Below are 144,179 nucleotides of genomic sequence, written 5' to 3'. Positions count from 1 at the left end.
TCCTCAACTGGAAGAAGATGAAACTCAGCATTTTATTTGACAGAAAAATGGTGCGCCATCTCACTGGCATAACTCATCAAGCGACTGCTTAAACGACGTTGTACCCGACCACTGGATTGGCCACAAGGCGCTGGATGACCTCGTTTTATATTATCTTCACGTTCACACACGATCTGACTCCATCCGATTTTTGCCTTTGGGGATTCATAAAGGATGATGTGTGTATGCCTCCGCTACCAGGTGAACTATCCGACTTCAGAAACAGCATTGTTGCAACAATTACTATAGACATCGTGAGAAAGATTTTGGAAAAACTCTCCTATCGACTAGATGTGTGACGATGGTACTCACATTGAACACTTTTAAGAAAAAATGCTATACTTGCTCTTTCATTTGATGTATTATTTATAATTGTAAGCTAAATGTAACAAAAGGTACAAAGCCTTAAAACCCATATATTCACTTTGAAACAGCATATATTTGCTTCTGAACGTATATTTTCAACTTTTTTCCAATATTTTGAGGAGTATACATTACAAACTTTGTGGGCTATCTTGGACACAGATTAGCATTATAAATATCCTCCTACATTGCAAATAGTGAACCACAGAAAGAAGTGCTATATGCATTATACTCAACAACAACTTTCCCAGTTTCTGAAAGGTTTACGAGCGATACTTTTGCATATGGCATTACTTTACTGGGCAGAAACGAAGATGTGCTAAGACATCGCCTCACAAGATGAATCAGTTAGAGAGTTGTGTGGTGAAGATGGACAAAAATAGAAGAAAAAGTCATGAAGTATATAAGAGATGGGAAAAACAACGCAGTTGTGCACACTGAAGGCGAAAAGGTGGCACAATTGTCTTCTTCCAGGTATTTCGGAGGTTGTATTACTGCGGATGATAGAAGAGCAATGGATGTTAAAGCTAGAATGGCTCAGAAAAAATCCGGATAAATGCGAACAGGTCTCGTGCACCTAGGATTCCGTACAAACTTAATTATGTATATGGGGTAGTTCCTCCATCCTGGGAATCGAGAATTTCAATGATTTTTGCCTGTTATTTGATATCGATAGTGACAAAATATGAAAAGATGGGACACAAATGTCCGTATCTTTTGACTCTATAGACGTAGAAGTTTACATGTTGTACAATGACGCGGAACCGTATACTGTAGAATGTGACATAAATTTCAACATTATATTTCTGCCAGTTTATGAGGAAAAGGGGGCCTTAACTGACAGATAGTGCATTTGCATTTGAAATATATACTTGCGTGGAGCATAAAATTAGACTCTGAGGATGTTGTGTTGAACGAGAATGTTGTAGATATGGTGGGTTGACATAGTCTCAAAAGAAGAACAACTGAGAACCGCAGGAGAGGCAAGGGACCTACTCTGAATCGTCATTGCTAGCAGAAAGAACATGGTTAGTCATCTACTTCATCTCAACTCAGTAGCATGATAGTTGCGATTAAGGAAAGTAGAAGGCAAAGAGGGCGACCGAGATAGTGCAGGGACGAAATTAACGCAGGCGGAAGATACGAGAGCATCAAAAGACTAGCATCAAGAAGAAAGGAAGGATTGGCGAGCCCAACAGTTTTTGGGTTGAAGAATGAAAGAAGAAGAAGGAGAGGAAGAAGAGGTTCCCAGCATTTGGTATCCATATTTGAGACAAGCTAAAAGCATTTTTGCGGACGTTATTAAAACACACCATCTTTAGCCTCGTAAGCGTTTAGATGCAAGTAACTTATCAAGACTAATGGCTTCAACAACAAGCACATTGCACGCAAATTTTTAATTCCGTCTTAGTGCCATAACATAAGAGATCGTGTCGCTGTTTCACTTTCTCCTTAAAACGGCTGCTGTTCTTAGTCTGCTCTGATGGCGTCGTCGTTGCCGACGTACTCGTACCAGACAGCGCGGCTTATTGCGTGTAAAAGCTGTGTGGGCGCTGCTGTGCTTCGAGAGACGTCTTCATATTATTGTTAAGCACCTCGTTAATGATTACTCCCGCCATTTCTCATTAAAAACTGCTCCTGGCGACTGCTTCCTCCTCGGAATGATGAATGTTTCCTCACTTCATGGACGATGACATTAAAGGACGTTCTCGCGACAGCGCTGATTGAGTTTTAATGTCCCGAGACTAGTGCCTGTAATGCTTGGGGCTATTTCTCACATGCTTACATACGCCAGAATGATAACAGAGCTAAGATTAGAAAAATGAAGCGATAAAAACCACGTGCTACGCATTAAGTCTTACTAAGAAATGTATTAATGCTTTCCGTCAACGATTTCGTCACCTAAACATTGAATTAAAGCACCGGAAGATGAACGCAGTCCCGGAATGTATCGCGTAATTAACAAATCAATAAAGACTGCTTTCTTAGTGACAATGCATCGCTACTGAAAGTACACCACGCTTGACGTAAATAAAAGTGTACAAAATTAGCAATCTGTAGTTCGATTGAGCGCTATGAAGCAAATGTTGCTGCAACAGACATATTAGACCAAAACACACAACGGAAGCAGAATGAGTTCCGCATTAATGTTTATTCGTAGAGTCGACAAAGCAGTTTGTTTCTCGAAAGAAAACATACGTGCAAGTACAGTATATTAATTAATTACGTAATTCGAAGAACGAAGCGTGCTGCAGGAAGATCTTTCACTAGACGACTGAAGAAGTATTTTGGAATATAGTTCCAAGTCATCATGTATCTTTTATTTCTTAGTCTGGCAGCGTCAGTTCGGTGAAGTGTAATGTATGAACTTGTGTAGTCTTTCAGAAATAGTTATGGGGAATCGCCACTTGCAAATATGGTTCTTCCATCGGCGTACCCTAAAATACGTTATAATTCTCAATCACTCCTGCACCAGTCTCAGTATGATGAATCCAATTTTTCAGTGCGAGACAACTTCACTCAGTGTAAGAATGCCTATAATGGCCAACAACGATATACTTCCACCATTCTGATATGTCTTCATTGCTTCTTCTCCGTTCCCTTCGTGCCGGGATTTGCAGGCGCACATTGTGGATGGTGTAAAAGCTGTCGGTAATTTATAATATGTTGATGAATATCAAAACGAAATAAAGCGATTGGCCAGACGAAAGCTATTTTCTATGAGTATTGGGAACGGAGTTTATTCTCGTACTTCACACCGCGTTAAATTAAAAACTTGAGATTCGACGGTTGCTTATACCGTATTTTCCGTTATCAAACTACGTGGTGACCGTCGTCGTCGAAATCTTCTTTTGTCCCTCCAGTTTGCCACGGTGAGAAGACTGAGAACGTGTTATGCAAGTCTCGTGACGAGAAACGTCGTATGGTTGCCACCCAAAAGGTGCGGGGTGAGTACCCGGCACTGCCAGGCATTTTTTACTTGGCGCGAGGAGTTGATGTTCTCAGTCAAACGATGCCAACTGACAAGGTACTTGAGTGGAAAGTAGTGGCTCCAAGATCGCTACAATTGGCAACGCCAATCTCCAATGTTGGTGTTGTTTTGCTGAAGCTCGAAACTTATCCTGGACTTAAATGGGAGATGCTTTTAATCTCTTCCACTGTGAAACTGTGTTGAAATATGACAGAAAATCCAGAGAGATTTTGGTTTATGTGGAGTACACCACTGGCAAGACAGTTAATACCTTCACTGTGCAGTACTGATGATAATGTCACTAAATGTTGTTTTCCTGAAGTCCTTTACCAGAGAAGCAAAGTAAATATTCAAGAATTTGAATAAATAACTGCTGTTGACATGAACAACTTAGAAGTAGATATCCTCAGGGTACCGAAACAGTGTAAATCACTTAATGAAGTCGATTCTTTTGATCTAGGTAGTGTCCCAGTTCGGCTCCTTTTAGAGTATATTGATACAATAGCACCATTCTTGGCAATCATATACAAACATTCTATTAACGAAAGATCTGTATCGAAAGGCTGGAAAGTTGCAGAGATCACGAACACTCCAGAATGGAAATAGAAGTAATCCACTGAATTATGGACCCATATCACGTCGATTTGCAATAGGATTTAGGAACATATACTGGATTGTGATAATTAAACTTTTGCTACTTGAGAGGTCCCCAATGAAAAAAGTGTGATTGTACGACAATGAAATTTTGTGGAAACAAGACGCAAAGGAATTACAGGCATTGTCTGCAAGTGGACATCGATTCAAATCAATGAAGAAAGTTGAAAATGTGTGTCAGACTGGGATTCGAACCCACGTCTCATGCTTAATACGCAGATGATCTTATCACTAAGCCGTCATCACAACTGCACGGACTACCCTAGCACGCTTCCCATCAAACCCAAATTCTCAACTTATCCACGCACTACTAATGTAGTGCCTCTTGCCCATTATCCTCATTACTCACAACACTGGGCTGGTTCCTGTAGAGATCGAGCTTGGTGTGCATCCACACTGAAGAGATCGTGGGCCGCTGAGTCCACATCCTCCGTTTCGCATTCGAGTGACGATTTGACACGCGATGAGCATTATCCACAAGGCCGGAACGTGGAGTTTCTTTGTTATCTTCCCAGACGAAATTGAAAACTGGATCAGCAGGTACACTAAAACATCTGAAATAAGTTTTTGCAACTAATTGGAAAGAGCACAAACGGACTTTTTTCTTCGTGTGTGCGTAGATGGCATTTAAATGAGATAATATCAAACGGATAGTACTGTGACAGAGTCGATACTCAGAATTCATTCTCTCTTCTCAGCAGTTATCAAAAGCGAGAAGACTTAACTATTGCTGAGTCGCCAACGCCTGTTTCCGATGGTCATATACGGTGTCGTATGAAACAGTGTGAAAAGCTCGTAAGGGTGCTGTGGGGTAGATTGTACTGCGAAATAATTGTTAAGAAAAAATTCGGTAGGTTGCACCGTTTCCGAGTTAACTAACATTGAAGTTAGCCAATGAGGCCGTGGCGCTCTCAAATTCAAGCCACCCGCCGGAGGCGGTATTGCCAAACGTATCCTTCGTCTAGTTTTTCTAAAACCGAGCAAGAGAGAGATACAAAAGTTGGACATTGGGCGATGTAAGAATCGAACCCGAATCAAAGGCTGAATAGTCTCGTGCGCTATCATCTACGCTATGACAGCATGTAACTGATCGCATCTGGTGGGCCGCTTGAATGTGCGCGCGCAACGGCTAATTAAAGGCTAATTAACTCGGCACAACGTACCGATATTTTTTTTATAAACTGTTATTTTCCAGCACTACTTATCCGTAAATACCGGCCGGCCGAAGTGGCCATGCGGTTCTAGGCGCTGCAGTCTGGAACCGCAGGACCGCTACGTTCGCAGGTTCGAATCCTGCCTCGGGCATGGATGTGTGTGATGTCCTTAGGTTAGGTAGGTTTAACTAGTTCTACGTTCTAGGGGACTAATGACCTCAGAAGTTGAGTCCCACAGTGCTCAGAGCCATTTCGTAAATATCGTTGCGAGCTTTTCACACTGTTTCCAACCACCCTGTATAAAATCAATTGCCTGATGACAACCCTTGCTTTGATATGCTAATTTTCGCAAAGTATGAGAACTGTGACACAGCTAAGACTTAATGGATTGCTACTGACTGTGTAAAGAACACAAAAATACAGTCCTGGGCTCATTGAAAAAATAATTTCAGCTTTCGGAAGTATAGTTCAGGAAAATTATGAAAATCTTCAATGACAATAGCATACACTTATTTTTCTAATTCTGTAACGAAGTTCAAGGAATTAACAGTACTAGGACTTCGAAAAGATCGAACGAGCCACTGGAAATTGTAATTTGGAAGTAACAAAAGGAAGTTTGAAAGTTCACTCTATATCTACATCTACATAGATATTCCGCACTCCACGGTACGGCGCGTTGCATAGGTTACCCTGTAACAGTACTAATCATTTCTTTTTTTGTTCCACTCTCAAATAGCGTGGGGGAAGAGCGGCTACCTATACGCCTCCCTATGAGTCCTAGTTTCTCCTATGTAACTTCGTGGTCCTTACGCGCAGTGTATGTTGGGCGCAGAAGAAACGTTCTTCTGCTAGCTTCAAATGCCGGTTCTCTAAATGTTCTTCCTAGTATTCCTCGAAATGAATGTCGTCTTCCCTCCAGGGATTCCCATATCCCGAAGAATTTCCGTAATATTTGCTTGTTGTTCCAGTCTGTCAGTAAAAAATCTAGCAGCCCGCCTCTGAATTGCTTCGATATGTTTCTTTGATCCGCCCTGGTACGGATCCCAATCACTCGTGCCAAATAGGTTGCATTAATGTCTTACATGCGATCTCCTTTACCGATGAACCTCACTTTCCTAGAATTCTCCCAATAAACCGATGCTGACCATTCATTTTTTCCCTACCACTATCCTCACATGCTCGTTTCATTTCGTATTTCCAACGCTACACCCAAGTATTTAAACGACGTGACTGTGTAAAACACGACACTGCTAATGATGTATCCGAACATTATTGGTTTACTTTTCTTCCTCATCCTCATTAACTTACATTTTTCTTCATTTAGAGACAGCAACTAGAAATTTTGTATAAGTCATCTTGTATCCTCCTACAGTCGTTCAACTTCGACACCTTACCGAACACGGCTGCATCGTCAGCAAACAACCGCAGATTACTGCACACCCTGTCCGCCAAGTCATTTATGTAAATAGAGAATAATAATGGTCCTATCACACTTCCCTGGGGCACTTCAGATGATACCCTTGTCTCCGATGAACACTCTCTGTCGAGGACAACGTACTGGATTCTATAACTTAAGAAGTCTTCGAGCCACTCACTTATCTGTGAACCTATTCCATATCCTCGTATCTTCTTTAACAGTCTTCAGCGAGGCATCGTGTCATAAGAAAATATAAAACAAAGTCCTTGGCTCCAGCATCTAGCGAAGACTTAAACTTCAGTAATCCATGGAGTGGATATTTTAGAATTTCACCAGTTAAAGACAATGTGACACGGGCATCGACTAACAATTTAAATCAAATTCGTAACCTGCATCAGTTGCAATTTCGTTGATGTAATACGGGGTTCGACAGCTGTACTGTTATCGTGGACGAGAAAACTATACCTGCTTTATTCATATTCTGTTTAGTGTCAAATGCCGGTTTACTGCTGCTAGATATCACTTGCAGTCGGTCCTAAAAAAAAAAAAAACAAGACGTTCAAGAATTATAAATTCCGATATCGCAATGGCTTGACAGCTAACGATTGGAGGCGCTGTAATAAAGTTGTGACTGGTACAACAAAACAGGTTCATTTATGACAGTGTAGGTAGTGGCGAATCTTAGCATCTTGCTGACGCGTAATATATACTGTAGGAAGGAGGAGTGTAAGGAATGATTTAAATGGAAGGTTGTGCATAAAAATAATTTCAACATGAGATAGATTCAGTGGTATGAATTCGTGTCTCAGTTTGGGAAAGAACAAAATAAACATTATAAAGTCGAGTATCATTGCCTCTGCACCTTTTGAATGCATGAGTGATACAGTTAATCTAAGAGGAAAATTTTTACTGGAAAACAGCATACTGTCACAAGTTGGTTTACATATTTTTATTTGCAGGCCTCCGTTACCAGGTCCGTATTTCATCAGAGTCATTTTCATTCAGCTTAACATGTTTCTTTTTTTCGTTAGAATCGCATGATACGTCTTTCGAAAACGCGGGATGATCACTAGGAATGTACCTTGCTTTTTCATTCTAATTAGCAGCCATTGCCATCTTTTTTTTGGGTAACATATTAGTAGTGTCTTTTACAGCCCACTATTTATAACAATACAATAAAGTGCAGTTAATTAACGACTTTACAGCTTCTTAACTGTGTCAGCGGTACGAGTTTACCAAAAACGGGTATCTGAGCTTAGTAAACGCAGGCATCTCCTGCAGGGGGCACAGCCACAGTTAGGCTTTAATGTAGAGATAAACCTCGACTTGTCAGGTCTATTGGGGCGTAGTAACGCCCTGTCTGGGGAGCAGGTAGTTTACAATAATTATCACGCTCCGGGAGCAGATAACCCGTGACACGATATTAGACAGGTGTGCCATTTTGTTTGGCTCCTCAGTGTAAGCTATGTAGTGCTTGCTATAACCACAGTGTTTGCCATTGCTAAATCTGCAATTTACTAGCATAATCACAACCATCTCTAGAAATTGGTAAAAATTCTATTATGAATAAATTAATAATTACTAAATTTTTATGAACATCTTCTTAGAATAAACTCGAACAGGCTAACTAAACAAATTTTTGACTTCTTCCATAACCAAATAAAAAAACCAAATTGTAAACATTTGGTGTCCGACAGAACAGACACCACACATCAATAGTTACATGTGAGAGGACGGTTCTAGGCATTTTCATTGCGAACGCACCATATCTTCGAAATCCTGCGGAACTTAGCGAATGCTACGAGCAGTGGTGCTAGTGGATGGGGCCGCTGCTTGCGCCTGACGGACTGAGAATTTGGTTTGGACGGGAAGCGTGTCCGGATGGCCGTGGCTGTTTAAGGCAGCCGTTCTAGAGAAGCGGAGCGTGGGGGCTCGACTGCCACTCTGGCACAAATTTTAGCCTCCAGCATTGATTTATTTCAGTGCATGTAGACGGCTAAAGTCTTGATTGTTCTTAGCACAGAAACCTAATTGGTTTACGGAAAGTGAAAAAGACCTAAGAGAATTAAAAACTACAGAATAGTGACTGCTCGATAAAACAGCTCAGATACGTGCTAAAGAGAAAAAATAAGGTTCGACGACAGATTTAAAATAAAATCGAAATCCACCATCTCGGAAGACGAGAGGAGGAAAAGGTCAGAGAGAATGTAGGCACTCTGGGCCCAAAGGAAAGAACAACATGCAAAGAAACGACTGATTCATTGTACTCCAAAGATATGGCATGCCCTCTAATATTACAGGTGATGATGATGATGATGATGAAGTCCCGTACTCCTTGAGAGAGCGTAGGGGAACGATGAGGGACACCCACACCGCCGTACTAGGCAAGGTCCTAGTGGAGGTGGTTTGCCACTGCCTTCCTCCGACCGTAATGGGGATGAATAACGATGATGAAGACGACGTAACAACACCCAGTCATCTCGAGGCAGGTGAAAATCCCTGACCCCGCTAGGAATCGAACCCGGGATCCCGTGCTCGGGAAGCGAGAACGGTACCACAGGTAATTCTAAAGTATTTGCTGATGACACTAGCTTGGTAGTAAAGGATGTTGTGTGCAACATTGGCTGTGTTTCAAATAGTACAGTTCATGACATAAGTTCATGGGTTGTAGAAAATAAACCAACACTAACCACATTGAGACTCAGTTTGTACTGTTTCTAACACAGAATTCAACAAAACACGACGTTTTAATTTTACAGAATCAGTTAAACTAATAGAATTAGTTAAACCAAACAGTTCAAATTTCTATGTGTTCAGCTTGACAGTAAACTCTCTTGGAAAGCCCACGTTCAGGATCTTGCTCAAAGACTTAATGCTGCCATTTTTATTATTCGAACAGCATCTGAAGTAAGTGATGGTTCGACACGAACATTAGTCTACTTAGCTTATTTTCATTCGCTTATGTCATATTGTATTATATTTTGGGCTAACTCTTCTCATTCTCAAAGGATATTTTTGGCTCAGGAACGAGCAATTCGGCGGGCAATAAGTGGTGTAAGTTTCCGAACTTCTTGTCGACCCCTTTTCACTAGCGCGGGTATTCTGACATTGGCCTATCAATACATATATTCTTTACTGTCGTTTCTCGTAAACAATACCAGCTTATTCCCAATAATTAGCAGCTTTCAGTCAGTTAATACTAGGCAGAAATCCAATCTGTATTTGGGGCGCTCTTCCTTAACTCTTGTGCAGAAAGGTGTGCAATACACTGCTGCATCCACTTACAATAAGCTGCCACAAGAATTCAAAAATCTTAGCAGTAATCTACGCGCTTTCAAATCTAAACTGAAGAGTTTCCTCATGGATCACTTCTATTGTGTCGAGGAGTCCCGTGAAAAGTAAAGCTGATTCGTATGTTATATTGTTGATTGTGTTTACTTAAACTTATGGTTTGACTTTTTTTGGACTCATAAACATTTTATTTTATCTGTTATTACTTTTATGCTGTAATTCCAAGTACTGACACGTTCCATGACCGTGGAGATTTGCTCCTCAGTGTGGTCCTACGGAACTAGATGCGTAAATAAAATAAAATAAAATGAGAAATTTGTGGACAAATGTTGATGATGTTGAGACAGCAACCAGTCACAAATTTATTTTAAGTTCCTTTATTCAAAATGTACCGTTACCGGTTTCGAATCATTACGATTCATCGTCAGACGGCTTTCATGCTTTCATTACAACATGTGCTGCGTTTTCTACTGATTACTTATCCTAAAATATAAATAACATATATTTATAAGCACGTCACAAAGATGGATGAGTTACAGATTTGCATTGGGATGTGACTCACGTGAAATGTCGGTTTGGAGTACTTGGTTTCGTAGTTTTCGTCCAGCAGAAGAAATAGAAATATACATACACAAAACCAGCACCCCTTTCCTGAAAAATTTCGAAAAATTAATTTCCACCCTCCAAAGTAAATAGTAATCCTACACCTATCTGCAGACCAAGCAGAAAATTTATCTGTTACTACAATTCTCATGATGCTAAATGTAAATGAATAATGTACTGTCTTATCCATATATATGTATAAAAAAAGCTTTGATGTAGAAAATCTTTATAATTAGTGTAGCAGTATTCACTGGTGTGAAAGGCGTATCAGGTGCATAAGTGAATATATGAACTTCTTTCCAAACCTGTAGCTTCTTTGTAATATTACGATATATCAGAGAATCTTTGACACTCAAATGTTTGTAAACACTATATATCCATCCAGACATGTGGTGCATGTTAGAAGTCTGTTCTGTGACTAAGCTGAAGTGCTCAGTGATACAAATTTACCTGTGCAGCGATAGAAATGTGGTGAAAATGCGTTCAGTGACAAATCTGAAGCGCTCAATTATGCAAGTTTATGTGTGCAATGATGTGAATGCAGCGAAAACTACAAACGTAGTCTGCTGGGCGAATACTATGAAAACAAGTACTCCAAACCGACATTTCACGTGAGTCACATCCCAATGCAAATCTGTAACCCAACCATCTTTGTGACGTGCTTATAAATATATATTATTTATATTTTAGGATAAATAAACAGTAGAAAACGCAGCACATGTTGTAATGAAAGCATGAAAGCCGTCTGACGATGAATCTTAATGATTCCAAACCGGTAACGGTACCTTTTGAATAAAAGAACTTAAAATAAATTTGTGGCTGGTTGCTGTCTCATTCACCCGATTGCACAATCAGTTATTGGAAACGTAAGATATACTCCGCATGTAACGAACTTCTAAGACACAGAAACATAGTGGCTTCATAAAAACGTGAAAATTTCGATGTCAGTCTTGCAAATTCCTGATTTCTTTTCTTGTGACTGAAATCTCTCATGTGGGAGATATTTAAGTGTTCTTTTGGTGTCAAGCACCAGGTCTTGTGTAAACACCGGACGGCTGGCAACGTCCCACAGGTTGGTAATCGGAGTGCGAAACTGCGAGGCTACAAAACGGGTCGCTACAACGTCGGAGCAGCGCGAAGGGGGCTCTTTACGGTCTATCGCTCCGCTTAATCACGTCGCTACAGCTGCAGCTGCTTTATGACTGTCGAGAAGAATTTGGTGAAAGGAAGGGGGGAGGGGGGGAGGACGGGTGCCGTCACGGCCGGCAGCTGAAAGCTGGGGGCGGGCGATATTGAGAGCTAAAAGCCGTTTCCTTGTCGGCGCTAATGTCGGGAATTTAGAAAGGAGGTTCCGAAAGCGGCGCGGGGAAAGTCGGCAGCGCTGCCGGCGCCGTCTGCCTGCCTACTGGCCGGGCGGCGCGCTGCGGTGCGGGGATGCGGGTGCCTTGCACGAGCTCCCGCACTGCCAGGGGAGCTCTCTGGATGTGTGGAAACTGCGGCCAGTGAAATTTGCTCCCAAACACGGGTATGTGCGATTTTTCGCACAGTATTTCCGGGAACTACAGGGTGATCAAAAAGTCAGTATACATTTGAAAACTGAATAAATCACGGAATAATGTAGATAGAGAGGTACAAATTGACACACATGCTTGGAATGACTTGAGTTTTTATTAGAACCAAAAAAATACAAAAGTTCCAAAAATGTGCGACGGATGGCGCTTCATCTGATCAGAATAGCAATAATTAGTATAACAAAGTAAGACAAAGCAAAGGTGATGTTCTTTACAGGAAATGCTCAATATGTCCATCATCATTCCTCAACGACAGCTGTAGTCGAGGAATAATGTTGTGAGCAGCACTGTAAAGCATGTCCGGAGTTATGGTGAGTCATTGGCGTCGGATGTTGTCTTTCAGCATCCCTAGAGATGTCGGTCGATCACGATACACTTGCGACTTCAGGTAACACCAAAGCCAATAATCGCATGGACTGAGGTCTGGGGACCTGGGAGGACAAGCACGACGAAAGTGGCGGCTGAGCACACGGTCATCACCAAACGACGCTCGCAAGAGATATTTTCACGCGTCTAGCAATATGGGGTAGAGCGCCATCCTGCATAAACGTCGCACGTTCCAGCAGGTTTTTATCATCCAGGCTGGGTATGATGCGATTCTGTAACATATCGGCGTACCTCTCATCCGTCACGGTAGCAGTTACAAAAGCAGAATCACGCATTTTCTAGAAGAAAAAAGACCCGATAACGATAGATGTGGTTAATCCAACCCATACCGTGACTTTCTCGTCGTGCAATGGATTTTCCACGACAGTTCTAGGATTTTCGGTAGCACAAATTCTGCAGTTGTGGGCGTTGACAGATCCTCTGAGCGTGAAATGAGCTTCGTCGGTCCACAACACGTTACTCAACCAATCGTCATCTTCCGTCATCTTTTGAAACGCCCACATCGCAAATGCCCTCCGCTTCACTAAATCGTACGGACAGCATCGGAGGGTACGCCTAAGTGCCAACCAAACATGGAATGCCGGTGCAACGTGCGAATGCACAAGCGCTGACTTCCCCGTGCATAGACGAACCCATTACAGTCTCCATTTCTTCCTGAAATCTCTCAGCAGCATTACGTCTTGTGCTCGGTCGGCCACTACGGGGTCTATCGTCTAAACAACCCGTGGCTTCGAACTTCGAAATCATTCTGCCCACAGCTGCATTTGTCAACGAACCTTTACCCGTTCGAATCCCCTTCCTATGGCGATAGGATCGTAACGCTGAACTAGCACATTCCCCATTCTGATAATACAGCTTCACTAAAAGCGCCTTTTCTGGTAACGTCAACATGCTGCAACTCCTGGGGCATTTGATTTTCTCTCTCATTACAGCTTCTTTTACACACGATTGTCATGCGCAGTCACTGAAGTTTTGCTGTCCAGCGCCATCTGTCGGACATTTTGTGAACTTTTTTTTGTTCTAATAAAACCCCATGTCATTCCAAGCATGTGTGTCAATTTTTACCTCTCTATCTACATTATTCCGTTGTTTATTAAGTTTTCAAATTTATACAGACTCATTGATCGCCCGGTACATGTTCGCCAACAATGAGAAAATTCCCAAATGTCAAGAAACGATCTTGATGAAAATAGGCGGATGCGTACTAGGAACAAAATAATGCAGTACGTATTTTTATACATTGAGGGCCTCAAAAATATAGCAATAATAAAGATTTTTTTTCTTCCTCACTGGGAAAGAAAACATTTTTCAAATATCTTTTGACCTGGTGAGAAGCATGTTTACCAGAATTCGACGCTGCCTCAAAGACTGGGGCTTCGAAAAGAAATTTTAGAATTATCGGTCCAGTCTCACCATTAGTTTCTTTTAAAACTATGAGAAGGCGGACTGTCAGCGAGATAAACCGTTTTGATCGTCATACCCAAGGACAAGCAACTTGTTCATGTGGTGAACACCAAAAGGCCTCGACGGCGCAGGTACAATCACGTATAAGGATTTCGATGTTGGAAGAAAATTGTGAGAAGATTTTCAGGTCTCGTTCTGTTGAATGATTATTATATCAATCTCCATTTGAGTAACAGTATACTAAAGCTGGAGTCATTGGTACATAACCAGTTCTCTTTGTCAAGGCACTGTAATATGCCTGACACAAATAAGGATGAGAGGGCCACCCGCGACACTTTGAAATCCTCCTCAATTTTGATATATTTTGTGTTCTCTGTCGTGTATATTATGTAAAGAAATATCGTTCATTTTATGTTCATGGTGCAAGAGAATGTTATGTTTTATGCATTACTTAAATATTATCGTTATTTTACTGGTCCTGAATCGTAGTAATGAGTGACTTACTGTTTTCAATTAACAATTAAACACATGTGAAACTGTAAAAAGAAATTTAAAACATAAAAGAACAACTTGTTTCATTTTTCAGAATTAATTAACGTTGGTGGCGTATTTAAATTATTACAAAATTCGATTATACAGTCTTTAACAACATTAAGTACATATCAACTTTTATATGAGAAACACTTTTTACATACCGTCGTTTTGAAGAGATTCCTTCAAAACACACCAAAGTGGTGTGTTTAACCCTTTAAATGTGAAACTGGGTGCAAACAAAAAAAATTATTCTACTATTTTGCCCACTCTACACATCCGCCGAGCTTCATCAGGACTGAGCGACGTGGCGCAGTGGTTAGCGCACTGGACTAGCACTCGGGAGGACGACGGTTCAATTCGGTGTCCGGCCATCCTGATTTACGTTTTCCGTGATTTCCCTAAATCGCTCCAGGCAAAGGCCGGGATGGTTCCTTAGAAAGGGCACGGCCGACTTCCTTCCCCATCCTTCCCTAATCCAATGAGACCGATGACCTCACTCTTTGGTCTCTTCCCCAAAAAAACCAACCCTTCATCAGGTTCGTTTACGTGCCCTTGTAAGTGACGGTCCACCAGCACCCCAAGAGCTCTCGTCCACCAGAAACGCGTCGTATGCCCGCAAGGAGGCACTGTGCCGCTCTTCAGTTGTGCCGACGCCGTCTTAAAAATGACCACCATCGTAAATACTCTGCCACCAACGGTCGACATAGCGTTCTACGATATGCTCTCTTACGTACGCATATTGACTGGTTCTAGTTGTGTCAACGTTCAAATCCTGTTTTTCCATCTTTTGTGATGCATAAACTGTCCTACTATGAAAAATCCTGTTATGGCCTGTCGCCTTCAAAATCTTCTTTCGTTAAAATGTCTAGTGAAGATGCTCTGTCTTTCTAAAGTATATCTTACTTAATATGCTATTTTATAATGCTCATATGTCTCATATGTCTACTGCTTGAATTATGCAGAATTACAACTGAAGTGTTTTCATGTTTTGAAGTCATATACAAAGGACGCGCCTCTAGCGCCAATGGTGCCGCGAGAAGTTTACGTTAGCTTGTTAGTATCATAACGTATTACATGCATCACAACCAATATTTTATTTTATTTTTATTCAACTAGCAGAGATACTTTTTTAAATTACGTTTCGTAATTTCTTTTTTATATATTCCTTCCAGCTTCTGAAGATTCGTTCGTAAGAAAAATTTTGTGATTGGGTCCGACAGTAAATAAAATATATTGTGAGCAAATCCGATTATGAACATTTTGGCATTCACATGTCTAGTCTTCTTCGTCAGTAATTATTATTGTTATACAGGGTGTTTCAGAAGTGATGCACAGTGTTCAGGGATAGTACAGGAATGATCATTCGAAACAAAAAAAGTCAAGTAAATAAGGGCTCTGAAACCCCTACTTGCTTTACATATTTTGGGAAGTGGTAGCATGGGCCAAAACAAGAAAAAAATGTCCAGTAAACATGTGCTCCAAAATGCGCATCTTAAGAGCTCTGAGCACTTGTTCATCTTCGCTACTTCGCAACACAAATCTTCTAATGAGATTTTTCAGAGCGCTATTGTATTTGAGTTGCAAAATAGATGTTGGCCGAATTAGAGATAAGACGAAATACGGACTGGAAACACCAAGAAAAGCCCATGTGGAAAAGGGGATTTGTTGACATCGAATATAAGTTTCACTCTTCGGAAATATTTTCTGAAAGTACATATTTGTCTGAGCGTAGAAATAATGTACAGAAGTGGAACGTGCACGATACAAAGTTCAGATACAATCTTCGGACTGAATATCAGAACAACACTAAGGTCAGACAAGTTACGTAACGCCGAATCGACTAAAATTTCCCACGTAACGATAGGTCGTTAATGGACGCTTGTGGAGGCACAGTTGCAAAGCGACATTCAATCACTGAATCGGAAGTGTGTGTAGTTAAAGTAGATAACTGTTAACGCTAAAAGCCGGCCGGTGTGGCCTGCGGTTCTGAGCGCTACACTCTGGAACCGCGTGACCGCTACGGTCGCAGTTTCGAATCCTGCCTCGGGCATGGATGTGTGTCATGTCCTTAGGTTAGTTTAGTTTAAGTAGTTCTAAGTTCTAGGGGACTGATGACCTTAGAAGTTAAGTCCCATAGTGCTCAAAGCCATTTGAACCATTTCTTTTGTTAACGCTAAAGAGACTGCTAGCGAAATGTGCGCTCTTTGGACCGTACTTCGAGCAGTCTCCGCGTATTGTGATCAGCGATTGGGCTGTCATGGATCGCCGCTCTCGATGTGTCATAAATTGCTATGGACGGGTACGTCGCACAATTCGTTTGCTAGAAGCTTCCGGTTAAGTGTCCCAGATACAGTTATTTGTTACTGTAATTTTTGAAATGAAGCACATCTCATCCGTAGTAAAAATCGTGTCAAAATAATGCTCTGGGCAGAATTACATTGCTCGGATCAAGTAATACAGGGAAATGTTGAAACAAAGTGACAGACCGAGAATCCAAACATTCACCCTTATAAATACGATGCTACTATACCTATGAGGCAGCATATTTACTGTTTGTGACAGGTGATTTCATAAGTCCTATAGTTAACTGCTATGAAACTGTAAACTACGTAACTAACAATTTACGGTACAATTGAAAACATGTATTCCGCAAATTCATTTTAGTGACGATTTAACTGAGTCTCTTTTTTATACAGTGTATGCAGATAGCCGGCCGATGTGGCCGAGCGGTTCTAGGCGCTACAGTCTGGAACCGCACGACCGCTACGGTCGCAGGTTCGAATCCTGCTTCGGGCATGGATGTGTGTGATGTCCTTAGGTTAGATAGGTTTAAGTGGTTCAAAGTTCTAGGGGACTGATGACCACATATGTTAAGTCCCATAGTGCTCAGAGCCATTTGAACCATTTTTTTGTATGCAGATAATATAAACAGCAGAGCAGATCCGATGCCGCGAGGAACATGAAGGTGAACAGAATATACTGTGTGCTTCAAAAAGAAACGCAATGTTTTGGACGATAATAATTACGAAACATGGGACATGCCGGCAAGACAATGTGTGTTGTCTGAATGGATGTGCTCTAGAGTTTCAGAAAATGGACGTTAGATGTCGTTATTGCGTCTTCGCAGTTTTCAGTCAGTCTGAAGTGAGGTGGCGTCCGCTCAACAGAACGTGTCGTGTATGTTGCAGTTTGCAAAGAGCCGGTCGGTGATTTCAGTCAAGCATGCTTTTCGTCGGCGTTTTGGTGTTGACCCGCCTGCACCCAAAAAGTTCGTTATTGGTATCGCCAATTTGAAGTGACAGGATGCTTGTACAAAGGTAAGAGTCCAAGTCGAATTCGTACCTCTGATGGAAATAATAAGGCAAACGTTTGAGCGGAGTCGATGAAAGTCTATCATCACCTGCTGCAGAGTTGTCTTTTTGCACAGCTTCGGGCAGACTCTGATGAATTTATTTTCCAGCAGAATGGAGCTTCACTACAATGGCACAACGACGTACATCATTTTCTCAATGATACTTTGCTTCAACGCTGGAAGACCACACGAGCCTGTGGGGATATATGAGGGGAATTGTGTTCATCGCCCCTTTACCTCGTGGTATGGAAGACGTGGAGAGCAGAATAACAGCATCCGTAACTTCTGTAAAATCAGTTACGTTGCGTAAAGTTTATGATAAATATAGTTATCGTCTAGACGTTTTCCGTGCTGCTGCTGGTAGGCCCATAGAGCATTTGTAACAGCATATATAAAATTTCAAGATTTTATTTTACAATTCACCCCATGTATTTAGTATGTTTTATCAATAAATACAGAGTTTTCAAATCAGATCATTCTTTTTGAAACACCCTGTACTACATGTTGCATCAGTAGGAGCGATACACACAAAAAAGCTTTCTGGTGTTCCGAGAATCAGGTGAAAGCGTTGCAAAAGTCGATTACTGTGGCTGGCGAAATGTGAACGTCGAATGTCCGCAGGGGACATGTACTGCAGTCTTCTGAACAAGCGGGCGTAGAAACGAAAGTCGAGCGAAATGTTAGCGTGTCGCGCGGAAGTAGGGATAGCTGCTGTAGTAGGGGCACATTAATCTGGGCAGGGCCTCATGTTTTATTCCGGGGACCCCGCCAGACGTACGAGTTGTCATCATTAGCAGGCGACCGCTTAACATCCTACCGGGGCCGTTAATTTCGCTGCCGAGGGGTCAGACCCGTTCCAGCCACCCGTACAGCGGGCCACGTTTGGAACTTCCGGATGCAAACCTGGATTTCACCTCCCTGTGTGTAATTTCTCACCACAGAATTTGAAACAAATATTTGTGTGAAAATTCTCACGATTCAATTGTTTTCATAGCCTCAGAAATCTGTAATGTTTGAAGGGGTTTCAAAGTAACTAGGTTGGATTTCTTTGCGATTATTTTAAACATTTCTGGCCGAGCGGTTCTAGGCGCTTCAGTCTGGAACCGCGTGACCGCTATGGTCGCAGGTTCGAATCCTGCCTCGGGCTTGGATGTGTCTGATGTCCTTAGGTTAGTTAGGTAGGGGTAAAACACAGGGAGCGAAAGGCTATTTACAATTTGTACATAAACTAGATGGCAGTTATAAGAGTCGAGGGCCATGAAAGGGAAGAAGTGTTTGGGAAGGGAGTGAGACAGGGTTGTAGCCTCTCCCCTATGTTATTCAATCTGTATATTGAGCAAGCAGTGAAAGAAACAAAAGAAAAATTTGGAGTAGGTATTAAAATCCATGGAGAAGAAATAAAACCTTTGAGGTTTGCCGATGACATTGTAATTCTGTCAGAACAGCAAAGGACTTGGAAGAGCAGTTGAACGGAATGGATAGTGTCTTGAAAGGAGGATATAAGATGAACATCAACAAAAGCAAAACGAGGATAATGGAATGTAGTCGAATTATGTCGGGTGATGCTGAGGGAATTAGATTAGGAAATGAGACACTTAAAATAGTAAAGGAGTTTTGCTATTTGGGGAGCAAAATAACTGATGATGGTCGAAGTAGAGAGGATATAAAATGTAGACTTTCAATGGCAAGGAAAGCGTTTTTGAAGAAGAGAAATTTGTTAACGTCGAGTATAGATTTAAGTGTCAGGAAGTCATTTCTGAAAGTATTTGTATGGAGTGTAGCCTTGTATGGAAGTGAAACGTGGACGATAAATAGTTTAGACAAGAAGAGAACAGAATCTTTTGAAATGTGGTGCCACAGAAGAATGCTGAAGATTAGATGGGTAGATCACATAACTTATGAGGAGGTATTGAATAGAATTGGAGAGAAGAGAAATTTGTGGCACATCGTGACTAGAAGAAGAGATCGGTTGGTAGGACATGTTCTGAGGCATCAAGGGATCACCAATTTAGTATTGGAGGGCAGCGTGGAAGGTAAAAATCGTAGAGGGAGACCAAGAGATGAATACACTAAGCAGATTCAGAAGGATGTAGGTTGCAGTAGTTACTGGGAGATGAAGAAGCTTGCACAGGATAGAGTAGCATGGTGAGCTGCATCAAACCAGTCTTAGGACTGAAGACCACAACAACAACAACAAGTAGTTCTAAGTTCTAAGGGACTGATGACCTCAGAAGTTAAGTCCCATAGTGCTCAAAGCCATTTGAACCATTTTTTTTAAACATTGCATTTAAGCAATTTGTGGTTTAGTGACCTAAATCATAAGTGTACGGGCGTTGTTCTCTGGACTTAACCCGTGTGGAGGAGCTGGGACGTTGCCTGAGGGTAATAAATACATTTACAGCAGGTAATCGCAGACAATGTTATACAAAATGTGATTGAAAATCAGAATAATCAGTATTCTAGAAGTACAGTTAGCGATTCATAATGAAGGATGTGACACACGTAGTCGTAACACATAAATAGGAAGTGTACATTCATGGCAAATGCGTGCAGCATAGATCTGCAACAAAGTATTAGACATGCAGGAGCCGGCCGCGGTGGTCTCGCGGTTCTAGGCGCGCAGTCCGGAACCGTGCGACTGCTACGGTCGCAGGTTCGAATCCTGCCTCGGGCATGGATGTGTGTGATGTCCTTAGGTTAGTTAGGTTTCAGTAGTTCTAAGTTCTAGGGGACTGATGACCACAGCAGTTGAGTCCCATAGTGCTCAGAGCCATTTGAACCATTTTTGAACATGCAGGAATAAGAATCATAACTTCAAAAACACTTTAGCTAGTCAAAGCTGAGCACAGACATAGAGTCAGGCCTACTTGACAGAAAACTGGAATGGAGAGGCTGCACTACTTTTGCACGGATCATACAACTTACGTAAGGATAACTTTAAGCACCAGATGTATCGGTGTACATTGATGTCTCCCTCTCCTGCTATATGCTGTTTGAATTACAGAAGTTTAGAAAAAAATACAAATGAATCTTCCTTAGTTGCTCTTGTAACTTTTTGAAAATCACGAAGTAAAAATGTTAACAAGATCTACGAGTAACACTTACAGCTTCTTTCCACTCTGCAGCTCCGCCCGTCGGTTGATGCGAAGAGACCTGGACTCCGAGCATACGATTTAGTCAATCAGCCGAAACTGGAAATCTACAGTCAGAGACATGTTTGCGTCTCAGAACATAATACACATGAGCGACCAACAATATATTTTCCACATAGTTTAGCGAGGAAGAAATTTAGCGAGGAAGAAACCCATTAAGCGTCAATAATCATTTACCCTTAAAATGTGCGAGGTGCAAAGAGTAAAAATGGACTAAATTCCTTTCACTCTTCCTTCGATTTTTAACGTAGGCAGTTCGAAGAGAAAAGAATGTTTATAACTTCAATTACAGCTAATCATGGACTGTGCGGCTGGTCCCGACGGAGGTTCGAGTCCTCTCTCGGGCATGGGTGTGTGTGTGTGTGTGTGTGTGTGTGTGTGTGTTTGTCCTTAGGATAATTTAGGTTAAGTAATGTGTAAGCTTAGGGACTGATGACCTTAGCAGTTAAGTCCCATAAATTTAAAAAAACAAAATTACAGCTACACGTGTAGAAGCACTCGTCGTGTCAGATACTGGACAATATATACAGAGTGAACCACAACGCCACAGACAAAGTTTCAGAGGTGGATGTATGGACCAAAACTAGAAAAAAAATCTAGTATGTATGGGCTCTGAAACGTGTACCTTAGCTATGAGCCCTTGTTCATCTTCAATACTGTGAAACATTTCACTTCCGTTTCAAGCTGGTTGCTTTCTATGTTTTGGGAGGAGGTATTATGGACCAAAACAAAAAAACATGGGCACTAAAATGCATACCTTTAGAGCTACGAGCACTTGTTCAGTAGAAGAAATGTGTTTCACCGTAGCAAAGATGAATAAATGCTCGTAGCTATTAAAGTATGCATTTTCGAGCCCATAGTTTCTGGACATTTTTTCTTGGTTTGGTCCATACAACCACCTCTGGAAGTTTGCCGTTTAGTTTTCTGGTTCACGCCGTATAGAGCGAATGCAAGCGCTACCCATAAACATCGAACATTGTTCAGAAACTTCTGGAATGCAATAGGTCTAATAATAGATTTTTATGTCTGCAATTGTAATGCAACGTTAACCGTTTGATTATGCTAATTACAGTATTACAGTCGCAGCTAACTTGCCAGGCATACTGCACACACATCGTGCTATTTCTATGCAAGGAAATTTGGAAATTTGTGGTAAGGTCTTATGGGACCAAACTGCTGAGGTCATCGGTCCCTAAGCTTACATACTACTTAATCTAACTTAAACTAATTTACGCTAAGGACGACACACATCCATGGCCGAGGGAGGACTCGAACCTCCGACGGGGCTACTCCGCGCGTTAAATGCCAGCAGTTGCTCGAAAACTGAAGTTTATATGGCTTGTGAGTAGACTAAGCCCGTTATAAGTATAAGCATCGGACAAAACCACCTAAACTACTTATTCACAACAGTAGTATTCTATCCTTTAATGGGGGACTGATGACCTTAGCTGTTTAGTCCCCCTTAAACATCCCAACAACCACCACTATCCTTTAAACTGACTACTTGTCCACCACACATGCTGACGAAAAATTTCGATCCCTCATGAGGCAGTTCACGAGGTCTAATTTACATACCAGACGAAAAATGTAATCACATTATCTCGCCGAATCACTATACAACACTATATGACTTTGTTGGACAGAAATGACCTGTCTCTCCCCCCCCCCCCCCCCCCCCCCCCCGCCCCAACACACACACACCGGCGCGCACGCTTATAAGCTCTTACACTGTTTATACGTCCTCAAAAATAAATCGCCGTACTGAATAAGTATCAGACATGGTTCGGCAGCCAATTTCTCGGACAATCTTACTGTTGCTTGCAACGTTGATGGTTACCAATTAGATATATCCAGGACATTTTATTTATGTTTCTACTTAATAATTAATTTATTGCTTCCAGTTACGCTGATCAGATTTAAGCCTGAGCAAATTTAATAATACATGACAATGAAAAATGGGATTTAGATGATACACAGACAAAACTGCATGGACTACAGAAATTGCTATGACCGGAAAAGTTCATGTCCAAAACAGTTCATAGTTAACTGGCTGTTGCTACTCTATCAAAAGTGCCTATAAATGTCGCTGTTACAGTTTTAACGAAGGTCTGTGTAAATGTTGCTGTTTCAACTCTGCAGCAGTGCTGCAGACGTGAACAAGACCATCGCAAATTAATGTAGTCTCCATTCGTCCCAGTAAAATGAACTCCAGAAAAGATTGTTAGGAGTTGGGAAGATGGGGCAGTGCTAGTGGCAGAAGTCAACCTGTGAGGAGAGGTCGCGGTTCTTGCCAGGGTAGCTCAGTTGATGGGAATTTTGGAAGAAAAAAGAAGGAGAGACGGTCTGGCTCGACGGTCGGTTGAATCTGCCACTAAGTTTCAAAATAACATATACTCCGAAGCATGTGTAAGATTTATTCTGGACCTCCATTGATTTCAATTAGCTGAAGCAACAAGAAAAGGCAGAGGCGTAATCATAAGTGTATCTGGTAGACGCAAGGATTTGTTACTTTGTTCATGGCGCCTATTGCAACACTTCTGTCAGGTTCAGTTTACTTTTTCTTTGGTAGAGGTAGGCAATGTATTTACACGAAAATAAGACGATTTTTTAACATAAAAGTACTCGCACAATAGTTGTGCTGCGAGTAAAGTTGATTATCCTGTTGGCAATTTTATATTTCAGCGATGACACACATATATCGTTCCTTATCGTGTATGGTCTATGGACGACAATATACAACCGTGACCTCCCTATATTCGCTTTCTTACGTTTCTCTGACATATCCATCATCAGAGGCAAATTATACATGGGACTTTCAGCTTCTTTCGGACGGAAATATTGGCTTTATGAGTGAGGAGTAGGCCCATGCTGTCCAGTATGTCTGTCTACAACAAACATGATTAATTAACACTTTTTCTAGGAGCATTGTAGAAAATCGGGAAAAAGTAACTGCAATTATGGAAGGTAAGTCATTACTTTAAGATGAGTCACGCTACGTTCCAGATCTCGCTTTAAATGCACTAGAAAGTTTGGTCTTTCAAATTGCCTCCTTCTTTTTATTATTAATCATGTCTCTTGATAACGCTGGTATACTGTAACATTCATTCTCATTTCGCTAACATATGTGTTAGCCTTTATACATCGATAAGATTTTAATTTTAGTTTATGGTAAGTTCCTATGAGACCAAACTGCTGAGGTCGTCGGTCCCTAGGCTTACAGACTACTTAATCTAACTTAAACTAACTTAGGCTAAGTACAACACACACACCCATGCCCGAGGGCGGACTCGAACCTCCGACGGGGGCAACCGCGTGAACCGGAGTAAATGTGTCTCAGACCATCGATAAGTGTTCACTTAGTACTGATGTGAATGTTATTTTATTCATTAGGCAGACTGTTCTTTTTTTAAGACAGCTGTCTTCTGCACGAGAAAACTGGTCGTTTTTTATAGACCCATACAAGTGTAACGTGGTCACTTCGGTTATTTTAAGTGTGCTATCCGATGAAGAAATACAGAAATGTATATTTAAAAACAATAATTACAAATGTTTATACAATGTCACAGTTAATATTGGTGCGGTCTCTGGCAGCAAATGAGTTAGACCGAGTGCCTTGGGTAGCCCATCACGCACTGTCATTAACATGCAACTTACACCTGAAGTCCTGGTTGTTTCTCTGGGTAGCAGTATCTTGGGGGGGGAGGGGGGAGGGGGGGAGGACCTACTCCATTCCACCCAACATTATCTACTGCCATGTTGCCGATAGTCCAATAGAATGTTTGCAATAGTGGTATGGTTTCTACGAATGTTGTGATGGATGACCCGAGAGACTTCGGCTGATACGTGATGGAGAAATTCATAATTATGTGATATATTAAACATTTTTTTTACAATTTATTGTCTTTTGGAAGGTGCACATTCAGGCAGCTCAACAGTGGAATGCCAGATATGACGACAGGAAAGTAAGTTTAACATAGCACCCAGTCCCCAAGCAGACAAAATCTCCGACCCGGCCGGAAATCGAACCAGGACCCGTTCGCTTTATAAACCACCGGGCTGACCACAGAACTTCCGAGGCGAACATTATGCAATTATTACAGTTAATTTAGCCAGGATAATTTGTCTTCACACGTTTCTGATAGCAGAGCACGCTCATGCGTTAAACATCACGTGTAGAGTTGTTTTTTTTTTTTTTGTAATGAAGTTGTGGATTCCTTTTTATTTATAAATTCACCTGTAGCATTATCAGAATATGTTTCCAGCTACAGTGTCAAGACCGTCATGTTTATATCCAAAACAGAGAGAAGCAGTGATAGAAACCAGGTACTCTTCAGTCACAAGTGAACGGCTATCAACGCTTCTTGAGCAAGTGAGAACTGAAATGACTCCAACGTTGCTACAAGAATATAAACTGACATTTTTTCTTTGCTGCACAGAAAAGCGTGGAACTGTTTCTGTTCAGATATCAAGATATTAGACTTCTGGAACTGCAGTGTGCTATGTAATAGTCATGCAACCTCCTGTGCACCATCTGAGGATGAGCGTAAAAATGTTCCACAACCGATTTATGGAATAAACAAGTAATCCAGAAAAGTGAGTACCTACAGTTTTCTACATTTACATTGCTTTGTGCTTAGTCTGCTGCGAATGATACTGATTTTTTTTGCTTGGCTACATGACGTGTTTCTGTACGATATTTTACACTACTTGCCAATAAAATTGCTACACCACGAAGATGACGTGCTACAGACGCGAAATTTAACCGACAGGAAGGAGATGCTGCGATATGCAAATGATAAGCTTTTCAGAGCATTCACACAAAGTTGGCGCCGGTGGCGATACCTACAACGTGCTGACATGAGGAAAGTTTCCAACCGACTTCTCATACACAAACAGCAAAAAAATGGTTCAAATGGCTCTGAGCACAATGCGACTTAACTTCTGAGGTCATCAATCGCCTAGAACTTAGAACTAATTAAACCTAACTAACCTAAGGACATCACACACATCCATGCCCGAGGCAGGATTCGAACCTGCGAGCGTGGCGGTCGCTCGGCTCCAGACTAGCGCCCAGAACCGCACGGCCACTCCGGCGGTTCACAGACAGCAGTTGACCGCCGTTGCCTGGTGAAACGTTGTTGTGATGCCTCGTATAAGAAGGAGAAATGTGCACCATCATACCATCATGTTTCCGACTTTGGTAAAGGTCGGATTGTAGCCTATCGCGATTGCGGTTTATTGTATCACGACATTGCTGCTCGCGTTGGTCGAGATCCAATGACTGTTAGCAGAATATGGAATCGGTGGGTTCAGGAGGGTAATACGGAACGCCGTGCTGGATGCCAACGGCCTTGTATCACCAGCAGTCGAAATGACAGGCATCTTATCCGCATGGCTGTAACGGATCGTGCAGCCACGTCTCGATCCCTGAGTCAACAGATGGAGACGTTTGTAAAACAACAACCATCTGCACAACAGTTCGACGACGTTTGCAGCAGCATGGACTATCAGCTCGGAGACCATGGCTGCGGTTACCCTTGACGCTGCATCACAGACAGGAGCGCCTGTGATAGTGTACTCAACGACGAACCTGGTTGCACGAATGGCAAAACGTCATTTTTCCGGATGAATCCAGGTTCTGTTTACAGCATCATGATGCTCGCATCCGTGTTTGGCGACATCGCGGTGAACGCACATTGGAAGCGTGTATTCGTCATCGCCATACTGGCGTATCACCCGGCGTGATGGTATGGGGTGCCATTGGTTACAGGTCTCGGTCACTTCTTGTTCGCATTGACGGCACTTTGAACAGTGGACGTTACATTTCAGATGTGTTCCGACCCGTGGTTCTACCCTTCATTCGATCCCTGCGAAACCCTACATTTCAGCAGGATAATACACGACCGCATGTTGCAGGTCCTGTACAGGCCTTTCTGGATACAGAAAATGTTCGACTGCTGCCCTGGCCAGCACATTCTCCATATCTCTCACTAATTGCAAACGTCTGGTCAATGGCTCGTCAAAATACGCCGTCACTACTCTTGATGAGCTGTAGTATCGTGTTGAAGCTGCATGGGCAGCTGTACCTGTACACGCCATCCAAGCTCTGTTTGACTCGGTGCCCAGACGTATCAAGGTCTTTATTACGGCCAGAGGTGGTTGTTCTGGGTACTGATTTCTCAGGATCTATGCACCCAAATTGCGTGAAATGTAATCACATGTCAGTTCTAGTATGATATATTTGTCCAATGAATACCTGTTTATCATCTGCATTTCTTCTTGGTGTAGCAATTTTAATGGCCAGTAGTGTAAGTTTCATAATCTTTAACAAACATGTACTGTTTAGTAATTATCCCATACTCTGGTTACACATTTGAACACCTTTTATCTAGCAACAAAAGCAGAGTACGTGTGGCGTGCACACGGGGGTTTTTTAGGTTAGAGGGACCCCCCCTTGGGCGAAACGATAAAATACCTGACGGCTTACCAGAGAGGACATTATCATCGTTGATAAAGAACGTCCGTCCTCAGAGACCAAAAACAGGAAAAGTTAACGTAATATTGGTAAACTGCAGGAGTATCCAGTGCAAGGTTCCTGAATTAGTATCTCTTATTGAAGGAAATAGTGCGCATATAGTATTAGGAACGGAAAGTTGGTTAAAACCGGAAGTGAACAGTAACGAAATCCTAGACACAGAATGGAATATATACCGCAAGGATAGGATAAACGCCAATGGTGGAGGAGTATTTATAGCAGTAAAGAATTCAATAATATCCAGTGAAGTTATTAGCGAATGCGAATGTGAAATAATCTGGGTTAAGTATCAAAGGTGGGTCAGATATGATAGTCGGATGCTTCTATAGACCACCTGCATCAGCAACCATAGTAGTTGAGCGCCTCAGAGAGAACCTGCAGAACGTCGTGAAGAAGTTTCGTGATCATACTATTGTAATAGGGGGAGACTTCAATCTACCAGGTATAGAATGGGATAGTCACACAATCAGAACTGGAGCCAGGGACAGAGACTCTTGTGACATTATCCTGACTGCCTTGTCCGAGAATTACTTCGAGCAGATAGTTAGAGAACCAACTCGTGAAGCTAACGTTTTAGACCTCATAGCAACAAATAGACCGGAAGTTTTCGACTCCGTGAATGTAGAAGAGGGTATCAGTGATCATAAGTCAGTGGTTGCATCAATGACTACAAGTGTAATAAGAAATGCCAAGAAAGGAAGGAAAATATATTTGCTTAACAAGAGTGATAGGGCACAAATCGCAGAATATCTGAGTGACCACCATCAAACGTTCATTTCTGAGGAAGAGGATGTGGAACAAAAATGGAAAAAATTCAGAAACATCGTCCAGTACGCCTTAGATAAGTTCGTACCGTCTAAGGTCCAAAGCGAGGGGAAAGATCCACCGTGGTATAACAATCATGTACGAAAGGTACTACGGAAACAAAGAAAGCTTCATCATAGGTTTAAGAGTAGTCGAATCATAGCTGATAAGGAAAAGCTGAACGAAGCGAAAAAGAGCGTAAAGAGAGCAATGAGAGAAGCATTCAACGAATTCGAACATAAAACATTGGCAAACAATCTAAACAAGAACACTAAAAAGTTTTGGTCATATGTAAAATCGGTAAGCGGATCTAAATCCCCTATTCAGTCACTCGTTGACCACGATGGCACCGAAACAGAGGACGACCGAAGAAAGGCAGAAATACTGAATTCAGTGTCCCGAAACTGTTTCACTGCGGAAAATCGTAACACGGTCCCTGACTTCAGCCGTCGCACGGACGCCAAAATGGAAAATATTGAAATAAACGATATAGGAATTGAAAAACAACTGCTATCACTTAGTAGCGGAAAAGCATCCGGACCAGACGAGATACCCTTAAGATTCTACAGTGATTATGCTAAAGAACTTGCCCCCTTTCTATCAGCAATTTATCGTAGATCGCTGGAAGAACGTAAAGTACCTAGCGACTGGAAGAAAGCGCAGGTCGTTCCCATTTTCAAGAAGGGTCATAAATCAGATGCGAATAATTATAGGCCTATTTCGCTTACGTCAATCTGTTGTAGAATAATGGAACATGTTTTGTGTTCTCGTATTATGACGTTCTTAGATAATACAAATCTCCTTCATCATAACCAACATGGATTCCGCAAACAGAGATCATGTGAAACTCAGCTCGCCCTATTTGCCCAAGAAATTCACAGTGCCGTAGACACTGGCGAGCAGATTGATGCCGTATTCCTGGACTTCAGGAAGGCATTTGATACGGTTCCGCACTTACGTTTAGTGAAAAAAATACGAGCTTACGGAATATCGGGCCAGGTTTGTGATTGGATTCAGGATTTCCTAGAAGAAAGAACACAACATGTCATTCTTAACGGTTCAAAATCTGCAGATGTAGAGGTAATTTCGGAAGTACCGCAGGGAAGCGTGATAGGACCTTTATTGTTTACAATATACATAAATGACTTAGTTGACAACATCGGTAGCTCCGTGAGGCTATTTGCAGATGACACGGTTGTCTACAAGAAAGTAGCAACATCAGAAGACTCGTACGTACTCCAGGAGGACCTGCAGAGGATTAATGCATGGTGCGACAGCTGGCAGCTTTCCCTAAACGTAGATAAATGTAATATAATGCGCATACATAGGGGCAGAAATCCATTCCAGTACGATTATGCCATAGGTGATAAATCATTGGAAGCGGTAACGACCGTAAAATACTTAGGAGTTACTATCCGGAGCGATCTGAAGTGGAATGATCACATAAAACAAATAGTGGGAAAAGCAGGCGCCAGGTTGAGATTCATAGGAAGAATTCTAAGAAAATGTGACTCATCGACGAAAGAAGTAGCTTACAAAACGCTTGTTCGTCCGATTCTTGAGTATTGCTCATCAGTATGGGACCCTTACCAGGTTGGATTAATAGAAGAGATAGACATGATCCAGCGAAAAGCAGCGCGATTCGTCATGGGGACATTTAGTCAGCGCGAGAGCGTTACGGAGATGCTGAACAAGCTCCAGTGGCGGACACTTCAAGAAAGGCGTTACGCAATACGGAGAGGTTTATTATCGAAATTACGAGAGAGCACATTCCGGGAAGAGATGGGCAACATATTACTACCGCCCACATATATCTCGCGTAATGATCACAACGAAAAGATCCGAGAAATTAGAGCAAATACGGAGACTTACAAGCAGTCGTTCTTCCCACGCACAATTCGTGAATGGAACAGGGAAGGGGGGATCAGATAGTGGTACAATAAGTACCCTCCGCCACACACCGTAAGGTGGCTCGCGGAGTATAGATGTAGATGTTTTACAGTCTTAGTATTCTCTGGTACTCATAGTAGCATCGGAAACATAGATGTCTGTGATGATACAGAACGTTTATACAGATCACATATAGAGCAGTTATACTGCCTATTTATATCATTTGGCTTTGTGTGCTACCGTCCGAGGATCGTGGTGACCCTCCACAGTCGGCAATGCGCATCATATCACAGATATTAGCTATGTCTCTCTGCAATCCGCAGTGGCGAATGGGAGAGTGTAAAGAATACGCTCCTTCTCTCTCAGAATTATAACGTCCTCGCACGGAGATCAGTATAGAGCTGAGCGTGGAAGCGCTCAGCTCCAGTTTGTAACCTTACCTGATGTAGTCGAAATCATCGAGGTAGTTCTAAAGAGATTTTCAAGTCTCACATGGAAATGTACTCTTATAAATGTTGAACATTGTACTTCAAGAGGAGAGTTCGGTAATTAGTGCATCAAGTGACGCTTTAATATTCAATAACAGTTGTCAATTATCAAGATCTCCTGAGACAAAGGATTGTATCAGATGAAGTAAATCTTTTTATTCATTCATGTAATAAAGTGAACTAATATTTCATATGTTATAGTTCAAAAGAGCAAGCTCCCAGAGAAATCAAAGAACTTCGTTATGACCAGACGAGTGTAGTTTCGTTGAGTCATAACAGTTTTCTCTGTAGAGAGTATCCTAGAATTCCTCCCACCATTGCGTGACATACACTATTTCGTATTTTACACACAGTAATCACATTTAACAGTTTTATTACTATTCACACTTTTCTTCCCGCATCTGCCCTTTAACTTCATGACGTGTCTAGCAACTTACCACAAATGCCCGTGATTTCATTATCAGTTACAGCTTTTTCTCAGTTTTCACCCGATCAGATTAGATCTGGCCTACCTTTAGCTCTGTTTAGCATGTAGAAATACTATTGTAACATAGGTGTGGGTTAAGTGTCGTTGCCACGCGGGATTAGACGAGCGGTCTGGGGCGCTGCAGTCACGTACTGTGTGGCTGGTCCCGGCGGAGGTTCGAGTCCTCCCTCGGGTGTTTATCCTTAGGATAATTTAGGTTAAGTAGTGTGTAGGCTTAGGGACTGAAGACCTTAGCAGTTAAGTCCCATAAGATTTCACACACATTTGAACATTTTTAAGTGTCGTTATGTGCACATTGTACCTTCAGTCGTGTTTGTGGTTTCCAGCGATGATACGTTGTGCTTACGTAGAGTGAGTACATTCATTTGCAAGTGGCGCTAGACATACTATACACCGAGAGGCAGCTTTCACGTCCCATTGTCACCGGGGAACGTGAATACGACCGGGTCGTGATCTGGCTTCAGTAGCCTCGTTACCCGATTAGCTGTAAGGCGGGCGTAGGCCGCAGGGCAGTAACACGGCGCGTGAAAGCCGCCGCGGCGGCGGCCTCGCTTGGCTCGTGCGATACCAATACGCCAGACAGCCCGATCCGTCCCACATGTTTAACGGTGAGGCGCAGCGGCTTTCGCGGATACGTGCCGCAACGTTTCGTACGTCCGCGCCTCGGAACTTCCGTGGCGTCAGACTCGCGGCCGCAATCCACACACGCTACTAAATAATGTGCGCCATGCGGGACACATTACGCGAAGTGCTGCTTCGCAGATGTACTTGGAAACGTTTATCGGCGAACCTGCATTAATCCTCTATACTGACACAGTTTTGTTTCCTTTGTTAATTCTTTTCATTCCTCCTCCAAGGAGTGGAGCGGGATGTTTGAGATCCATCCCACTAAAGAGTCGCGGTCCTATTCAGCCAATTATCAAAGAAGCTGATAGTGGGACAAACGGGGGATCCCAGTTAGGAATAAAGAGGGGGTTTCCCACTTCCGGTACACGATTTACAACCAACGGAAACGTCCCGAAAACCTTGGTCGGAACCGTCGGATCTTAATAGAGATCGCTAGCCTCGCTACCACCTGTAGTACTCTAAAGACAATAATTAACGCTATATAACAATCTAACTAATTTCGGAAATACGAGGACAATTCTGAAAGTAACCTCCGTCCGGTGGGAAAGAAACTTCCAAGCAAAAAGTAATTTAATCATATACTTCTTGAAATTATTGCTATTTGCAATTTTTCAACATAGTCACCGTTTAAATTTAAGCACTTTTTCATAGTGTTCACTAATTTACAAATTCCTTCTTCACAGAATACTGCCGCTTGGGCGCGTAGCCATTCTTTCATGGCATCTTAAAGTTCGTCGTCGTCATCGAAGTGCTGCGAAGCAAGCCACTTCTTCATGTGAGCGAAGAGATAAAAATTACTTGGTGCCAAGTCTGGGTTGTATAGGTGATGACCAAAAAGTCAAATTTGTATTGCTTCCAAATCTCTGGAGTTTTTCGGGTACTGTGAAGATGACCTCTGCCATGCAAAAATCATAACACCGAAGGCGAGCACATTACCATGTTTGTTTTGAAGTGCTCGCTTAAATTTGTTCAGAGTTTCACAATAGAATGATCGTCGCTCCACGCGCTATAAATTCAACCAGCGTAGCTCCCTCGCCATCCCAAAAAACCGTAGCCATAACATTCCTCGACGGCAGTGTTTGGCGGGCTTTCTTTGGCTTGCATGGAGAACTGTCGTCGACCGTCGTTCCGTCACCAGCCACAGTTCTCTTCACAAAACCTGCTCCTTCCGCGTCGTAGTGCAAAGAACGTGTACGGCAATTTGGTTTTGTAAACAATTTCGGTACCAACTGGGCGCAGAACTTGCAGTAGCCTACGTTACGTGTAACATCCTCGTACAAAACCGCACGAGAAATTTAAAGAAATTGTTCAGAAAGTTCAAAGATAGTGAACCTTCGATTTTTAGAAACTTTAAACCGTTGTCTTGACAAGGTCGTTACTCACAACGGAAGACCTACCACTCCTCTCTTCATCAAAACTGTCTGTTCTACGACCTCTCAAAAATCAGATCCAATGCCGCACATGTTTGGACCTAATAGTACGCAATTGGTGATGACTGTGCTGCTGAAACGTTTTGCGCAGAAAGAAATCTTATTACTGCTCGTACTTTGCATTTCCCGGGATCTTTTGCTAGAGTGTTCACGTTTTGAGGCTACAACAAGCTAATCTGCGATAAAACGAGGTTCGTACTTCCGCAGCTGAACATTTACTGAATCAGAGAACATGCATACTAGCTCCACGCTAGAACAGAAGTTACTTTCCGAACCGACCTGGTATTCCGGCATAAGACCACAGGTCTGGAAAACATATACCGCTGACAATTCATATACCGGCTCCAGCTTGCTCCGAATAGCTCCTGCAGATAAAATCCACCAAAACAAAGCACAAGATAGCAATTCGAAGTCTACAGGTCGAAGTCACACGAAAAGCTTCTCACTTCAAGTTTCATTGAAGCAAATGTAATTTATTTGCTGTAGCTACACTACGCCAAGACAATTACGTTCATTAAATACCCGACCACCATCCACACAGCTAGCTGGTTCCGCGCTCTGATATAAAGGCTCTGCTTACCGAACGCGCGCAGGCTCACAAAACCGCAGCACTCGCCTAGAGAAGTGGAAAGCGCCGTAGCAGAATTCCACACCCGTACACGGGAACGCACTTTCGATTCTTGCAGTCTTTCCCTATTTGAAGAGTAACATGGTTGGTCCACACAGCAGAAGTAACCTTTGAAAAACTACCTCCAGCCCAGACGGTACAATACTTGACTCCTGCTCCCCGTGAAGACTGCCGGCCGACTCTTTCAGTCTCGCGAGCTCCAAGCACGTGCGCGAAATAATTTTCAGTAATACACCATTCCACGTCTCCATTTTATCTGGAAAGTAGCGCAAATGATTATCGTTTATAAAATGGTAAAAGAATGGACTCGCAAAATTACAGACCAATATCCTTGACATCAGTTTGCTATATAATTCTTCTTTCTCAGTTAGAATATAATAAATTTCCGTGGAACCGAGAAGCTTACGTTCATCTAGAAAGCATCGGTCGTTCGAAACTCAACTAGCCATTTTCTCACATGATATATTGGGAATTGTAGATGAAGGGCAGCAGGAAGATTCCGTATTTCTATATTTTAGAAAAGCATTTGAAACGGTGCCCTACCGCAGACAGTTAACAGAGGTACGAGTGTACGGAATAGACTCCCAGAAGCGTGAATTGGTCGAAGACTTCTTAAGTAACATAACCGAGTTTGTTGTCCTCGACTGCTAGGTTTCATCGGAGACAAGGGAATCGTCATGAGTTCCCCACGGAAGTCTGATACGACCAATATTATTTTCTATATACATAAATATGTCGCACAGGGTGGGCAGCAGTCTGCGGCTGTTTGCTGATGATGCTGTGGTGTACGGGAAGCTGTCGAAGATGACTATAGGAGGATACGGGATGACTTAAACAAAATCTCTACTTGTTGTGACCAACGGTAGTTACCTGTAAATGTACAAAAAATGTATGTTAATGTGGATGAGTAGGAAAAACACACCCGTAATGGTCGGATGCTGCATTAGTAGTGTCCTGCTTAATGCAGTCACGCCGTTTAAGGGGAGGTCTACTATCTTTGGCCCGAAAATGCTTGGGAATTTTTCCCTCGGGGTGTGTTATAGCTATAAATGTCAAATTTGGTCAAAATATTTATTGATAGTTCCTCTACAAACTGAAATTTGTTCGACAGGAAATGTCGATGTGCAAAGGTGGAAGTGCCGTCGGAGCGAAACAAAATTTCGCTGTAGACTTCCACGCGCGGTATGTCACAGGTCAGCCGGCTTGTCTGAAATCAAAATTAATTTGACGTTAGCGAAGTATATAAGATTCTTTCTCGCTTAAGTAATTTGAACCATAGGAAACAAAATGCCGGCCATTTGAAAGAATATAGTGTTTTTCATCGTTTTTTCGACTTCGTCGGCCAAGTAAAAATATTTATAGTTGATGGATCGGAAAAAAGTGGTACAACTCCTAGACAATTTAGTTAGCTTCGTCGGAAACAAAGAATCATGCCAATCAGTTCAGTATGTAAGTAGGCTGTTTATGTTTTCTCTATGTAAGTAGGCTGTTTATGTTTTCTCTATGTAAGTAGGCTGTTTATGTTTTCTCTATGTAAGTAGGCTGTTTATGTTTTCTCTATGTAAGTAGGCTGTTTATGTTTTCTCTATGTAAGTAGGCTGTTTAGGTTTTTTATTGGTAACGCCACCTCTGTATGACAATCACTGGCTGTGCTGTGTGCAGTCTGTGGCTGCTTTGCATTGTTGTAATACTCGCCATTGTAGTGTTAGGCAGCTGGCTGTGAACAGCGCGTAGCGTTGCGCAGTTGGAGGTGAGCCGCCAGCAGTGGTGGATGTGGGGAGAGAGATGGCGGAGGTTTGTAATTTGTCATGAACTGATATATATATTATGACTTGTGATGATATCAAGGTTAATACATTGTTCGTTCTCTATTAATATCTTTCATTTGCTAACTATCCCTATCAGTAGTTAGTGCCTTCCATAGTTTGAATCTTTTATTTAGCTGGCAGTAGTGGCGCTCGCTGTATTGCAGTAGCTTGAGCAGCGAAGATTTTTGTGAGGTAAGTGATTTGTGAAAGGTATAGTTTAATGCTTTAGTAGGGAATTTTGAAAGTCAGATTGCGTTGCGCTAACAAAGTATTGTGTGTCAGGTTAAGCACAGTCTCGTGTAGAATTGTTCAAAGGGGACGTTTCATATGTCGACCCTTAGCCTAGGATACCTCACTGGAATCTTCTGATTTTTTTCTTGTAGTTTGTGTAATTAGTGTAGATTTTGTTTATTGCTAGCGCGTAATTATAGAGAGAATTTCCTTTGTAGTTGTAGCCTTTCATTGTTGTACAGTAAAACAGTTGTGGCATGTATATAGATTTGCACCAAGTATTTCGCAGCTGCAATTAACTAGATATTATTTTCAGTGCTATGTTAATGTGTTCTCTTATTTTTGATCTTCAAATTGTGTTTTTCTGTGTTGTCGTGTGAAATACTGTGACAATAATGGCGTGTGAAAAACGTAACACTAGGCTCCAAAGTAAACTGAGAAATGACAGTGAAAATGAAAGCAGTGTGTTAGCGCCACCGAGTAATGAATTAACTGATGTTCAAAGTAGTAATTTGGTAATCGTGCATAGGGAAATGGAGCGGGCGGCAAACAATGGCACGGACAGTGAAACAATTAGTGAAGAGGGAAGCATTATCGATCGATCGGTCGGCAACAGCTCGCCTCAGGAATCCGAAATGACAGGACACAATTTCGCAAATACTGTAGATTCAGGTTTTGCGTCCTCACCGTTTTCTCAAATGAGTCAAGACACATTTTCCGCTTGTCAAAATGTGAATGTTGCCGGTGCAAATTCACTGCCGAAAAGCACTGAGGAACATGTTTCAGACACCAGTGCATTGTTATTACAGTTAATGCAACAAATGGGACAAAAGCTTGAAAAGTTAGACACAATGGAACAACACCAGAGACAAACACAGCAACAGTTAGACGCAATGGGACAAAATCTTCAAAAGTTAGACACTACACTTGAACAAACACGTGAAGATTTAACCACTGAGTTACATAACATCGAATCGAAATGTCAAAAGGTCTGTAATGACGTAAAAACTCAAATTTGTGAGCATTTTCAACCTATTTTTTCGCGGCATGAAAATGCATTACGGAATCACGAAGCAGCCATAAAAGAACTGCAAACTATTGTTCATGAAAATCATGAGACCTTGCAAGCTAAATTTGACTCAGTTGCATCTACCGATTCGGTTACGCAACTTGCAAAAACTCAGGAAAACTTAAAGGACACAGTAGATACTCTGAAACTTGGTTCAGAAAAACACACTGAGGAAATAAGTACACTATCGGATAAAGTAGCAGAACTTTCAGATCAGTTCACTAACTTATCTACAAAGGTAGATGATGATCTGAATGACACAACACCTGTAGCCTTCACTGACACAGAAGAGTATGAACAAATTAGGAAATTCAAACAAAATCAGAATCAAATTAATACGCAACACCAAAGAGAAATCCGGGAAGTACAAGATCAGCTGACACAGGTAATACAAGAATTACGTATTTCAGAGGACACTCGCGCCCCAACACGGGAAGAGGGACTTAGAAATACGGAAAAGACGCAAAATAATAACACAGGGCATTTCGGAAGTTATGAAAGAAACTGGCAATGTGCACCGAATTTCGAGATGGAACGGCCGACACGACCTAACAATGACCGATATGCGACTCGCCGACATGATGATTTTGACTATAAGCTGTTCATTACTACACGTAAATTCAAAACATTTAAGAATTCAGGCAACGACATTCATCCACAAGCATGGCTCCATCAATTCTCTCATTGTTTTCCTCCCAACTGGTCGTTAGAACACAGATTAGAATTTATGTGTGGCTACTTAGAGAATGAACCAGCTGTAAGAATGCGATCGGTCATTCACGATTGTCACAGTGAAGGAGATTTTTATCATGCCTTCCTCTCAGCGTATTGGTCTCAAGCTACACAAGACCGTGTAAAACATAACATCATAATGATGAAACACTTCGAACAATCTGAATTTTCCAGTCTTGTGAAATATTTTGAAGACATGTTGCATAAGAATCAGTATCTTTCAAACCCATACAGCCCCTCAGAACTCATCCGCATTTGCTTAATTAAACTGCCTGAACATTTACGACATATTATTTTGGCAGGACGTTGCAAAGACGACATTGAAGCTTTTCAGGGACTCCTACAAGAATTAGAAATTGACACAGACAGTCGCCGGATGCGAAAACAGGAAAACAATCACTACAGGTCACATACGTCACAATTCCGTGACGACAGAAACAATAACTGGCCACGACAAGCCTATTCTTACAACGCAAATCGTGACCAAAACAGACACCACCCATCTCTGTAATCGTTACAGAGAAAGATCGCATTTCCGTAGTAATGAATATGACAGAGATAACCATAGAAACAGACAATATGGGAACCAAAACAATTATTATCAAGGGAGACAGAATAACTTTAGACGCAATGGTCCAGCGCGCAGTTACGATTCAGGGAGAAATTCTCCACCACTTAACCGACAAGAAAGAAACTACAGGAACTATCGACATGACGACAGACGATGTGATCGTAACGACAGACCTGAATTGCATCAGAACTGGCGGGATTCAAACAGAGCAGGGCACTTTCGACAACGTGAATTTGTAGAAGTTAGGTCTCCAAATCCCAATAAAGACGCGCGCCAACAAAGGGATAGACAATGACTCACACCGCAGGCAGCCGCGTGCGGCCGCTGGCTCAGGGAAAAATAACATAGACGCTAACCTTGAGAAAAATTCCAGTATTCTTTACCGACGTATACTGCATGATAATTGTATTCCAGCCAAACTGCGAGTACTAGGAAGAGTAAAGGTTTACACCACATTTCACATCTAAAACCATTTATTGAGGGATAATCTGCTTTTTAACTTTGTCTTTGCCATAAAACGTTTCACTTCACGTTACTAGTATGCTTAAGAAACTGTTAACATACAACAATGTTTGAAGTACAATATCCAGTCTAGAACCTAGGGAACATTTTAAACAGAAATTACGAATGCATTGTTATAGTGAGCAGACGACACAGTATTGTATTTGTACATTCTTGCTTGTTTGTTGCACGATTACGTAACGACTATAAGGCTCACATACTTAGAACATTTACCAGTACTGCTAATGAGATTTTAAGGCAACATTTTGGTTGACCTGAAAATATATTTTGGATTTAAAGTACTTTCTGTGAGATACCAGATGACACAGTGTTAGTTTATGTGACAGTTACACGATTTTATCACGACGCTACTAATGAGTGACAATTTACAATGTTGCTTTTGCAGTGTTTCTGTTTTATATCCGCACAGTTTTTCTGAATTCTTCTGGAAAGCAAAACATGTTTTAGTAGTAAGCTACAATGTGAGGCCCTTTTCTTAGGACAACAATACTTTACAGTATAGTATTTTCTTGATCACAGTAATGTGCATAATAATTATGATATCTATACACAAAGCATTTCACTTTCGTTTCTGATGGGGTAAGTACATTGACTTCTGCAGAACTTAGCTTTCGGAGGACGATAATTACGACACTTCCACAGAATTATCTTACAGCAAGACGCACATTTAGCGCTACAGGACACGCATTTGAGTGATTAATTTTGTACTTAAAACATTTATTTTTAAAGATTTTTGAATTACAAAGAAAGTTTTCCATGATACATTTCATTCCATTGCAATAATCTGTAGCACCTGAGGGTATAATTACATTAATCCTCAGGGGGGTATACGCCTACTTTGTGTACCATGTGTGTGGCAACCACAAGGAACCCTAGCTAATATGGTATTTTGCTTATACAACTTTATACATCGGTACCATATTTCTCTAAAACACAGAATTACACAGCTATCTGATCATTTAACTGAGAGAGACAAACATTTATTTTACTACATCAGTGACACATGTTTACGCAATTATACAGTTGGATAACTTCACACTTATGAAACTGTATTTTGTCTGTACTTTGTAAACTGTTCATATTTTTTCGGAATCATTGTGATACTATGAGAGCTTTGAATGATGTATTTGGTATGAGATCATGATTTTTAAAGTACGTTTGAGGCAGCTGACACTTTTGACATGAGCAGAGAATTTTTTTAGGCTTAGAAATTATTGGAGGAAGCTACGACGATTTTGAGATTTGACTGAGGTGTTATGATGTTATTTTTACGACGACGATGTGTATTATGCTGCTGAGGTATGTTTACGATTAATAGGCTGAGGCTACTATATGAGTTATTTGATTATGCTTCATATTTATAATGACGAAATATTGACGAGTGTCGATGGATACGTATATGTATAATAAGGTAAGGAGTAATGAATAGTGGGTAGGGACTCTTGACTTGTGAAAAAGGATGTTGGAAACCAAGAATCGTACTTTAAGAGTTATGACATGTGTGAATCATGTGTGAATGTATCACAATGCCACTGAACATTTTTTGGACACTGTTATATTCATAGGATTTTGTTTCTACACATTTGCAAAGTAAATTCTCGACCTGTGAAATTTTGTATATATGACTGTCACTGTAGCGGTAAATATTTCCGTACGAAAGTTAAGTGACCACCTGCACGTAATGCGTCGCGGGCACCCAGCTGTGTCAGACGCCTGGAGAAAAAGCCATTATTGCGAGCCCTTTTCAGCCGCACAGGTAGAAAAAAAAAGGGGACGTGGGACGTGTCAAACACCTGGAGAACAAGCCATTAGGGTGTGCCTTTCATCGCTAATGCGACACCCTCGTTACTTGAAAACATATGATTACTCGCACTTTGTGCTAATTACTGAAATGCTTATGAATTGATGGGAAATATTCGTACATCTGCACACCTGATTACGACAAGCGTCTTTCTACGAGAGTTGAGAGCTACTAACTTATGAAATGTCACATGACTACTGAATGATATTTTTATACTTTGCTTTTCGTAGTTGCTTATTTCACTTGATATCTGGTTTCCAGCTGTGTTGCAGCATTGCTTTTATAAAATGAAATGCATTTGCTAATGTGAACACTTTCTGTCAACAGATCTATTAAATAATTATTTTATGATCCACATTCTTTCAAAAAGGAGCACTTGGAAAGGAAAGAACAATAAGAAGGGACTAATACCAGTAACTGCATCTATAATTTTCTTTTCAAGTACATGGTAATATTTCTTTTTACAATCAGTTGTTGTGGTGCACCACTTTAATTACTTAGACATTAAGATGTGATTATACATTTGCCTTATCTGCATTATTATCTTTAGTGTACTATTTTTTCTGCTTGAGCTATGTCATGTTTCGATATAAGCTGCTGTTTGCCAGGCATAGTGCTACTGAACTTTAATTTGTGTTACTCTGCTAAGCCAGATTTATTTTTTTTTTTGCTGCACAGTGCCCTATATTAGTTGTAATATTGCAATTGCTTTGGCATTTGTATTTTTGTCATTGATGTTTGTGTTAATTGTTTTGTGCTGCTGCATTGCCTCGTCCCTTAGTTTAGCATCTGAGCTCAGTAGATTTAAGTTAGCTTAAGAGGGGGTAGACTATAGAAGAGAATGAGTTGCGATGAATGGGAAGAAATGCATTGAGAAAACAGGTTTAGGTAGGATTTTCTTGGAAATAAATGTTGAGGTAAGAAATGTGTGAACATACAAACACAGAAAGCATGCTTAGATAGAATTTTTTTGGTGGAAACAAAGGATGAAATAAGAGGAAAGATATATGAAGTTTTGGGTTGGACTGCAGTACCAAATGTTACACTGAAAACGAACCCTGTCCTTTTCTATTGGTGTTATCCCACTATGTGTTTGTGTACCCTTGTGTATTTGTTTCCTTCCTGTCTCTGTGTAGTTTCATAGAATTTTTTCTTCTTTTAATATTAAGCTACATTCACTATGAGGAGGAATACTGTTATCCTCAAATATAAGTTGCATTAATAATATGTTATTTTCTTTGTAAAGTTGTTTACAATTCTGTTCTGTTTCAATGTTCATGTGTGAAATTAATGTTTCGAAAACTATTCTCATTATTTTATGTATCTACTTATGTCACTATTTTTGTAACACTGATGTATATGTTTATTTCTATTCTTTTGTAAAGCCTGTACTACAAATGTTATCTATATTGCTATGTTTTTAATGATGTATTTTGTACCTTTGTAATTGTATTCTTATGTTATAAAATTGTAATTGTTACCAGTTCTTCAAATTAAGTAACATTTCACTGCACACGTTTCTGTTGGTCATAGTATATGGATAATATGTGAGAAGTTGGGACTGTTAGTGTTTGCACGTGTGTTACTAATTCAGCAAGGGACTGGATAACAGCATTGCTGGTTCTAAGGACAATTCCAAAAACTTTGTGAGCGCACAAGTGGTGGTTACGGACTTGCTATATTGTCTGCAAGACTCTTCAATGGTGATTTTGCACCTGCACATTTGCAACAGATGACTGCTGACTGTCTCTACAAGGACTACAGTGGGTCTACATCTTTGATGATCCATCAATACCATTATTTCTACAAGGACTGCAGTGGGTCTGCACCTCTGATGATCCACCAATACCATCATCTCTACAAGGACTACAGTGGGTCTGCACCTCTGGTGGCCCACCAATACCGTAATCTCTACCAGGACTACAGTGGGTCTGTTCTGTGATGACCTACCTACCAATATTCTTCCACACTTCGAATGACTCTGCTGTGGGTTTGCTCTGTTGTGGCCCATTACCTGTCTGCATGTCGAGAGTCAGTACTGTCTCTCCGTTGGAAGGTCAACACTACTTCTTCAAGACTGCATGGAAATCCACTACTTCTATGTGCATTTTCTTTTACTGCTTGGACTTTGAGAAAAGCTCTGCATTTTTACTGTGATGAACAATGTGGACTGTCTTTATGGACTGTGAGAAATTTTGATCTTTTGACCAACATAATATTAATAAGTGTGTGCATTTTATATCTTTGTTACTGTAATTGTGAAAAATTTTTGTCAAATCTGTATTGGCCAGTGCCCAACACCATTTGTAAAAATTTTTGTGGGGAGCATGGGGGCTATGTAAGTAGGCTGTTTATGTTTTCTCTATGTAAGTAGGCTGTTTATGTTTTCTCTATGTAAGTAGGCTGTTTATGTTTTCTCTATGTAAGTAGGCTGTTTATGTTTTCTCTATGTAAGTAGGCTGTTTATGTTTTCTCTATGTAAGTAGGCTGTTTATGTTTTCTCTATGTAAGTAGGCTGTTTAGGTTTTTTATTGGTAACGCCACCTCTGTATGACAATCACTGGCTGTGCTGTGTGCAGTCTGTGGCTGCTTTGCATTGTTGTAATACTCGCCATTGTAGTGTTAGGCAGCTGGCTGTGAACAGCGCGTAGCGTTGCGCAGTTGGAGGTGAGCCGCCAGCAGTGGTGGATGTGGGGAGAGAGATGGCGGAGGTTTGTAATTTGTCATGAACTGATATATATATTATGACTTGTGATGATATCAAGGTTAATACATTGTTCGTTCTCTATTAATATCTTTCATTTGCTAACTATCCCTATCAGTAGTTAGTGCCTTCCATAGTTTGAATCTTTTATTTAGCTGGCAGTAGTGGCGCTCGCTGTATTGCAGTAGCTTGAGCAGCGAAGATTTTTGTGAGGTAAGTGATTTGTGAAAGGTATAGTTTAATGCTTTAGTAGGGAATTTTGAAAGTCAGATTGCGTTGCGCTAAAAATATTTTGTGTCAGTTTAAGGACAGTCGTGTATAATTGTTCAAAGGGGACATTTCAAGTAGTTTTGAAATTACTAAACCGCGCGATAAAAATAAGTCATTTCGAGAAGAACGCGTTTGAAGCTTTGACTACATATAAATGCAATATTATGCAACTTACATTCAATCTGCTATTCCGGATCCCTAAACTAGTCCTTCCTCTTCCTCAGAGTGGGTGTTCTGCTCGATCTGGGCCATCCTGCACTGCTCCAGAGAGCCGCTCGTACGGCCGGTGACAAGCGGTTTTCGGTAGCTTGAATCGAGTGGTCGTCCGAATGCTTGGCGAACTGCGTCGAATAGAATCCCAGGGCGACGTCCATCGTTGTCATGGTCATCAGAATTCCTGAATACCCTTCGTTGAAGCTGCTCATTGCCAGGAAAGTCGCAATCTCCATCAGTGTTCGCACCAGAATGCAAATGCTTGGGTGCTAACTTCCAAACACTCGCGTTCAAAGTTTCGTTTGAATTTTGTGTGTTTCCTCCCAAGCACCGGTAGAATAACTCGTCCTCCGAAAGAAAAAAGTGGTGCGTGAAAAAGGCCATTTTCAGACAGATGCATTTTTCTATTTAACCGCGAATAACAAACATTTCCTTCCCATATTCGGAAAAACCATTTCAGGGGTGGATTCTAAACACTTTTATGGATCCAAAAATGCAATTTTTAAAAAATAGATTTTATTTAGCCAAAAGATAACAAACCTCCCCTTAAATATCTAGGCGCAAGTTGCAAAGTCATATGAAATGTACCGAGCATGTGGTGGGGAAGCAAACGATCCACTTCGGTTTATTAGGAGAATTTTGGGAGGTTCAGGTGTAAAGAAGACCGCAAATATGATACTAGTACAATTCTTTGGAGATTGCACAAGGTCAGATTAAAGAAAGAAATCGAAGCAATTCCGAAGCGGGCTGCTAAATTTGTTATCGGTAAGTTAGAACAACACGCGAGTGCTACAAAGGTGCCCCGGGAACTCAAATGGGAATCCTTGGAGGGAAGGCAGAGATCGTTTCGAGGGACACTGCTGGGAAAATTTAGAAAAGCATCATTTGAAGCTGACTGCAGAATAGCTCTACTGCCGCAAACATACTTTGCATAGGGACCACAAGGATAAAATACGAGAAATGGGGGCTCGTACAAAAATATATAGACAGTCGTTTATTCCTCGTTCTATCTGCGAGTGGAACAAGAAAGGTTCAAATGGTTCAAATGGCTCTGAGCACTAAGGGACTCAACATCTGAGGTCATCAGTCCCCTAGAACTTAGAACTACTTAAACCTAACTAACCTAAGGACATCACACACATCCATGCCCGAGGCAGGATTCGAACCTGCGACCGTAGCAGTCACGCGGTTCCGGACTGAAGTGCCTAGAACCGCACGGCCACCGCGGCCGACGAACAAGGAAGGATATGGCTAGTAGTTGTACAGGGCATCTTACAAAACGCACCGTACTGTGGCTTGCGGAGTATGTATGTAGATGTAGATTCAACGTAAGTGACACATTTTAGACATTTCCATTGGCCAATTCCTGCTCCTGCTAAAGCGCTGTACTTCCCGTCAGGGCACCTCATAATTTATTTCCCGTAGGTCTTGGAAAATACCGACCATACTGAGAAAAGTCACTTGCCCTTGATATCAAAAGGTTTAAATGACTCTGAGCTCTATGGGACTTAACTTCTGAGGTCATCAGTCCCCTAGAACTTAGAACTACTTAAACCTAACTAACCTAAGGACATCACACACATCCATGCCCGAGGCAGGATTCGAACCTGCGATCGTAGCGGTCGCGCGGTTCCAGACTGTAGCGCCTAGAACCGCTCGGCCACAACTGCCGGTGCTTGATATCGGCATAGCAGTCCCACACCACAATCCATTTGTGCAGGTTACGAGGAGTCCGGCGCATCTTCTCGAGATTTTAGAAATGCTTCCTTCCCCCACAAACCGGAAACCGAGTCTGGCGTACGCAACAGCCACTGACGGTGCCCTGTGACGCGACCAGGAAATGATTCACTACAGTGCGACAACGTAGTGTGGCTCGTTAATTAAGGAAAGAAATGTTTGCGTACATGTAACATTACGGCGTTCTAAAAAATAAAGTTGAATCGCCTACAGAAAATCACAGACAATGCACATCAAATATTTATAGTTATTTATGGTGTGATCTGCAGACACAAAATTCTCCTCTTTTGTTCTAAAAGCATGATTTAAGACACTAAATATGTTTACAGTTAATTACAGAATAATCTTCATACTTTCATACATCGCTGTTGAAAGGCTTACGAGAGCAGTGGAGAGAAGAAGCCAATGTGACGTAATAACGTCAAAACAAGGAAACAATTTAGATATGAAATCTTCACGGGTTATCAGCCGAGTGGCGTCGTCTTCGCCTAAAGATGATGGCTTCGCAATCCACTGAAACGTTGCAACTAGAAGACGACGCCACTCGGCTGATAATCCGTGAATATTTCATAGCTGAAATACTCCGAGAAAGCCTACAATCGCATATAACAATTTAGATTTTCACTACCGGTGTATGAAACTCCAACGGTATACGAACGTTTCAGAAATACAGTACTTGAGAAATAATCCAAAAGCTATTCGATTTGAAGCCATCTCCCGGAGACTTTACCACAACCGAGAACACGCCACTCACAGATACCAGTTCTTTTTAATTTAGTGATGAGAGAATGGGATTAGAGTTTGGCTAAATCTACGACCATTTAGTTGTTTCACAGATACTCATCCGCGGTACACACATTATCCTTATCTGGCGGTTCTATCAGTATTATGAATTTTTTGTAGATAATTGTACATCGTGCAGAGTCTGGTCGGTACAGACATGGATCACACTGTAAATACCTAACGTGTGCAGTGTGTTGTAAAAAGTTGACTAAAACTCAACGTCACAGACAAATAATAAATATCTGCACATCATCCACTGTTTCACTAGACTAATGAAGCATGTACGAATACTTCATAACATCTGGCCGCCAACAAAAGTGTACCTTTTCCACACCTTGTAGAACAGGTCTTGGGTATGACGTACTACATTTATTTTTCTCCGTTCGAGGCATGAAGTATCTGTTTCAAGTAAAGACAGGAAAACTTGAGTTTTTGGTGATGTCCTGGCGTTAATTTACAGCTGAGATCGTTGGTCACCTTTTTTCTTGCCACTTTTCTCTTTTCCTGTGAGAGGCACCCACTTGCCTTTCTCATACTGTGGCATCAAGCAGTCAGGCCTGCAAGATGAGTGGTTTGCCAAGCGAGTGGAATCTTCCTTAATTTATCGAGCAACATGAATTCTCGTATCTTACTATTTAGTTACAAATTATCCTCCTGTATGAATAATACGCAACGGAAACACGCATCTGACTATCAGTGATTTATAGAACTCTGACTGTACACTACGCACTGGCAATACCACCTTTTGTCTTTGATTTAACGGCTTTTATATAAATTCGGGACATTACGATAACATACAATTTAATGAAAAAGGCCACCAATCTCTTTCTTTTCACTATTTGATTTATTCCTAAACACACAAATTCTACAACCTACAACAGAATCACATGAGAAATTCCGCCCAGTGGGCATGGCTTTACGTTAGTGAATCTCTATACTATGGTCTCGTAATCTATTTACCGCAACAGTGCACTCCCTGGATCGGATGGTGGATCTTTTATTATACCTCACACTTCGCCTCTCACAATAATCCTCACGAAACTTTCCTCCAGATCGAGCGATACAGAAGGAACAGGCATACCCACAAATCTTTCGAAACTACCTTGCTACTCCCATGCAAAACACACATACCCAAATTACAAGACATACACAACACAACAATATGAAATATTACACAAAGAACGGTTACAACTTCATCACTTTCCGCTTTCCCACTTCAATCAATATTTATCCCAGTTTCACACGACACTGCCCCACTTTGTAATTCTACTTTCCTACTGTGAACTCTGGAGATAAACGCACGTCTTCCTGTGCAATGCAAGCCAAGTGGCGTTGCTGGAAAAACGGCCGACTCACCTTGATTCTCTCTCAGAGTTTAAATTTAGCGTCACACGGAATGATATTTCTTAAATACTTCAACTTATGATACACACGCTATTTCTTAAATATTTCAGCTTATTGTACACACGCTATTAATTCTTAGATATTTCAGCTTATTGTACACACGCTATTAATTCTTAAATATTTCAGCTTAAGCTCACGGAAGTATCTCAACTTATAACTACACGTGGGCTCTTTGTGACCGTTGGTTTACTACAATCCCCTTAAAATTACCTGCCTCACTTTGTAATTTTCCCCACAAAAGGTCCTGTGAAAGAGAAATTATTAATTCTAACTACTCTTAAATATTCCACATCCATACCATGCCTCCACTCTTTCATTACGGAGCACAACAAAAAAAAACAGGTCTTTACAGCAGAAGGTTCAGCGGCAGAGTACCTGAAACATGGCCGTATTCCGATTCTCTCGCACCTCTCTCGAAGTGGGAGAAGCACCCTGCTACCTTATTGGTCAGCCACATTTCAGACGCTCAAAGCTCTGGTAACTTCCATCTCTTTGGTCTCACCAAAGGTAGCCAAAGGATCGACTCAAAGATGATCATATATTCCGATTCACTATCTGTGGTTAGCAGACGACCATACATTCATTCCTTTCACAGATCTCACCAAACTGGATGTAGGGATTTATTTTGAGGGAGTGCACATGTGATCAATTAAATAAATAAATTGTCATTCTTTCCCACACTGGTATCCGGCTTCGCTGTATTAATTGAAATTGAGTTACTTTTACACAAAAAATGTGTTGTTCTGACAAGAATTTCGTACCTATTTTCAATGTTGGGCGGTACTGTACCCTTTCACCACCGGCTACCCATGCAGAAAAAAATGGCACGGTACTATCCTTGCAATGCGAGGGTAGTTCCGAACATTTTTTTAAGAAAACTGTATTCGAACAAACGTAGCAAGTCATCAAAGTAACCAGGAGGAGACCTTAGCCCCTGGTGACCTCAAATTGACGACCAAATGTTGTTACTTTACCAAATTGGCAGTTGTTGCATTATTGTACTCTCCACAATCCGGAGTAACGTACAGATACTAATTTACAACAATCTACATGACAAATAAAACATCACATCATAGAAATGAAAAAATAATCTTGAGATAAAATTTTGCTTTAGTTACTGGGATCTTCGTTATTTTTATGAATAATCCAAATTTCAGTAATTCTAAAACAAATAAAAAATACTTTCTCTGTTGTCACACATATAGACGACAAGAACTTGCATTTCGACTAGCCTTCGTTACACTTTAATGTGAAATGTCACCACTGTGATAATAAAAATAAGTGGCTTCAGTCAAAACACCAACAAGATTATTACTATGGACGACATCAAAATACATCAGTTAATTCCGATATTTGTTGTGCAATGCAAACTCTTGTCCCCTGTGACAACCTTACTGATCAATGCTACATGAACCGCTACGTTAGTATTACGCCACTGGCTTATAATTAGAGCATCATTGTACCAAATATTCTAATAAACATGCTACGTGAACTTGATAACACAGAACAGACAAAAAACAAACACTAACTATTCTAAAGACAAATGTTGATGAAATACAATTACACTTGCTGTCCCTTCAGGAATGAAACACATAAAAAAAATTTACACAATTACAAATACATTATTTCCTATCTTGCGAGTCACACGGAAACCTTTCATTCTGTGATTTTCTTGTGGTCAAAAAGTTGCTGATAGTTTTCCTAGAACCACTGTCTCGGTGTCAAAGCTCTCCCATGGTTACCCGGACGAAAGTCTTTGAGTCACTCAAATCGGCATTTTGAACACGCACTGGACAGCAAACTGTATCTCACATTAAACACAAATGTCATAGTCACTGTCAGAGTACCCTCCACACGAATCTGTTCGTCCAAAAAAATGGCCCTACAACTACTATTACCCACGGTTCTGTCCTTTCAGTTCATGGTGTAATTGAAAGTCGTAAGTTTCAACAAACAGCACTTATTCCCGCACCAGTTCAAGAAATGTCTCCTACTACAGACGCAAATGTCAATGTCCCACTCTAGTTTCTTGCCTTCATACAATAATTGTTCACCAAACGACAACTGTCCTCTAAGTATACCAAGTGTCCCACGTGCAATTCACAAAGCACACTTAACAAGTCACTGCCAAAAGTTTATGGATCCCACCATTCAGTGGTCAAGACAAAACAAAACGATCGTCCTGTCTGCTAAAGACAAAATCTTTTCCATCACTCACAACGTGGAAACACCAGTCCTTCACTTTCCACATTATGGAAAGTCGCAGTCATCTTGTTTCACGGCTCCACAGTCCAGTACTAGTTATTAGCTGCTGGTAAAAAAAATGCTCGCCGGGCTGCCGCGCCTCGTCCATTCTGCAGTAGCGCCGCTGCGCGCGCCGTTGAGCAGAAGAAACCACCCGCTGTTGCCTCCGCGGGATACCTCCCCCAGTCGTAAGGGTGGCGGAACTTATGAATGGCCAGTGGTACGTGCGTGTCGCCCCAGGCCGTTGACCTGCTGTAGCGGGCGCGTGGAGTGTACCCCGTCCGACAGTGGAGTGGGGAGTGCCGCGGCTCTGTCGCCCGTCGCCATGGCATCGTCAGCTAGGCCCGCTAGCGGTATGGGCGTTACGACACCCAATCAGTTAGCCTTCCGTGCATCTCGCAACATCAAAAGGAAATTCTTACATTAAAATTATACACCCTAGTTTTCTACACATACAACATCAACATTTATCTCTTTTCTATAGACAGCCCATACTCGTGCTATTCATTGTACCTGTCGTCCCTCATACAAAACATGAAAGTGTAAAAAAAAAAAACAAAAGGAATAATAAACAATCTATACAGCTCATAATTACAATATCAAATAGTAGGCTACTCTAACATCCTATCACAGTGAAAGTATTAGAAACTTTATCCTAAAACTACAATATACAATGTACTTTTGTGCTTGTGACACACTGAAATTAATACCCCTTGAAAGTGTTCTAACAAAAAAATGAGAATAATCTACATAGCTCACAATTACCTACCACATGTTATTAAATATTAAACTACTTTCACATCCTAACACAACAAACATTTTTTAGAAACTGATGACTCTAAATCTACAACATACAATGCACCTTTGTGCTTGTGACAGATTGAAATTAATACCACTTGAAAGTGTTCTAACAAAAAAATAAGAAATAATCTATACAGCTCACAATTACCTAACACAGGTTATTAAATATTAAACTACTTTAACATCCTAAGACAATAAACATTTTAGAAACTGGTGACTCTAAATCTACAACATACAATGCACCTTCGTGTTTGTGACAGACTGAAATTAGTATCTCTTTATACATTTTACATTTTATTATATATAACAACATTTCTAGGACATGTATGAACCATCCACATGATGTCAAATCCTGACCTGCCATCGAGGTTCATCCAAATCAAACAATACACAATAATGTTTTAGTTACAGATCGGTAGGATCCCCTTTACAGGAGTGGGCGCATTGATCACACTACTCTACGACTCTCACTCACCAGACATCACATTTTCCTTCTCATTCAATCCATTAATACACTAACAGAATAGGTCTAGAAGTCAGTTAACCTTAACACCACCACACTCACGACAACATACCATACCTTAGCTCCCTTATACTCAACCACATAACACATGAAGCTGTTTCAGAGATAGCATTCCAGTCTCCGAATTCGTCCTTTCACTCTGGCACCTCTCTCCATCGGCTTACCTCCGCATTCGCTTTACCCATTAATCATTCTGCTAAACACCAACTTAGAATTGCGACATTTCATCTAAGAACAAAAAATACACAAATTAATCAACCTGCAAAATAACTGTACACATTCTTGGTACCGTTTTGATTGGTTATACTGGTACCAGGCTTCAACAACAACAAAAAATATTATTTTTGCCCAATCGCAAATTTTATGCTAAGAATTAGATCTACACTTACATCACATCTTACGTCAGTATTCCACAATGTTCACCATCTGGGTCTCATACTCCCTTTACGTCCTTTCACATTGTGCAGTTGTCCTCATCTCTTCATTCGTATTTCGGCTCTCCGTCCGTCCATTACTCCATCATTTCCTGGTCTTCCTTCATCATTGGCATCAATCTCTATTGCAGCATACACAGGCCCCTCTGTAACATACATCTAAGACATCTCCACATTATTCAGTTCCACTCACCTTTATTTACCACTGTGTCATCACGTCGAATCTCTATTTATTAATCACACTGCTTCACGTCGCTTCTTCCCTTACCTATCACCTTTATCCACTACTATTTATCACGTCGCTTCTCTATCTACCATCTTTATTCACTCATAAATCATCACGTCGTTTCTGCTTGATCCTTATTCATATGACAAAAAATACGTACATACACCACTCTGTCGACTCCTGTTCATGACTCATTCGACCAGTCTATTCCATCATACTTCCTGACATCCCGCCTAAAAATTCTTATGTTCGATTTTGACCCTGCACAACGTTACACACCACAAATAAATACACTGACTATCTACCATAAATTGCCTACTTTAGATCTATCCTTAACTTTTCCATAATTTGATGTTAGAAATGTGATGAAGCCCACGAGATTGTTTTCCCTTGATCGTCTCTATTGTGACAATGATTGTCCTGTCGTGAACGCAATGACTGCCTATCCTCTCTTCGCCCATCATTTTGATTTTCCCTTCTTCTTCCATCTCTGTCCCATCTTCTATTTTCCCGGTTTGACGGTCGATATTCCCATGAATTCTGCCCCCTACTTCCTCGCCATCTTCCATTCCCGCCATTCCTCTGATTCCATGCTCTCCTGTAATTCTGATAGTTTCTGCGGTTCCTATCCTCGACTCTGTCTGACCTATGAGTCGCGTCTCCGTTCACGATGTTCCTCTCATTACCCAGTTCCTGTAAGAAGTGCTGAAATGACGCAGAATCGTTCAAGCCTCTGCCTGCTATCACTATATCTCTGCGCAATCTCACTGGCAACTTCGTTATACAGATCCTAATGAGCTCCCCAGTTTCGTATGGCACATCCAAATACCTGTTTCGTCTCAGCATTTCCTGATAACACGACACTGGATCTCTTATACCACCTTCGTTACAATTTGGCATCATCAATATGCTTTGCTTAACCTGGTCCTGCTTACTTTTCGACCAGAATTCATTTAAAAATTTGTCACAAAACATCTTGTAGCTACTACAGTCTTTAATAACTTCCTGCATTTTCGCTCTAGCCTCGTCCCTCAAATGGTTACACACAAACTTCATTTTTAGGAGCGGTCCCCACGATGAAGGTAATGAATCTTGAAATTGAGACAGCCACAGGCATGGATGTTGGTAATTATCAGGATCCGGAAAACAAGTGTACGTTTGTACCGACACGAAGTGTCTCCTACATTCTTCTTCCGCATTTATGTTTTCCGACCTTGGGCTATACCCAGTTGGGTTTGCCACCTGTTTTATCCGACATAACCGTTCTTCTAACTCTCTGAGTTCGTCTTTCTCTTTCTGCCTATTTCCTTTTTTTGAATTTATCTCAGTCTCCCTCTGCAATCTACCTGGTGGTGTGTAGTCTCCCTCTGCAATCTACCTGGTGGTGTGTCACCTCCGCTACTGCATGCTAATCGCAACTGTGCTAGCTCTTCCCTATGTTTCCCATTTATTTCTAATTGCGCCTCTTTAAACTGTAATAGTGATTGTATCTCTTCCTGCTCGGCATAAACCTCTCGCTGCGTACTGTCAGAGCCTGTCTTGCCTCTTACACTGACCTTTTCTACCTCTGCACTAATTGTATTCATTCTGACCACTACCTCCGCAACTTCATCCCTGTATTTATTTAGCGCCACTTCCTGCTGGGTGACTTGAGCTTCCACGCTGTCTAATGCCCCTTGTTTATCCGCAAGTAAGTCCTTCACTACCTCTTTGATTCGCTCATCTGGCAACACGTCCCTACGTTCTGTGATATCCCTCTCTATTGCAATTATTCGTACCTCCAAATTATTGGTTTTTTCTTTCACGGCGTCACATACTTGCTTCAACGCACCCAGATTCTTCTCCCCCTCATCTAACCGATTATTAACTGCGGACAGACGCTCATCGATAACTGAGAGTAGCTTCCTCATTGCCTCTTTATTTCCCTTATCAATTGCCTCCAATCTTTCCTTATTTGCTTCCAATCTCTCCTTAGTCTCCCTATCCATTGCTTCCAATCTCTCCTTAGCCTCCCTATCTCTCTCCTTATTATCTCTATTGATTGCTTCTAATCTTTCGTTAGTTGCTTCAAATCTTTCCTTAGTCTCCCTACTCATCGCTTGTAAAAACTGCAGTATCACATCGTTATCATCGTTATTTCCTACTTTCGACGCGCTCACCTCGTTCGCCTGAGAAACCGTAGCTTCGCTAAGGGTAGCTGCACTTTCACCGCACACCTGGCCTAGTCTCGGCTCGCCCGCGTCGTCGGGAAAAGCCCGCGTTTGTGGACAAAGCCCGCCGCATAAAGGTTCCCCTTGCAGCGGTCCACTGAACAATACAGCCCCTTCGGAGCGTTTGTCTTTCTCGCTCATTAACCCATGGTCAACAGCTACTTCCTGCTGCACTGCTACGTCCACCCCAGAATCGCTATTCTCCATGGTGGCTACACTTTTCGACTGCGACCTAGTTACTACGGACATTACGCAAAAAAAAATTATGAAACGATCTTCCAGCCTTGTGCGATATAGCAATTAATTACATAAAATAAAATGAAACATCCTCACCAATCCAGAAAGAAATTGCAAACAAAACAAAAAAATTTTACTTCTTAGTGCTATCAAAATACATTCCATAAAAAAAATCTTAACAGCAAACCCTAACAGCAAAATATCCTGGCAAAATATATCCTGGCCAAATCATCCTGGCAACAAAATATCCTGGCAAAATTTATCCTGGCAACAAAATTATCGTGGCAAAAAAAACGGAATCCTGGCAACAAATTAAATATCCTGGTAACAAAATTATCGTGGCAAAAAAAACGGAATCCTGGCAACAAATTAAATATCCTGGTAACAAAATTATCGTGGCAAAAAAAAAACGGAATCCTGGCAACAGATTAAATATCCTGGTAACAAAATTATCGTGGCAAAAAAAAACGGAATCCTGGCAGGGTCGAAATTATGAGAGGCACCCACTTGCCTTTCTCATACTGTGGCATCAAGCAGTCAGGCCTGCAAGATGAGTGGTTTGCCAAGCGAGTGGAATCTTCCTTAATTTATCGAGCAACATGAATTCTCGTATCTTACTATTTAGTTACAAATTATCCTCCTGTATGAATAATACGCAACGGAAACACGCATCTGACTATCAGTGATTTATAGAACTCTGACTGTACACTACGCACTGGCAATACCACCTTTTGTCTTTGATTTAACGGCTTTTATATAAATTCGGGACATTACGATAACATACAATTTAATGAAAAAGGCCACCAATCTCTTTCTTTTCACTATTTGATTTATTCCTAAACACACAAATTCTACAACCTACAACAGAATCACATGAGAAATTCCGCCCAGTGGGCATGGCTTTACGTTAGTGAATCTCTATACTATGGTCTCGTAATCTATTTACCGCAACAGTGCACTCCCTGGATCGGATGGTGGATCTTTTATTATACCTCACACTTCGCCTCTCACAATAATCCTCACGAAACTTTCCTCCAGATCGAGCGATACAGAAGGAACAGGCATACCCACAAATCTTTCGAAACTACCTTGCTACTCCCATGCAAAACACACATACCCAAATTACAAGACATACACAACACAACAATATGAAATATTACACAAAGAACGGTTACAACTTCATCACTTTCCGCTTTCCCACTTCAATCAATATTTATCCCAGTTTCACACGACACTGCCCCACTTTGTAATTCTACTTTCCTACTGTGAACTCTGGAGATAAACGCACGTCTTCCTGTGCAATGCAAGCCAAGTGGCGTTGCTGGAAAAACGGCCGACTCACCTTGATTCTCTCTCAGAGTTTAAATTTAGCGTCACACGGAATGATATTTCTTAAATACTTCAACTTATGATACACACGCTATTTCTTAAATATTTCAGCTTATTGTACACACGCTATTAATTCTTAGATATTTCAGCTTATTGTACACACGCTATTAATTCTTAAATATTTCAGCTTAAGCTCACGGAAGTATCTCAACTTATAACTACACGTGGGCTCTTTGTGACCGTTGGTTTACTACAATCCCCTTAAAATTACCTGCCTCACTTTGTAATTTTCCCCACAAAAGGTCCTGTGAAAGAGAAATTATTAATTCTAACTACTCTTAAATATTCCACATCCATACCATGCCTCCACTCTTTCATTACGGAGCACAACAAAAAAAAAACAGGTCTTTACAGCAGAAGGTTCAGCGGCAGAGTACCTGAAACATGGCCGTATTCCGATTCTCTCGCACCTCTCTCGAAGTGGGAGAAGCACCCTGCTACCTTATTGGTCAGCCACATTTCAGATGCTCAAAGCTCTGGTAACTTCCATCTCTTTGGTCTCACCAAAGGTAGCCAAAGGATCGACTCAAAGATGATCATATATTCCGATTCACTATCTGTGGTTAGCAGACGACCATACATTCATTCCTTTCACAGATCTCACCAAACTGGATGTAGGGATTTATTTTGAGGGAGTGCACATGTGATCAATTAAATAAATAAATTGTCATTCTTTCCCACACTGGTATCCGGCTTCGCTGTATTAATTGAAATTGAGTTACTTTTACACAAAAAATGTGTTGTTCTGACAAGAATTTCGTACCTATTTTCAATGTTGGGCGGTACTGTACCCTTTCACCACCGGCTACCCATGCAGAAAAAAATGGCACGGTACTATCCTTGCAATGCGAGGGTAGTTCCGAACATTTTTTTAAGAAAACTGTATTCGAACAAACGTAGCAAGTCATCAAAGTAACCAGGAGGAGACCTTAGCCCCTGGTGACCTCAAATTGACGACCAAATGTTGTTACTTTACCAAATTGGCAGTTGTTGCATTATTGTACTCTCCACAATCCGGAGTAACGTACACATACTAATTTACAACAATCTACATGACAAATAAAACATCACATCATAGAAATGAAAAAATAATCTTGAGATAAAATTTTGCTTTAGTTACTGGGATCTTCGTTATTTTTATGAATAATCCAAATTTCAGTAATTCTAAAACAAATAAAAAATACTTTCTCTGTTGTCACACATATAGACGACAAGAACTTGCATTTCGACTAGCCTTCGTTACACTTTAATGTGAAATGTCACCACTGTGATAATAAAAATAAGTGGCTTCAGTCAAAACACCAACAAGATTATTACTATGGACGACATCAAAATACATCAGTTAATTCCGATATTTGTTGTGCAATGCAAACTCTTGTCCCCTGTGACAACCTTACTGATCAATGCTACATGAACCGCTACGTTAGTATTACGCCACTGGCTTATAATTAGAGCATCATTGTACCAAATATTCTAATAAACATGCTACGTGAACTTGATAACACAGAACAGACAAAAAACAAACACTAACTATTCTAAAGACAAATGTTGATGAAATACAATTACACTTGCTGTCCCTTCAGGAATGAAACACATAAAAAAAATTTACACAATTACAAATACATTATTTCCTATCTTGCGAGTCACACGGAAACCTTTCATTCTGTGATTTTCTTGTGGTCAAAAAGTTGCTGATAGTTTTCCTAGAACCACTGTCTCGGTGTCAAAGCTCTCCCATGGTTACCCGGACGAAAGTCTTTGAGTCACTCAAATCGGCATTTTGAACACGCACTGGACAGCAAACTGTATCTCACATTAAACACAAATGTCATAGTCACTGTCAGAGTACCCTCCACACGAATCTGTTCGTCCAAAAAAATGGCCCTACAACTACTATTACCCACGGTTCTGTCCTTTCAGTTCATGGTGTAATTGAAAGTCGTAAGTTTCAACAAACAGCACTTATTCCCGCACCAGTTCAAGAAATGTCTCCTACTACAGACGCAAATGTCAATGTCCCACTCTAGTTTCTTGCCTTCATACAATAATTGTTCACCAAACGACAACTGTCCTCTAAGTATACCAAGTGTCCCACGTGCAATTCACAAAGCACACTTAACAAGTCACTGCCAAAAGTTTATGGATCCCACCATTCAGTGGTCAAGACAAAACAAAACGATCGTCCTGTCTGCTAAAGACAAAATCTTTTCCATCACTCACAACGTGGAAACACCAGTCCTTCACTTTCCACATTATGGAAAGTCGCAGTCATCTTGTTTCACGGCTCCACAGTCCAGTACTAGTTATTAGCTGCTGGTAAAAAAAATGCTCGCCGGGCTGCCGCGCCTCGTCCATTCTGCAGTAGCGCCGCTGCGCGCGCCGTTGAGCAGAAGAAACCACCCGCTGTTGCCTCCGCGGGATACCTCCCCCAGTCGTAAGGGTGGCGGAACTTATGAATGGCCAGTGGTACGTGCGTGTCGCCCCAGGCCGTTGACCTGCTGTAGCGGGCGCGTGGAGTGTACCCCGTCCGACAGTGGAGTGGGGAGTGCCGCGGCTCTGTCGCCCGTCGCCATGGCATCGTCAGCTAGGCCCGCTAGCGGTATGGGTGTTACGACACCCAATCAGTTAGCCTTCCGTGCATCTCGCAACATCAAAAGGAAATTCTTACATTAAAATTATACACCCTAGTTTTCTACACATACAACATCAACATTTATCTCTTTTCTATAGACAGCCCATACTCGTGCTATTCATTGTACCTGTCGTCCCTCATACAAAACATGAAAGTGTAAAAAAAAAAAACAAAAGGAATAATAAACAATCTATACAGCTCATAATTACAATATCAAATAGTAGGCTACTCTAACATCCTATCACAGTGAAAGTATTAGAAACTTTATCCTAAAACTACAATATACAATGTACTTTTGTGCTTGTGACACACTGAAATTAATACCCCTTGAAAGTGTTCTAACAAAAAAATGAGAATAATCTACATAGCTCACAATTACCTACCACATGTTATTAAATATTAAACTACTTTCACATCCTAACACAACAAACATTTTTTAGAAACTGATGACTCTAAATCTACAACATACAATGCACCTTTGTGCTTGTGACAGATTGAAATTAATACCACTTGAAAGTGTTCTAACAAAAAAATAAGAAATAATCTATACAGCTCACAATTACCTAACACAGGTTATTAAATATTAAACTACTTTAACATCCTAAGACAATAAACATTTTAGAAACTGGTGACTCTAAATCTACAACATACAATGCACCTTCGTGTTTGTGACAGACTGAAATTAGTATCTCTTTATACATTTTACATTTTATTATATATAACAACATTTCTAGGACATGTATGAACCATCCACATGATGTCAAATCCTGACCTGCCATCGAGGTTCATCCAAATCAAACAATACACAATAATGTTTTAGTTACAGATCGGTAGGATCCCCTTTACAGGAGTGGGCGCATTGATCACACTACTCTACGACTCTCACTCACCAGACATCACATTTTCCTTCTCATTCAATCCATTAATACACTAACAGAATAGGTCTAGAAGTCAGTTAACCTTAACACCACCACACTCACGACAACATACCATACCTTAGCTCCCTTATACTCAACCACATAACACATGAAGCTGTTTCAGAGATAGCATTCCAGTCTCCGAATTCGTCCTTTCACTCTGGCACCTCTCTCCATCGGCTTACCTCCGCATTCGCTTTACCCATTAATCATTCTGCTAAACACCAACTTAGAATTGCGACATTTCATCTAAGAACAAAAAATACACAAATTAATCAACCTGCAAAATAACTGTACACATTCTTGGTACCGTTTTGATTGGTTATACTGGTACCAGGCTTCAACAACAACAAAAAATATTATTTTTGCCCAATCGCAAATTTTATGCTAAGAATTAGATCTACACTTACATCACATCTTACGTCAGTATTCCACAATGTTCACCATCTGGGTCTCATACTCCCTTTACGTCCTTTCACATTGTGCAGTTGTCCTCATCTCTTCATTCGTATTTCGGCTCTCCGTCCGTCCATTACTCCATCATTTCCTGGTCTTCCTTCATCATTGGCATCAATCTCTATTGCAGCATACACAGGCCCCTCTGTAACATACATCTAAGACATCTCCACATTATTCAGTTCCACTCACCTTTATTTACCACTGTGTCATCACGTCGAATCTCTATTTATTAATCACACTGCTTCACGTCGCTTCTTCCCTTACCTATCACCTTTATCCACTACTATTTATCACGTCGCTTCTCTATCTACCATCTTTATTCACTCATAAATCATCACGTCGTTTCTGCTTGATCCTTATTCATATGACAAAAAATACGTACATACACCACTCTGTCGACTCCTGTTCATGACTCATTCGACCAGTCTATTCCATCATACTTCCTGACATCCCGCCTAAAAATTCTTATGTTCGATTTTGACCCTGCACAACGTTACACACCACAAATAAATACACTGACTATCTACCATAAATTGCCTACTTTAGATCTATCCTTAACTTTTCCATAATTTGATGTTAGAAATGTGATGAAGCCCACGAGATTGTTTTCCCTTGATCGTCTCTATTGTGACAATGATTGTCCTGTCGTGAACGCAATGACTGCCTATCCTCTCTTCGCCCATCATTTTGATTTTCCCTTCTTCTTCCATCTCTGTCCCATCTTCTATTTTCCCGGTTTGACGGTCGATATTCCCATGAATTCTGCCCCCTACTTCCTCGCCATCTTCCATTCCCGCCATTCCTCTGATTCCATGCTCTCCTGTAATTCTGATAGTTTCTGCGGTTCCTATCCTCGACTCTGTCTGACCTATGAGTCGCGTCTCCGTTCACGATGTTCCTCTCATTACCCAGTTCCTGTAAGAAGTGCTGAAATGACGCAGAATCGTTCAAGCCTCTGCCTGCTATCACTATATCTCTGCGCAATCTCACTGGCAACTTCGTTATACAGATCCTAATGAGCTCCCCAGTTTCGTATGGCACATCCAAATACCTGTTTCGTCTCAGCATTTCCTGATAACACGACACTGGATCTCTTATACCACCTTCGTTACAATTTGGCATCATCAATATGCTTTGCTTAACCTGGTCCTGCTTACTTTTCGACCAGAATTCATTTAAAAATTTGTCACAAAACATCTTGTAGCTACTACAGTCTTTAATAACTTCCTGCATTTTCGCTCTAGCCTCGTCCCTCAAATGGTTACACACAAACTTCATTTTTAGGAGCGGTCCCCACGATGAAGGTAATGAATCTTGAAATTGAGACAGCCACAGGCATGGATGTTGGTAATTATCAGGATCCGGAAAACAAGTGTACGTTTGTACCGACACGAAGTGTCTCCTACATTCTTCTTCCGCATTTATGTTTTCCGACCTTGGGCTATACCCAGTTGGGTTTGCCACCTGTTTTATCCGACATAACCGTTCTTCTAACTCTCTGAGTTCGTCTTTCTCTTTCTGCCTATTTCCTTTTTTTGAATTTATCTCAGTCTCCCTCTGCAATCTACCTGGTGGTGTGTAGTCTCCCTCTGCAATCTACCTGGTGGTGTGTCACCTCCGCTACTGCATGCTAATCGCAACTGTGCTAGCTCTTCCCTATGTTTCCCATTTATTTCTAATTGCGCCTCTTTAAACTGTAATAGTGATTGTATCTCTTCCTGCTCGGCATAAACCTCTCGCTGCGTACTGTCAGAGCCTGTCTCGCCTCTTACACTGACCTTTTCTACCTCTGCACTAATTGTATTCATTCTGACCACTACCTCCGCAACTTCATCCCTGTATTTATTTAGCGCCACTTCCTGCTGGGTGACTTGAGCTTCCACGCTGTCTAATGCCCCTTGTTTATCCGCAAGTAAGTCCTTCACTACCTCTTTGATTCGCTCATCTGGCAACACGTCCCTACGTTCTGTGATATCCCTCTCTATTGCAATTATTCGTACCTCCAAATTATTGGTTTTTTCTTTCACGGCGTCACATACTTGCTTCAACGCACCCAGATTCTTCTCCCCCTCATCTAACCGATTATTAACTGCGGACAGACGCTCATCGATAACTGAGAGTAGCTTCCTCATTGCCTCTTTATTTCCCTTATCAATTGCCTCCAATCTTTCCTTATTTGCTTCCAATCTCTCCTTAGTCTCCCTATCCATTGCTTCCAATCTCTCCTTAGCCTCCCTATCTCTCTCCTTATTATCTCTATTGATTGCTTCTAATCTTTCGTTAGTTGCTTCAAATCTTTCCTTAGTCTCCCTACTCATCGCTTGTAAAAACTGCAGTATCACATCGTTATCATCGTTATTTCCTACTTTCGACGCGCTCACCTCGTTCGCCTGAGAAACCGTAGCTTCGCTAAGGGTAGCTGCACTTTCACCGCACACCTGGCCTAGTCTCGGCTCGCCCGCGTCGTCGGGAAAAGCCCGCGTTTGTGGACAAAGCCCGCCGCATAAAGGTTCCCCTTGCAGCGGTCCACTGAACAATACAGCCCCTTCGGAGCGTTTGTCTTTCTCGCTCATTAACCCATGGTCAACAGCTACTTCCTGCTGCACTGCTACGTCCACCCCAGAATCGCTATTCTCCATGGTGGCTACACTTTTCGACTGCGACCTAGTTACTACGGACATTACGCAAAAAAAAATTATGAAACGATCTTCCAGCCTTGTGCGATATAGCAATTAATTACATAAAATAAAATGAAACATCCTCACCAATCCAGAAAGAAATTGCAAACAAAACAAAAAAATTTTACTTCTTAGTGCTATCAAAATACATTCCATAAAAAAAATCTTAACAGCAAACCCTAACAGCAAAATATCCTGGCAAAATATATCCTGGCCAAATCATCCTGGCAACAAAATATCCTGGCAAAATTTATCCTGGCAACAAAATTATCGTGGCAAAAAAAACGGAATCCTGGCAACAAATTAAATATCCTGGTAACAAAATTATCGTGGCAAAAAAAACGGAATCCTGGCAACGAATTAAATATCCTGGTAACAAAATTATCGTGGCAAAAAAAAAAACGGAATCCTGGCAACAGATTAAATATCCTGGTAACAAAATTATCGTGGCAAAAAAAAACGGAATCCTGGCAGGGTCGAAATTATGAGAGGCACCCACTTGCCTTTCTCATACTGTGGCATCAAGCAGTCAGGCCTGCAAGATGAGTGGTTTGCCAAGCGAGTGGAATCTTCCTTAATTTATCGAGCAACATGAATTCTCGTATCTTACTATTTAGTTACAAATTATCCTCCTGTATGAATAATACGCAACGGAAACACGCATCTGACTATCAGTGATTTATAGAACTCTGACTGTACACTACGCACTGGCAATACCACCTTTTGTCTTTGATTTAACGGCTTTTATATAAATTCGGGACATTACGATAACATACAATTTAATGAAAAAGGCCACCAATCTCTTTCTTTTCACTATTTGATTTATTCCTAAACACACAAATTCTACAACCTACAACAGAATCACATGAGAAATTCCGCCCAGTGGGCATGGCTTTACGTTAGTGAATCTCTATACTATGGTCTCGTAATCTATTTACCGCAACAGTGCACTCCCTGGATCGGATGGTGGATCTTTTATTATACCTCACACTTCGCCTCTCACAATAATCCTCACGAAACTTTCCTCCAGATCGAGCGATACAGAAGGAACAGGCATACCCACAAATCTTTCGAAACTACCTTGCTACTCCCATGCAAAACACACATACCCAAATTACAAGACATACACAACACAACAATATGAAATATTACACAAAGAACGGTTACAACTTCATCACTTTCCGCTTTCCCACTTCAATCAATATTTATCCCAGTTTCACACGACACTGCCCCACTTTGTAATTCTACTTTCCTACTGTGAACTCTGGAGATAAACGCACGTCTTCCTGTGCAATGCAAGCCAAGTGGCGTTGCTGGAAAAACGGCCGACTCACCTTGATTCTCTCTCAGAGTTTAAATTTAGCGTCACACGGAATGATATTTCTTAAATACTTCAACTTATGATACACACGCTATTTCTTAAATATTTCAGCTTATTGTACACACGCTATTAATTCTTAGATATTTCAGCTTATTGTACACACGCTATTAATTCTTAAATATTTCAGCTTAAGCTCACGGAAGTATCTCAACTTATAACTACACGTGGGCTCTTTGTGACCGTTGGTTTACTACAATCCCCTTAAAATTACCTGCCTCACTTTGTAATTTTCCCCACAAAAGGTCCTGTGAAAGAGAAATTATTAATTCTAACTACTCTTAAATATTCCACATCCATACCATGCCTCCACTCTTTCATTACGGAGCACAACAAAAAAAAACAGGTCTTTACAGCAGAAGGTTCAGCGGCAGAGTACCTGAAACATGGCCGTATTCCGATTCTCTCGCACCTCTCTCGAAGTGGGAGAAGCACCCTGCTACCTTATTGGTCAGCCACATTTCAGACGCTCAAAGCTCTGGTAACTTCCATCTCTTTGGTCTCACCAAAGGTAGCCAAAGGATCGACTCAAAGATGATCATATATTCCGATTCACTATCTGTAGTTAGCAGACGACCATACATTCATTCCTTTCACAGATCTCACCAAACTGGATGTAGGGATTTATTTTGAGGGAGTGCACATGTGATCAATTAAATAAATAAATTGTCATTCTTTCCCACACTGGTATCCGGCTTCGCTGTATTAATTGAAATTGAGTTACTTTTACACAAAAAATGTGTTGTTCTGACAAGAATTTCGTACCTATTTTCAATGTTGGGCGGTACTGTACCCTTTCACCTGGTTAAATCAAACATTAGTGTGGTGTTCTATAGCTAACAAGCAAAAGATTTTGCAGTCGATTTCGACAGTAAATTTCCTCCTTCCACATAATACGGGAAAAACACTGCTGACAGACGGCCAGCTACCGATTTGGTCACAAAACTTCAACATAATAATATTTAGCTATCATTCTTTTGTTGTTGTAGATCAGGGTGTCAAACTCGCGGCCCGTGATCCGCTTGCGGTGCAAAACAAGTATTATTGCGGACCAAGGATTGAGCATCTACCACATGACCGGTAAAAAAAGAAATTAAATAAAACTTCACACGCTGCTGTTCTCTAATTGGTCCGTCCCGTCCTAAACATTGCCGCTCGCGCTATACTTGAACGTCCATAGTCTCGTTCTTTTAGCCGGCCAATTCGCCAGACGTGCTGATGTGTCATCTTACGGCCACTTCAATTCGTAATTGCGGAACTACAGATTCAGATATGTATAATGAAATTATTTTATGGAAATGCACGCAAATTATGTATTAATTCTGTACAGTTGTGATACAGAACCGTTATCACAGCAGTTACGATCACTACAAGTGGGTAGAAATTAGAAATATTGCAAATATTGCCAACGTTACCACATGATTTTCAGATGAAATATATAGAAATGTAGTCTGACATCCAACTAAAATAAAAATTTTGTCACGTATCTTTGTTGGACTTTTGGAAATCGTACTTGCCCAGGGACAAATATCCTTCGCTGCACAGTTCTGCGTTATACACGAGTATGTCATTTTTGGAAGTTGGCACAGTGGATAGGCCTTGAAAAACTGAACACAGATCAATCGAGAAAACAGGAAGAAGTTGTGTGGAACTATGAAAAAAATAAGCAAAATATACAAACTGAGTAGTCTATGGGCAAGATAGGCAACATCAAGGATAGCGTGAGCTTAGGAGCGGCGTGGTGCCGTGGTTAGCGTGAGCAGCTGCGGAACGAGAGGTCCTTGATTCAAGTCTTCCCTCGACTGAAAAGTTTAATTTTTTATTTTCAGACAGTCGTTATCTGTCCGTCCTTCCGTCAGATGCGAGGTAACTGCACCGTAGTATGGCGACGCTACACCTTTTTTGGGAGTGATTATCACTTCCACATAAAACCTAAATCGGGCAGGGTAGAAGAATCTTTTTACCCATTCGCCAAGTGTACAAGTTAGTGGGTCGACAACTTATTCCTGTCATGTGACGCACATGCCGTCACCAGTGTCGTATAGAATACGTGAGACGTGTTTTCCTGTGGAGGAATCGGTTGACCTATGACCTAGCGATCAATTGTTTTCGGTTCCCATTGGAGAGGCACGTCCTTTCGTGTACTAATCGCACGGTTTTGCGGTGCGGTCGCAAAACACAGACACTAAACTTATTACAGTGAACAGAGACATCAGTGAACGATCGGACAGATCATAACTTTGCGAAAATAAACAAAATAAAATTTTCAGTCGAGGGAAGACTTGAACTAAGGACCTCGTTCCGCATCTGTTCACGCTAACCACGTGACCACGACGCTCCTGAGCTCACATTATCCTTGATGTTGCCTATCTTCCACATGGACTACTCAGTTTGTATATTTTGCTTATTTTTTCATAGTTCCACACAACTTCTTCTTGTTTTCTCGATTGATTTGTGTTCAGTTTTTCAAGGCCTATCCACTGTGCTAACTTATAACTATATTTGAGGGGGGTGCGATGGGGAGGTTCCCTTGTTAGTAGAAAGCTTTGACTACAACTTTTTTTTGGAAGACGGTTGCGTAGTGAGATAGATCCTTCCACGAGAGGGAACTCTGGAGCAGCCTCGGAGCAGCGAGGAATCGGTGTGTCCGAGGATGCGGCGTATCCTTGTAAGACGCGTAGCGGAAGTGAGGGGCCAGCAACCGTGGTGACAAGGCTGTGCCGGCTCGGCCAATGAGGGCAGGTCAGGCGGCCGCACTGGGCGAGTGGTAGCTGCCGCTGGCTCTCTCCCCCCACCCCTGCCCTCTCTCCGTTCCTCTCTTCCCCCACCCCTCTCTCCTGCTCTCTCGAGAGGTGGCCGCCTGCGTCCTGCTTGGCCCGCGTCCAGCGCCAGCCGCAACGAGGCTCGAGTAATTTGGAGCGGCCGCCGTGAAATGTTCTCCAGCGCTGCCCGGCACGGCACCGTTTTGACGCACGCCCTAATTGCCTGATGACTGGTTGCTCTGCGTGTCCTGCGGCGGCGGGCGGCCCAAATTAAATGAGAGGGAGAGAGAGAGAGAGAGAGACAGACAGACAGACAGCAGGGCGCGAGAACGCGCGCACCCTGCCACTCCAATAAAGTTTACAATTGCCGCCGCAATAATACGCGCGCCACGGACGGCGAATTACAGCAAACGGCGCTGTAACCGGCGAGCCGTATCACTGTAACCTGACGGCTGGACCGAGTGAATACACATTACGAGGCCGCCCAAAGCGTGCGCCTGGAGTGGGACGACCACGTGTGTGGTTGCCGAGCTTGATCTGAATTCTCAGCCTCCTCTATTCAGCATTAAGAGCCGGTATGTAGTACAGATGCAGTGTGAAACGAAAAGCTACTAAATGAAATATGAAGGGAATGAGTTCTATTCAAGGTGTATCGTAATCACAGGCGACAGCTGACGCGAAACTTCCTGGCAGATTAAAACGGTGTGCCGGACCGAGACTCGAACTCGGGACCTCTGCCTTTCGCGGGCAAGTGCTCTACCAGCTGAGCTACCCAAGCACGACTCACGCCCCGTCCGCACAGCTTTAATTACGCCAGTACCTCGTCTCCTATCTTCCAAACTTCACAGAAGCTCTCCTGCCAACCTTGCAGAACTAGCACTCCTGGAAGAAAGGATATTGCGGAGACATGGCTTAGCCACAGCCTGGGGGAGGAGACGAGGTACTGGCGGAATTAAAGCTGTGAGGGTGTGTGTGTCGTGCTTGAGTAGCTCAGTTGGTAGAGCGAAAGGCAGAGGTCCCGAGTTCGAGTCTCGGTCCGGCACACCGTTTTAATCTGCCAGGAAGTTTCATATCATCGCACACTCCGCTGTAGAGTGAAAAATTCATTCTAGAAACATCTCCCAGGCTGTGGCTAAGCCATGTATCCGCAATATCCTTTCTTCCAGGAGTCCTAGTTCTGCAAGGTTCGCAGGAGAGCTTTTGTGAAGTTTGGAAGGTAGGAGATCAGGTACTGGCGGAATTAAAGCTGTGAGGACGGGGCGTCAGTCGTGTTTGGGTAGCGCAGATGGTAGAGCGAAAGGCAGAGGTCCCGAGTTCGAGTCTCAGTCCGGCACACCGTCTTTATCCGCCAGGAAGTTGCATATCAGCGCACACTCCGCTGTAGAGTGAAATTTTCATTCTACACAGCTGACACGGGTCAGACAAAACATTCAACCAAAACATTCTGTAAACATGGGACAGCAAACAAACCATTTCTGAGGTTGTTGCGAGTGTGTAGTTATGAACTGCGAATGACTTCAGAATGAAATATTGTCCTAGTTAGCAAATACGTTTCCGAAATGTAAGCTTTTTAATTACGTCCTCATCTAGCTGGGCTCAAATCTTATGTTCGGTTTACACTAGCAAGATACTGCAGCAATTTACTTGCGCGGAGGAACTTGCCGCGCGATTTGCGAGTGTAAACATATCGCCAAGTCGACTTGCGACCGTAACAATTTATTGCAGAAGTGACTTGCTGTACGTTTCCCGCTTCCAGTGTGAACGCCACGCAAGAAAAATCTGCAAGTAACTTACAGCTTTTAGGATTTATTTCTATTTCCTGCAAGTAGGAGGCGCAAGTTATAGCATGTATGTCGTCTGCATAACTCTCATATTTAACATTTTACTTAATGTGGTAACTTAATTTTATGCAACCATCTTACGTATTATATGCAAACAAATTTCAGAAATGGAGGAGAAACGGGAATGGATGAAGCGGGATGCAGAACATTTTACTGAAGCCGTGGAGAGCTATCCCGAAATACAGAACGTGCATAACCGAGACTTTAAGGATAGAGTGAAGAAGATGAGCGCATTAAATGAAATCTCGTCGATATTCGACACATCTATAAAAGAAGTACATAGAAAGTAGCATAACTTGAAGACACAACCCCTTTGCCACCTGCATCCACTCGCTTGTTGTTTTAGGAGTCTAGAAAAAGATGATGTGTAATTATTACATGTTCTATTTACTTAGTTTGTCACTTTCCATTTTATGAGCATTAGAAAAAAAACATTTTTATAAGCATATCATTCTGTAAAATGCAGTTTATTTCAATAAAAATTTAATTTCATTGTTGTGTTTTCACATACCTTCAAATAATTTTCCCTTTTCAAAACGTTAAAAATGGCTCTACATACATCGGGTACGATCAGAGAAATCGTGCTGACGGGAATATGAAACAAGTACATTAGGGACTTGTATGAGTCTCCTACAAATAAAAGATTTCAAAATTCAAACTATTTTTGGTTGTATGTTTCACATAAATAAATGAAATGCCTGTTTTATTCGTAGCTCACCGGTAGCTATAAGTCGTAGAGTGAGTAGCAAACGTTCCTTTGCTGAAATAGCATTACCGAAGTTTGATATGACGGGCACTATTAACATCAACAAATACTCCAGATCATTTGAGGACATTCTGCAAAAGTTTTCAAAAGTATCTATGCTCTCGATACTAAGTTCTTGCAAAAGGTTATTACAGGCACCATTTTGCGATCTTCTCATTATCTACTCTCTAACCCAAACACCTCTCTTTTTCTTTTTCACGTTTTGCATTACAATTACAAGAGCTGCAGCATATCTCGCCCGCATCTCGTGGTCGTGCGGTAGCGTTCTCGCTTCCCACGCCCGGGTTCCCGGGTTCGATTCCCGGCGGGGTCAGGGATTTTCTCTGCCTCGTGATGGCTGGGTGTTGTGTGATGTCCTTAGGTTAGTTAGGTTCAAGTAGTTCTAAGTTCTAGGGGACTGATGACCATAGATGTTAAGTCCCATAGTGCTCAGAGCTATTTGAACCATTTTTGAGCATATCTCACCCGCCTATTTGTCATTTTACACTTTGGCTGACAATCATAGTGGTACTGAAAGCATATGTAAACAGTATCAGCAAGTTATTGACGCAAGTTTCTTGCCAAAGAACTTGCGGAAGAATCTTGCTTAATTCTTGAGCTGCTGTGTAAACACAGCTGCAAGCGGCTAGCAATAACTTGCAGCAAAAACTTCTGCAAGCGACTTGCTAGTCTAAACCCAGCTTTACACATGGTGCATGGTGAAAATTTTCAAAGTTGTTCGAGATCGGGACATTAGTACTACATCGTAAAATTTACAGCCATTTACAGTGCGTAGCCGTCTTGCAATTCGCGGTTCGGGTTTGATACCCAAAAACCATGTTTTCCGGTTGTTTCTCAACAAAGGATAAATATTTCCGATACCGGATAGATGGCACTTCTACACAAACGTGTAGAGAATATACCGTCAAAAATTTCAGCAATTTGCTGCAGTTAGTTATTTACATATCCCCTACTGACAGCAAAAGAATTGTGAAAACGCTTTTTTCACGGCCCATGAACTAAATGGTGGCTCCATAAGCCGCTTAGGGGGCATCACAGACCACATTTAATCCAAAGTAACCAACCCATTTGCTCCATTTGCCTAAGCTGGAGGAAACGTGTAATGTTCAAGCTTTGACCCACTGTTGTAGGATAGTTACAGTAAGACCATCTTTCTGTTGGGTATACAAATGGCCACTAGCCCAAGGGCTATCCAAAACACTTGGCCCAACGTCTTCATCTACATCATACTCAGCAAGCCACAGAATGGTGTGTGCCGCACGGGATTAGCCGAGCGATCTCAGGCGCTGCAATCATGGACTGTGCGGCTGGTCCCGGCGGAGGTTCGAGTCCTCCCTTGGGCATGGGTGTGTGTTTGTCCTTAGGATAATTTAGGTTAAGTAGTGTGTAAGCTTAGGGACTGATGACCTTAGCAGTTAAGTCCCATAAGATTTCACACACATGTGAACATTTTTGAACAGAACGGTGTGTTCAAAATGGTTTGTAAGTAGGCTGTTTATGTTTTCTCTATGTAAGTAGGCTGTTTAGGTTTTTTATTGGTAACGCCACCTCTGTATGAAAATCACTGGCTGTGTTGTGTGCAGTCTGTGGCTAGTTTGCATTGTTGTCTGCCATTGTAGTGTTGGGCAGCGGCAGCTGGGCTGTTAACAGCGCGTAGCGTTGCACAGTTGGAGGTGAGCCGCCAGCAGTGGTGGATGTGGGGAGAGAGATGGCGGAGGTTTCTAATTTGTCATGAACTGATATATATATTATGACTTGTGATGATATTAAGGTAAATACATTGTTTGCTCTCTATTAATATCTTTCATTTGCTAACTATCCCTATCAGTAGTTAGTGCCTTCAGTAGTTTGAATCTTCTATTTAGCTGGCAGTAGTGGCGCTCGCTGTACTGCAGTAGCTTGAGCAGCGAAGATTTTTGTGAGGTAAGTGATTTGTGAAAGGTATAGTTTAATGTTTGTCAGGGCCATTCTTCAGTAGGGAATTTTGAAAGTCAGATTGCGTTGCGCTAAAAATATTGTGTGTCAGGTTAAGCACAGTCGTGTAGAATTGTTCAAAGGGGACGTTTCATATGTCGACCCTTAGCCTAGGATACCTCACTGGAATCTTCTGATTTTTCTTGTAGTTTGTGTATTTAGTGTAGCTTTTGTTTATTGCTAGCGCGTAATTGTAGAGAGAATCTCCTTTGTAGTTGTAGCCTTTCATTGTTGTACAGTAAAACAGTTGTGGCATGCATATAGATTTGCACCAAGTATTTCGCAGCTGTAATTAACTAGATATTATTTTCAGTGTTATGTTAATGTGTTCTCTTATTTTTGCTCTTCAAATTGTGTCTTTCTGTGTTGTCGTGTGAAATACTGTGACAATAATGGCGTGTGAAAAACGTAATACTAGGCTCCAAAGTAAACTGAGAAATGACAGTGAAAATGAAAGCAGTGTGTTAGCGCCACCGAGTAATGAATTAACTGATGTTCAAAGTAGTAATTTGATAATTGTGCATAGGGAAATGGAGCGGGCGGCAAACAATGGCGTGGACAGTGAAACAATTAGTGAAGAGGGAAGCATTATCGATCGATCGGTCGGCAACAGCTCGCCTCAGGAATCCGAAATGATAGGACACAATTTTGCAAACACTGTAGATTCAGGTTTTGCGTCCTCACCGTTTTCTCAAATGAGTCAAGACACGTTTTCCGCTTGTCAAAATGTGAATGTTGCCGGTGCAAATTCACTGCCGAAAAGCACTGAGGAACATGTTTCAGACACCAGTGCATTGTTATTACAGTTAATGCAACAAATGAGACAAAGGCTACAAAAGTTAGACACAACGCTTGAACAAAATCAGAAACAAACACAGCAACAGTTACACACAATGGAACAAAATCAGAGACAAACACAGCAGAATCTTAAAAAGTTAGACACAATGGAACAACACCAGAGACAAACACAGCAACAGTTAGACACAATGGAACAAAATCTTCAAAAGTTAGACACCACACTTGAACAAACACGTGAAGATTTAACTACTGAGTTGCATAAAATCGAATCGAAATGTCAAAAAGTCTGTAACGACGTAAAAACACAAATTTGTGAGCATTTTCAACCTATTTTTTCGCGGCATGAAAATGCATTACAGAATCACGAAGCAGCCATAAAAGAACTGCAAATTATTGTTCATGAAAATCATGAGACCTTGCAAGCTAAAATTGACTCAGTTGCATCTACCGATTCGGTTACGCAACTTGCAAAAACTCAGGAAAACTTAAAGGACACAGTAGAAAGACACATGGAGGAAATTAGTTCATTATCAGAGAAAGTAGTTGAACTTTCGGATCAGCTAAATAATTTATCTACGAAGGTAGATGATAATCTGAATGACACAAAACCGGTAGTCTTTAATAACACAGAAGAGAGCGAACAAATTAGGAAACTGAAACAAAATCTGAATCAAATTGATACGCAACACCAAAGAGAAATCCGGGAAGTACAAGATCAGCTAACACAGGTAATACAAGAATTACGTATTTCAGAGGACACTCGCGCTCCAACACGGGAAGAGGGACTTAGAAACACGGAAAAGCTGCAAAATAATAACACAGGGCATTTCGGAAGTAATGAAAGAAATTGGGAATGTGCACCGAATTTTGAGATGGAACCGCCGAAGCGACGTAACAATGACCGACATGCGACTCGCCGACATGATGATTTTGACTATAAGCTGTTCATTACTACACGTAAATTCAAAACGTTTAAGAATTCTGCCAACGACATTCATCCACAAGCATGGCTCCATCAATTCTCTCATTGTTTTCCTCCCAACTGGTCGTTGGAACACAGATTAGAATTTATGTGTGGCTACTTAGAGAATGAACCAGCTGTAAGAATGCGATCGGTAATTCACGATTGCCACAGTGAAGGAGAGTTTTACCATGCCTTCCTCTCAGCATATTGGTCTCCAGCCACACAAGACCGAGTAAAACATGGCATCATAATGATGAAATGTTTCGAACAATCTGAATTTTCCAGTCTTATGAAATATTTTGAAGACATGTTGCATAAGAATCAGTATCTTTCAAACCCATACAGCCCCTCAGAACTCATCCGCATTTGCTTAATCAAACTGCCTGAACATTTACGACATATTATTTTGGCAGGACGTTGCAAAGACGACATTGAAGCATTTCAGGGACTCTTACAAGAATTAGAAATTGACACTGACAATCGCGGAACGCGAAACCAGGAACACAGCAATTACAGGTCACATCCGTCGCAATTCCGCGATGAAAGAAGTAATAACTTTACACGACAAGGCTATTCTCACAACACAAATCGTGACCAAAACAGACACCACCCGTATGACAACCGTTGGCAGAGTAATAATAACTACAGGGAAAGATCACCTCTCCGTGGTAATGACTATCACAGAGACAATAAGATAAACAGACAATATGGGAACCAAAATAAATACTATCAAGGGAGACAGAATAACTTTAGACGCAACGGACCAGCGCGGAGTTACGATTCAGGGAGAAATTCTCCACCACGTGACCGACAAGGAAGAAACTACGGATTCTACCGAAATGACGACAGACGATATGATCATAACGACAGACGTCAATTGCATCAGAACTGGCGGGATGCAAACAGAGCAGGGCCCTCTCGGCAAGGCGAATTTGTGGAAGTTAGACCTCCTAATCCCAGTAACGACGCGCGCCAACAAAGAGACAGACAATGACTCGCACAGCAGGCAGCTGCGTGCGGCCGCTGGCTCAGGGAAAAATAACAAAGACGCTAGCCTTGAGAAAAGATTTAGCATTCCTTACCGACGTATAAAACATGACAAGTGCTTTTCAGTTGAAACTCTGCGTACTAGGAAGAGTAAAGGTTTACACCACATTTCTCATGTAAAACCATTTATTGACAGATAATCTGCCTTTTAACTTAGTCTTTGTCATAAAATTTGTCGCTTCACATTACTAATATGCTTTGTCAGACTTAGAAACTGTTAACATACAACTATGTTTGAAGTTAAATATGCAGTCTAGAACCTAGGGAACATTTTTAAACAGAAGTTACGAATGCATTGTTATAGTGAACAGACGTCACAGTGTTATTGTGTGTGTACATTCTTGCTTGTTTGTTGCACGATTATGGAACGACTATAAGGCTTACATACTTAGAACATTTACCAGTACTGCTAATGAGATTTTAATGCAACATTTTGGTTTACTTGAAAATATATTCTGGATTTAAAGTACTTTCAGTGAGATACCAGATGGCACAGTGGTTAGTTTATGTGACAGCTACACGATTTTATCACGACGCTACTAATGAGTGACAATTTACAATGTTGATTTTGCGGTGTTTCTGTTTTATATCTGCACAGTTTTTCTGTATTATTCTGGAAAGTAAAACATGTTTTAGTAGTAACTTTTGTGGTATAGCAACAATGAGACAGCCTTTTCTGTAGCACAACAATACGTTACAGCACAGTACTTTCTTCATCACGCCAATAAGCGTAATAAGTATGATATCTATACGCAAAGCATTTCACTTTTGTGTATCATGAGGTAAGTACATTGGCTTCTGCAGAACTTAGCTTTTGGAGGAAAATAACTACGACACTTTCACAGAGATTATCTTACAACAATATGCACATTTAGCGCTACAGGACACGCATTTCAGTGATTAATTTTGTACTTAAAACATTTATTTTTAAAGATTTTTGAATTACAAAGAAAGTTTTCAGTGATACATTTCATTCCATTGCTGTAATTTGTAACACCTGAGGGTATAATTACATTAATCCTCAGGGGGGTACACGCCTACTTTGTGTACCATGAGTGTGGCAACCACAAGGAACCCTAGCTAATATGGTATTTGCTTATACAACTTTACACATCGGTACCATATTTCTCTAACACACAAATTACACAGCTATCTGATCATTTAACTGAGAGATAAACATTTTTTTATTACATCAGTGACAGATGTTTACGCAATACACAGTTGGGTAACTTTATACTTATGAAACTGTATTTTGTCTGTGCATTGTAAACTGTTCATATTTTTCGGAACCATTGTGATACTATGAGAGCTTTGAATGATGTATTTGGTAAAGGGATTATGATTTTTAAAGTACGTTTGAGGCAGATGACACTTTTGACATGAGCAGAGAATTTTTTTTAATTATTGGAGGAAGTTACGACGATTTTAAGATTTGACTGAAGTGTTATGAGGTTATTTTTACGACGACGATGTGTATTATGCTGCTGAGGTATGTTTATGATTAATAGGCTGAGGCTATACGAGTTATTTGAATATGCTTCATATTTATAATGACGAAATATTGACGAGTGTCGATGGATACGTATATGTGTAATAAGGTAAGGAGTAATGAATAGTGGGTAGGGACTCTTGACTTGTGAAACAGGATGTTGGAAACCAAAGTGACCACCTGCACGTAATGCGTCGCGGGCACCCAGCTGTGTCAGACGCCTGGAGAAAAAGCCATTATTGCGAGCCCTTTTCAGCGGCACAGGTAGAAAAAAAAAGAAAGGGAAGGCCATTGTCCGCGCTACTGACATCTCCTTGTTGAAAGCATACTGTGGAGCTCGTAATTTATGATATTTACTGAAATGCCTAATGAAACGATGAGAAACATTTCACAGCTATTGCCTTGCTAGTTAAGAAAAATGCCATATGGCTTGCTTAATGTATTTATTTACACATTTTGTTTAATATCAAGTTTCTAGCTGCACTGCAGCATTGGTTAAAATAAAATTTAATATATGTACTAATATAAATATTTTATGCCTACAGATCCAGTAAATAATTTTATGATCTATCCAAAACAAATGAGGGAGCACAAAAAAAAAAAAACATTTCCCTTCACAGGAATTGCATAAATAATTTTTTTACGATTTGGTAACTTATCTACTAGCGTAAGTTTTTGTGATGCATCACTCTAATGTTAAGATGTGACATAGGTATTAGACATGGCCATTTAGTGTAATATTTTTTCTGCTTGCGCTATGTCATGTTTAGGTATAAGTTGCTGCTGTTTGCCAGGCATAGTGTTATTGAATTTGACTTTTGCTCATTTATGCTGCTAGCTTTGCCAATTTGCATTTTTTGCATTGCTGTTGGTGTTGATTTGTTATGTGATGCTGCATTGCCTCGTCCCTTAGTTTAGCATCTGAGCTCAGTAGATTTAAGTTAGCTTAAGAGGGGGTAGCCTCTAAGAGAATGAGTTGCGATGAATTGGAAGAAATGCATTGAGAAAACAGGTTTAGGTAGGATTTTCTTGGAAATAAATGATGAGGTAAGATAATGGAAAATAAAAATGAGGTAAGAAATGTGTGAACATATAAACACAGAAAGCATGCTTAGTTAGAATTTTTTTTGGTGGAAACAAAGGATGAAATAAGAGGAAAGATATATGAAGTTTTGGGTTGGACTGCAGTACCAAATGTTACACTGAAAACGAACCCTGTCCTTTCCTATTGGTGTTATCCCACTATGTGTGTGTGTACCCTTGTGTATTTGTTTTCTTCCTGTCTCTGTGTAGTTTCATAGAATTTTTTCTTCCTTTAATATTAAGCTACATTCACTATGATGAGGAATACTGTTATCCTCGAATATAATTGGCATTAATAATATGTTATTTACTTTGTAAAGATGTTAGACATTAATTCCGTTTTGTTTAATGCTCATGTGTGAAGTTGATGTTTCGAAAGTTATTCTGATCTTTTATGTATTTACTAATGTCATAATTCCTGGAACACTGATGTATATGTTATATCGATTCTTTTGTAAAGCCTGTAATACAAATGTTATCTATATTGTTATGTTTTTAATGATGTATTTTGTACCTTTGTTATTGTATTCTTCTGTTATAAAATTGTAATTGTCACCAGTTCATGATATTAGTAACTTGTAAGTTCCATTTCACTGCACACATTTCTGTTGGTCATAGTATATGGACAATATGTGAGAAGTAGGGACTGATAGTGTTTGCACGTGTGTTGGTAATTCAGCAAGGGACTGGATAACAGCATTGCTGGTTCTAAGGACATGTCAAACAAATTTTTTGTGAGTGGACAAGTGGTGGTTTATGGACTTGCTATATTCTCCGCAAGAATCTTCGATGGTGATTGTGCACCTGCACAGTCGCAACGGATGGCTGCTGGCCGTCTCTACAAGGACTCCAGTGGGTCTGCACCTCTGGTGGCCCACCAATACCATTATCTCTACAAGGACTACAGTGGGTCTGCATCTATGATGACCTACCAACGCCATTATTTCTACAAGGACTGCAGTGGGTCTGCACCTCTGGTGGCCCACCAATACCGTAATCTCTACCAGGACTCCAGTGGGTCTGCTCTGTGATGACCTACCTACCAATATTCTTCCAAACTTCGAATGACTCTGCTGTGGGTTTGCTCTGTTGTGGCCCATTACCTGTCTGCATGTCGAGAGTCAGCACTGTCTTTCCGTTGGAAGGTCAACACTACTTCTTCAAGACTGCATGGAAATCCACTACTTCTATGTGCATTTTCTTTTACTGCTTGGACTTTGAGAAAAGCTCTGCATTTTTACTGTGATGAACAATGTGGACTGTCTTTATGGACTGTGAGAAATTTTGATCTTTTGACCAACATAATATTAATAAGTGTGTGCATTTTATATCTTTGTTACTGTAATTGTGAAAAATTTTTGTCAAATCTGTATTGGCCAGTGCCCAACACCATTTGTAAAAATTTTTGTGGGGAGCGTGGGGGCTATGTAAGTAGGCTGTTTATGTTTTCTCTATGTAAGTAGGCTGTTTAGGTTTTTTATTGGTAACGCCACCTCTGTATGAAAATCACTGGCTGTGTTGTGTGCAGTCTGTGGCTAGTTTGCATTGTTGTCTGCCATTGTAGTGTTGGGCAGCGGCAGCTGGGCTGTTAACAGCGCGTAGCGTTGCACAGTTGGAGGTGAGCCGCCAGCAGTGGTGGATGTGGGGAGAGAGATGGCGGAGGTTTCTAATTTGTCATGAACTGATATATATATTATGACTTGTGATGATATTAAGGTAAATACATTGTTTGCTCTCTATTAATATCTTTCATTTGCTAACTATCCCTATCAGTAGTTAGTGCCTTCAGTAGTTTGAATCTTCTATTTAGCTGGCAGTAGTGGCGCTCGCTGTACTGCAGTAGCTTGAGCAGCGAAGATTTTTGTGAGGTAAGTGATTTGTGAAAGGTATAGTTTAATGTTTGTCAGGGCCATTCTTCAGTAGGGAATTCTGAAAGTCAGATTGCGTTGCGCTAAAAATATTGTGTGTCAGGTTAAGCACAGTCGTGTAGAATTGTTCAAAGGGGACGTTTCAGGTTCAAATGGCTCTGAGCACTACGGGACTTAACATCTGAGATCATCAGTTACCTAGAACTTAGAACTACTTAAACCTAACTGACCTAAGGACATCACACACATCCATTCCCGATGCAGGATTCGAAACTGCGACCGTAGATGTCGCACGGTTCCAGACTCAGGCACCTAGAACCGCTCGGTCACAGAGGCCGGCAATGGTATGTGACGGAGGCTATTTTCGGTACCACTATCTGATCCCTCCAACCATGTTCCACTCGCAAAAAGTGCGTGGGAAGAATGATTGTCGGCAAGCCTTTGTACTGGTTCTAATTTCTAGAATTTTCTCGTCGTGATCAATACGCGAGATGTATGTGAGGGGAAGTAATATGTTGTCCGACTCCTCCTGAAAAGTGCTGTCCCGAAATTTCGACAGTAAATGCAGTGATGCACAACGCCTCTCTTGTAACATCTACCACAAGAGTTTGTTTAGTATCTCCGTGACCCGGGACGCTCTCTCGTCAGCTAAACGATCCCGTGACGAAACGCTCCGCTCTTCGTTGGATCTTCTCTATCTCCTCTATCAGTCCTACCTGACAGGTATCCCAGACAGATGAACAATAATCAAGAATCGGCGAAAAAACGCCTTATTTGCCACTTCTTTCGTGGATAAGTTACATTTCCTTAAGATTCTTTCGATGAATCTGAATCTGTTGTGTGCTATTCCCACTATCTGTATTATATGGTCCTTCCACTTAAGGTCGCTCTGGATAGTTACGCCTAGATATTTTACGGTTGTCTCCTGCTGTTTGTCATCAATAGTGTAACTGTACAGTAGTGGATATCTTTTCCTATGTATGCGCAATATGTTACATTCATTTACGTTCAGGGTCAACTGCGAGAGTCTGCACCACTCAATAGTTCTCTACAGGCCGTTCTGCAAATTCTTATTATCTTCTGGCGTTTGTACTTTGGTATTCTAACATTCTGTGTGGTGTCTGTTTGTTCTATATCGTGTCTCCCTACCACTTTCGCGCAACGACGCTCTGAGCGTGTTTTTTAGGGAACTGACTAGTTTGACCCTGGGACCTGTTGCTGGTAAGGAGATGCCAGAATACACATGACATGTAGAATTCAAAAGAGTTCAGTGAGACTAGCGATGATATAACCAAATACTTAATGATTACAGCGTCAGCTCCACTGCACTCCCTGTAAAAGAATCTTAATACTAACTAAATTTAGTGGAAGGGGTTCAAGGCTTTCCTATTTTTACTTAGCTGGTAAAGTAACGTCGAAAAAGCAGTTAAGTTTACCATTGGAAATTTTATTCCACTCACAAAACATTGTTTATAAATTGCACTATTGATAGAAGGAAGTGTTTTAATACAGGATGGTAAAAACCAACTGCGTTCAACAAAAATGTGAACGAATATTCCCTGAGTGGGTTTCCAAGTTCTACAATGGATCGAAGGATGACCTATGCCATATCACATCTATAATCTAGGTTTAAATTAAGTTTCACAAAAGAGAAAACTATCTAAATGGTCTACAGTGACCCTCAATTATCTTTAATTACTTATCTAACTTGTCGTAAATTACAGTGGCTGATGTGGCTTCTCAGTAACTATATAACAGAAAAATCATCGCGTTTCAGATTTTTACTTCAAGTGGAAAATGTGAACACCATGAGCTTTAATTGACGATCGACACTAGTATTACGCAAAAACGGGGTGTAACAGATGAAACTTCTGCAGTTTTGAGTGAAGCTTTATGCGCTGTTATGCGGCATCTCTGCCTTCATTACCTTGTCGGTATTCGTCAGGGGGCGGCGGACAGCACAGCTCCGCTCACCTCGCCGTCTCGGAAGCAACTCTCTCCTAACTTCTCCTTACTACAATTTACCGAAGTTGGTTTAAAAAAAAACAATCTGGCTGTGTTTTCATCTGACCAATCAGGGTCTCAATGTTAACCTTAAGCTCTGCCTACAAAAATTCTGTCTATCCAATGAGAAACGTTATACTTTTCGAGGTGGGACAATGTTTTTAAGGTTTGCAACGTAACAGAGAAGCGAAAAAGTCTCACGCTAAAACTAGCAGCTGGTGTGGTCCTTTTAGCGTTATCGTAAGATCTATACTGTTCTTCTGGAGGGCTCTATCTTTTAACATGGGCTGGTGGTGGTCCTGACGTAACAGAGACGCGAAAAAGTCTCACGCTAAAAACGTGCGAGTGGTGTGGCCCTTTTTGTGCTATCGTAAGATCTATGCTGTTCTTCTGGAGGGCTCTAGCTTTTAACATTGGCTGGGGGGTGGTCCTCACGTAACAGAGACGTGAAAAAGTCTCACGCTAAAAATTGCGGGTGGTGTGGTCCTAGCGGTTAGCTGGAGACGTGGGTGTCCGTCCATCCCTTATCGTAGGGCTTTCCAGCTTAACACGGATCTGCTCTCGGTTTCTGTTCTCGTTTCTCCCCTCAGAACTGCGTCTGTCTCACGGTGGGAAGGTATGACATGCATTTAGGCATTCTTGTGTTAGTCTGTGGTATTCCATTTGCTCACTCGTTACTCGTATTACTTTGGTTAATTTAATGTCACGATTTATTCGGAGCTAGGGGACATACTACTGGATTTGCTTATCATGTCATGGTTTTCGTGGAAGGTGTTGGATTTGCCTGACACCTTACAGTATAGACAACTGCATAATCTGCGAATAGCCTTAAAGAGCATCCTACGCTTTCTAGTAGATCATTTATATATATATATATATATATTGTAAACAGCAGCGATTCTATCACACTTCCCCGTGGTACTCCGGATATTATCTTTACATCTCTCGCTTTAGTTCCGTTAAGAGCGACGTGTTGAGTTCTATCTGCAAGGAAGTCCTAAAACCAATCGCAGGTCTGCACCGATATTACGTAAGCTTGCATTTTTTTCATTAAACGGCAATGCAGGACGGTGTCAAATGCCTCACTGAAATCAAGGAGTACAGCATCAACCTGAGCGTCGTTGTCCACTGCGCTGTGGATCTCATGGAGGAACAGAGAAACGAGAATAACCAGCTCTTCTTTCCAGTTATTAGGTACCTTCCGTTGCTCAAGCGATCTACGATAAATTACTGTTAGAAGGGAGCAAGTTCTTTAGCATAATCTTTGTAGGTGTCTCATCTGATCCTGAAGCCTTTCCACTACTAAGTGATTGTAGCTGCTTTTCAGTTCGGTGATCGGTCATCTCAATATCTGCCATTTCGATGTTCGTACGACGATTGAAAGGAGGGACAGCGTTACGATCTTCCGCCGTGAAACATCTTCGTAAGACCGAATTCAGTATTTCGGCCTTCTCTCTGTTATCTTCCGTTTCGGTGCCGGTGTGGTCGCTCAGAGAATGAATAGATGATTTTGACCCGCAAACTGATTTTACATACGACCAAAATCTCTTACGGTTTCTACTAAGGTCGGTTGACAACATCTTACTTTCAAAATCATTGAACGTTTCTCTCGTTGCTCTCCTTACGCTCATTTTCTCTTCGTTCAGCTTTTGTTTGTCAGCTAGGCTTTTACTTCTCTTGAATCTGAGATGAAATACTCTTTGTTTACGTAGCGCTTTTCTAACACGCCTATTAAACCATTGTGGATCTTTCCCATCCCTTAAATCCTTACTCGGAACATACTTGTCTAGGGCGTATTGAGCGATGCCTTTGAATTTTTCCATTTGTACTCCATATCTTCGTCCTCACCACTGAATATTTGATGCTGACTGCTGAGATATTCTGAAATTTGTATTCTGTCACACTTGCTGAGCAAATATATCTTTCTACCTTCCTTAACATTCCTTGTAGAACCTGTCGTCATAGGCACTGTCACAGCCTTATGGTCACTGACGACTCCCTCTACGTTAACTGTTTCTATGAGTTCAGGTGTGTATGTTGCCAGGAGGTCTAAGACGTTACCCTCACGAGTTGGTTCTCTAACTATTTGGTCAAGGTAATTTTCGTACAAGACATCCAGAACAATGAAACACGAATCTCTGTCTCTGGCACCGGTTGTGATGGCATAATACTCCCAATCTATACCAGGCAAGTTTAAGACACTCCCTACTACAATGGCATGATCAGGAAAATTACTAATGATATTCTGCAAATTCCGTCTGAAGCGCTCTACAACTACAGATCCTGACCCAGGTGGTCTATAAAAGCATCCGATCACCAGTTTTGACAGTTCTTTGATACTCAATTTCGCCCAGATTAATTCACATTCGGAATCCATGATAACCTCGCTAGATTTTATCGAATTTTTTACTGCAATAAACAAGCCGTCACCATTGGCGACTAACCTATCCTTATGATAAACATTCCAATCTGAACTTAGGATTTCGTTGCCACTGACGTCTGGTTTCAATCAGGTTTCTGTTCCCAATACTATCTGTGCATTATAGCCTTCAGTAAGCGATACTAATTCTGGGACCTTTCCTTGAATGGTCCTGCAGTTTACTAACATCATATTAATCTTTTCTACCTCTGATTTGTGAGGACCAAGATTCTCTGAGGTGGCTGTGGCTGATTTAACAGGCAAATCGCCTTTGCTCCCAAGGGAGGGGTTCTCTATCACCAACAGAACCGAGGTATGAGTCCCGGCATTCTGGAATACATTACGCAGCGCACTGCGTACCTACGTAGCATGCTGAAGCAGTATTGTACGTCTTTTTAAGGTAGACCATGCGCAAAATTTGCGCCCAGTCAGAAGAGGACTTAATCGAAAAATCACCTTGTCAAATACAGCTGTAATAACTAGGACAATATTTCTAGGGTTGGTTTATAGCCACACCTTCACAACTTTCTCGCAAATGGGCCTTTTATGGACCATGTCAATGAAACATATTTGCTTCTGTTATCGTATTTCAATGTCAGTTTTCGCTACTTGTTATGATACACTCTGTATATGCAGTGTCCCAAACCCATAGTGTGAAAATTATGTATACAGTTGACGAAGCCGGCCGGAGTGGCCGAGCGGTTAAAGGCGCTGCAGTCTGGAACCGCGAGACCGCTACGGTCGCAGGTTCGAATCCTGCCTCGGGCATGGATGTTTGTGATGTCCTTAGGTTAGTTAAGTTTAAGTAGTTCTAAGTTCTAGGGGACTTACGACCACAGCAGTTGAGTCCCATAGTGCTCAGAGCCATTTGAACCATTTGAACAGTTGACGAAATTGTTTACTGTCCGCGTTTCACTTACTTACAACGCTACGCTCAACACAAATACCTTCACAAAACACTTTCTAACAATTAAACTTTTAATCAGTCTTCAATTTTTTTCCAACAACTCTTTTCTTACTATTGCCAGTCTGTATTTTATATCATCTCTGCTTCTGGCTCTTCAACTACTGCTTCCCTTTCCAATTCTTGAACTCTGGTAACTGTAGTCCGGTTTCTTTGCAATCTGCTACCTCTAGAGCTTGGAGAGTGTATTCTGGTAACAAATTATAAAAGGCTTTCCCTAAATCTACGAATGCTATCAATATGAGTTTGCTTTTCATCGGTCTATCTACTAAGATAATTGGCAGGATCAGTACTGCTCGCGTTTGCAGACATACCACAGGAATTTAACGTTGTGCTCAAGTTCATTGTATAGCCCTTACCCCCCCCCCCCCCCTTTCGTACAACATATTCCTTCCACATACCAGAATTCTGTTATTTACTTAGTTCTGATAGTAGTATTTTCCTCCTAGCTATTCTAGACTATTGATGTTGCACTTTCTGTGAATGTAATTTTTTAGACATCGCCGGCCTGAGTGGCCGTGCGGTTTTACGCGCTGCAGTCTGGAACCGACCGACCACTCCGGTCGCAGGTTCGAATCCTGCCTAGGGCGTGGATGTGTGTGATGTCGTTAGGTTAGTTAGATTTAATTAGTTCTAAGTTCTAGGCGACTGATGACCTCAGAAGTTAAGTCGCATAGTGTTCAGAGCCATTTGAACCATTTTTAGACATCTGTATTCCCTATTGCTACTTGATTTACTGCAGTTTTATATCTTCCCCTGTTGTCAGTTAAATTTAGTATATCATGTGATGTCCAAAGATTTCTAGTGTACATTTTTGCCATTTTATACCTCTGCTTCTTTCACTACTTCCTCTCTCAAAGATATTCATTTCCCCTATTCCAGTCAATCGTTGCTAATGCTTCCACTGAAATTCGCAACAACTTAGTCAAGCCCTGTCTTCTTAATTTACTACCTTTTCGCAATTTCTTTAGTTTTAATCTACAGTTCACAAACGACAAATTGTGGTCAGAGTCCACATGTGCCCCTGGAAATGCCTCACGATTTAAAATCTGGTTCCGAGGTCTCTGTTTATCATTACATAATCAATCCAAACCTTCCGGTGTCTCCAGGTCTCTTCTACGCATGTAACCTTCTTTCATGGTTCTTAAACCAAATGTTAGTGATGATTGAATTATACCGTGCGCAAAATTCTACCAGGTGGCTTCCCCTGTCATTCCTTTCCCCCAGCCCATATTCACCTGCAACTTTTACTTCTCTTGCTCTCCTACTATTGAACTCCACTACACTATTACCATTAAATTTTCGTCCCCCTTAACTATCAAGCTGGTATCTCTTTCATCTGCGAAGCTAGTTGGCATATAAATTTGTACTACCGTTGGTGTAGACGTGGGCTTCGTGTCCATCTTGGTCTATTTTGGCTACGATAAGGCATTCACTATGCTGATTATAGTAGCTTACTCGCATTTCTACTTTCTAATTAATTGTTAAACCTACTTCTGCATTATCCCAATTTGATTTTGTATTTATAACCCCGTATTCACCTAACCAGAAGTCCTGTTCCGCCTGCCATCGAACTTCACTAATTCCAACTATATCTAACTTCAACCGATCCATTGCCCTTTTTAAGTTTTCTAACCTAACATTCTACGCCCCGATCCACAAAACGCCAGTTTTGTTTCTCCTGATGACGACATCCTCCTGGCAAAGGAAACGCCCCATCGCACACCCCTCATATTCGGTGGTAAAATGGTCCAGTGGATAGCCTGACAAAAACTAAACGCGGATCCTGAACGAACACAAAGTGTACTGAATTGTGAAAAAAGAAGCAAAATAGAAACAGTGAACGGTCCAAGCTCAAGAAGTGCAACATCGAGCGCAATGCAGGAACCCCACCTCGTCGTGGTTTTATGGTCATGGTGTTGGACTGCAAAGCCGGAAATTCGTGTTCAAAGCTCTCTGGTGGCCCTTTTTTTCCCAAAAATTTATGAACTGTCCGTCCGGTCACAGACGTCTCTTCTCCTTCTATACTATTGGAAACTTTTTTTTTAATTCCTCTCCTGTGCCAATCTCTTCATCTCAGAGTAGCACTTGCAACCTACGTCCTCAGTTATTGGATGTATTCCAGTTTCTGTCTTCCTCTACAGTTTTTGCCCTCTACGGATCCCCCGAGTGCCATGGAAGTCATTCCCTGATATCTTAACAGGTGTCCTATCATCCTGCCGTTCTCCTTGTCAGTTTCTTCCACATGTTCCTTTACTCTCCGATTCTATGCAGGACCTCCTCATTCCTTACCTTATCAGTCCACCTAATTGTCAACATTCGTCTGCATCACCACATCTCAAATGCTTCGATTCTCCTCCGTTCCGGTTTTTCCACAGTCCATGTTTCACTGACATACAATGCTGTACTCTAAACGTACGCTCTCAGAAATTTCTTCCTCAAATTATTGCCTATGTTTGATATTAACAGACTTCTCTTGGCCAGGAATATCCTTTCCGCCAGTGCTAGTGTGCATTTGATGTCCTCCTTGCTCCGTCCTTCATTGGTTATTTTGCTGCCAATGTAGCAGAATTCCGTAACTTCATCTACTTCGTGCCCATCAGTCATGATTTCTCGATGTTCTCATTTATGCTACATCTCGTTACTTTCGATTTTCTTCGATTTAGCTTAAAGTCATGTTCTGTACTCATTAGGCTGTTCGTTCCATTCAGCAGATCACGTAATTCTTCTTCACTTTCACTCAGGATAGCAATGACATCAGGGGATCGTATTACTGATATCCTTTCACCTTGAATTTTAATTCCACTCCTGAATCTTTCTTTTATTTCCATCCCTGATTCTTCGATGTACCGAGTGAATAGTACTACATCACTGTCTTACGCCCTTTTTAATCCGAGCACTTCGTTCTTGGTCGTCCAGTCTTATTATTCCCTCTTGGCTCTTGTACTTTTTGTATATTACCCCTCTCTCTTTGTAGCTTTCACTTATTTTTCTCAGAATTTCGAACATCTTGCACCATTTTACACTGTCGAGAGCTTTCTCCAGGTTGACAAATCCTATGAACGTGTCTTGATTTTTCTTTACTATTACTTCCATTATCAACAGCCACGTCAGAATTGCCTCTCTGGTGCCTTTACCTTTCCTAAAGCCAAACTTATCACCACCTAACGCAGCCTCAGTTTTCTTTTCAGTTCTTCTGTATATGATTCTTATCAACAACTTGGTTACATAAGCTGTTAAGCTGACAATACGATAATTATCACACTTTTTAGCTCTTGCAGTCTTCAGAATAGTGTGGACGATACTTTTCCGAAAGTCAGATGGTATGTCGCCAGACTCATACATTCTACACGCCAAAGTGAACTGTCGTTTTGTTGCCACTTCCCCCAACGTTTTTAGAAATTTTGAGGGAACGTGATATCTATTCCTTCTGCATTCTTTGATCTTAAGTCTCCAAAGCCCTCTTAAATTCTAATAATCAATACCTTTCTCTTCTAAATCGACTCCTATATCTTCTTCTATCACATCAAACAAATCTTCCGCCTCATAGAAACCTTCAATGTACTCTTTCCACCTACCCTCTCTCTTTGCTGCATTTAACAGTGCAATTCCCGTTGCACTCTTAATGTTGCCATTCTTGCTTTTAATTTGTCATACTATACATTGTTTATAGAATATGATTCATGCGGTAAGACTGTAGTACCGTCGCGAGTATAGGTGACGAATACTGAGAGTAGATGAGATGCCGCATAGACCTATCATGGAAATGAAAACAACAAATAAACGGATGTGAACTATGTTACGAATAAGGAATTCCAGATTCAAACCTTCTAAAACGGAACGCAAGGGTCATAAGATGTGGTACTTACGTAGAACAAATAGCAGGTACGTACGTCTAGGGGTCTTTTCTTTACACTTCGCTATTTTAAACTGGCGTTACACCACGACAAAGACACAAATTCAAATATAGCGAACAGACACGTCAATGACCGGACGGACAATTAATAAATTTGTGAAATAATTGGGGAACGATGGGGATTTGAACACAGATCTGCCCTTTCGCAGTACAACACCGTGACCACATAACCACGACGCCATGGCTGCTTAAATTTGCTCGATGTTGCAGATCTTGAGCATGGACCGTTCACTGTTACTATTTTGCTTCTTTTTTCATAGTTCAGTACACCTTCTTCCTGTTTTCATGCTTGATCTGTGTTCAGCTTTTGATGGGCTATCTTCTGGGCCATGTTACCACTATATTTGAGGGGGAAGCGATGGGTAATTTCCCTTGGACACTGCCTCCGCCCGTAGGTCCAGTTGGGAGACTGTTTTACTTTCGGAATATTTTACCCAAGAGTACGCCGTCATCATTTAACCGTAATGTAGAGGTGAATGCCCCCAGGGAAAGTACGGATATAGTTTCCCTTGCTTTCAACCGTAGGCAGTACAAGCTCAGAAAGGCCGTTTTGGTTGATGTTACAAGGCCACACCAATCAATTATCCAGACTGTTGCCCCTGCAACTACTGAAAAGGCTGCTTCCCCTCTACGTGTTTGTCTAGCCTCTCAACAGATACCTCTGCATTGTAGTTGCTGCTATAGTGGGGCTATTCGTATAACTGAGGCACGCAAGCCACCCCATACCAACGGCAAGCTCCAAGGTTCGTGGAGGGGGGCATACTATTATATTTTAAGGAAAATCATTAAAACATCCCGAAATATGCACATACTGACAGAAATTAATAACGCAAACAATAAGATTAAAACCATGCAGGATATTGTCAAACAAGAGACAGGGTAGAGAGTCAGTGAACAAGAAATGCAACAATTAAAGTTAATGACAATGTTGTGACCAATAATTCACAGGGTGCATGCATTTTAACACTCATTTTCTAAATTTGCAGCAAATATAGGATTAAATGATTCAGATGAAGAAGGAAGAGAATATACAAAAAACTTTATTCCACAAAACTTTAAACAACTGAAAGTAGCACCAAAGTCCGTCGCTGAAATTAATAAAATTATAAAAAGTCTAGAAAACGAAGACTCATATGGTGTTGATGGAATTTCGGACAAAGTTCTGGAAAGTTGTTCTAACTTATTGAGCAACATATGTAATGGATCACTGATACGAGGAATTTTTGTGACAGATTGAAACATGAAATTTATCCCTTTAAGATTATCGACAACCTCTGGGACTTGAAGTAGTCAGATTCCATCTCCTTAATTTTCTACCTTTTGCTATCCCTTTAGTTGTGATCTGCAGCTGATAACCAATAAACTATCGACTGTCTGCATCTGCACCTAAAAATGTCTTACAATTTAAAATCTGTTTTCGAAAACTCTATTCTACGTTTTCATCCTTCTTTCATATTCTTAAACAAAGAGATGCTCTGTGCAAAATTCTACCCTTTTATTCCTTCCCCCGAGCCCATATTCTCCTACGTTTTCTCTTCCTCTCTCTGCTACCGAGCTTCAGTCTCTCTCGTAACATTTTAAATCTTTGTCTCTCTTAACTGTCTGAATAATTTCTTTTATCTTATCGTACATTGTTTCCATATGTTCATCATCTGAGATTCTGGTGGGTATGTAAACTTGTACCACTGACATGGGTGGGTGTTGACTTTATATCTGTCTTGGTTATGACAATGTTAATGGCAGTTTATAGATGGGGCTGAGCATTGTGATACTGCTTCATTCATTGTTTCAATAATTAACACTCGCAGAGTAGTTAAAAATAAACGACAATACCACAAACATTCATGGTCAGCTTTTCAGTTATAAATAAATGTCTACTACATAGAAGATAATCTGCTATCATTGTAGTAAACTGCAATAGCAAACTGCAATAGTAAAAGCTGTTATGAGAGTCACAGCAAGTTTTGTTGTGTGGCGATCGGTTTCCTAAATGTTGTCAACTATATAACAAGACACGGAACATTCAAGAAAGGTAATCACAAATCTGTTTATGCTGAAATGAGAATACATGGATAGTGAAATACGTGGAAGAATATAACGTAAAGAAAATAAACAAATAAATTGGCATGTCTTCACCCAACTTCGTCTTTCTTTCGTGCAGGTCTGTTGTAAAGTTCATCAAATGCACCGCGCGTTTCAGCGGGTTGCGCCCCTAGCTCAGTGCTGTCCGTCAATGGCTACCGGCTAGCTTCTGCCGCTTCCGGGTGGAAACGCCTTCTCCGCAAGCCGCCGCGTCACCGCGGAAAACGCTTCACGCTGCGTTGCTGCGCACCACGCTACCGCAGTATTATAGAAAGCCGCCTTAATGTGCATGACATGTAATACGTCATCAGATACTGAGAACAGAATAAAAATTTCGGAATTATAGCACTCCCTCGTAAATAAATACAGTATGTTATGAGCCCTCAATAGACTAGTTATAGTAACGGCGCGACAAACAGGCGACCAGTACCCAAATACTGATCGTTGAAAGTCGGCACCATTCGTGTCGACTTTTGTCTGTTTCAGACTGCTGCCGTCCTCAGCAGCTCTCAAGTTGTGACACTGTAATTGCCTGACGAAGCGTTGTTTTGTTGTATGTTCAGTGATTGTTTAACTGTAGCTGTACTTATATTTAAATGCGTCATGCAATATGAGACACGAAGACTAATGCTTAATAATGTTTTGGACGTCATTTTATTATACTCATTCCTTCGTATTCCAACAGCCTTCATTTACGTTCATATTCCTTGCTACAAATATGTACCACATTTGACGATGACCATCCCTATAATGCGCAGTAACGACTCTGTGTTACTTCCGTTTGAAATATGTACTGTAATACGCAGTAAAGAATCTATGTTACTTCTATTTGAAATTTGTATTACAGCAGCTGATCGGTACAAGAGGCGCACTCCCGTGACTTGTCAGTACTGGAAGACAAACAACAAATCATTACCCCCTCGCATCCCATGGCCCCTTTACCCTATACTGCTGAGGTAAACGGCCGACTATACTTACCTCACGGCCAAATTCACCAACGTCAGTTAAAATTAAACACTTCTTTAAAATGTTATTGTCTCTGTAAGCTTTCTTGCTTGTTACTAAGCAGAAGCCCTTAACGTTATTTGACATTTTTGGATTCGACTTATAGTTGCTAGGTGCACACTGCATACGGCTGAGAGCCGCGGGCTGCACTAACAGTTGATTCGATGACCACTGGCCTAGGCTGTTTCACATCACAGCTCTTTTTCATCGGACGATTGTTGCATTCCCGTGTTCGTATTGTATGGTTTGGTGGTTTCATATTATAGACTTTTAAACTTTCCTGAAAGCATTTTCACAGCAAGAAATGTAATTGGTATAACAAACCGATACAGTATACTCTGTAACGAACCACCGGAGACCGTGGATTCCTTACACCAAAATTCTTATCCCTGAAAACCTTCGAATATCTCAGTGTGTGGCAAATTTTGTGTCCACGGCGATACTTTCACAACTATGCATAAATTCGAGTATGTGCAACGACTAATGTTTCAGCTTCGACAACCACTCATGCTTCCTGTAATCTCTACGGCAGGCATGTCATGGGTGACTGTATACTGTTTTAAAACTTAGCTTGCGGAAGGTATTTGTTACTATAATTTGGAAATTAGTGATAAGGTTCTGTGGGACCAAACTTCTGAGGTCATCGGTCCCTAGTCTTACACACAACCTAAATTAACTTAAACTAACTTACGCTAAGGCCAACACAAATACCCATGCCTGAGGGAGGACTCGAACCTCCGACGGGGGAGCCGCGCGAGCCGCGACAAGGCACCCAAGACCGCGTGGCTACCAAGCGCGGCCTAGTTACTATAATTAAGCAGCTTACAAGCATGTGCCTGTCATGCATTGTTCCTTCAGAGCCACGTGCTCTCTGAATACTAAATTCCGACCATGGGTACCTGATTACAAAATAGTTGCTTGGATTCCGTACCGTGCAGAAAAGTAATCCCTTCCAATTCTTTATGCTGTTCCCAATGTTGTTTGAGTTATTATATGTCATATACAGGGTGGTCCATTGATCGTGACCGGGCTAAATATCTCACGAAATAAGCGTCAAACGAAAAAAAACTACAAAGAACGAAACTTGTCTAGGTTGAAGGGGGAAACCAGATGGTGCTATGGTTGGCCCGCTAGATGGCGCTGCCTTCTACATCTACATCTACATCTACATCCATACTCCGCAAGCCACCTGACGGTGTGTGGCCTTAGGTCAAACGGATATCAACTGCGTTTTTTTAAATAGGAACCCCCATTTTTTTTACATATTCGAGTAGTACGTAAAGAAATATGAATGTTTTAGTTGGACCACTTTTTTCGCTTTGTGATGAATGGCGCTGTAGTAGTCACAAACATATGGCTCACAATTTTAACGAACCATTGGTAACAGGTAGGTTTTTTAAATTAAAATACAGAACGTAGGTGCGTTTGAACATTTTATTTCGGTTGTTCCAATGTGATACAAGTACCTTTCTGAACTTATCATTTCTGAGAACGCATGCTGTTACAGCGTGATTACACCTGTAAATACCACATTAACGCAATAAATGCTCAAAATGATGTCCGTCAACCTCAATGCATTTGGCAATACGTTTAACGACATTCCTCTCAACAGTCAGTAGTTCGCCTTCCGTAATGTTCGCACATGCATTGACAATGCGCTGACGCATGTTGTCAGGCGTTGTCAGTGGATCATAATAGCAAATATCCTTCAACTTTCCCCACAGAAAGAAATCCCGGAACGTCAGATCCGGTGAAAGTACGGGCCATGGTGCTTCGACGACCAATCCACCTGTCATGAAATACACTATTAAATACCGCTTCAACCGTACGCGAATTATGTGCCGGACATCCATCATGTTTGAAGTACATCACCATTCTGTCATGCAGTGAAACATCTTGTAGTAACATCGGTAGAACATTACGTAGGAAATCAACACACATTGCACCATTTAGATTACCATCGATAAAATGGGGGCCAATTATCCTTCCTCCCATAATGCCGCACCATACATTAACCCGCCAAGGTCGCTGATGTTCCACATGTCACAGCCATCGTGGATTTTACGTTGCCCAATAGTGCATATTATGCCGGTTTACGTTACCGCTGTTGGTGGATGACGCTTCGTCGCTAAATAGAACGCGTGCAAAAAATCTGTCATCGTCCCGTAATTTCTCTTGTGCTCAGTACCAGAACTGTACACGACGTTCAAAGTCGTCGCCATGCAGCTCCTGGTGCATAGAAATATGGTACGGGTGCAATCGATGTTGGTGTAGCATTCCCAACACCGACGTTTTGGAGATTCCTGATTCTCGTCAATTTGTCTGCTACTGGTGTGCGGATTAGCCGCGACAGCAGCCAAAACACCTACTTGGGCATCATCATTTGTTGCAGGTCGTGGTTGACGTTTCACATATGTCTGAACAGTTCCTGTTTCCTTAAATAACGTAACTATCCGGCGAACGGTCCGGCAACTTGGATGATGTCGTCCAGGATACCGAGCAGCATACATAGCGCACGCCCGTTGGGCATTTTGATCACAATAGCCATACATCAACACCATATCGACCTTTTCCGCAGTTGTTAAATGGTCCATTTTAACATGAGTAATGTATCACGAAGCAAATACCGTCCGCACTGGCGTAATGTTACGTGATACTACGTACTTATACGTTTGTGACTATTACAGCGCCATCTATCACAAAGCGAAGAAAGTTGTCCAACTAAAACATTCATATTTCTTTACGTACTACACGAATATGTAATAAAAATGGTGGGTTCCTATTTTTTAAAAAAACGCAGTTTATATCCGTTTGACCTATGGCAGCGCCATCTAGCGGGCCAATCATAGCGCCATCTGGTTTTCCCCTTCAAGCTAGACGAGTTTCGTTCTTTGTAGTTTTTTCGTTTGACGCTTATTTCGTGAGATATTTGGCCCGTTCACTATCAATGGACGACCCTGTATATTGCTTGGCCAACTTTCCCGTTCCCTGACCCAAGTTGTACGCTCTGCTACTATGGGAAGTTGCAGCATGTAACATGATGTGTAACGTAACTGCTCGTATGTCGGTGTGTGAGAAACAACAAGGTGTAATCTAATCACAGAAAACGTGCCTCCAATTGAAATCCAAAGGTGAATGAAATTTGTGTACGGTGACGATTCTGTCGAAGTCAGTAATGTGTAGCGTTAGTTTGTTTCTGGCCGTAGTGAAGGAAACGGTGTAGCTATCCTCACTGTGTGTGACAGAGCTCGGAGTAGACGGCAGTGTACGGCAGCCGACGAGACTCATTGGAATCGAGTTGATGAACTCATCAGAGAAAACCATCGGATAACACAGACACAGCTCTCAGGTAACTGTTGCATATAACGAGAGCGTGTACAGGCCATCGTTGCAGAACTGCAGTACAGAAAACTGTGCGCACGGCGGGTGCCTCGAATGCTCACTGCTGGCATGAAACAGAGAGGACTGAACATCCGTCAACAGTTTCTTTTGAGCGTGAGGCTGGTGGGTTCATCAACAACATTGTGACAATTGATAAAATCTGGGATCACCATTTTGGCCCCGAAAACAAGAGAGCACCAACTGAGTTCCACCGCAATGGGTCACCGTCTTTAAAAAAGTGCAAGACAAAGCCATCAGCAGACAAAATCATGCTCACATTGTTCTGGGATGTTCAAAGTGGGCGCATCTGTAATTCGTGCCGAGAGGCACCATCATAAACTCTTCAAGGTATTCCGAGACCATCAGAAAACCAAAAGCAATTCAAAAAGTTCGTCTACTTATGGAGCACTCTGTCCTTGAGCATACCAATACCAGGCCGAACGCGAGCGCTGGGAAATCTGCAACAATCTGACGCTTTGGATTCACTGTGATCGATCATCCTCCGTCTAGTCCCTTGGCCCCATCCGTTCCAAAACTTAAAGAACACCTTCGAGGACTTCAGTTTGACAGTTATGAAGCAGTGCAAGCAGAGGTGAGGTTTTGGCTCCGTCAATAAAGTGAAACATTCTACGGTGACAGTATCAAAGAACTTGTCTCTCCTTGGGTGAAATGTGTTCGTCGCCAGGGTGATTGTATTGAGAAATAAATATGTAGACACGAAGAATAGAGATGTACAATACCAATAAATTTGTTTTCTTTAAAAAGCCTTAAAAGTTTTCAAATAAATTCGAAGGCATAACTTTTCAGCACGCTGTCGTAATTTTGAGTTATAGAGGTTTGGCGCACCCGGTAGAAATCTTGCCGAAAGATCAGACAGCTGTTTGGCACCGAATTAAAACAGAAAAAGAAAAAAAAATATATAGTAGTGGACAAAGATTAAAATAACATAAACACATTGCGAAAATGTTAGGTGTAATGGGAAACAACGAATTCACAAGAGAGGAAAAGGAGGCTGGCATCAAACAATACGAGAAGTGATAACAAAAGAGTAAAAATAACGACGCGATAGCTTGTGTTTTTGTTACTGTCACTGGCACAAATGTTGGCCATACGTACAAACACACCACTAATCGTTCATGCCATTGCACCCGAAATTTCGGGTGATGTGTCATGGCTAAACACATCACAAGAGAAACAGTTAATAGATTACTCCAAAGATTAATGTCAGAAAACCACCATCCTGCACTACGGGTCTCATCTTGTCGACGGCACGATCGTTAGAAACGCATTAATCTTACATAATGTACGGCTCCAGCTTTTAGTTGACTGTTGAAACTTAATCCCACTTGTATGCCTTTACGAATGGGATAATCAAGACGCTGCTCGTGCACGGCTAAAACATTCTTCTAGACACATGTGGCAAACAGACTAATGCCTGCTTTTCTCGGTAGGCATCACATTGTGGTGTCAAAGAGTGCTTTTAGACCAGGATGAAAAGCGAAAGGGCAGAATCTACGTTCTTATTCTCAGGGTTGACTCCTGCTCGTTAGCTGCATCGTTACAGTCTGAGTTATCTTTGACGCATGTGACAGTTAAGAACAGAAAAGGCATGAAGAAAATATTCCACTGTTTCGCTAACGATGCTACTCGTACACACAACGGTACGCGAGTGATAGGAACTCTGCTGCACTCAGGTAGCAACCGGTCTTTCGCGTGACAGCAAGTCTTGGTGATGTTTTTTGGCGACTTTCCATGTTTGTTCACCGCTTCTGTCACACAACCGTCTCTCAATCTCTTTCCATAACGAAAGCCAACCGACGGTGCGCTTTTATGGTCTTTGGCACAGCAGTCATTTTGATTGATATGAACACCGTAACCGATGGGAGAAAAATCAAGTGTACAATGGGAGTTCATAAAACCAACCAGGGCAGTTAATAAGGCATTTCTTCGGTTGACAGGAACTTCTGGCACTGTGTCGGTTGGAGATCTGCGTGAGTTATTCGGAATATATCCAAACGATCTACAGGTAAAATATTAACGGAAGAGAGACGAATACAATTTAGTGTAGATTATAATTGGTACATAGGTAAAAAGAACACATCGATTTCGAAACAACTTCTTTCTCCTGTGGGAGAAATTCTGGTACTATGTTCAGACAGTGAAACCATGCACCTTCCTCCCCAACCTAAAAAAGACCCTGAGGATGTGATGCTTAATGCTCTTCAAGAGGGCTGACACACGTTTTGATGGATCGTTGCCATCTACTAAAAACGAAATGGTGGAAGACAAGTTCCGTATGTGTCTGTAGTGACGACAGGACGCCAGAACACGCTGTTTAGGAATGCCTGCTGTATTCAGATGCTGAACAGCAACAAATGAATCAGCGTCAAGAATCTTACACTAGGAAGACCTTGCCCTGTCGGACAGAATGACACATCTCACGCACTATCTCCGACGCTGTAGCATAAAAGCAACTGGTTGAGCTAAATGTTGCCAGTCAACCACCGACTGCTAATAATGGAGCAACTTACTCTGCCCTTGAGAGCTTTCCATTTATATTCAGTAGACATCATTCTGAATATACTCGTACAGTGAAGCACAATTAAATGTTACGCATTGTATCAAACTACACTGTAAAACCTTTCAGTGACTGTGTTACAGATATTGAAGCAAAAGATCTCTGAAACACATACACTACTCGCCATTAAAGCTGCAACACAATGAAAGCAGGATTCAACAAACCGCAGACTGGTGTGAAATATACTACATATTTGGATATGCAAATGATTAGTATTTCATAGTAGTCTCACAAAGCAGTTACGAGTAATACCATCTATGAATATTGTAAGGTTTCTATCTTATTTTTCGTATTTAATGTAAGTGATGTAAGCTCTGTTTTTACTCTTATGTTTTATACAGATTATATCAAAAAGACTCATCCCATTTGGCACGTCTATATTTCTGAAACTAATAAACATATACGATGAATTTTGTTTTTTGGTGAACGGGAAAATCAGAAAGTTTTTGTATACCTTTTTAAAGGTGTTCAGTACGCCCCTCTTGAGATGCACGGCATTTGTCAATGCGGTATTCAAATTGTTCCCACACTGAAGTGAGCATGTTTTGAGTAACAGCTTCCACAGCTGTTGTTATGCAATGACTCAGTTCGTTCACTGTTGTTGGTAACGGAGGCACATAAGCAGAGTCTTTTATAGACCCCCGACAAGGAATAATCACATACAGTCAGGTCCGGTGACCTTGGAGGCCAGTAATGGAAGACTGAATCATTCGGTCTAGTGTGACCGATCCACCGTTCATTGATGCTTTTATTTAAAAATTCCCGTACTTCCAGATGCCAGTGTGGCGGTTGGTCATCCTGTTGGTACATGAAGCCGTTCGAATCAGCCTCCAACAGTGGGGAAAGAAAGTTCTCAAGCATACCAAGGTATGTGCTCCCTGTAACGGTGTTCGTGGCAAAGAAAAATGGACCAAACACCTTTTTCCATTAAACTGCACAAAACATATTAAATTTTGGAAAGTCGCTCTCATGTTGTACAACCTCATATGGTCGTTCCGCACCTCATATTCTCATATTATGACGGTTCACCTTTCCATTTAAATGGAATGTTGTCTCGTCACTAAACACTAAGTGCGGAAGAGAACTGTCATCCTCAGTCTCGCGAAGAATGAAATTACAGAACTCCACACGTTGTTGTTTGTCACCTTCAAGAAGAGCTTGCAGTAGCTACGTTTTGTGGTGTATCCTGTGTAAACGTCGAAGCAACGTACGCCAGACGGATATCGGGGGCATGTTGATCTGTCGAGCTGCACGGGGAACGGACTTCTGCGGACTCTTTGTGAAAGTATGGCGGATGCGTCAGACGTGTGCGTCAGACACTTCAGGACGGCCCGGCGGTTTGCCGTTACACAAACAACTAGTTTCTCGGAATTGTTCATGCGATCGGCTAACGCTCTGTGCTGTAGGAGAATTCACACCATACCTAGTACGAAAGTGACGATGAACCGTTATTACTGACCCGCACTGAGCAAAACGTAGAACACAAAACATTTTCTGTTGCCCCGACACGACTTTTACTAGAACTGAAATTGGCACACACTGCTGCTACCTAGCGGGAACCATGTAAGACTCGAGAGTTTGCTTTTTCCAACAGTACATTGTTCACGCACATATCTAAACTAACACACTAGTTACGATTTTTTTTTTAATTGGAAGATTCTTTTTGATAAACCCTGTACTTCATATTTGTACACTGGATTTCTTTTTCCGAATAGAAGTCTTCAGTAATCAATACGCTACACCACAGAGATTCTCAGTAGAAGCAATGTGATCTCTGGTTGTCAGTTGCATTGTTGTTGCCAGTGACCATTCAGTGGCCCGGCGAGGTGGCGCAGTGGTTAGCACACTGCACTCGCATTTGGAAGGACGACGGTTCAAACTCACGTCCGACCATCCAGATTGAGGTTTTCGGAGATTTCCCTAAGTCGCTCCAAGCTAATGCTGGGATGGTTCCTTAGAAAGTGCACGGCAGATTTCCTTTCTCTTCCTTGACACTATCCAAGTTGGGTTCCGTTTCTAAGGATCTTGATCTCGACGGGGTGTTAAATCGAGTCTTCCTCCCTTCCTTGACCTTTCACGAGACGTATGTGAGGGAATCGGGCGTTGGACACTGCTAGGCTGTCTGGGAACTGTTTACAGAGCACAGATGGTTCAAATGGCTCTGAGCACTATGGGACTTAACATCTGAGGTCATCAGTCCCCTAGACTTAGAACTACTTAAACATAACTAACCTAAGGACATCACACACATCCATGGCCGATGCAGGATTCGAACCTGCGACCGTAGCAGCTGCGCGGTTCCAGACTGAAGCGCCTAGAACCGCTCGGCCACAGCCAAATCACAGATATACAAATGTAGAGGATGTTTAATTTTGGAAATATGATTTCGCTAGAGATTGATTTTAGAACTATGAAGATATTCAGGTAATGAAGCTGCTGCATCGCACGCGTGTTCATAATTTATGATGTGTTTGAAATGGAAAGCATTAGTCAAATTTTTCTTTGTTGGTTCGGGTTAGTTAGTTTGATTGTAGAGACGAAATCAGGTGAAAACTGTCTGTCGATACAGCTTGCGCTCAGAGTAATGGAAGCACCACTCCTTTACCATTTCATCCACCAATTGGTTTTGGGTTACTTTATTTCAAAAGTACCGTTACCGGTCTCGAATTTTTCACAATTTATCAATGTATAATTTGTTGTGATGAAAGTATGAAAAAACCGTCTGATAATGAATTGTGGAAAATTAGTGGCTAGTTGCTGTACACCGTCAACATTTTATAGCAATATAGTCCCCTGACTCCTTACGAAAGTTCTTTTTTTTTTATTTGTGTCGCCGCATTGCACTAAGTGGAACAGGGCCACTAAAAACAAAGTATGATTTTCGTTGCGTAGCTGAACGTTCAAATGGTTCAAATGGCTCTGAGCACTATGGGACGTAACGTCTGAGGTCATCAGTCCCCTAGAACTTAGAACTACTTAAATCTAACTAACCTAAGGACATCACACACATCCATGCCCGAGGCAGGATTCGAACCTACGACCGCAGCGGTCTCGCGGTTCCAGACTGTAGCACCTATAACCGCTCAGCCACGCCGGCCGGCCGTAGCTGAACATCCTTGCATTGCATTTGCACAAGTCTTTCCTTTGTTTAGCCGGTTTGCTGCTGCGCTCTATTTTACTACTCACAACTTTCGAGCAGTACCGAGTTTCCCTTGCCAGAGGTAAGCCATGAAATTTTGTTACGGCCAGTTTAACATACGTCAGGAAACAACAGAATCATTGACAGTCAGGCGTTACATTTCAAAATTATTATCAGATTCAGTGTAGGTAAAGTTCAGTGCAGATCTCACTTCTTATGCAGACATTCTCATTTAAATTCGATTGTGTGTCGTTTAGTGTTTAGAATTTTATTTAGTCAGTTTACAAACATAAATTTCCTGGAATTTTCACGGAAGCCTTCTGAATAGATATTCTTTCAAAATTTGATTTGTAATTTCATGTAGAATTTTTATTCTGTTTCCTTTCGTGTTGGAACTGCAAATTACGACGTGGACCATTGCAGCACAATACACTGCACTGCACGATACAGAATCTTACAGAATAGCTTTTTTAGGCTACAGTTTTACGTTGTCTATTTATTTTTGGTAAAAGTTAACTGCAGCACAGTTATACAATTTCAGACATTTGGTGATTCTTTTTATCAGATCGCATTTACCTAGTTACACCACTTACTTTGTTGAGCATCACAAGACAAACACAGGGAATAGGAAACCAGTTCAGTTTAGAACACAACAACAATTAACCTTTTTTTAAAATAAAAGTTACAACATTCTGTATATAACGATTTCGCAGCGGTTTTCGTACTCAATATTCGCATTTGAATCTAGTTGTTTGTGAGAAGATCGTGTTACGTCATCTCACAAACATTCCAGTTCGGTTTCTGAATGAGAAACCCAGTCCGTTACCTATCCTAATACACAGAAAGCAGACGGGTTTACTCTTATCCAATCCGTGCGGCTGCAGAGTAATGCTGATCATCTGCATATCCAAGAATGTTGTGCACTTTATGCTAATTTGATGCTTGCTGTATGTCGTCTTCACGGCGTTCCGGTTTTAATCGCGAGCAGCGTGGTTCACAAACAAGACGCTTAGCTGAGTACAGCTAGTGAAGGAGACTGGACACAGCGACCACAAGAATCGGACGAGGCTGCCATTGCGGTGTCCAATGTGACGGGCCTGCCTGTTAGTGGGCTTGCATTAATTATCTGGACGCATAGAGAACGAATATTAAGAATAATTTCATTTAAGATGGAGGGCGGGCCTGACCATGAGCTGCAAGTCGCAACTAAAGTGAAATCGGGCCTATTAAACTGAGTCCCATTCCAATCTCTACAGCTCGCATTCCATTTCCTAAAAAAATGCTATTCGATAATTCCGTTCACGACTAGATCATTGAATTGAAACAAAATTCCAGTCCCACTTTCGATTGTCACTACTAGAGTCAAGCGTAAAGGGAGCTCTTGGCTAAGAACCAATGTCAATATGGATTCAGGAAAGGGGAGAATGTAGATGATGCGGTCAATAGAGCTACTCAGATTGTAGAAAAGTCGGCAATGAAGCACACAGTTGCTTATGATTGACATCGCAAACGCGTTCGGTAAACTCTACTGACCTGCGATGTTCGCACGCCTCCCCAAACGTCTGTATAAGACGACTGATGACTGTAGTGGACTAGCGTCCAGTGGCTTGCGGGGCAGAGCGAAGTGATCAAAAAGATTACCAAGGGCTGTCCTCAAGGCTCTATAAGTGGTCCGTTGTCCTGGGACCTTAGTAGTGAACGCCTGTGACATCTGTTAGACGGGTTAGATACTGTTGAAGGTGTTGTCGCATACGCAGAGGACATCCTAGAAGCTTTATCTGCAGACTCCCGGGTGACACTAGAGGAAAAGAAGAAATATGTGTTCCCGCAGTTGCAGCTTTCGTAGACGAGCAACAAATTGGCTATAGCTGTTCATGAAGCCAGATATATATACTTCTGCAGGGAAGACTTTCTCTTACCAGAAATGTCCCCCGGTAGCTGAGTGGTCAGCGCGACAGAATCCTGAGGGCCCGGCTGGGTCGGAGATTTTCTCCGCTCAGGGACTGGGTTTTGTGTTGTCCTAATCATCATCATTTCATCGCCATCGACGCGCAAGTCGTCGAAGTGGCGACAAATCGAAAGACTTGCACCCACCGAACGGTCTACCCGACGGGAGGCCCTAGTCACGACCAGAAATGGTTCCCTGAAACTTGACGGGATCTCCATAAAAGGCAGAATTGTGTTCAGGTATCTAGGTATTCTTCTAGAGGTAAAAATGGTCTTTCAAGAACATAGAATCTGTTATTTCTAAAACGGCTACAATTATGCATAAATTTGCCTATGGTGCTCTGTTATTTCTAAAACGGCTATAATTATGCATAAATTTGCCGTGGTGGCGCAGCCGATTATAAATTACCGTTGTAGGTGGTGCGGTCATATCACGAAGTGATTGTGAGCCTCCCTGCCAGAGTCTGGGCCCATCGCCTTAGACTAGATAGCTACAAAAGAATACTGCGATGTATTCATCGGACCGTTCTTCTGAGACTTGTTGGTGTCTTTAGCAATACATTTGTACAGGGTTTACTGGTGATTCTCAAGGTTCGTCCGATGGATATCGTGGTACGTTACAGGGCAGCGTTGTATTGCTCGGAGGGTGAGTAATATGATCGTGTGTACGAGGAAACAGGAACTCATATTACTGACAGAAGACACTTAAGAGCCCGTAAGTTAAATGAATGGCAGGCAGATTAAATAGGAAATTAGCAGCATTGCATTGCAAGGCGAGTATACAGCATATTCCCAAGCATTAGGAACAAATTCAAACTGGGCGACATTGTCTCTATACGATGTGTGGTGCACCTATAAACAGGTCACAGAGGCGAATTCTGCTGGTCAAGTCGTTTTCAGTCGCCCCCTTCTCCAGGTAGAGATGGAGAACGCAGACAATTAGACTGCAATCCGGAAACAGCTGTAAGAGACCAAAAGTTGTGGACTCCGGTTAAAGTGGTTTCACATCTAATGTCTAAAAGGCAATTTATCATTTTTCAGTATATAAAATTGAGCGGATAAATAGAGAATATTTAACAAATGAAATGGCCACCAACAAGGATATGGGTAGACTTGAGAATGCACGTATCAATGTGGGCGATGTAGAACAGCGTAGCAACAGCACTAGGTGTAGTTGTATCCAGCTGGTAAACCTCAAGTTCTTCCGAGATTATCAGTAACACATCTAGTAATACAACTGGAAGCTATTCACTTAGAACTTGAATTAATTCCTTTTATTTTATATTGTTTTTATTTGATTGTATGGTCAATATTGTGACACATAAACATTGTACTTCACCATGAGTACTGGATGTATACAACCTGTTTAGAGATTCCAGGTAACAGGTCTAAACTTCATGGCAATACATTAAATTGAAATTTAATTCAATCTCGATCGCCAGTTCGTAAGACACAGTTGCAAGATGTTAATATTACTTAATTTCTAACTGCCAGTAATATTTCACTTTATCTTGGTAACTGGTAACTTTTACGCAACAGTGCACAACTTTTGTATAGTAATTTCTTTAATAGGGGCTAGAAGACACTAAGATTGATAACGGTCGCGAATCATTTTTCTTGAAGTCGCATTTGATGAAAGTTTCCATCGTGTATGTTTGTGTTCAATACGATTGGCATGAAATAAGTGATGACACTGTGTACAAATCAACGCGACTTTGTTCTAGATTTTGTCTGCGTTCTGTTAAATTACTGTTTCTCGCATTGTAATCTGCACTTTAACATGTGTCGCAATAATTCTTGCTCTAGCATGACGTCGGTGTTAAGCTGAGGCTCACCTTGGTTACAGATCCGTAAGATAATATTTTTTATAGTTACGTTTATTATTCGTTTCTCAGGCACGTAACTTTCGGTTCTGCGATTCTTTGTATGGAAGAATCTGAATAAATGAGCATGGTTTTAATCATTATTTTGCTATTTGAAGTTCAAATCCGACCGTTGCAAAATAATTAACGATCATTATCTGTCAGATTCATAAGTCTACATTTGTGACTGTTTTAGCGTACTTACAAGCCCGATAAGATGTAGTTTCTTTTTGCTACGGCTTTGTAGATTAAAATTACAGCACCATATGTAATGATTACGGTTCAGCTAGGGTAGGTTACATTGGTCGTGACGTTGCATTGAATCGTTTCTGATAGTACCTTTGTCTAAATAGGCTGCGGTGTACCCCTTGTTATCACAGTTTACAGTGGACTTCAGTTACGTATTCTACGCAACAACAGATAGTAGTGAAACTGACTGCGGTGTGGTAGTAGTAGTAGTAGTAGCAGCAATAGTAGGAGATAGAGTAAGTTGTTTCAGTTGGGCCATTGCTGATTACTACTAGAATTTGCTGTGATGACTACAGGCTGAAATACGTAACCTGCAGTTGCAGCAATAATTTCATTAACTGCATATGTATATAAATGAATATTAATATATTGATCTTAATATATGTAGTGTTTAAATTAAATGTAAAACGCTACAATGCAAGAAATAAGTAATAAATATTCCATCATTTATACCAAAATTCAATATTTATGATCAGTTTCGGTCTTCTGCCGTATGTCAGTGTTGCTGCTTTTATATATGCAGTTTTCCGTAATCATGAGAAAGTACAAACTGACGTGATTACGAGTTACACAATAAAATTACGTAAGATTCTGAACATGGTTGCTCTTCACCACATAAGAGGTTCAGTGGACTACAATCAGTTGCAAAACACTGATTTATTAAACCTTGACCATGATTTCATAAAACTGTATTTTGCAACTGATTGGCTGTTATTTCTAATCCACTCAAACTATTACGTAAGTCTAAATATCAAGGAGATGATAGCTGGTCATGAAGCTACATATTCTGTTTAACTGTTGCATTAATTATCATCAATCTTTCCCTCTGAAAGGAGCAATCGGGCAGAAATTTTAAAGCGATAGCTTGAAATTATAATATACAGAAGTATACAAATTCACTGATAAAAGTAGAACAAATCGGTAAGTACTTCCCACTGTAAGAAAAATTTCGTTAAAGACAATTTTTTTGTCTAGATTATTGCCAGCTAACCACAGCAGTTCAGCAACATCGGCTAAGGATACGTGTCAGTTGTGTAACTGTAGACCTATGATAAATCAACGGTGACTGCTAGCATGTGGTGCTAGGGTAGAAATTTCACATACCTACTATTTTCTTACTCCCGTCTTAATGAATATGGCTACAGCCAGAAAGGTTGTATATATAAAGGAAGTTTGACGGGGCATTATTTTTCTGTCCTGATAATCTACTACCATGTACAAGTGAAAACATGCTCACAGATCCAGACACAATACGGGTCTTTGGAGACTCACCATTTCCATCAGTATTTAAGGTTGTTCTGCCTTCTGGATTTTAGTTGACTGAAGCCTGTAATCCTCTGCGCTTAATAACCAAAACTGAAGTCAGTTTTAAAGCGCATTAGTAAGGTAAGCAATGTGTGTTAGCATGTTTTAGAGAAAAATTTACTGTTCTGCAACACGTTGAATATTTACGCATGGAGTATTGTGACCATATTATCTGCAACAGCACAGTTGCAATACGCGAGAAGATCTGTACACTCTGTTACTTACTTCTTCAACGCATAAAGGGACACTCAGTACAATAAAAGTGAGTGATTTTAAAACAGTGGATCTAGAAAATGTATTCGCAGTTGCGAATATAGGCAACCTCCAACTGTAGAATGGAATGACGACGTTGAAAATTTGTGCCGAACCGGAACTCGACCCAGGATTTCCCACTTCCCGCGATCGGTTGCCTTAACCACTTTTTTTTTTCATTTTGATCGTTAAGTTTTCGTTGCATCTGGCCGTGGCGACGTCACATATGATACCCAATGAAGTCCATTGTTGATCCCTTCACTCAGCTTTTCTTATTACAGAGAGCAACCAGCTCTCTGACTGAACACGCTGAACTACCGTGCCGGCTTGCTTCAGCTACCTGGACACGCTTCACTGGCAGGCCCTACTACCGTAAGTGGTCTTCCATGCGTCATTAACCCGTGTTCGAACACTAACTATAATTTCCGTACAGGATAGTCATTTAGTCTGGAGTCGCTAGCCTGCCATTGGCAGGTGATGATGATGAGCGTTTGGCGTCATTGGCCGGGAGGCCCCTCGCGGGGCAGGTCCGGCCGCCATATCGCAGGTCTTATTACATTCGGCGCCACATTGGGCGACCTGCACGCCGGATGGGGATGAAATGATGATGAACACAACACAACACCCAGTCCCTGAGCGGAGAAAATCTCCGACCCAGCCGGGAATCGAACCCGGGCCCAGAGGACGGCAATCCGTCACGCTGACCACTCAGCTACTGGGGCGGACATTGGCAGGTAAGTAAGACACTGCAGTGCCTGTATTTGTAGGAAGTACTATGTGACGCTTCTTCGGACAACCATGCACGTCCAAAGAACAAATGTGTCCTACTTCTTACAAACAAAGGCACTGCAGTGTCGTAACCAGAAGATTCTTCCTTGTATGAACGTGAGTATTCTTGCCTTCAACCCCTAGCGCAATGCCTAATATAGAAACAAGTACCATCAGTACCCTGCATTAATTGTTCGAGATATTCTAAACATTTCCGCAAACTGAGTAGCCTAATTTCGTTCCACTGATTTGACAATTTCTGGTAAATCTAAATATAGTGTAAAAAGGAACAAAGCTATCAGATAACACCTTATCACACATTAGGAGCAAAAATACAAATTAAATTAATGACACAGTTAACATAAAAATGTGACACCGAAATACGCATAAGAAATCTGACACCTTGGTGCCATTAACTGTCTCTCCGTTAGTAGTACTTTATACTGCCACAGGTAGAAAGTCAAATGGAAAATTTAAGCTCTTGTGTGGAGATATTTCGAGCCCGTTCTGCCTATGCGGTAAATTTGTGGGACATAAGGCTGGCACACATTGCGGCGAGGCCGAACTGATTTCGGCAACTCCCTGTTGTGAAACACGGAAATATCTAATGAAGCATATTTATTCGCGGAGCATTTTAGGGGCGTGTTGTCAGTATCAGTTTCTAGCGCGGTCGACTGTAATGTGAAAGTCGATTTAAGATCGTGTCCTTCTCAACCCGCTTTCTGAGAGCCATGTGGTCGAAGTCGTGACGCGCCGGTACTTTACGTCCGACGACAAGTTTGTAGTCTCGCTCGCACACCGTTCACGGCTGCTCTCTCTTTTATTATGTATCCTGCAACGTTGTCAGCCCATTACAGCTTATATCGTTCTCTACAGTCTGATGTGACATAAAATCGAAGAGACGTATAACAAGCACGCTACAGGGCTAGAAGAACTATGGACACACGAAGCTTGCTTCGAGTGTAAGTTTACAGCACACAGATACTTCACTGTTAACTATCCTGTTTTTCCCCTAAAATCTTGAAATAAATCAAAGACACATTAAGACAAGGATGTTTTAGTGTCTGCTTCTAAAAATTCATCGAAACATTTCAGCTGTCAGTACTCAAATGGTTCAAATGGCTCTAAGCACTATGGGACTTAACATCTGAGGTCATCAGTCCCCTAGAATTAGAACTACTAAAACCTAACTAACCTAAGGACATCACACACATCCATGCCCGAGGCAGGATTCGAACATGCGACCGTAGTAGCAGCGCCGTTGCGGACTGAAGCACCTAGAACCGCTCGGCCACTGAGGCCGGCAGCTATCAGTACTGGGTTCATTGTATTAGATTTTTTTTAATCTGTCGAATTAACTCTTGTCTAAACTCGAACACACTATTCCTACATCTACATACACACTCCGGAAGTCACCGTATGGTGTATAGCGGAGGATATCTCGTACCACCGCTAGTCATTTACTTTTCAGTTTCACTCGCATATCGAGCGAGGGAAATCGACTGTTTGTATGCCTCCGTGCGATCCCTAATTTTCTTTTATTTCCGTGTTTCTTACGGGAAATGTACGTTAGCTGAAGTAGAACCGTTCCTCAATCAGACTCAAACGCCAGTTATCGTAAACCAATTTATTACACTAACCAAATTATGTGTATTTTACATACCACTGTGGAACTTCGCTGTATTTGACACACTGTTAAATCATTTATCAGCGCTGTGCATTTTTGGTTCTTCCGACTTACTGCTTTTCTTCCAGTGATGATTGTTTTAATAACGAAATTCAGTAATGAATGAAGTTGAATGCGTCAGATGATGACTATAAACGTGATTTTCTTAAAACAATAAGAGTTCAGTATATCCAATTTAAAGCATTCTGTTTACATTACAGCATTTATATCTTACATGCAGTAATTAAATCCCATATAAAAGTGCCTTTGGAGTTGTCAGCAGTATAAAAATTATGGTGTGGGACCGCAGTGGAATGTATGGTTTGCCAAATATACTGGTCGGAGGTAAACCATGAATCTGAATCATTTATTATTGCCCACCGTGACAAGCTGAAATGAACTGTACATTCAAGCGACAGAGAACATGGCTTTTATGATGTAATTGGATTGGTTTTGAAATGGGGCTGGTCCTTTAGAGCGTACTCCAGATAGCATTCCAACAGCGTAATTTACAGTTAATTGCAGATGAGATTCTTTCTTTACGATTTCATTTCGGGTCTCTAAGAACCGAAACCGGATTTATGTAAATGGACGAACAAGACACCTGTCCGCCCTAAATGTGACTTTAATTTTTATTACCGCCATAAGAACATCTCCGTAATCACCGTAGACACGTCTTACGTGTCCTAATAAATTAGCGGCTTATGCACTAACGGTACTAAAGCAGGGATCTTTTTTCTCTATCACTGTACGATAAATACGTAAAATATATGGTACAAACAACGTCTGTAAAAATTACTTGACGTATTGCCAAGTTTAATAATTGAACATCGAAACAAAATCTTCTCGTAAATAGATGCAGTAGGAAACAACTGCATCGAATCTCTTTATTTTCTGGCTTAGGAAGCAGTAGTTCCTCTTAAAAAACATGTAATGCAATGAATGGCCGCCTGAAAGTCGCACGGAATTGAATTACATTTTTACGGTTGGAAACAAATTCGAACTTTCAGATTCCAGTTAACTGGAATGTGGTGAAACTTAATTTCAAAGTCTGCATAATTGCAATAACGCTTATGCGATTATGCAGATCATGTCCGCTAATGTGGTCAACGTTAAGCGTATACTGCGTAAAACAGTCGATATGTTTTGTACTACACGCATTAGTGCTATCGCAAACGAGCTAGACCTTTTCTGAACAATCGATATGGGAGCGCATAATTTAATTTTATAGCCATATTTAGATTTTAGGATTTGTTTGGTTTATTCACAGGTTTCTGCGGTGGCTCTGATAACAGTGGACCATTTATTTGGGGTTTCATTCTACCATGCTTGTGCTTAAGTGTTAAAAACTGGGCAGTTTCCATCAACATAAGCTGTAAACTGTTCCTATAATCTAGTCAGTTTTTCTACATCTCCCTAAGTGAATTGAATTTAATAGTTATTAGCTTGCTGTTTAAATAGGCAGGTTAGAACGCTGTACTCTTTGTCGCAGAGATGTATTACTGACATCCCTTGCTACTCTGCTCCACAAAGACCTTTGATCTCTACAACAGCCGACTCGCATTTATATTCTTCACACATTGCTGGGTCAACTTCTTATCAATTGGCGTCGAGTAAAACCGAACTGAATCGTTTAACGTGTTTAGACCTACCAAGGTTTCCTGAAAATATTCTGCTCCTTCGGTTCTCTTGAGAGCATCGAACGCATCAATTTCATTTTAATATAATGTGGTCCGCAAACGTTTTTACTTAAAAAAAATTTGCTGCCCTCTTAACCATGGTTCGTAATTATTACAATTGCCCCATTTGGATTGTTTGCTATCGACTAAAGTATACGTATGCCAATAAACGGAACTCTTCACCCAAAAGCGGTATAGCGAATGTACAGCAAATGTTGCGACTACCCTGTTTGCTGAGTGTAGCCTGACGTGTTCCTAATTCTCGATCTTGAAGTCTCTCGAAAACCTTCTCCTTGGTTTTAAAATCAGCTTCCTGCTCCTCCTTTCTTCTCGGGTTTCGACTCCAAATTACAGATATTATAGGTTATTAAAATCAGTATTAACAACAATAAGAAAGAGGATTGATACATTTAGCTCACAACAAATTTTGTGAAATCACGGAGTTTACATAAAAGTGAAAACGTCGCTATGACAGTGCAATACATTCTCTGACCGTAGGTTACAGTATCGTTTACAAACTGACTAGCCAACCACTGATTATGCTGACTGCATTCCGTTTATTCCTGAACGCTCTTTATCTCTATTTTCAAGACATTTGCTTGCTTCACTAAGCAAAAGATAACTCCCATTGATGGACCTCAACTGAACAGTATTGTTCTATAACGCTAATAATTACAAAAATGTTTAGGTTGTTCGTAGATGAAAAATCTTATTTTTTTGCATCATGTTTTGTGAGTCATACTGCATAGGCACCCTGTATGAGAAGGATGAAAAAGAAAAATGGACATTTTTACTTACATTCGTCAAAATAGAATATTTACAAGTTAATACAGTAATATATGAGTAATGCAATGAATCACGCTATAAACAAAACATTATAACACTAGTATATTCATTCCACAATAGTTTTAAGAATTTGTCTGTGTATAATATTCTAAGATGTAGTAGAACTAAACTACTAACAGAAATATCTGTAAACCACTACATTTCTCAAGAGCTGTTCAGCATACCCTCACAAGTCGTAGAATGTAGTTGTGATGCTTCACTGCAGTTCCTAACACAAAGGATGCTGGAGTGTCTCACAGATCAACGTGCGCTTTTGATTCATTCCTTTCCTTGAGACGAAAGCGACTTCAGCCGTACGAAAATCATAAGAGAATGTATGTGTGCAGAAATTACTAAACCGGTATTTACCCTGGGTCGCAAGTCAGCAATGGAGCTTACATCGACATCACAGTTTCTCACGGGTCAGTAGTGTGTGGCGCACTATAAGTGGAACCAGTAGTTCGTCCTCGTTTCTTTAACGTATTTTGCGGTTTGACGTCCTTTTCAGTATATAATTTTATCCTATTACGAGATGTTTCTGTTAGCAAACATTTTGCTGTCACAAAATATCAGATGCTTGAAAAGACAAAAGTAGATTTTATAGTTGTCTTGGGAGATACCACGACGCCGTGTTGTCCAACTTACATGCCTGTTAGCTGTTGGCTATGCTTGCATGTCGCCGCTGCTCCTCTTTTTATATGAATACCTGGGAGACCCGTCCGACTTGTAATCCTTTGCTGCCGGCTACTCCAAGACGTCAGCAGATGACAAGGAAGCTGGTTACAGCTGGTCCTCATTTGTGGCTGCATGGCAGATAGCAAGGTGGAGAGGACCATTACGTCTGGTAACGACTTAATGACACGAACAGGGTAACAACGCCCACCTGTCTGTCCAGTGCGCGCTCACACGACGACGACTGACGTGTCGTAAATCAGATCTACGCCCCCGTAACACATTTGATACGACAGCAAGAATACCTAGATGCTCACGATGTAACCAACAAAAGAGGTGTAGGCTGGAAACAAATAACATACACTCGCAAATATGTGCGGTGGTTATAAAAATTAAACCTTCACCACTTGAGAGAGCCCCCATGAAAACTAGCGATCGTAAGACAAGAAAACATTGTGAAAACATTTTGAAGGCAATGCGGAAAAGCAGCAACGAATAAACCATTGAAAGAAACACATTTTCATTTCCACATGAGAGGGTACTAATTGTTAATTGCGATCCGTGTTTACATTCCAGGTTATAAACGTTGCTCAGTGTGACGAACATCAGCATAGACGACAGCCTGAAATCTCACTAAAGATAACACTTCACAGTTGAGATGCTGAGACCCATAAGAGCCCAAAGCAGAGGAACAAAGTTTTGAGAAAAATAGATGTTTCTGAAAATCAAATTTATACCAGTCACATGGGTCTAAACTGTTTTTGAACCAAGTCTCGACATCCTATACTTCCTAAGAAAAATTAAAGGAGCCATTTTGTTACCAAATATTAATTAGTAATGAAGATTATATTTATTGTTAACATTAATTCACAAAACTTTCGTATATAGGCTAGTGACAATAGTATCTTTTGACTGTTTTAAATTAATAATTAATGTGAAATTACGAAGGTCACTCCAAAAGAAATGTACACTATTTTTTTTAAAAAAAATCCATCTTTTATTCTACATGTATGAAAGTTTTACAGTGTGTAGATACATCCTTTAGGTACAATATTTTTATTTCTCCACATAATTTCCATCCATCTCAACTGCCTTACGCCATCTTGGAACCAGAACCTGTATAGCCGCACCGATCCTGGGAACCCACCTCGCTCAAGCCTTTTTTAACGCGAAACACTTCCTTCGCCTATCCCAACGTAGCGTGACAATTAGTTCACTGTGATGCGTCTGTCAGTACTCATCAATTCGTTAACTCTCTGCACATTGTCTGGAGTGTGTGCAGTACGAGGCCTGCCGCTGCGAGGACAATCCTCAATATTGTCGTGACCGCTTTCATCATGTAACCTGTCAGAGCCAGGTTGGTCCACTGTTTGGCAGCGTGCACAAGGGAGTCATAATCTACAAACCTTGTTCCACGAAGAGAGTCTTCCAGTTTCCCAAAGAGATGATAGTCACATAGAGCCAGGTCAGGACTGTAAAGCGGGTGTTTCAGTGTTGTCCATTCGAGTTTTGTGATGTTTTTTTGACTGACATGTGGCCGTGCATTGTCGTGCAACAGCAAAACATCCTGCTTTTGCCGATGTGGTCGAACACGAGTCAGTCGAGCTTGAAGTTTCTTCAGTGTCGTCACATATGGATCAGAATTCATGGTGGTTCCACCTGGCATGATGTCCACAAGCAAGAGTCCTTCGGAATCGAAAAACACCGTAGTCATAACTTTTCAGCAGAAGATGTGGTTTTGAATTTTGTTTCTGGGGTGAATTTGCATGATGCCACTCCACTTATTGCCTCTTCGTCTCTGGTGAAAAATGATGGAGTCACGTTTCATCACCTGTCACAATTCTTCCAATAAATTCATCTCCACCATACTCGTACTGTTCCAAAAGTTCGCTGCATACCATTTTTATTGTTTCTTTGTGATCCACTGTCAACATCCTGGGAACCCACCTCGCTCAAGCCTTTTTTAACGCGAAACACTTCCTTCGCCTATCCCAACGTAGCGTGACAATTAGTTCACTGTGATGAGTCTGTCAGTACTCATCAATTCGTTAACTCTCTGCACATTGTCTGGAGTGTGTGCAGTACGAGGCCTGCCGCTGCGAGGACAATCCTCAATATTGTCGTGACCGCTTTCATCATGTAACCTGCTTGCTCACCGACTAACGGTACTGCGACCGACAGCAGCATCTCCATACACCTTTGTCAACCTGTCCCACTGTCTCGTTTTCACAGCACAGGGATTCTATGACAGCACGTTGCTTCTGACGAACATCAAGTGTAGCAGTCATCATGAAGACATGCAGTGAAGGCGCCACTCACGGGAACAGGTTGAACTAAGTTTGAAAACAAGCGGAATGGATGTATCTACACACTGTAAATCTTTCACACATGCAGAACGAAAACTGTATTTTTACAAAAATAGTGTGCATTTCTTTTGCAGTGACCCTCGTAGAATCATACCATTCTCTACCAGAAATGTTCTCAAAATTTGCTAATAAAAGACAGATACTAAATGCACCACATACTCACTCTTATGACCTATTAAAGAACTTCACGGTACTCGTTATCATCATTTGCGTTAAGCACATTCTGTGGCTTGAGTTTCAGATAAAACTGCCAGTACACTTTCAATTATGAAGTATTACTACTATGTACATGATATAGAGTCTAAATTATGTAGTCAATAATAAGAAACAGTTGAGCAGCACAAAGAAACAAAACTATGCTTTGTGCTGAGGGACCTTATGGAAATGAATACCCGAGAAATCGGCGAAGCAGTTTTTCATGAATGTTCATATATACAGAGAAGGACTGCAGATGCCGATATAGCTGGTTCACCGCAAGATCGACAGTTGTCAAGAAAATGGATGCACAATACAATCTCAAGATCTATGATGGTGTGCTTTTCCTCCTGATGTTTCTCAGAGCCTCAATTTTTCGCAGCACTTTTCCAACAGTAGTCCATGGAATGTCCAGCTGTCGTGACACAGCTCGTGCGCTGCATGAAGAGCGCACAAGGTGTCCAGTTTTCTCAGCCATCTACATGATTACCCTGCAATTCACAATTAAGTGCCTGGCAGAGCGTTTAAAGAACCACTTTCAAGCTATTTCTCTATCGTTCCACTCTCGGAGGCGCGTAGCAAAAACGAGAACTTAAATCTCTCTGTGCGAGCTCTCATTTATCTTGTTTTATTGTGATGATCATTTCTCCCTATGTAGGTGAGCACTAGCAGAATATTTTCGCAATCGGAGGAAAAAGTTGGTAACTGAAATTTTCAACCCGCAACTAAAATCGACTTAGTTTTAATGATTGCCACCCCAATACACGTCTCATGTCGGCGACACTCTCTCCCCTATTTCACGATAATACAAAACAAGATAATCTTCTTTGAACTTTTCGAAGTCCTCCATCAATCCCATCTGATGTGGACCCCACACCGCACAGCAGTTCTCCAGCGTCGTGTAAGCAGTCCCTTTGGTAGATCTGTTACACCTCCTAAGTGTTCTGTCAGTAAATCGCAGTCTTAGGTTTGCTTTACCCACTACATTATCTATGTGATCTTTCCAATTTGTTATTCGTAATTCTAATCCCTAAGTATTTGTATGAATTTACGACTTTTAGTTTTGTATAATTTATCGTGTAACCGATAGTACTCATGTGGATAACTTCACAATTTTCATTATTTGGAGTCAATTGCCACTTTTCGCACCATAGAGTTATCTCGTCCAAATCATTCTACAATTGATTTTGTTTATCTGATGACTCTACAAGGTGGTAAATGATTGCATTATCTGCAAACAAACTAAGAGGGCTGCTCAGATTGTCTCCTGTGTCACGTATGTAGATCAGGAATAGAAGACGACCTGTAACACTTCCTTGGGGAACGCCGGATATTACTTCGGTTTTACTCGATGACTTTCCGTCAGTCAGTACGAACTGTACTATTTCTGACAGGAAATCACGAATCCAGTCACACAAATGAGGCGATATTCCACACGCACGCAATTTGATTAGAGACGCTTGTGAGGGACGGTAAAAAAATACTTTTCGAATTCTAAAAGTATGGAATCAATTTGACATCCCTTGTCCATAGCACTCATTACTTCGTGAAATTAAAGAGCTAGTTGCGTCTCACGAGAACGATGTTTTCTGAATCCGTGAACCAACAACTTGTTTTTCTCTAATGCGTCGATACTCGCTAAGAGCAATAGCACGACATTTTGATCATTTAAAAGAGACTGAGTCACTGATTGAGGAGTTTAATCAGTTGCACTTCATGTTAATCTTCACCCATGAAATAATGGACCAAGATGGCATCATATATTACCTTCACCTCTCTCTGTGGCTGAATGACGGTAGAATTACCTTAGATATTTTCGGAAAGCCTTCTACAAGTGTTTCAACGGCGCACTCCTCCTTCAGTCATGTGAGGGACTATAAACTCAGCTATTTTAGAGCTGCTATAACACGAATGTGTGAACTCCCTCCGACAGCGATATCACTAAAGAATTAGATATTCTTCGCTTTGTAGCACACAAGAATGGCTACAGTCCTTCGCTGGCGAACCGTTTAAATGATGAACGAAAAAATGCTGTAGCCTCCACTATTAATTCTTCGTTTACATACGTGGTGCACCGTTTTCAAACAACTTGGCCAATTTATTTCGGCGTACTAACGTTGGAGTTGTATTTTCGAAGTGCTCCTCAATAACGAGCAATATATCTGAACTTTATTCTCTAAATCATTTGTCTACAAAATTGGGCGTACAGAATGTTCCATCGAGTATATCGGTAACACAGAGAGATCTTTCGCTATTAACTTTAACGATGATGACAAAAAAAGGACAGGTCAAAAATTTTCCCCGTTTGCCCAGCACCTCAAATCATTTGCCCATCGATCTCCAGATTTAGAAAACCTTAAAATCCTTCACGTGGCTTACAAAAGCAAGAACCTGAATTTTTTGGAAGAGTTTGAAATTTCTTAGCATATCTGTTTCAAATTTGCGAATCTAATAAATGAACAGATGTTTTCGAAACGTCAAACATTTTTTGATATTATGATACATAACTTTAAATGACGGTTGTCATCTATATTTCTTACTGATTATGTTATTGAAGCCTTAGCCATCCATCAGTTAAGTTTTAGCGCGTCACATCGTGCGCTTTTTCTCACTATGGCTCCACGACTCCGTGACGCTTGCGTGGCATGACAGCTGTCCTCGCAGTATTGCAAACAGACCATTGTTCGTGGGGCGGTTTCTTCATGGGTAAGTTATAATCGTTACAGTTAGTTTTCCGCCCTAGCGTTGATTTTGGCTTCTTTGCTTCATACTTTTATTAAAAATTTTAGCTGTATCTCTATGCTTATAAGAGCCCATCCATTTGCCAAAGGTATTTCAGCGTAGTCATTATATGGGTGTTTCTTTTTTTCACCCGTGAGTTTGTTCAGCTAACTAAAAATGCCTGTTTGCCTAAGTTAGATATCCCTTGCACGCTTTGATAGCTTTCTTTTTCCTACTGTCATTAGCTTTGTCGTGTTGCTTCTAGGTGATGTAATGGAGCATTAACAGTGGCTAACTGGTTGTTATCTCCCAGTTCTATTGGCCTTTTAATTACTTTTGACTCCTCAGCTAGGAGTAGAAAGAATTTTGTCCGCTGTGTACTGAAGCGCTGACAGTGGTTATCTGGTTGTTATCGCCCAGTTCTATGGGCGTTTTAATTACGTTCGTCACCTTGGTTACGGTTAGCAAGAGTTTTTATTGGTAAGCTCAGTTACGTGTAATATTTTAGAAGTTGAAATTTATAGCCCTCATCACCTCCTGAAACACAAATGTAGCCTTGTACTCCATAGTCCAGCCGGTGTATGACTTCCTCTTGTCACTTTTAATTTCTACAGGGGCCTGTAATAGCAATTAATACTCATACAGCTTGTGATTTCCCCATATTTTCTGATGATGCCTGAAACGCGTAACTTGTGATGATTAAATAAACTTATCATGTGCAACCAAGGTTGTTATTTCTGTTCTAAAATCTATGACTGTTGCTACACCAATGCCACTGCGGTAGTCATGGAGTGGAGTGATTTTAATTCCTTCTTTTCTTGTCTTAGAGTGTAGTGATGGGCGAAATGCCCTTAGACTTTGAGATGAATGTAATGGCGACAGACGTGACTGCCTTTGCAAACAGCACGACATCGCCTGCAGGGCTTCTCCTGGGTTCGTGACCATTTCGGTTGGACCCTAGACTACTGCAAAACCATGGCCTAGTCATTTGAGTTCCAATTTCAGGTGGAAATGGCTAATAATACGGCTCGAGCATGGCGTAGACCCCACGAAGCTATGGTTCTAAGTTGCTAAAAAGGCACTGTGCACGCTTGTGGTGGCTCCATAATGGTGTGGGCTGTGTTTACATGGAATGGACTAGGTCCTCCGGTTCAACTGAGCCGATCATTGACTGGAAATGGTTATTTTCAGCTAATTGGAGACTATTTGCAACCATTCATGGGCTCCAAGTTAACAAACAAGGATGGAATTATTATGAGTGACAATACGGCATGTCACTGAGCCACAATTGTTCGCGATTGGTTTGAAGAACATTCTGGACATTTGGAGCGAAGGATTTGGCCATCCAGATCATCCGGCATGAACCCCATCGAATATTTATGGGAAATAATGTGCATCTGCAACACTTTCGCAATTATGAACGGCTATACAGGCAGCATGGGTGAATATTTCTTCAGAGAACTTCCAACGACTTGTTGAGTCCATGCCACGTCGAGATGTTGCACTACAGCGGGCAAAAGTGGGTCCGACACGATATTAGCTGGTGTGGCATACTTTTGTCACCTCGGTGTATGTCTTACTTGCAAAATAATGACACGAATTATTTACAGACGAATGTAAAATTTCGAAGAAGCTGACACTGCTGAAGATCACTTTCAGTTCTAGAAAAATACAGGAACTCGCGAGGTCATACTGATCCTACGACTTATCTCAGAAGATGAATTGATAAAAGGCCATTCACCTTTGTGCTATTTGTAGATCTGGAGCAAAGTTTTCGCGGTGTTGACTTGAATACACTTTCTGAAATTCTGAAACTAGCAGAGGTAAATACAGGAAGCGTCAAATTATCTGTAGCTTGTACAGAGAGTAGACTGCAGTTGTAAGGGTGGAAGAACATAAAAGGGCACCAGTAGTTGAGAAGAGAATGGGACAGGGTTGTAGCCTAGTCCCGATGTTTTTCTATTGGGATAGTCAGCAATTAGCAAAGAAAACAATTTTTGGACATTATAGGTCAGAGAGAAGAAATAGAAATTTTGTAGTATGCTGAGGACATTGCCGTTTTTGCAAAGATGACAGAGGACGTGGAAGGGCAGTTGAGCGGAATAGACAGTGTCTTGCAAAGATGTTATGAAATGAATAACAACGAAAGTAAAACAAGGGTAAAATAATGTAGTCCAACTAATTCAGGTGATATGGAATTAGTTTAGGAAATGAGACACTGAAAGTAATCGATGAGTATCGCTACAGGGGCAGCAAAATAACTGCCAGTGGCCGAAGTAGAGAGCATATGCAGAATGCCAGCAGCAAGAAAAGGCTTCTAAAAAAGAGAAATCTGTTAACAATTGAAATAAATTCAAGTGTATGATAGTTTTCTATGAGGAAAGTACTTGTATGGAATGTAGTCTTGTACGATAGTGAAGCGTGGTCGATAAGCAGTTCAGCGAAGAGGAGAACAGAAATTTAGAAACGTGGTGTTACACAAGAGCGTTGAAAAGTAGTCTGCTAGGTCGAGTAAATACACTCCTGGAAATGGAAATAAGAACACCGTGAATTCATTGTCCCAGGAAGGGGAAACTTTATTGACACATTCCTGGGGTCAGATACATTACATGATCACACTGACAGAACCACAGGCACATAGACACAGGCAACAGAGCGTGCACAATGTCGGCACTAGTACAGTGTATATCCACCTTTCGCAGCAATGCAGGCTGCTATTCTCCCATGGAGACGATCGTAGAGATGCTGGATGTAGTCCTGTGGAACGGCTTGCCATGCCATTTCCACCTTGCGCCTCAGTTGGACCAGCGTTCGTGCTGGACGTGCAGACCGCGTGAGACGACGCTTCATCCAGTCCCAAACATGCTCAATGGGGGACAGATCCGGAGATCTTGCTGGCCAGGGTAGTTGACTTACACCTTCTAGAGCACGTTGGGGGCACGGGATACATGCGGACGTGCATTGTCCTGTTGGAACAGCAAGTTCCCTTGCCGGTCTAGGAATGGTAGAACGATGGGTTCGATGACGGTTTGGATGTACCGTGCACTATTCAGTGTCCCCTCGACGATCACCAGTGGTGTACGGCCAGTGTAGGAGATCGCTCCCCACACCATGATGCCGGGTGTTGGCACTGTGTGCCTCGGTCGTATGCAGTCCTGATTGTGGCGCTCACCTGCACTGCGCCAAACACGCATACGACCATCATTGGCACCAAGGCAGAAGCGATTCTCATCGCTGAAGACGACACGTCTCCATTCGTCCCTCCATTCACGCCTGTCGCGACACCACTGGAGGCGGGCTGCACGATGTTGGGGCGTGAGCTGAAGACGGCCTAACGGTGTGCGGGACCGTAGCCCAGCTTCATGGAGACGGTTGCGAATGGTCCTCGCCGATACCCCAGGAGCAACAGTGTCCCTAATTTGCTGGGAAGTGGCGGTGCGGTCCCCTACGGCACTGCGTAGGATCCTACGGTCTTGGCGTGCATCCGTGCGTCGCTGCGGTCCGGTCCCAGGTCGACGGGCACGTGCACCTTCCGCCGACCACTGGCGACAACATCGATGTACTGTTGAGACCTCACGCCCCACGTGTTGGGCAATTCGGCGGTACGTCCACCCGGCCTCCCGCATGGCCACCATACGCCCTCGCTCAAAGTCCGTCAACTGCCCATACGGTTCACGTCCACGCTGTCGCGGCATGCTACCAGTGTTAAAGACCGCGATGGAGCTCCGTATGCCACGGCAAACTGGCTGACACTGACGGCGGCGGTGCAAAAATGCTGTGCAGCTAGCGCCATTCGACGGCCAACACCGCGATTCCTGGTGTGTCCGATGTGCCGTGCGTGTGATCATTGCTTGTACAGCCCTCCCGCAGTGTCCGGAGCAAGTATGGTGGGTCTGACACACTGGTGTCAATGTGTTCTTTTTTCCATTTCCAGGAGTGTAATAAGGAGGTATACAATCAAATAGGGGAAACAAGAAATTTGTGGGATAAGTTGACTAACAGAAGTAATCGGTTGACAGGACACATCCTGAGGCATTAAGGAATTATCATTTTTGTAATGCAAGGAAGTGGACGGTGGTGGAAGTTGGGGAAATTATAAATTCTAAATGGAGACCAAGGCTTGAATATAGTAAATACCATCAAAGGTATATTGGTTGCAATAGATCGTAAAAATGAAAAGGTTTATACAACACAGACTAGCATTCACAGTTGCATCAAAACGATCTTCGGACTGAAGACACAAAGGGAACAACAACAATACTATTTAATATTAAGACCTTTACAGATAGGATTAACATCGGGTTTTATTTTCTTTTTGGTCATCAGTGTTCTAACTGGTTTCATGCAGCTCGCCGCGAATTCTTCTCCTGTGGAGAAGCACTTGCAACCTACGTCCACGATTATTTGCTGGATATATTCCAATCTGTCTCCCCTACAATATTTACCATTTACGACTCCTTCTTAGTACCACAGCAGTTACTCCTGATTTGTTAACAATTGTCCTATCAGCCTGTCCCTTCTTCTTTTCATTGTTCCCAGACGCTCCTTCCCTCGCCGATTCTGCGCAGAACCTCCTCATTCCTTACCTTATCAGTCCATCAGGTTTTCAACAGTCTTCTGTACCTCCACAAGTCAGATCTTTCGATTCTGTTCTGTTCTGGTTTCCCCATAGTCCATGTATCACTACCATACTATGCTGTGCTCCAAACATACATTCTCAGAAATATATTCCTTAAATTAAGGCCTTTTTCTGATACTGATAAACTTATCTTGACAAGGAAAGCCCTTTTTGACGGTGTTAGTCTACTTTTTATATCATTCTTGATCGTCCATCATAGGTAACTTTGCTGCCTAGATAGAAGAATTCCTTAATTTCGCCTACTTCACGTTCCTTAACTCTGATGTTAATTTTCTCGCTATTCTCATTTCTGTTACTTCTCATAACTTCCGTCTTTCTTCGATTTACTGTCAATCCATATTCTGTACTCATGAGACTATCAAGTCCCTTCAAAAAATTTTGTACATCTCCTTCACTTTCACTGAAGATAGCGAATCTTCACATTGACATCCTTTCATCTTGAATTTTAATTCCACTCTTGAACCTTTCTTTTATTTTCGTCTATGCTGCTTCGTGTACAAATTGAACAGTGCGTGCGAAGACCACATTACTGATTTACGCTATTTTTAATCCTAGCAATTTATTCTTGGTCTCGCACTCTTATTGTTTCCTCTTGGTACTTGTACGTACTGTATGTTACCCGTCTTTCTCTACAGCGTTCCCCTATTTTTCTCAGAATTTCGAACATCTAGCACCATTTTAAATTGTCTAATACTTTCCAGGTCTACAAATTCTATGAAAGTGTCTCTATTTTTCTTCAGCCTTGTTTCCATTATCAACCGCAGGGCCATAACTGTCTCTCTGGTGGATTTACCTCTAGAAAAGCCAAATTGACCGTCGTCTAAGATATCCTCAATTGTCTTTCCACTCTCGTGTATAGTACTCTTGTCAGCAACTTGGACGCTGTTAAGCTGAGTGTGAGACAGTTCTCGCTTTTGTCAGCTCTTATGAACTCCGAAATATTGTGGCTGTGGTTTTTTCGAAATTCTGATAGTATATTGTGTCTCCTGCATTCTGCACATCAGTGTGCCACCTCCCCAATGATTTCATAAATCCCGATGGTATGTTATCTACCCCTGATGCCTTATCTGATCTTAAGTCTTCCAAAGCTCTTTTAAATTCTGACTCCAATACTGGGTCGCGACCGGCCGCTGTGGTCCAGCTGTTCTAGGCGCTTCAGTCCGGAACCGCGTTGCTGCTACGGTCGCAGGTTCGAAACCGGCCTCGGGCTTGGTTGTGTGTGATGTCCTTTGGTTAGTTAGGTTTAAGTAGCTCTAAGCCTAGGGGACTGATGACCTCAGCTGTTAAGTCCCATAGTTCTTAGAGCCATTTGAAGCGTTTGAACTGGATCCCGTATCTCTTTTCTATCGACTCCTGTTTCTTGTTCTATGATGTCGTCAGACAAGTCCTCCCCCTCATAGAAGCCTTCAATGTACTCTTTCTACCTACCTGCTCTCTCCTCTACATTTAACAATTACAATTGCACTCTTATTGTTACAGCTCCTTCTTTTAATTTCAACGAAGGTTGGTGTGATATCGGATACTGAACGTATAAAAAGAAGGTCAACACGAAAAGTCGCAGGATTATTTGACCCATTGAAGAGCGTCACCAAAATGCTGAAAAATCTAAATTGGTAGAAGTTTGAGGATAGATACCAGTTACTGCAAAGAAACTCACTTACAAAATTTCGAGAACCAGTATTAAGTGAAGAATCTAGGAAGTTACTATAAAACTATGAAAAATAGAGACACTTTCATTAGACTAATCATCGTGCGCACAGATGCAGTTAAGCAATCATTGTTCTCGTGCTCCACACGTGAATGAAACGGAAAAGAAACCTTAATACGTATTACAATGGAAAGTAGTCTCCGCCATTGACTTTGTGGAGTACAGACTTGGAGGTACGTGTAGGATATTTTGTTTAATAAGCGGTACCCTTTTTAAGAGCATGTAAACGTGTTATTTTTCGAGAGGTACACAGCTGAATTTTTCTCTAAGGAGCGAACTTCCCTAACCATTCACTGAAGACAGACCGGCGCATCTGTCACGTTGTTAGCGCCCCGGTTGTCAAGAGTGCAGAAATTTACGGCCGACCCAATTACCTCTGGGAAACGCCGTGCGCCGAAAGGGCAACAGCTGCACTTTGCACGCCTCGTTCGTACGTTCACTTGCTCGAAAACATTACTCAAGTCAATCCGGCTGTGCCTTATTAAATACGAAGGCGAAAAGTCCAAGTGCTCTTTATGCAGCGGCGTACCTTTCTCTTCTTCGATCGAGGCTAGAGGTCGCAGGCAATTTCGGAGTAGCATATAGCACTGTAGATGTTAATTTCCACACCTAGACCGCAGCTGGACTGCCCTCAGGTTCCAGGATATCCCCCACTGCCGGTGGCCGCCTCGCTTGTGCCCCTGGCCTTCATCCTCAAGACAAGATTCCGGACTGTGCCCGTTCTCCTCTGTCCCCTTAATAGCCGGCCTGATTGGCCCGCGGAGCCCGGGTTAAGGAACCGATATTTGTCTGCGCCGATGGCCGACCATTACTGAAGGAGCCTACCTCTTGAGGTAACGGCTGCCGTTCAGGAAAGAGTGTGAGGGCAAGCGAGTTAAACCTGGTCCTCTTTAAGTACTGATGTCTGTCTCAACCCGAGAAGGCACACAATGATACACTCCACATCTGTGGTTCGACAGTAGTAACAATGCATTCTGTCGAGCCACGGTCTCATTGATACATCTGTGAATACGTCTCAAATTCGCTTTGCTGACAACACCAGGTAAACGTGAAACTTTTTCTGCAAAGCATACGTAATCTTTAAAAAATAACATTTAATCGCAAGATCCAAACGCAAGTTCTGCATTGCAACAAGTAATTTGTATTTTCAGTGTTCTGAAAACTGAGGGGCACAGTTCGCAGCGTGGTGAATCAGATAGACAGCTCTCAGGAATGTTCTAAGTCATTACAAACTCATTTGCACGTTTTAAACACAAATATTGCTTATGGTCCAGCGACAGATATTAAGTATTTTGTGTAATGTACTTTCCTAGTTGATAAACTGTTTATTACTTTGCCGGCCGGTGTGGTCGTGCGGTTCTAAGCGCGTCAGTTGGGAACCGTGTGACCGCTACGGTCGCAGGTTCGAATCCTGCCTCGGGCATGGATGTGTGTGATGTCCTTAGGTTAGTTAGGTTTAAGTAGTTCTAAGTTCTAGGGGACTGATGACCTCAGTAGTTAAGTCTCATAGTGCTCAGAGCCATTTGAACCATTTTTTGTTTATTACTTTCTTACGTAGCCATAGTGACAAAAGCCGGAATGGACTAGATAACGAGCGGGAGTAGCACAAGACAGTGTTTGTGCAAGTTCTTTTGTTCTTTGTGCTTTATAGACAGCTTTAGCAAAGACGAGACGAGACAAAATGAAGGCATCTTCATTAAAGCTACCTCGTAGCTGCTATATTTCTTTCTTTCTATGCTAACGTTTCAGAATAGCGTTTACGGTGACGTTTACAAATAACAGCTGAAACTACAAGCTTACAATAACCGGTCACAGTTTACTTTATTTCCACTACGCGTTTCGGTAGTTTAAACTTCCATCATCAAGTGAGTTTAGGACAGTTGATAAGACATAGTATACGTGTTGTGTGTATGACTTTTGGGCAACCTGTGACGCTGTCTGGTACAATAATACAAAACAACAAAACAAAGTGCTGTTTTAATGCAAAAAGGGTGAAAATCTTCGAGAAGACGGCTAGTAATATAATTTTATATACCTTTAGTGCTCACACATTACTTATTATCATGTGTACTCGTACATCACATACAGTATCATGTACAGTGTGCCTATAAAATAACGGGACTATTGCTGTGAAACATTTTATTTTAGAAACGTACTGTACATGTTTACTTATTGTGACCCTCAACATGCTCCTCTCCTCTACCCCTGCAACACTCCATGCAAATTTTCCATTGATGGAAACAGTGCTGGAAGTCTTTTTTTCTGTGAGCTCCGTGATGACGTTTGCCGTTTTAATGGATTGGAATATTCGTCCCTTTAGTACAGATTTTTGGGGAATAAATAAAAGTCATGCTGCGCTAGTTCAGGCGAATAGGGTGGGCTGGATGCTGTATTTCGCTAGAAACCTTTTGACAGACAATGCGATAGGAGTCAGTCCCGTGTCTTGATGCAGAACTCATGACGTTCTTCCACAATTCAAATCATCTTTTTCTTATTGTCTCACGTAGTTGAGGTAGAACCTCAAGGTAGGAATGTTGATTAATAGTTTGGTCTTCAGGTACTCAATGAAAATACACAATTCCATGAATGTCAAAAAAAAATAATCTTCGCTCTGAATCTTAATTTGCTCATTCGACCTTTCTTCGCTCTCAGTGAAGTTTGGTCCTTTTAGTGCATGGATTGACGCTTAGTATCTGGATTATAAGTGAAAAACCAAGATTCGTCATATGTTATCAGTCTTTTCAAGAAATTGGGATCATTTTCAGTGGCCCTCAAAGCACAAACGTTTTCAAGGGCTCCTTTCTGTTCGATCGTGAGAATGTTCGGCTCCAGTTTTGCACACACTTTCTCATGTTAAATTGATTATGTAAAATTTGCCTTACGCATTCTTTGTCAATTTCTACAGTTTCGACAATCGACCTAAGGCCTAATCGATGGTCAGATCGAATCAGATTAACTACTGTTCCCGTACTTTCATCCGTACTTGAAGTTGAAGGACGTCCCGGGCGTGAGTCATTTTCAGCGTCTTCTCCGCCATCTTATAGCGCTTGAACCATTGAAAAACTCACGTATGCGACAAACAGCCTTCGATATAAACTTCTTTTAGTGAAATACAGGTATCAGTAGCAGATTTTCCAAGTTTTATGTGAAACTCCACGACAGCTCGTTGCCCTGTTATTACACTGATCATTTCTCCAACAAAACAGGATAACCATTCTTACACTAACGAAAGCCACCACATTAATTTGTATAGACATCAGAGATGCCGCATTCGACTGAGAAGACTTCACGCTTCACAGCTATTGGCTGTTCGTCTTTGGCGCATGCATACTTATTGAATAATAACATCAGTCTCGTTATTTTATAGGGACACCTAGTACACTTCGTATTACTGAATTAAGCCTACGTCAGTAATATGAAGTAATACAAACACGACAGTAAAGGAGTCTGTAACCACTGGAAGTAACTGATTTCTGTAACGTTCCTCCGTATTAAAGATACACTCCCTGTTTACATTCTTACTGTGCGGTACGTCTGTTTGTTATTAGAAGCTCCAGCAAGCTGATGGTTGAATTAGAAATTTGGATGAAGTGTAGAGTACTTATCAGAGGAACGGCGAAACACTGGATTGTGTGACACGTTCGCGTTCCTTTATTTGCACATGCCATTATGCCTCATACTAAGAAACATATAACAGTCCAGTAAGTAATAACAAAAGTCAGAAAATTTTCCTGACGCTCTCATTTCGTATACTGTATTCCCAAACTATTGCATCGTACATCCACTAATTCAGCGAAAACGACCTTCTGTTGCGATAAATATTCTATCCAGGCAATTGACCACAGGAAAAATATCATTGGTTTTGTGATATTTCGCAAGCTTACATGGCAAATATGTTGACTAATAATGCCTGTAAATGAGTATTTCAGTTGCTTATCATACTCCTGCCTTCCCGCGGCCTGGGAATATACTGCAATGTTTAAAATCTCAAACATTTCCTAGATTTCGTGGACTTTTCGGTCGATATGCCTTTCTGCCTCATATCGATAAAGAACTCACATGGTCTGTACCACAATAATAGAGATACCTCACGACAATAGTGCTGCGTCAGATCTCTGAAGTACGGACGGAGTAAAAAAAAATGTAAATTATATCAGGCTGATAACAGTAATTCAACAAATTAGACGTCAAGAAGAGCCATTTCGATTAGATCCACCCATCGAAAGTGTTAATGTCGAACGAGATAAGGGTGACAATTATTGAACTACTAAAACGTCATAACTTCAGAACGGCTTACGTTAACACGTTCAAACGGCACGGTTGGCCGCGGGGCATGATGGGAATTAGTATGAATCCGGATTTCGCGATCGAGAAGTCTCTTCAGCCTCAGCGGGTGAATGTGTGGTGTGCAGTGTCCAGTCAAGGAATAATCGGCGCAATATTCCTTGATGGCACGGTGACTACCGAACGGTACGTGAAGGTTTTGAAAGATGATTTCATCCCCATTATCCAAAGTGACTCTGATTTCGACATATGTGGTTCACGCAAGACGGAGCTCGACCCCATCGAAGATGGAGCGTGTTCGATGTCCTGGAGGAGCACTTTGGGGACCGCATTCTGGCTCTGGGGTACCCAGGGGCTACTGGCCTGGACCTCGATTGGCCGCCATATTCTCCGGATCTGAACACACGCGACCCCTTTTTGTGGGGCTGTATTAAAGGCAAGGTGTACGGCAACAACCCCAAAGCCATTGCTGAGCTGAAAACAGCCATTCAGGAGGTCATAGACAGCATCGACGATCCGACGCTACTGCGGGTCATGCAGAATATCGCTATTCGCCTGCGCCACATGATCACCAAGGATGGTAGGCATATCAAACATGTCATAACCTAAATCAGAATATCTGTAGTGACGTTTACATGTAGAATAAAGTGTGTGCACGCTGTATTTTGTAACTAATTTACGTTTTTCTTCATATAGTTCAGTAATTGTCACTGTGTATGTGTGAGCATAAGTACATTGGAAAAACCAGACGTGATATCTGTGAGAGAATCACTGATCAAAAATAATTCATTTGAAAATAATTATGTCAAAAGTTAAGTAAAGTTCTTTTCAGTCCTTAACTTGTTTTCAACACGGCATTGCCATACTAGACATAGTGCTGTTGTAAGTCGTCTTCGCTAGTCTTCCTCCGACCTTTGAAGTGAGTTATCCAGACAGTTATAGAGGGGCCATCAGTTAAACGTAGAATCCGAATCAAAGTCCAGCCTAGAATTTTTCGCGTTAACAAATTAATGTCAGAGGCGAAAGAAGTGATAACCGACAGAAAAAATATGTCAACCGGTTTGGGTTGAAATCGGAATTTATATACTTGCAGTCTCACGCTTTTTTTGCTTCATTTGTCATTTTCTTCCGTAGTTGAAACCAAACTTCAGGAAAACAATGTTCTTCTCTCTCCAGATACCAACGTTTACGCATGTAAGAAAGCTTGGTGATCAAAAATTCTTATTTCTAGAAATTTCGGAACAATTTCATCTTCTGCACTCTATAAGTGCTTAATTCCTCACGGAAATTATCCCGGTCTCATGTATACCTGTGTCGAGACTTCACATCGACGTTAAAACTACTGCAGAGAGAAAACTAACGCAAATCGGGTACTGCACTAGTCAATGCTTGAAACAAAATGATGTGATAGAAATAAAATTTGTTCACAAAATTGTCCATTCTAAAGCGAAGCGGAATTTGAGGGTTGAACGTATGTGTTCCTTACCACCACCGAAAGAACTTCACAGTGGTATTGGGCGCGCACTTAGAGGGAAAAAGTCTTCTGACCTAAAATTAGGCACCAAAATTGGGGTTAATGAGCCAACTAAAAACATTATACGTGAAGAGGTAGGTAGGTGGGCGACGAAATGGGGGAGGGTGAGCGAAAATATGGTAAGAATTGTAGCGAGGCTGCACACAACACGTTGTGGAACAGTCGCCTGTAATTCGCCTTCAGCCGATGGGCGAGTCGCCAGTGTTCGGTTTTAAGATGTGTCACCTTACCGTTGACGTCTGGATGCATTGCCGTAGGTAAATGTTCCACATGTAGCCCATTCCAGTTGCGCATCTTTGGAATACGCGGAAACTGGCAAATAAATACACAGCTTGCTGTGATTCTGAAGTCAACTAAATGCAATTTAATTGTGATGCAGCGCCACACTGCTGTACTGAATGAACGGTGCCTATAGCCGCAGCGCAGTGTTCTGGACACTGACAGCTACAGTCAAGACCAACACCAAATTGCCGACACAGCGGGCCGCTTCCGCACTTCAACTTCCGTGTAGCACTGGCGAAGTCCTCGGACACTGGCACCCATTGAGAGGCTCCCGCATAGGTGAAGAATACTCTGATAGCAGTATTTATACCTCGCAGGACCAGACAGTCACCGTCGGGCAGCTAGACTATTTTATGATGCCCACTCCACGTCGGGCGCTGCCGTGAAGACAACCTATGATGCAGCTGGCATCACCGTGATGTGGTGTCGAACTCTAGCCTGCTGCCTGACCACACAGGCTCGTCGCAACTCTGCCCTCTGATGTCAGCGTGCGTCTGCTCTTCAGGATCCAGTCACCTTCCCACTGAGGTCTCTCCAAACCCGACGCCAACAGGCCTGATGCAGTCAGCTATAGCCGTCCATCCTCAGTGCGGACTTTGGGTCTCCGGGTCGCTCTACAGACGCTTTGCAGCCTTCACGGGGACAACGTCAGACGCCGCAGCCGGGTATGCCAAGGGATCAGTTACACGTGAAGTCCATAGGAGCCTGACGCAGCATCAGCATCAGCCATCGCTGTGCACTGCCACTGCTCACAAGGACGGCGCATGCAGCGGCGCATTGGCAGCACTCGCCAAGCTCCCAGAAATCAACACCAATGGTTCAAATGTTTCAAATGGCTCTGAGCACTATGGGACTTAACATCGGATGTCATCAGTCCCTGCCGGCCGCGGTGGTCTCGCGGTTCTAGGCGCGCAGTCCGGAACCGCGCGACTGCTACGGTCGCAGGTTCGAATCCTGCCTCGGGCATGGATGTGTGTGATGTCATTAGGTTAGTTAGGTTTAAGTAGTTCTAAGTTCTAGGGGACTGATGACCACAGCTGTTAAGTCCCATAGTGCTCAGAGCCATTTGAACCATTTCATCAGTCCCTTAGACTTAGAGCTAGTTAAACCTAACTAACCTAAGGACGTCACACACATCCATGGACGAGGCAGGATTCGAATCTGCGACAGTAGCAGCAGCGCGGTTCCGGACTGAAGCGCCAAGAATCGCTCGGCCACAGCGGCCGGCCAAGAAATGTGTCAACTTGCGGATAAAATTCATATTTCCCTCATTCGCTTTACAGATGACAAGATGTCACTGTAGGACACCATACGAATGCTCCTGGAAACCCATATATTGTAAAATCAAGGTAAGAACAAAAACGAATAAAAGGTGTCTTTAGGCAACGTTTTGATCAGTTACAACCTGAAATATGTTCACTTTTTATAGTTGTTCAATAAACAAAATTTAATAAAAAAAACAGAAAAAACAGTGTTTGACATAAAAGGCGGAACTTATATCCAATGAGAAGTCTGGACTCCTTGAAGAACTGGCCAGCGTGACTGCACGAACAGTAGCTGCGGCCGGATCTGCGCGCCTGGCGTCAGCAGGGGGCAGTCAGCGGCAGTAATTACTCCGCGTTGCCGGCCTGTGCCCTGCCCTCCTGTTCTGGACGGCTGCGTGGCGTGTCTGCTCGGTCCGGCCGCTGCCACCGCCTCCCAGCAGGTGCGGAGACGGCAGACACCGCGGGGGGCGGTCGAGCTGTAGCCGCCATCTGGCCCAGTCCCTAAAATACCCTCAGCCACGAAACCCAGTATTGACTCCGCCTGTCGACTCTTCCTAGTAGTTAGCAAGTGCATCCAGCAGGTCCAGAAGAGAGCCCACCTCTTTATATGCCTTATTCACATCCTTCTCGGCGTCGTCTCTGAGAACGAGGTATCTAAAAAATGAGATGGACAAAAAGTGCAAAAGGCTAAGCAAGAACGGCCAGAGAACAAATGCAAGTATTTAGAAGCACATTCCACAATGGGAAAGAGAGCTGCCACCTACAGGAAAATTAAAGAGGCCGTTGGAGAAAAGAGTAGCAGCTGTGTGGATTTCAAGGGCTCACATGGAAAACCAGTTCCAAACAAAGAAGGGAAGGAATATGCAGAGGATCTATACAAGGGAGATGAACTTAAAGGCAAAATTATAGAAAGGAAAGAGCGTGTAGGTGATGATGAGATGGGAGATAAGAAACTGCGTGAGGAATTTGACAGAGCTCCGGAAGATCTAAGCAGCAAGAAGGCCCCGGCAGTAAATTTTATTGCGTCAGAACGACTGATAGCCTTGGGAGAATCAGTCATGAAAAAAATATTCCAACTGGTGTGCATGATATATCAGACAGGCGAAATACCCTAAGGCTTCAATAAGAATGTAAAATTCCAGTTACAAAGAGAGCAGTTGGGAACAGGTGTTAAAATTACCGAACTATCAGTTTAATAAGTCACGGCTGCAAAGTACTGACACGAGTCCTTTACAGAATAAAGATAAAACTGCTAGAAGCCGACCTCGGGTAAGATCAGTTTGGATTCTGGAGAAATGCAGGAAACGCGACTTCTACAAGATAGGTTAACGAACGGCAAATGTGCGCTTATCGCATTTTTACATCTAGAGACAGCTTTTGACAATGTTGAAGGGCGTTCTCTCCGTGAAGTTCTGGCGGAAGCAGGGATTCAGTATGACTGGAGATTTATTAGGGAACCTACTTTTCCATACCGTCCTTAATTAGGAGGTATCAAACGTTTGATGTATTACATGGAATTGGAAGAGAACAGCTAATAAATGTAAATTACATGGTAGATACAGTAGCACTAGAAGCTCTCAAAGGTTGTCCGTGAATGTAGCGCTCTGAGCAAAGTTGCAGCTTTAGGAAACCTTCACGAAATGCAAGCAGATACACAGAATATATTTATAGACATATTTTTTTCAAACTCTCCCCGACGTGAGTGAGAGAGAAAACTGCAGAACAGTAAGGCGCACATCTCACGACACGGCCCATCGCTCTTCGTCGCGTGGCGTTTACAGTTATCCGAAAATGGCCGCTTCTCCGAACAGGGAGTGTGAGCGAGTCCGCTAAGTTGAAACTCGGTGAAGGAGACAAAGATAATGTCACTCAGGGGCGCGATGCAAAATCTACCTTATCACGAAAATTTACACAGAGAAATTCTTCTGTTGTTCTACTGTGGCAACGTGTCTAAAAAAATGAAGAAATGGGTTGCCGAAATAGGAGGAGAACTGCATAGGTTCTCTTAAAACAGCTTGCTTGGGTAGCTCAATTGGTAGAGCACTTGCCCGCGAAAGGCAAAGGTCGCGAGTTCGAGTCTCGGTCCGGCACACAGATTTAACCTCTTGGGTAGCTCAATTGATAGAGCACTTGCCCGTAAAAGGCAAAGGTCCCGAGTTTGAGTCTCGGTCCGGCACACAGTTTTAACCTGCCAGGAAGTTTCATGTCAGCGCCCACTCCGCTGCAGAGTGAAAATCTCATTCTGGAACCAGTAGTGATAATAGAGGGTGCCAAACCCTATCTTAGCCAGCAAGGTCGCCGGATCGATTCCCAGCTGAGAAGATTTGGAGCATTATGGGCAGCTCCCTCCAGTCAGGTTGGGGTTTTGACGATTTAATGCTCCAATTGGACAGAACGTGATGCAATATAAACGGCGTGTTTCAACGTATAATAAATTTAAATCAACGTATCATGACTAAGACATCAAGGAAGGCAGGGCAGTCATTCCTTAAACCTGCATATATCCAGCTCCATAGCGATGTGAAGATTTGGGTGGATTGAAACTCGCAAATTTTTCAGAACATCCTAACTGAAAATAACATCCTTTAACATGACGTATAGTGACTCTGGAAGTAGACAGATTGCAGATTATAAAGAGACGTTGTGCAGTCATTCTTCCCAGACACAATCCGCCTGTCCTACAAGAAGGAGTGGACGGGGGGAGAGGGGCGGGAGGAAGGGACGGAGTGATACTCGTACGCCGAGCAGAATGCAGATGTGGATATGAAGCTGGAGATGGCTGACCCAGATGCGGGCAGTTTCTGGGCCTGGCAGGCCTTTCGACAAGGAGGCACAGCGCGGCGCCCAGCGGAGGGGCGTGGGGCGGCGAGTGAGCCGGCAGCGGCCGGGGAACGGGGGCCGGGGGCATGTCGCAATGCGGGCAGCGCAGATTCCGGCCGCCTATCTCCGGCGCGGCGGCTCGGCTAGGGTCGCGGATCGGGGTCGGTCGACGACCCCAGCGCAGGCGAAACGCACAGTGCTCTGTCGGCACAGCCACGACCCACATCTGTCGCCGGGCGGCCTTAAACTGCGGCTGGCCATCCCGCTTCCGGCAAAAAAACCGCGCGGCTGCTGTTACTCGGGTTCCTGAGCCGCCAGCTGGGTCAAACACTAACAAGTGATGAGTGTTGATTCACGAGCTAAAATGTATCTTACGATACATACCAGAAACTATATTTGTAATTGCTGTCTTAATGTTAAACATTTGTGCACCATCATCACAGTGCACTCAGAACTACGAAACCAAAATGACATGTTGTTCAAAATTTTAAATTGAATTGTAAGAGTCCATCTTTGTTGTTTAATGACGAAATGAGACGAAAACTAGTTTTCCTTCATCAGCTAACGTTGGGGTCCAGATGAATTTTCAGCGAGAAGAACTTCAGTAAAGCACTCTATACCGTTAATTGAGACATATGGCTCACGAAAGTGCGACAGCTACAATTTTAAGATAGAGCACTATAGTGGTTTGAAAAGTAGTTGAGAAAAATATGGTAGATGTCCAAAATTTCGTCATCTTAATATGTTAGCTCATGTGTAGGCCATAGAAGTTATGGAATTTATTGTTTACTTCTGGTCAAGTAACAAACTGTTGTTACATACTATAATTAGAGTCTGATAAATATCAAAACTGCAAAAACAGAAATACAATGTTCGTAATTTCATTCGTCCCAAAAATTTTCAAATTTACAATTAATTTATATGTATTTTTCGATTCTAACTTTGCCAAACAATTTAACTATTACAAATCACTTGAAGGTCACGAAAGAACAACGTTTTCTGGTCAATTTCAGTCTTCTATACTCATGTCACGTATGCGCAGATGAAGAGCATATTTCGTGACACAAATTTGTGCAATGTATCCATTTCTCTCCGCTTGCGTTCTCCTACATGAGTGAAGGAAAGTAATCTTTATAAATAGCAAATGAAATCAGATTTTAATAATAGTTTCAAAATGTAACTGCAAGGGGGTGAAATTACGAACATCCCGCGAACTACTACAGTGGCCGCTACAGCAAGATCGATCAAACCCTTGACTACAGGAACTGCAGGCGAGAAACTACCACATACGACTGAAATACAGCCCAGTATTTGAACTTGAATTAGTGCTCAAACTAGGAACAGCAGGTTCTTCAAAATGTTCAAATGAATGTGAATTTCTAATGGACCAAACTGCTGAGGTCGTCGGTCCCTAGACTTACACACACACCCATGCCCGAGCGAGGGGACTGCAACCTCCGGCGGGAGGGGCCGCACAGTCAGTGACATAGCGCCGCCGGCCGGAGTAGCCGAGCGGCTCTAGGCGCTTCAGTCCGGTTCAAAATGGTTCAAATGGCTCTGAGCACTATGGGACTTAACATCTGTGGTCATCAGTCCCCTAGAACTTAGAACTACTTAAACTTAACTAACCTAAGGACAGCACGCACATCCATGCCCGAGGCAGGATTCGAACCTGCGACCGTAGCGGTCACTCGGTTCCACACTGAAGCGCCTAGAACAGCACGGCTACACCGGCCTGCACTTCAGTCCGGAACCGCGTGACCGGTACGGTCGCAGCTTCGAATCCTGCCTCGGGCATGGACGTGTGTGGTGTCCTTAGGTTAGTTAGGTTTAAGTACTTCTATGTTCTAGGGGACTGATGACCTCAGATGTTAAGTCCCATAGTGCTCAGAGGCATTTCAAACTTTTTTTTTTTTTTTGACATGGCACCTCTAACCGCGCGGCCAATCCGCTCGGCAGCAGGTTCTTAATTTGACTGCTACACTCACTCACTTCACGGTAAAAAGATTAATTCCCACGTTTACGGAAACTAAACGTGCTGCACACTATAGACACCTTCAACAGTGGATTGAGGTCACGCATGCTCCCGTAGCTAAACATAAGTTACCAGCTATAGAAACCGGAAATTCCTAGAGGGACGAAATTAGGAACAGGGACAATGTTGTGGCCCGTTACCTTACAGCAGCGTGTTTTGGTGGGGCTGAAACATGGAAGGACGTTGTCTTAGGAGTGCCAGAAGCCTCGGTGCTGGGCCCGCTATTGTTCTCCTAACATGTCTACATCTACATAGATACTCCTCAAACCGCCATACGATGTGTGGCAGAAGGTATCTTGCTCCACTTCTTATCATTTGCTTTACTGATCCAGTCGCAAATGAAGCGAAGGAAAACCAGTGTTTATACGCCTCCAGAGAGCCCTAAATCTTTTATCTTCGCGGTCCTTACCCGAAATGTACGCGGTGGTTATAATCAAACTTTCGCTCTCTGAGTGAATGTGGAGGAGAAAATATTTACTTTATAGGGCTGTGCGCGGCAGCATTTGCGTTGCAGTAGTATTAGTGTCATGACTTGTCGTTAAGACCGGTACTGGCACCGCGACGTAGAGCTGAAACACAAGCACTAATACGCATTACAGTTGCAGACAGTCGACATGGGTTTTGACAAGGTGAGCAGGGCTTTACGCGTAAAGCTATTTTACGAAAACAACAGAAATAGTGCTGCTGCTCTTCGCTAGTATCGATGCAATAAATCAGTACGGACAGGCCCTCTTTCTGCACGGGGATTGAAGAACGTGATTCAGAAGTTCGAATTAACTGGCGGTTTGGGCAATGCTCCTTTAGCGATCGACGGCCAAATGACCCCAAATTGTTGAGGGAGTCACTATTGCCATGCCTGAGAATGCTGGACACAATGTGCGACCTTTAAGTAGTGCACAAGCTGTGTCACGACAGCTGAACATTCCATGGTCCAGCGTTCGAAAAGTGCTGCGAACAATTGTGAAATAGGTTTCTCTAGTGTTGGTCCAGGCTGTCGCGGATGCAGATGGTCGCCACAGTGAGCAACCTGTAATCTGGAGCGTAAATGTGGTACGCAATTAAAGTATTCCACCCTCTTATGTGTTTCATCCAGTGGTGTATTAGTTATCTCTCTCCCGCATGGCCTTAAAAATGACTCCACAAAATCTCATTGTGCTGCGATATCTTGTTTTTCATTGGACCCTGTCAAGTAGCGGACGTTTAATTACAATTGTACGTTTGTGACAGTAGAATCGCTCCGTAGTCAACTTCAGATGCCGGTTCTCTAAATTTTCTCAATAGTATTTCGCGAAATGAACGTCGCCCTCCCTCCAAGGACTCCATTTTAGTCCACCGAGCATCTCTGTAACACTTACGTGTTGAGCGAGCCTGCCGAGAACAAATCTAGCAGTACATCTCGGAATTGGTTCGATATCTTCCATTAACCCGATCTTGCGCAAATTCCAACTTCTCAAGCAGTACACTGTAATGAGTCGCACAAATTGTCTATACATGGTCTCCTTTGTAGATCAGCTACACGTTCTTAAAATTTTCCTTATAAAGTCAAATATTCGTCATCCCTATTACCAAAATTTTGCGCGAATTCCATCGCACATCGCTTTCAAAATCACACCTAGATATTTTAATCGACATGACTATGTGGACCAGCACGCCGCTGATACTGTAATCGAGCATCGCAGGATTGTTTTCCCTATGTGACGGTACGTCACATAGCCGCGAGGGATTAGCCGAGCGGTCTTAGGCGCTGCAGTCCTGGATTGTGCGGCTGGTCCCGGCGGAGGTTCGAGTCCTCCCTCTGGCATGGGTGTGTGTGTTTGTCCTTGGGATAAGTTAGGTTAAGTAATGTGTAAGCTTAGGGACTGATAACGTTAGCAGTTAAGTCCCATAAGATTTCACACACATTTGAACATTTTTTTGGTACGTCACATAAATATTGACATTTTTAGCGGTTGTAAATCGTAGTTTACGTATTTTATGAATATAATTAGTGTAAAAGATATAGTTAATGTTCTTGAAACATCTGATATGCAGCGATAGCATCTTTATTTAATGTCTATGAAAATAAAAAAAGGATCGAAAGAGACGCGATTGTACGGCCGAGGAGGAAGGACGCATTTTATGAGACACACACTGTTTTGTTTCTCTATACGGAAGACAGCCATTGAGCGGCTACACATATTTTATGTAAGTTATTCATATTCATTGCCAAAATAAACTTGTTGTTATTATTATTACAAAACGAATTTTTTTGTAATAGTTGTCACCTCAAATGCTCGCAGTGGCTAATTATTTTTAATAAGCATTTTTTCAGTAAATTGCGCTGCGAGAAGCTCATCTTCCTATGCAGCCTCTGGTCGGCCATTACGCGCCGAAGTATTTATTTTTGAGTGTTAACAGTAAATGTAAATGCGAGAGATTTCGTTATAAGAACCTTTTTAAATTGCAACAGATAATTAATTTACGTTAAAGTTCATGTTTTTAAACTATACAGATTCCATGAGTTCAGTAAGTTTTACCTAGGCCGCTCCACGGCAACAATCGAAATTCTCTCAAGCCTTGGTTTGCAGTCAGTAAATAGCAGTAAATAGAAATTAACAAAATTACATTAAATTCCGTTAACGGCAACTATATTTTAGTCATCTCGTTCAAAATCTAAAGTTGGCACATGAATAACTGAGGCCCTTCAAGAACCCGTTCCATATCTACTTATGCACGTAAGTAAAAGTGATAAGAAAAGACCATATCCCTGAGAGAAGGAATCATGCTGATAAATTAAAAATAAAAATATATATAATATATATAAATAATTTTTTGTATGTGAAGTAACGAATGACAACGACGTCACAAGTGACGTCACACCTACTTAAATTTTTCTTCGTTTAAAGGAAGCCCTCACTCATCACACCAAATACAAATTTTGTGTAAGTCGTCCTACGTCCTTCTACTGCCATTCATCGACGATAGTTTCCCATGTGCAACAGTGTCATCAGCAATCAGATTACTTTTCGCCCTATTCGTCAGAATATTTTTGTGCATAGAGAACAAGAGGGGCCCTATCACATTTCCCTGGAGCACCCATGATGATGCCCTCGCCTCTGATGAACTCTGGCTGTCAAGAACAGCATACTGGATTGAATTACTTAACACATTTTCCAGCCACTTACTTATCTGGGCCGGCCTCTGTGGCCGAGCGGTTCTAGGCGCTTCAGTCCGGAAGCGCGCTCCTGCTACGGTCGCAGGTTCAAATCCTGCCTCGAGCATCGATGTGTGTGGTGCCCTTAGGTTAGTTAGGTTTAAGTAGTTTTAAGTCTATGGGACTTATGACCTCAGATGTTAAGTCCCATAGTGCTTAGAGCCATTTGAACCATTTTATTTTTTTTACTTATCTGGGAAGCTGTTCAGTATGTTCGTTAACAATCTGCAGTTGGGCACCTCGTCAAACGCTTTCCGGAAATCTAGGAATATGGAATTTGCCTGTTGCCCCCTATCCTCGATCGCGGATATCATGTGAGAAAAAGGGCAAGCTGGGTTTCGCACGGCCGATATTTTACAAATCCGTGCTCATTTGTGGACGCAAGCTTTTCCGTCTGAAGGAAATATCTTATATCCAAACTGAGAACGTATTCAAGAATTATGCCGCAAGCCGCTGTTAAGCGTATTGGTCTGTAATTTTGCGGGCCAGTTCCTTTACTCTCTACATACAGGAATCATCTGTGCTCTTTTTCAGTCGCTTGAGACCTTGCGTTGGCCGAGAAATTCGAGATAAATGCAAGTAAAGTACAGGATCAGTGCTGTAGATAACACTCTAGAACACGGAACAGGAATGGCTCTTGCTACGTCCTCTAACGGGAGTTTGTGCAGCGGCCAAATGACGGTACGTCTGTAAGATGTTCCATCGTGAATGACTTCTTAAACGCAAAATTTCAATTTCTGCTTGTCGACGAGTGACTGGTTAGAAGCCTTTGATCCATTTAGTGATTTTCCGCAGGACCAGACGTTCCTCAGGTTTTCTGCAATGTCTTTCGCTAAAGTATTGCAGCAAGATTTGTTATATGCTTTGCGCATCAATCTTATTCGACACTTTGTACTTAAGAGAGCAATTTACGATCAGTTTAAATTCTGTCTATAATTCTTCAACGTTCATCACAGTGGAACTGCATAACGTCGATCATTGTCTAACTAGGATGCTAACAAATACTTATGAGCTCTTTCAAGCAAAAATACTGTCGTACCCTTTACTTTATTAATCTTCGTCCTTGTATGATGATACCACAATCACTAACCTCTGCTGACACTGTCGACAACGTCAGACCTGTTAGTAGCTACGTATCAGTAACATCTTGTCAATTCATTCCTCCTATAAAAATCTTTTCTACGTCGCCGACTCAGCCGTAGTTAAGTGCTAGACATGAAGATATCGCCACTGCCGTCAGCCGGATGAATGGCGATCAGCCTTCATTGATGAGATGGGCACAAAACCGAGGTGACCATGAGTAATTTTAGCGTCCCTTCAATAACAAAATAGTTTTAAATTCCACAAAGAAAACATGTTGTGCTGTTCTCGGTAGTATTCCAACATCATATCAGGAAACGGTGAAGAACGTGTGTGTAATTTTGGAGGAGGGCTATCACTGTGGCTTCAGACGTTTTGGAGAATGTTGTGCAATGACCCACTCTGCCGGAACTCCACCACTGCGATGCAAACCATGGCATGAGTAGTAAAAACTCAAGATCTTTGGAACTAATCATGAACGCTTGTGCCCGTTACACGTACAACATCCGCCTATTTGACCATGTAAGTGATTCAAGTGCCCAGTTAAGATGGCTGCGGCCAGACAAAACTGGGCACTACCTTTTGTAGGTAGTGGCACTTATAGGCAGATTTTCTGCGTTAAACAATAATGCTTCCATCTTCTTCCTGTTATGCATGTGCCTCTTTTCGTTTCTTTACTAAGTACGCAACATTATTTCCCCTTCTCTTCATTTATTGTGTTCCTTTAAATTCCTTTGATTGCTTCCCCCCCCCCCCCCCCCATGCTTACCGTGCCTCTCTTGTAAACATATAGCATCGCTGGATCCAAAGCTATCAAAAAATAACTTTACAAGATCACACAAATAAAAAGTAATCATATAAATAGCGAGATCATATCATTACAAAAAGACAATCTACATTTACATTTACCCTCCTAGATGCCACATGTACCACTCATACCACCTTAGACGTACACTTAATAGTGGCAAGTGGCCAAAACGAGCTCGTTTTGTAACTTGTCTCACTATGAGTAAATGAATAAATAGTGCAACATTTGATTTATGCGTTTTACTTTTGCCTCTGGGCAAATATTTATTTACGGTAGTCAAGGTAAACGGGACATACTCCATATGAAACACAAGTTCGGTTTTCACAAGGTTAGGGCAGGAGATCGACAGTGTTCTCAGACCAAAGGAACGAACAAGATATTACCCTGCAGTAACTTAGGGAAACTACAGGAAACATAAAAATTGATGGTTAGAGGGGATTTCAGCAACACTCCTTCCAAATGTGAGTTTCGTGTTATATGTAAATGATGTAAAAAAATAATAATAAAACAGAGAGAAAGAGATAGAGATTGCGACAAGAAGACAGTTTCCTGCGAAGAAAACTGTGAAAATGATTCTTGAAATGGCCATACAAATCACGAATTGTACAACTAGTTTTTCAGTTCTCTATCAAGATTCTGGCTTGAACACAACTGTACGTCGCGAAGTAGAAGTCAAATAGCCGTATTTGCATTTATTTACGACCTGTTTCACAAGATTACTATCATTATAATGTTGAGGATAGGGCAAACAACGGTTATACACTAAAAACTACATATGAAGTGGACTCATCGGTGTTTTCATGGCTGCCGCTGTGGCCGAGCGGTTCTAGGCGCTTTAGTCCGGAACCGCGCTGCTGCTACGGTCGCAGGTTCGAGTCCTGCCTCGGCCGTGGATGTGTGTGATGCCCTTAGGTTAGCTAGGTTTAAGTAGTTCTAAGTCTAGGGCCCGATGACCTCCGTTGTTAAGTCCCATAGTCCTTAGAGCCATTTGAGCCATTTTGTGTTTTCAAGCCGAAGAAGTGAGTCACTGCTCTTATTCTTGGTATTGATTCCGCGAACAAAGGTGTTTTGCGAAAGAGAGATGCATTACTAAAGACAAATTTTGTTCAGAAATAAATAAAGTGAGGAACAGTAGTTACTATACCTAGTTCCTTGAATAGTCTACTGACAGACGTTCTTGAATCAACATAATAAATATTTCATGTGTCGTATGTTATGTGAACCGGAAGATTTTAGTTTGGCTGGATGAGTTGCCCAAAAATACGTCTGTTAATACTGATTAAGATTTACAGATTTATTGTCGTTTGCTCTCAGGGGAATTCACATCAAGAAATTTTTGAGGACATCAGAGTTATATTACCACTTGTTATTAAAATATTTTTTAATCATATTAATGCAACGATTTCCAGTGAAATACTGCGGGATTGTGTTGAAGTAAAACGCAGATACACACGATATTACTAAATGAGTTAAAATACACTGAAGCGACAAAAATCAAAGGGTAGCAATAGGCACATACACAGATGGCGGTAGTGTAGCGAACATACAGTATAAAAGAACAGTGCATTGGCGTGGCTGTCATTTGCACTTACGTGATTCATGTGAACAGATTTGCGACGTGAGTCTGGCGGCACGGCGGGAACTACCAGACTGTGAACGTGGAATGTTAGCTGGAGTTAGACGCATGGGACATTCCTTTCGGAAATCGTTAGCGAATTCAATGTTCCGAGGTCCACAGTATCAAGAGTGTGCCGAGAACACAAAATTTCAGGCGTTACCTCTCACCAAGGACAACGCAGTGGCCGACGGCCTCAATTAACGACCGAGAGCAGTGGCGTTTGCTTATGGTTGTCATCGCTAACAGACAAACAACACTGCCTAAAATAACCGTAGAAATCAATGTGGGACGCACGACGAACTTATCCTCTCGGGCAGCGAAATATGGCATTAATGGGCTGTGCCAGCAGGCGACCGACGCGAGTGCCTTTGCTAGCAGCACGACATTGCCAGCAGCGCCTCCCGTGGACTCGAGACGACTGAAAAATAGTAGCCTGGTTAGGCGAGGCCCGATTTCAGGTGATAATAGGTAATGGTACGATTAAACACAAAATAGGGCCTGTTTACATCTGTCATACATGCACAGCCTTACGTGTTAGCACTAGTCTAACTAGACGAAAACTAAGACCTACGGGGAGGCTCACCAGGCAGCGACGCTACGACTTCTAACTATGGAAGGCTGTGTGTGAACAATTGAGAAGAACGCCCAGTGTCTGAACTAGGGTTAATTCATAAACTCATTTAAAGCTGCGCATCAGAGCGTCGAGAAACGTCTCACTTTTCGACAATACCTGTTCGTTTAAAAGTCTTCGAATTTTGAAGTGAGTGTGTTTCGAAATTACGAATTTCTCAAGCAAATTTAATTTTCTACGTGCAGGATTACAAGATTTTTCCAAACTAGGGGACCGATAGCCCGAGGCTTTAAGATGTTAGCGAAGGGGGTATACTTTTTTTTAATTTGCCCCTTTTTCGTTAGCAATTGTTCGCTGACTCTAACAGTAAATGACCTCCCGTCTGTCCGATATATTCGGCCGAACATACTGGGCACCTAATTTTGTAAACCCCCGATTTCTACAATAAGTGATTAGTGGGTTTCCCTTTACGGGGGACATCATACTGAATCGAGCTGCCGCGAGGAAAAACAATTTGCATATTATTATTATTATTATTATTATTCACGTTTGGGCCCTACTGGACCACGCGAAGTACAATCACGGGGCATTCAGTTATTTTCTTTTAGACTTTCTCTCTGCCCAAATTGTTTTCATTCTCTCGGAATCAGCTCTTTTCCTTTCATCAGACCATGTGGTTCCAGTTTTCTTTGGTTTTTCAGCTTGACCAACTACCCAGTCATGAATTTTTTGCCTAAATAATTTTCTGTCTTGAATTTCATCTTGTTTCATATCTGCCTCTTTCATGTCCTCTTTTATAGCAGCAATCCATTTTATTGTCTCAAATTTAGCTTTACTTCGATTTTCGTAGAATTCCACTACTTGTTTAGTTAGTCTGGTAGCATCCATTCTTTTAATATGCCCATAAAATTTTAATCTGCGTTTTTTCATATCCGAATATATGCTGGTGTATTGTTGAATTTCACTATTTGCTCTTAGCCTGTATGTTCCTTCTTCAGTATATTTTGGACCTAGAATTTTTCTGATTACTTTTCTTTCTCTTTTTTGGATTTCTTGAATGTCCTTTTTTCTGTTTAAAATTAGCGTTTCAGCCCCATAAAGGCACTCTGGTTTTATGACCGTGTTGTAATGTCTCAATTTAGAGTACCTCGAGAGACATTTTTTGTTGTAGATGTCTTTTGTAAGTCTAAAAGCTGTCTCCATCTTTTGACAACGAATTTCATTTCCAATTTTTTCTAGACCAGTCCCTGAGATTGTTTCACCTAAATATTTGAATTGCGAAACTCTTTTGATTTTCCATACTTAGTTTCCAAAAGTTTGGGTGCCAGTTTGTTGCTAGTCATATACTGTGTTTTTTCAAATGAGATTTGGAGACCTACTCTTTCTGCTGTTTCTTTAAGAATTTCTATTTGCTTCTGAGCAATTTGGATGTCCTGCGTTAGAATAACCAAGTCGTCTGCAAAGGCCAAACAGTCTATTCGAATATTTGTTCGTCCTAATTTCACTGGTTGGTCAATTTTGAACTCCAATTTTCGTTCGCGCCACTCTTGTATTACTTTTTCTAGAACGCAGTTAAATAGCAACGGAGAGAGTCCATCACCTTGCCTCACGCCTGTTTTTATTTCAAAGGATTCTGAAATTTCTCCTCTGATTTTGTACCAGTTAGCGTGTCTCTGATAATTGCCGTGGTTTTAGGATCCAGGCCTTGTTCTTTCACAATTTGGAAAAGAGATTCACGATCCACTGAGTCATAAGCCTTTCTAAAATATACAAAGGTACAAACTAGTTTTTTATTGTAAATTTTTTGATGTCTGAGAATTAGTTTGAGGACTAAAATCTGTTCTGGGCAAGATCTATTTGGCCTGAAACCTGCTTGATATTCGCCAATTTTCCATTCAAGTTGTTGTTGTGCTCGGTTCAGAAGACATTGAGAAAGGATTTTGTATGTGACTGGAAGAAGAGAAATTCCTCTGTAATTATTAACATCAGTTTTGTCTCCCT

The sequence above is a fragment of the Schistocerca serialis genome, chromosome 1 (assembly GCF_023864345.2).
Source record: "Schistocerca serialis cubense isolate TAMUIC-IGC-003099 chromosome 1, iqSchSeri2.2, whole genome shotgun sequence".
NCBI classification, from domain to species: domain Eukaryota; kingdom Metazoa; phylum Arthropoda; class Insecta; order Orthoptera; family Acrididae; genus Schistocerca; species Schistocerca serialis.
This window is presented reverse-complemented; position numbering follows the sequence as displayed.